The sequence below is a fragment of the Macaca thibetana genome, chromosome 8 (genome assembly GCF_024542745.1).
Source record: "Macaca thibetana thibetana isolate TM-01 chromosome 8, ASM2454274v1, whole genome shotgun sequence".
In the NCBI taxonomy this organism is placed as follows: Eukaryota; Metazoa; Chordata; class Mammalia; order Primates; family Cercopithecidae; genus Macaca; species Macaca thibetana.
The window spans coordinates 86,010,362-86,154,540 of NC_065585.1; the positions used below are offsets into that span (position 1 = coordinate 86,010,362).

Here is a 144,179-nt window from a genome sequence, read left to right on the forward strand (position 1 = left end):
ATCCCCCATTCCATATGTGATCAAAATTCTTTATTCCCTACCCTTGGTATCTGACCCCCTGGCCTGCCTTTACTGGGATTCCTATTATGTTGGTTCAGCCAGAATTCCCCCTAGAGTTGATGTTTCCTCTTAGCAGTTTTCCGAACAGCTGCTCCTTGCTCCTTGGCTATAAATCCCCACTTGTTCCTGGTGTATTTGGAATAGTTACTTCCGTCTTTCCCCCCCCCCACCCACAATTGAGGACCGAAAACATTGTTATTTCAAGTCCTTGTGGGCAACACATTGGTGGTTTATGGGCCAGCATCCCTTTTTATGCGTAAAATATTTAAAACGCAGCCTGCAATAGTTGGTAAAGTGGTGAAACATTTAGTGTGTGATGTCGGATCCTAGTCTGGCCGCTGCTCCTGGCGATTCTCTGAGGCATCCTGAGTTTGGGGCGCCTCGTGCCACTGCGCGCCCCTCCTCCGGGCCTGAGTCACGGTGCCGCCGGAGTCCCCACGCGAGGATGCTGCGGTGAGCGCGGCCGGGACGCCGCGTCGGGCTCTCGGCCGCCCAGCGGCGCCGCACGGGAAGCCAGGCCGGCAGCCGCGCTCTCCCCAGCCGGCCGCCGAGTCCGCCCTCCCCGGCTCCTCCGGACCTCCTCGGCGGGCGGCGGTGGGGCCTGCCTGTGCGCTCCGCGCCCGCCCGCGCCTGCCCTCCATGGCGTTTATCCGGAAGAAGCAGCAGGAGCAGCAGCTGCAGCTCTACTCCAAGGAGAGGTGCGCGCCCAGCTGAAGAAGGGCCCAGCCGGGGGCATGGTCGGGGCCGGTCGTGGGGACGCCCGCCGGAGATGTGAGGGACGGGAGGCGGCGTGGGGGCCAGGCATGGAGGCAGGGGCCGGACGCGTGTCCAGGGCCCGGGCTGGGGGCTGTAGCGGAAACCCGAAGTCGGGGTGAGAGGCCGGGGGCCTGGTCTGGGCCAGAGCCTGCCGGGGACAGGAAGCCGATGACGGGCCAGGCCAGATCCCACCGCGCAGGCGAAGCACGCCGAGCCGGCCGGCCGTGCAGTCCCGGCGGCCGCGGGCAGCTCACCCGGAAGGCCGCGCGGGGTCGCGGCGCGGATCCTTGCCCCGGCGTTCGCTGGGGAGGGTGAGTACGCTGCCCGGCGGGCACCCCCTTTCTAATCCTTCCCTTTAATCGGGTCCAGGCACTTGGCGCCGGCGCCGCAAAGTTGGTCGCTGGGCGGCAAGGAGCAGGCCGGCGACCACCCACTCGCATTACTGCGCCTTTTTCCTACCGACTCCTTTAGACACGGGACTAGCTCCAGGCGCTGGAAGGCTGGGAGGAGGGCCTCCGGAAAGGCCTGATTCTGAGGAAAGCCAAGGTCCTGCCCCGCAAACACTTGCTCCCCGCGCCGTGGACCTTGTGTTGGAAAGCTTTGCAGTGAAATCGCGGTGCGGCAGCAGAGCACTCATTGTCACCGGCATCCCAGTAAGGATTTGGAATCCCTGCGCTAAAATTGTCTCGCAGCAGTTCCCTTTCAGAGATTCTGGACCTGTCCCCAAAGGAAGTCTCATAAGAAAGCTCATTTCGGCGCTATGTATAGTTCCAAGCGCATTTTTGGTGACAGAAACAACTTGCTGGGTCTGCAGCTCATAGGCCAAAAGGAAAGGGGGGGCTGAATCATTTTACAAACACACTGTTTTGATTGTGAGAGCTACAGATTTTCCAGTGCTGCTAGCCTGTCACGTTGTCTCATCAGTGAATACCAGCAAAGCAGGTTACACGTGGGAATACAAGTGCAGACTTCAAGATTTGTCTACACTTGTTTAATAAGGGTTGACTCGACCCCTTTCATCCAGACATTCATCCTCCTCTAATCTATAATGTTGGTCTAACCAGTGTATCCACCGTCCGAAATGTCATTTTTCTACTATAGAGAAGAAGATACGATACACATAAAACATATCTCAGATGTGGCTTCCAAAAATGTTTTTGGTGGTATGATTAGGTTTTAGTCACAGAAAGGCTTGTGTATTAAATAACTGAGCCCTAACTATGTAACTCACACTTGGGGATACCCTTCTGACTGAATTTGTAATTCGTTTTTCTTGTGGAAAGAGCTTGAGTGGAGTTTCCTTGTTTAGTATCAACAATATTAAGACTTGTTGTGGGTGAACATTCAGATTTAAATTGTGAGAACTTTGACACACTTAAATTGCCGTCATGTTCTATGATATGAGTCATTCGTGCCAATACTGTGGCCTCTTGATATACAGGGAAACATTTTTTCTTTGGTTCTGGCTGTTATTTCGATGGAAGTAATTTGTGTTCAATTTGGCTAGTTCACAGCTCTGTAGTGTCACACAAACCTTGAAACCTGTACTTATATTTCCGTGTATATGCTGCTGTGTTAGAATTCAATGATTAGACAACAACGTGATAGGCTGGCAGTGTTCAGAGAGAACTCTAGCTCTCACAACCAAAACATTTATCTATCCAGTCAGGAGGCATCAGCTGTTCCTGAGCATCAGTCATCTGAAAAAGTTGGCTCCATGTGTTTTGTATTTATCTGAATTCTAACTTGCTGAGTGCCCAAATTGTTTAGTGCTCTGCCCCATGGCTTAGCAACCTGGGCTGATGGGCATACGCCATTCAATGCATAGAATACGCATTTGAATGACAGGAGTGTCTCACATCAGGTGTGCGCTAGAATCAAGGAGTCTCTTTATACATCTTAGAATTCATTCTGAAACAAGAATATTTTAAGGCAACCTTACTGAGCCGCAGATTTACCGTTTCTGCCCAGATTTTGCCTGGTTTATCCCCTTGCGTTACATAAACACAAATTAGCAAATGGATTGGACTGGTCATTGGCTTCAACATACCCAAGAAAATTGTTACTTGCCTTGGAAAACTTGAAGAGGGATTGTTTCAGAGGTTACCCATGAATGGCCTCAATTTGTTCATTGTAAGTTCACTGGCGGCTCTAATGCTAATTAAGGGATTTTAGATTTCCAGAGCTACCAAATATTGACCCCAGAAAAGAAGAAACTTGAAATTAGCATTTACTTCTCTTATTATTAAGTTGATGTACTGTGTTTAAAGTGAGTGATGTTTCTGCAAAAGCAGAAGCAGAGAGATGGACTAGGAGATTCTTGCGTTGGTGGTTTAGACCAAGGTGGTGGCAGAATAAATGGAGGAAAGTGGATGGATTCTAGATGTTTTTAGGACGTGTGATTGACGGGTCTTGGTGTGGTGTGTTGTATGTGAGAGGTGATAGAGGAACAATTCCAGCTGGGATTACCGGATAAAATACAGTACACCCAGTTAAGTTCGAATTTCAGATAAACAATGAATAATTTTTTAGTATAAGTAAATGTGATGGTATATGCAATATTTGGTATATACTTATACTAAAATTTTTTTAGTATAAGTAAATTCAACAGTAGATGCAATATTTGGGATATACTAAACATTTTTAAAGTATATTATTTATCTGAAATTCAAATATTACTGGGCATATGATATTTTTATTTGCTAAACATGGAAATTCTACTCTCAGGCTTCTGGTTTGAATAACTATAAAGTGGTGCCATTTATTGGTGATGTTTATAAATAAATGCTTTGGTAATTTTAAGGATTAGAAAACAGACAGAAACTTGGCCATTCAAATTAAGTATACTTATATCCTGGTTAAGATTTAGGTGGCAGGCCGGACTCAGGGCTCATGCCTGTAATGCCAACACTTTGGGAGGCCGAGGCAGGCAGATCACGAGGTCAGGAGTTCGAGACCAGCCTGGCTAATATGGTGAAACCCCCATCTCTAATAAAAATACAAAAATTAACCACTGGCTTGCGCCTGTAGTCCCAGCTACTCAGGAGACTGAGGCAGGATAATTGCTTGAACCTGGGAGGCGGAGGTTGCAGTGAGCCGAGACGGCGCCATTGCACTCCAGCCTGGCCATCTCAAAAAAAAAAAAAAAAAAAAAAAAAAATTTAGATGGCAGGAACCATATTGATTTTATTGTTTTTAAAAAATATCCTGTGCAGGTGTTGGTGAGGGTAAATTGAAACTTTTTTTTTTTTTTTTTTTTTTTTTTTTTGAGACGGAGTCTCGCTCTGTCGCCGGGGCTGGAGCGCAGTGGCCGGATCTCAGCTTACTGCAAGCTCCGCCTCCCGGGTTTACGCCATTCTCCTGCCTCAGCCTCCTGTGTAGCTGGGACTACAGGCGCCCGCCACCTCGCCCGGCTAGTTTTTTGTATTTATTTATTTATTTATTTATTTATTTATATATTTTGAGACGGAGTCTCGCTGTGTCGCCCGGGCTGGAGTGCAGTGGCCGGATCTCAGCTCACTGCAAGCTCCGCCTCCGGGGTTTACGCCATTCTCCTGCCTCATCCTCCCGAGTAGCTGGGACTACAGGCACCCGCCATCTCGCCCGGCTAGTTTTTTGTATTTTTTAGTAGAGACGGGGTTTCACCGTGTTCGCCAGGATGGTCTCGATCTCCTGACCTCGTGATCCGCCCGTCTCGGCCTCCCAAAGTGCTGGGATTACAGGCTTGAGCCACCGCGCCCGGCCAATTGAAACATTTTTTAAAGGCAATTCACATATCTTCCTTGGATTTGTCAGGGATGGCAGGTGTATACAGTGGATTAGTAGATGAGGATATTATACTGTTGCTATTTAAGACATTTCTATTTTAATATGAAATATATTAAAAGGTGGGAAGCTTGCTCGAGCCCAGGAGTCCAAGGTTACAGTGAGCTATGATCATACCACTGCACCACAGCCTGGGTGACACAGTGAGACCCTATCGCAAAAAAACAGGCACTTTGAGGTTTCAACTTTGTTTCGGACATTCCATGAGTGTATAATACTCTTGATTATGCTAATATTAACTTTCTTTCTTTTTTTTTTTTTTTTTTTTTTGAGACGGAGTTTTCGCTCTTGTTGCCCAGGCTGGAGTGCAATGGCATAATCTTGGCTCACTGCAACCTCCGCCTCCCGGGTTCAAGCGATTCTCCTGCCTTAGCCTCCAGAGTAGCTGAGATTACAGGCATGCACCACCACACCCAGCTGATTTTGTATTTTTAGTAGAGAGGAGGTTTCTCCATGTTGGTCAGGTTGGTCTCGAACTCCCAACCTCAGGTGAGCCACCACGCTCGGCCTTTCTGTTATTCAATATGTTTGTTTAATCAATTGTGTCTATATTTATTTTATTAAAAGCACTTGGTGAGAGGGCAAAGTGATTGTGATACTTCGGTTTAATCTTTCATTTCTAAGGCTTATCATCCCAGTCTTTTCAGATCTGTTTGTGGAATATACCAGGTGTTGAAAATGGAGATAAATGGAGGTAAAGTCAGGACTTTAGTCAGGACATTAGTCAGCAATGCCGATAGATCCCAGTAAATCTACCTGACTATGACTTACATAAATAGGGTTTATTTTTCTCACATGAAAAACAGCGGGAGAGGAAATACATATTGCAAATCTCTTGGTTAATTTAGAATCTATATTGACTTTACCCAAAATGTATTACTAGCCTATCCATTTACTTCCCTTTTATCTCAAATTAACCTCTCAGTGGCTACCATTGAGAAGTCACAGGAATGTATCCATAAATGGATTTTGAGTATGTATACTGTATAATTTTCGTTAAAAAATTTTTAAATGTGATATAAAATAGGAATGGTCATTTAAGGAATTCAGTGCTATTTTTCTTCTAAATACGGTTGTCACTTCATCTTTTAACCATTAGAAATTTAGAATTGTGTCTTAAAATGTCCAACTCATAGATTTTGAAAATAACAAAATCTTTTTGTTATTTTTTTTTTACTTGTATTCAGTAAGTAACTTAGAATTGTTATCTTCTTGGTGAGTTGAATTTTTTATCAATCTATAATGACCTCTTTACTTCTAGTAATTTTTTTTCTATTTTGTCTGATATTAATATAGCTATATCAGTTTTCTTTTGGTTATTTGCATTGTATGGGGTTTTCCATTGTTTCACTTTTCATTATTCTGTGTCCTAAGGCTTTAGGCCTGTTTCTTATAAATAGCTTGTACTTGGACTTTTTTTTAATGATTCATTTTGATAATTTTTATCTTAATAATTAGTTTAGTCTGTTTACATTTATTATTACAAATATGTCTGAATTCACTTTTTACTTTTTAGTTTTGTTCTTTTATTTTGCCTTCCTTCCCCTCTTCCTTTGGATTAAATAAGGCCCCCTTGCTCCCTTTCATTTTTCTCCGAAGAGTGTGGAAGTTACATGTTTTATTTGTTTTTCTAATGCTTATCCTTAAAATGTTAGTATATTAAATTTAAGGTCTGAAGCTAAGCATTATCTTTATTCTCCTCTCTACCAATGTAACAACCTTGGAACACTTAACTCCTGTGCCCCCATTCTCAATTATAGTCTGTTATTGTCCGGTGTTTTTTATCTCTATTTTAAACCTACAGATTGTGCATTGCTAATTGCCCGGTTCATGCTTCTGTAGTTTTACATGCATATTTACCATTGTTTTTGTTCAGTACTCCTTCTTACGTGTCATGTCCTTGTTACGGAATTATTTTCTCTTTCCTGAAGAATATCCTTTAGAAGTTTCCTCTGATCAGGGTTGGATGATGGTAAACCACCTCTGTCTTTGTCTGTCTGAACATATCCTTATTTTGCTTTTGCGTCGAAAATCCGTTTTGCTAGATGTTTAATTCTCTCAACATTTTGAAGATTATCCAAACAAATGCAAAGGGCCAGGGAATATGCACCAGACTTGCTGGAGTGCTCAGGGGTGTTGGGGGGTACCTCACAGAGAAAGGTCAGTGATAGTTGTGCCCTGTCCCCCTGGGGCAAAGTTCAGCTACCTGGCTGGGCCAACTTCAGACTCCAGGAGAAACCAACACTCCAGGGAGTGACCGGGGCCAGAGTACACTAGGATCATACTGTGATGGAACCTTGGGTCACTCAGCTCAGCATTTGTGGCTGCAGGATATCCTCACCCCCTTGTTGGCTTGACTGGGCTAAGTCTGTATAATGTGGCAGGGTTTGTTCCTGATCAGGGAAACGCCAGCCTTTTTCCTGGCATGGCTAGGGGACTGGGATTCAAGCCTTGTGGTTGATGAGGTTTGATTACCTTAAACACAGTCATAGCAGTTTTCCCTGAAGCTTTGCAGGAGGCCACCTTTTCTTCTGGGAGACCAGTCTGCAACAAACCAATGTTGTTAAGTGTAATTGTTCTTTGTAGGTAATCTGTCTTTTCTCTGGCTGCTTTTAAGATCTCCTTTCTGTAGTGTTTTGCTGTCTAGATATAGATTTTTTTTTTCTTCATCTATCCTGCTTCAACTTCCTAAAGCTGAAATAGTTTTGGAAAATTTGGATCCAAGCTGAGCTAAGGCTAGAACAAATGTTCTCTGATCTAAGTCCAACCTCTTTTCCACTGTACCATACTGCTTCTATTTTAAATACTAGGTTGTGGGCTACTGGCCAGTGCTTATTTTTATGGTACCCTTGAAGTTTAGACTGAGTCAGGAATGAATGAAGCCTGTTTTATGTAGATATCAGAACCTTCTTAGTCAAAGTGTGGGCCACAGGCCAGCAGCGCATGTGTGCCTGAAGCTTGTTAGAAATGCACATTCTTAGGCCTCATCCTGGAGCTGCTGCCTCGGAATGTGCATTTTAACAAGATCCCCAGATGATTGTGTGCACATTAACCTTTGTGAAGTGCTGCTCTAGATAACAGTATTCAGCATTCATCTTGATTTTTTATCTGTTTGTCCCTTCCAACTCAACTTCCTTCTTTAACTTCTTGATAGTACATATAAAAAGCCTCGTGGAAGCCTCCTGCCCCACACTATGACCCTTGATGAGGAAACTGGAGGACTTTGAGAGCATAGATGACGTTTTTACCATTTCTTCTATAAATTGCTGAGACTTGAAAATAGAATTACTGACTTTATGGATGGTGTCAGTGAAAGGGATTTTGATATCTGAACCATCTTGGCTGGAAGTCACTGCATCTCACATAGTCAGGGAGAATGTAATTTTCTAGAGTGTAGCTGAGTGATAGAAAGCTTTAACCTAATTACTGAGGGGAAGGGCTAAAAAGGTCAGATGAAAGGGTGAAATTGTTTAAATTCATGAGAACTCTTTCTGGGAGGGAAGAAGGGCCAGTAATTTATAGGTGAAAATAACTGGTACAGGAACTAGAAATGTATTTAGTCCTGCAGATGTCTCTCTGCAAATGTGTAGAACATGGATAATAAAATGAGCTGGGTCTTTTAACAAAAAAGGATTAATGTGTGTTTTAGGTGTCACTGGAGTTGGGTAAGATAACACCCAAGATTGGAATCTAGTGTGAAAAGCTGCAGACCTATTGAAAAGGAAGGACCTGCTAGGAGGTGAGGCAGTGGGCTTTGAATATTAAGAAGGTATACATCTGAAGGGGAATCCATGAAACCCCGGGTGAAAAACCCAGAGAACACAATTGGAAGGAGGAACAAAGATAACATGATTGTGTTCTTTTGTTACAGGCCACATTAAGTGGGTGGAAGAAATGGTGGCTGTGTACCTGGTGTAAATGAGAGAACAGGAAATGGCAATAGAGATTCTGGCTGAAATGCTTAATGAAATCTAAGTACAGTTTATTGACTTCCTTTGTTAAAGTTTTAATTTATCCTAAACTTGAGAACTTTACTTAATGCTGAATATTAAAGACAGATTATTAACCAAGTAGCAATGAAATGAACCATCAGAAAAAGCAGTCATATCAGGTCGTTTATTGCTGGAGCTCAGGAGAGTTGAGAGGGATCCTGTCATACATAGAACCTAGATTTTTAAGAAAGCAGATATTGGAAGTTCCAAGGAACAAAAAAGATAGGTGCTGTTACTGCACAGTTTGGAAAGCATATTGACCCAGGAAGTTTGTGAAACTGTCAAAAATATAATTAAGAACATCTAATCCAAATGATCTTTTGTGAGGAGTTACAGAAAATCAGGCAAGCTTACATGTTGGAAGGAAGCTAAAAAAGAAAAAGAAAATCAGGCTAGCAAATAAAGAATGGTTGTACAGGTAGTATTTCTCTGAGTTTATAATTATTCGTTTTAATATAAAACAAGAAGGTTATACATAGTTAATTTCAAAAGGATTAAAGCCCCAAATGAGTGGAAACTTTGAAAAATGGTACAGATTAAAAAAATAAAAACAAGAAAACTTCTAAAGTTGCCTTTGGAACTAGGAAGTACTGGGCTGCTGCCTAGGCCTAGCCTGGTACCAGGTGTAACATTAATTTATGACAGAGAAAGCTCTTATTCTATATTCTATTAATAATACTAACCTTCAGACTGAAAGAGATAGGATGAACTTTTGCAAAATGGGTGAAGATGCAAAGGGTACCCACGTGCTTATGTCTCCTGGCGTAAAATCCTGGGAGAGTTTGAGTGTAGAACCACAGAATTATTTCATTGATCTAGGAACTTTGAAAGGTGCTGAAAGAACATATGTGCATAAATAGGTTTAATGCAAATTCTAGATCAGACAGATTATTTATAAACCACTAGAAGAGGAAATTGTTGTCACCAGTCCCCAGCATGAACGTCATGCTGCTAATCTCGTCTCTTTTGACAGAGTTCTGACTATGTTTGAGGTCAGGTAAAATGCAGGAAAGTCAGGAAAAGGCAGTAGATTTAATTCATCTGAACTTTGGCGGAGGAGAAGGTTTGCTTTGGTGAAGACTTCATAGCACAATTGAGAAAGGGGAAGTTAGTTTAGATGGAATAATAATGTTTGAATGACTCTCTTCAGAGATTGTTTATGTTAGTCTATTTTTATTTTGCTATAAAGAAATATCTGAGACTTGGTAATTCAAGAGAGTTTAATTGGCTCACAGTTCTGCAGGCTGTACAGGAAGGAAGGATGGCACTGGCATGTGCTTGGCTTCTGATGAAGCCTCAGGGAGCTTTTTACTCATGGTTGAAGATGAAGTGGGAGTGGGTACATCACATGGCAAGAGAGGGAGCAAGAGAGAGGAGGAGGAGGTCCCAGACTCTTTTAAACAACCAGATCTCATGTGAACTAACTGAGCATGAACTCGCTTATTTCCAAGGGGGTGGTGCTGAGGCATTCATGAGGGATCTGCCCCCATGATCCAGTCACCTCCCACTGGACCCTCCTTTCAACATTGATAATTCCATTTTAACATGAGATTTGGAGGGGACAAACATCCAAACTATATCATTCTGCCCCTGACCCCCTAAACCTCATGTTCTTACATTGGAAAATACAATCATTTCTTCCCAATAGTCCCCCAAAGTCTTCACTTATTTCAACATCAAGTCCAAAGTCCTAAGTCTCATCTTAAACCCATTTCTTTCCACCTATAAGCCTGTAAAATCAAAACAATTTATCTACTTTCAAGATACAGTGGTGGTACATTCCCATTCGAAAGGGAGAAATCTGCCAAAAGAAAGGGGCGGTAGACCCCACTGAAGTCTGAAACCCAGTAGGGCAGTCATTAAATCTTAATGCTCCAAAATAATCTCCTATGACTCCTTGTCCCATACCCAGGGCACAGTGGTGTAAGAAGTGGGCTCCTAAGGCCTTAGGCAGCTCTGCCTCTGTGGCTTTGAAGGGTGCAGCCCACATGGCTGCTCTCACAGGTTGGAGTTGAGTGCCAGCAGCTTTTCCATGCTGAGGCTGCAAGTTGCTGATGGCTCTACCATTGTTGAGTCTAGAGGGCGGTGGCCCCCTTCCCACAGCTCCGCTTGGTGGGGACTCTGTGTGAGGGCTCTAGCCTGCTTCTCCCTTTCACACTGCCATCGTAGAGGTTCTCTGTATGGGCTCCATCCTTGCAGCAGGCTTCTGCCTGGGATGCCAGGCCTTTTCACACATCCTCTGAAATCTAGGAGGAAGCTGCCAAGACTCCTTCATGCTTGCATTCTGTGCACCTGCAGACCTAACACCACATGGAAGCTGCCCAGGCTAATGTTTTGTAACCTTTAGAGCAGCAGCGTGAGTTGTACTTGTGGCCCTTTGAGCCATGGCTGGAGGTAGAGCAGCGGGTCTCCAGGGAGCAGTGGGTCTGCAGGGAGCAGTGTCCCTAGGCTGTGTTGGGCAGTAGGAACCTGGGCTTGGCCCCCTAAGTCCTTCTTTCCTCTCCTAGGCCCTCTGTGATGGGAGGGACATCCTGAAAACTTCTGAAATGCCTTTGAGGCCTTTTCCCCATTGTTTTGGATATTAGCCCTTGGCAACCTTTTAGTCATTCATGCTCATCTCTCTAGCAAGCAAATACTCCATAGTTTACTCCCCCGGCTTGAATTCCTCTCCTGAAAATGCTTGTTCTTTCTCTGCCACAGGGCCAGGCTGCAAATTTCCCAAACTTTTATGTTCTGCTTTCCTTTTAAATGTAGGTTTCAACTTTAAGTCATTTATTTGTTCCTGTATCTGATTGTTGGCTTTTAGAAGCAGCCAGACCAGTTCTGGAACACTTTGCTGCTTAGAAATTTCTTCTGCCACATGCCCTACCTAAGTCCTTACTCTTATGTTCAACCTTCCCCAGATCCCTAGGAACATAGACACAGATGCAACCAAGTTCTTTGCTAGTTTGTAACAAGGGCGACCTTTGCTTCAGTTCCCATTAATTTCCTCACTTCCATCTGAGACCATGTCAGCCTGGCCTTCACTGTCCATATTCCTATCTGCATTTTGGTCACAACCATTTAACCATTTGCTGAGAAGTTCCAAACTTTCCTTTGTCTTCCTGTCCTCTTCTGAGTCCCTCAAACTCTTCCAGCCTCTGCCTGTTACCCTGTTCCAAAGCTGCTTCCATGTCTTTATGTATATTCATAATAAAATGCCCTATTCCTTGGTGCCAATTTTATGTCTTAGTCTGTTTTTGTTTTGCTATAAAGAAATACCTGAGGCTGGGTAATTTACAATGGAAAGAGGCTTAATTGGCTCATGGTTCTGCAGGTTGTACAGGAAGCAAGGCACCAGCATCTGCTTGGTTTCTGGTAAGCCTCAGGGAGCTTTTACTCATGGCAGAAAGTGAAGTGGGAGCAGGTGTATCCCATGGCAAGAGACAGAGCAGGAGAGAGAAAGGGAAGGTCCCAGACCCTTTTAAACAACCAGAGTTTGAGTGAACAGATTGTGAACTCATTTATCACTAAGGGGATGGTGCTGAGTCATTCATGAGGGATCTACCCCCATGATCCAATCACCTCTTACCAGGCCTCCACCTCCAACACTGGGAATCACATTTCAACATGAAATACGGAGGGGACAGAACATCCAAACTATATCACCATCCAATGTATTACTGGGGGAATGTTTCCAGTGGTGAGTAGTAGGACTGTGATCTTGCCTTGTCTATAACAGTTTTCTTAATTTCTTCCTTATTTCAGAAATCATTTTCAGAAGCTTCTTAAAAATGCCCTGTTTAATTAAATCAACTCTCTAGTAGGTGCACTATAGTCTAGCTTCATTCAAGGCTGGTGTTGGGGTATTGAGAGTAGAGGTGGCAAATATACAGCACTCCTGTGCTTTCCTTTGCCTCTGCACACATCACGAAGGTGTCATGGCATCACAGCACTTCCTCCCAAGGTGCTTGGGTTATACTTCTTATCACAGTGTAGTCTGTTAGAGAAAGCATTGACTAGCAAAACCTTCTGGATCCACTGTAAACATTGTTCATCAGCCAAGTGTTGAGTAGTTGTTGAGTGGAATGCAAGGTTACTCTAGCTATTTTAAGTTCTGGTTAAGTGTTGTACAGTGGGCTTTAAAATTTAGGTGATGTGAGAATGGGAAAACATCTTTTTAGGATTGTTGAGTTGCTCAGTGAGGATACTTCTCTACAGAGAATGAAACCACACCTCTGCAAAGGAGGATTAAACTAGGAATATGTAGGGGCAGGGCTAAGAGTCTTCTAAAGAAATAATTTACAGTCAGATACAATACCAATGGATGAGACCATCCAGTTTCAAAATGGTGATTTTAATTTTTTTTTAAAAGCATAGACTCTTTTAATACATAAAATGTAGTTTGAAAATCATTGTTCTAAAAATCATGAAACTTAATTGTAATAATTTTTACACAGAAAAATTTTAAAGCGGGTATAACAACACTTTAGTAAAAAGAAAATATAGACTTAGAAAAGTTTCTTAATCCTTTAAGTTGGAACAATATGATTTGGTTATATCCCTTAACTATGTGTTTTAACATTTCTTGCAAAACATGCATATTGATAAATTAAGGAGGCTATAATTAATTCACTTACCAAAATGATGACTTTAGTTCTAAAATAGTTGATATGATTATATTTTAATAATTATATGGAAGAGTTGTCTCTGAAGGCTATTGTGCTTCATAGAAATGAAATTACGCCCTTGTCTTATTGAAGAATACTTACTTTATTCTTCCCTCTCTATAAGAGAAGGAGTGAGAAGATTAGGAAAGAGAAGGAAGGATGCGTAGCTCCAATTCTGTCTTGTGATTATATTGAAATTCAGATAAAGTATTGATAATGTACATTTTGTTTTGCACTCCGGCAGTTTAGCCTGTAATTGATTCTTGTTCATGGATTTAAATATGGAGAACAGGTCAATACAAGTTACCGATTAGGATGGTATAACTGGTTTTTGCTATCATTTTTAATTTTTTGAGTTACTTTTCTTTTGGTTCAGATGATGATGATAATGATGATGATGATGATTACTATTTTGAGACAGAGTCTTGCTCTTGTCGCCCAGGCTAGAGTGCAGTGGTATGATCTCGGCTCACTGCAACCTCTGCTTCCCAGGTTCAAGCAATTCTCCTGCCTCAGCCTCCTGAGTAGCTGGGATTATAGGTGCCCGCCACCACACCTGGCTAATTTTTGTACTTTTAGTAGAGGCGGGGTTTCACCATGTTGGCCAGGCTGGTCTCGAACTCCTGACCTCAGGCAAACTGCCTGCCTCGGCCTCCCAAAGTGTTGGGATTACAGGTGTGAGCCACTGCACCCGGCCTTTTTTTTTTTTTTTTAATGAGCATCTCTTCTGGTGTCATGAATATAACTTCTTCTTTGTAGGGACATTAATTATAACCTTTTGACCTCTTCTTCTGTTCTCTGCATTGTGTTTAGTCCTTCAAGTTGCATTCTTCCTGCTTGCCTTGGCTTTGTTCTTTCATCCTAGAGGGTGTGATCATGGGCTGTTCATTCATATTTAAATGTGAAGCATGTAATTCTGTGTCACTGGGAATGGGCCATTTCAGTTGAGTTTCACTGTGGGATAATGTAGAGACCTGGCTTTTTCTCTGAGGCTATTTAGTTTTTTCCAAAACTAATGTACCAGACCCCTGCCTGGAGTGATACGTGGATGAAGCTGGAAACCATAATTCTCAGCAAACTAGTGTTCATTTATTTCATGTTTTGCATAATCATCCTCTTTTCACACTACAGTCCTGCTCTCCACCGTCTCCACTTTTTTTTTTTTTGGTAGAAAAACCGCATGCCAGAGTGCAGTAGGGGTAACCCATCAGGAAAAGAATTGGGGGCCACTGCCCTCATTTACTTTTAATCACCCCTCATGCTTTACAAACCCTGTCCTTTTGGTACCTGATACTGCAATTTCTTCTTTTTTTTTTTTTAATTTAAGTTCTGGGGTACATGTGCAGAACGTGCAGGTTTGTTACATAGGTATACACGTGCCATGGTGGTTTGCTGCACCCATCAACCCATCATCTATATTAGGTATTTCTCCTAATGCTATCCCTCCCTAGCTCCCCACCCCACAAAAGGCCCCTATGTGTGATATTCCCTGCCCTGTATCCATATGTTCTCATTGTTCAATCCCCACCTATGAGTGAGAACATGCAGTGCTTGTTTTTCTGTTCTTGTGTTAGTTTGCTGAGAATGATGGTTTCCAGCTTCATCCATGTCCCTGCAAAGGACATGAATTCATCCTTTTTTATGGCTGCATAGTATTCCACGGTCTATATGTGCCACATTTTCTTTATCCAGTCTATCATTGATGGGCATTTGGGTTGGTTCCAAGTCTTTGCTATTGTGAACAGTGCCGCATTAAACATACATGTACATGTGTCTTTATAGTAGAATGATTTATAATCCTTTGGGTATATATATCCAGTAATGGGATTGCTGGGTCAAATGGTATTTCTAGTTCTAGATCTTTGAGGAATCGCCACACTGTCTTCCACCATGGCTGAACTAATTTACACTCCTACCAACAGTGTAAAAGCCTTCCTGTTTCTGCACATCCTCTCCAGCACCTGATACTGCAGTTTCTGAACTTTTTGGAAGTCCAGTGACTTGAACTGGTTTTCTCCTGAGTGGTGCCTTCTCTGGAGGCAACTGAAGTTCTGATTTCTGAGCACTGCTTATTCCCCGCCATCTGCTTTCCATTTCTCACAGATTTGTTCATGTCTCTTCTCTGCTTTAATATCTCTCCAATTTGCTTTAGCCTGTGGATTTTACCATTTAAAAATAGTTTTATTCACATTGTAGTGGTGTTTCAAGAGGCAGGGAAATAAACATATATGTGTAATCTGCCATGTTTAATGTAAATTTCTTCCTCTAACACACTGGAACTTAAGGTCCACACTTTTCATGAAAGCTTTTGCTTGTAACTCTAGATACCATTGATGTTTCATGGTCCTTATGACAAAACAAAACAGAAAAATGCCTGTTTTCACTTATTTATCATGTATTTGTTGCTGTAGCCATACAACAAAATTAATAATTTTTCTTAATATCTTCTCTTGTTTTTAAAAGTTTAAATCACTTACAACTTTAAAAAAACTATATTTCAATCCCATTCAGTTTGGTTTACTCATTTTACTTATTAAACACCCATTATATAGACAGCATGGGCTGGTTATCCCAGGGGAGTATCTAAAGATCTATCGGCTGGGTGCAGTGGCTCATGCTTGTAATCCCAGCACCACCTCAGGAGGCTGAGGTGGGCGGATCACCTGAGTTTGGGAGTTTGAGACCAGCCTGACCAACATGGAGAAACCCCGTCTCTACTAAAAATACAAAATTAGCCAGGTGTGGTGGCGCATGCCTGTAATCCCAGCTACTTGGGAGGCTGAGGCAGGAGAATTACTTGAACCCGGGAGGCGGAGGTTATGGTGAGCCGAGATTGCGCCATTGCACTCTGGGCTGGGCAACAAGAGTGAAAATCCATCTCAAAAAAAAAAAAAAAAAGAACTGTCTCCTAGAGGCATGTGGTCTTGTGGGAGTAACTTAGATAACCATGAGACAGATGTTGGGGGCGGCGGGGGGTATGACAGGGAAGAGGTGGGGAAGCCTAGCATTGTTCAGTCAGGGGAAACAAATGACCAAAATTTCCTAAGTGGGAAAGCTCGGAGCTTTGTTCAGGTAAGGATGCGTTTAACTTCACAAAGTTCAGGGTTTCTGTAAAAGAGTAGTACGTCCACCTGGTGAGCGATTTTATTTTTGCCATAGTAGTTATTTGGACACAAGGCAGGCCCATCTATGTACTTCCTGCCACTGGGTAGAGAGGACTGCCTGGCATGATACACATATTTCATAAGTGTTTGTTAAATTCATGAATGGAAAAACTTTTTGGGATCAGGCGTTTTAAATATATTGCCTTCTTACACTTACTAAAAAATAAACTGAAAGATGTTTTTTTCCCCCCAAATCCAGATTTTCCTTGCTGCTGCTTAACTTGGAGGAGTACTACTTTGAACAGCATAGAGCCAATCACATTTTGCACAAGGGCAGTCACCATGAACGGTAAGGAAGCTTCGGTATCTCCATGGACAGACAAACCTGTCTGATATTGATACTTTTAAAGTTAAATGTGTGATCATATAAGTGTTAACCAAAGAAAAAATTAGGCTTTAAAAAAATGAAAGTAAATTTTATTTAGATTTTTATTGAAGGTTGTAACCCAGGGGAGTCTTTTGGAGAGTTTATGCTATGTTTATTATTTTATCTCCCATGAAGTTTTTTCATCTTTTCTCTTATTAGGGAAGTAATGAGAAGAGTGTATTTAAAAGTTGTAATTGTAACTTGAAACATTTTTCAAAGCTCAGTGGCCAGATCTCAAAGCATTTTGCCTCAGCCTCTGTGTAATTCAGGCGCCCGCCACCTCGCCCGGCTAGGGTATTTTTTTAGTGAGACGGGGTTTCACCGTGTTCGCCAGGATGACCTCGTGATCCCCGTCTCGGCCTCCCAAAGTGCTGGGATTAAGCTTGATCGGCCTGAAACATTTTTCAAAGCTGAAAAGCATTTGTTCTAATTCTGGGGTTGTGGATATCTTAAGCTTGATCGGCCTCCAATCCATCCCATTTTTCTTTTCTTGCATCCCTCTTATAGTTATGCAGTATCTTTTGCTCTTGATTATTTGGGTGACAATGTTATAAAGTAATGATTATAAACCACAAGAGTGGTATAAAATCAGCACTTTCAAAATGAATAATGCGATTTGAACTAGAAGCAAGATCTGATTTCTCAATATCTTAGTAACTATTACTCATAACTATAAAAACAGATTGTTTCTTTGACATTACCTTTTGAAAGCTACGTACAAAAGCATGTAATGAAGCTTTTTGTTTGCTTAAAATGGCAACTTCTAATTAACTAAGATGAAAATTGTTCCAGCAAAAATGTATCTGCTAATGATTTCCTTTTGGGAGGTTACTTAACAACTATAAGCCATAACTTAGAAAATTCTTTGACAGATAAATCCATTTATTTTTATTCAGGTTTTATCCTTAAAGGATAAAAAACATGTGGTATTTGTTTAAATACAAGCTAAAGTAAAAATTACTTGTTTTTTTTGTTTGGTAGCTTATGACATATCTATTTCCTTGGCGTTCAATCAAATTAGACAACTATTCATCCCTGAACACAGCACCTTGCTTTCTTATCTCTGGAATTTTGCTCATATTCTTTTCCCTCATTCCATATCTTTTTTCCTTCCAACATTCGTCTATCGTATTTCATCATAATGCCTTGCTTAAAATTAAATGTACTTGTTTATTATTAAAATACAACTACAGGTAGCAAACTGAAACCTGTTTTTATTATTTTAAAGTAACTATTAGGGCAAAATGGTACAGCCCCATGTAGATGTATTTGGTAATATCTGGTAAGATGACATGTGCATGAACCTACTGATCTAGCATTGCTACTTCTAGGATACAATTTCAAAGAGACACTGGCAAATATATTAATGGACATATGCACAAGGTTGTTTATTATAGCACTACTTGTACTAGCAAAAGACTAGGAACAGTCCTACAGGAGACTGACTGAACTAACTGATAAGGAATGGCCACATGATGGAGTACTATGCAGGTTCAACAAGGAATGAAGTTCTTTGTAATGCTGTGATCTGTACATGTGTTAAGTGTAAAAAGCAAGGGGCAGAATACTGTGTGTCATAAGCTACTTTTGTAAGAAGGGGGCAGATTTATCATTATGTTTTTAAAAATCGGACGCAAAAACTAAAAGGTAGTGGAGATGGTTGTCTACACAGAAGAGGGGAAGGATCAGGAGAACAATATAGAGATGGAACGAGGACTTCTCCAAATGTACCTTATTTTATAACTTTTGTTTTGGAACCATAGAAATATTTTATAGATTTTTACTACACTTTATCCTAGCTAAAAGGCTGAGAGGCCATCTTTTGTAGATTTTAAATATAGAATTAAATTTAAAAAGAAACAGTAAGGCCAGGTGTGATGGCTCATGCCTGTAATCCCAGTACTTTGGGAGGCCAAAGCTGGCGGATTACTTGAGGTCAGGAGTTAGAGATTAGCCTGGCCAATATGGTGAAACCTCATCTCTACTAAAAATACAAAAATGAGCTGGGTGTGGTGGCGTACCCTTGTAATCCCAGCTACTTGGGAGACTGAGGCAGGAGAATTGCTTGAACTTGGGAGGCAGAGGTTGCAGTGAGCCGAGATTACGCCACTGTACTCTAGCCTGGGTGACAGAGCAAGACTCTGTCTCAAAAATCAATCAATAAATAAAAATTTAAAAAAAAAACAGTAAACCCTAAAAATCAAAGACAAAATGAAACAGTTCAGGCGTGGTGGTTCACACTCGTAATCCCAGCACTTTGGTAAGCCAAGGCAGTACAATCTCTTGAGGCCAGGAGTTTGAGACTAGCCTGGTCAACATAGCGAAACTCTGTTTCTATTTATTACAACTAATATTAAAAAATGAAAGACATGAAACAAATGAATTTAATTATAAAGTTGGAGTTAGCACAGAAAATTATTTTAATCAACTTTACAATATAATAATTTGACTGTGTATCTCTGGTAAGATGAAACAGAATGGCAAAGAAGTTGAAAAAGAATGCAAAGTAATTGTAAACTTCCCAGTAACAATATTGTTGTTAATAGTATACTGTTAATATTATTATTTTGAAACTATTTTATACACACATGTACATGTATTTATATAATTGGATAAAACAATTGAATAAGTATAGCCAAGACTCAGATTTTCCAGTATAAAAGAGACATATACATAATATTCAAGAAATAAAGCCTTTTTCATGCACTTTTCTCCTTTTTTCCAGCTTTATTGAGATATAATTGACGAATAAAAATTGTATATATTTAGGGTATACAATGTGATGTTTTGATATATATACACATTGTGAAATGATGACCACAATCAAGGTAATTATCATATCCATCACCTCACAGGTACCTTCTTTTGTGTGTGTGGGAGTAAGAACATGTAAGATCTACTTTCTGAGCCAATTTCAAGTGTACTATACCTGTATGGACTGTAGTCAATAGCTCTACATTAAATCTGCAGAACTTATCCTGGATAATGGACAATTTGTGCACTTTGCCCAGCATCTCCCCATTTCTTCCACCCATACCCCCTTTAATTTCATAAAGTTAAACTTATTCTTGCCTGAACAAAGCTCTGAGCTTTCCCACCTAAGGAATTTTCGTAAGTTCCATTCTAGTCTCTTTGAATTCAACTCTTTTAGATTCTACATGAAATCATGTAGTATTTGTCTTTCTGTGGCTGGCTTATTTTACTTAGCATAATGTCCTCCAAGTCCATCCACATGGCCACAAGTAACAGGATTTCCTTCTTTTTTGAGGCTGAATAATATTCCATTGTGTGTATGTATATATGTCTATTTTTATATGTTTTATATTCATATATATAGTATTTTCTTTATTCATTCGTCTATCAGTGGACACTTAGATTGACCCCAAATCTTGGCTACTGTAAATAATACTGTAATGAACATGAGAGTACAGATATATCTTCAACATACTGATTCCATTTGCTTTGGATGTATACCTAGAAGTGGGATTGCTAGGTAGTATGGTAGTTCTTTTTTTAGTTTTTTGAGGAACTTCTGTACTGTTTTCTTTAATGGCTAAACCAATTCACATTCCCACCAGCAGTATATAAGGGTTCTCTTTTCTCCACGCTCTTGCCAACATCTGTTATCTTTTGTTTTTTGATAATAGCCATCCTAACAGGTGTGAGGCAATAGCTCAATGTGGTTTTGATTTGCTTTTCTCTGATGATTAAGGCTGCTGAGGATCTTTTCATATGCTTGTTGGCCATTTGTATGTCTTCTTCTTCTTCTTCTTCTTTTTTAATTGAAAAGGAGTCTCACTCTGTCACCCAGGCTGGAGTGCAGTGGCATGATCTCTGCTCACTGCAACCTCCGCCTCCCAGGTTCAAGCAATTCTCCTGCCTCAGCCTCCCAAGTAGCTGGGCTTCCAGGTGTGTGCCACCACTTCCAGGTGATTTTTTTGTATTTTTAGTAGAGACAGATTTTCACCGTGTTAGCCAGGATGGTCTCGATCTCCTGATCTTGTGATCCACCCGCCTCAGCCTCCCAAAGTGTTGGGATTACAGGCGTGGGCCACCGCACCCAGCCATTTGTATGTCTTCTTTTGAGAAATGTCTGTTCAAATCCTCTGCCTGTCTTTTAATAGGCTATTTGTTTTCTTATACTGTCGAGTTGTTCGCGTTTTTAATGTAGTTTGGATATTAGCCCCTTATCAGAAGTATGATTTTCAAATATTTTCTCCCATTCCATAGGTTGTCTTTTGACCTTGTTAATTATTTTTCTTGCTGTACAGAAGTTTTTTGTTTTATGTAATCCCATTTGTGTATTTTTGCTTATATTGCTTGTGCTTTTGGAGTCATGTCCAAAATATTGCCCAGACCAATGTTGAGAAGCTTTTCCCTATTTTTTCTTTCAGCAGTTTTACAATTTCAGGACTTACATTTAAGTCTTCAGTTCATTTCAAGTAGATTTTTATGTAGGGGATGAGGTAAGCATTCACTTTTATTTTTTCCCACGGGGATATCTAGTTTTTTCAACACCATTTATTAAATAAACTACCCTTTCTTCATTGTGTGTTTTTGGCACCTTTGTGGATGATTAGTTGACTGCATATATGTGGATGTATTTCTGTTTTCTCTATTGTGTTCCATTGGTCTGTATGGCTGTATCGTGCTGTTTTGATTAATGTAGCTTTGTAGCATGTTTTGAAACCAGGTAGTTTGATGCCACCAGTTTTGTTCTTGTTCAAGATTACTTTGGACCGGGCATGGTGGCTCGCACCTGTAATCCCAGCTACTCAGGAGGCTGAGGAGGGAGGATCACTTGAGGCCAGGAGTTGGAGACCAGCCTGAGCAACCTAGCAAGACCCCATCTCTCAAAAAACTAAAAATTAGCTGGGCATGGTGGTGCACACCTGGAGTCACAACTACTCGGAAAACTGAAGCAGGAGGATTGATTGAGCCCAGTTTGAGGCTGCAGTGAACTATAATCATGCTACTGCACTTTAGCCTGGGTGACATAGTGAGATCCCATTTCTTAAAATGAAGCAAAACAGATTGCTTTGGGTATTTTATTTTGTGGTTCCATATCAGTGTTAATTTTTTTCTCTTTCTGTTAAAAATGCCATTGGGATTTTAATAGGGTTTGCTTTTAATTTGTAGATTGCTTTGGAAAATATGGACATTTTAGCAGTGTTAATTCTTCCAGTCTGTGAACACCAGGTATCTTTCAATTTATTTGTGTTGACTTCAGTTTCTTTTATCAGTGCTTTGTAGTTTTCAGTGTACAGATTTTTTCCCTCCTTGGTTAAATTTATTCCTGTTTTATTTTTCTTTTGGTGCTTTTATAAATTGAATTGTTTCTGTAATTTTTTTTTGGATAGACCATTGTTAGCATATAGAAATGCAATGCTGGTTTTTGTATATTGATTTTGTGTTCTTTAGTTTTACTGAATTTGTTTGTTGGTTTGAATAGTTTTTTTTGGTAGAATCTTTAGGGTTTTTTTAATATATAAAATCTATTATTTGCAAACAGACACAGTTTAATTTTTCCAATTTGGATGCCTTTTCTTTCTTTTACTTGCCAAATTGCTCTGGCCAGGATTTCCAGTACTATGTTGAATAGTAGCGGTAAGAGTGGGCATCTTTGTGTTGCTTTTCTCTTTAAATGACAGTATTTCTTATCCCTATCATTTGAAAAGGTCTAGAAATAACTCAGTAGCAATTGGCACCAAGAATATGGTCTCTTAATACCACTTCCCACTGAAAGGATGGGGGTTCTTTAGAGAAATGGCTGATTCTACGTCAGAGCCAGGAAATGTGTGAGATGAACCTGGGACATCCTGTCATACTGGCAAGTTAGGAAGGTATCAAAGACTACTGTAAATGAATTAAAAGGACGCAGGAGCAAGTAAAAGAGGCTAACACTGGGCCAAAAATGGGACAGTGTAAGCATCAAAACATAATAACCTCTGCAGTGGATTGAAATGTTTCATAAATGTTAAAATTCATGAGTACGTAATTTTATAAATGTGTGTGTGTGTGTGTGTGTGTGTGTATAATCTTAATCAGTTATCCTCAAAGGATAGGAAGACAACAACTCATTTTTGTGACACTTGATAAAGGTAAAGAATAAAGCATTTTTGTTATTTTCCTTGTACAAATTGTACTTCAGGGTAGCCAAATTGCTGATAAGTAAAGTTGTTCTTTGTTGACAAATTCTAGCTCATAACATAGAATGAATGATAAAATTTCAATGCCTAATGAAAGAATGGATTCACAGCAGGGTTTGGCAAACTACAGCCCTTGGGCCACATCTGAGCTGCCACTTGTTCTTTTAAAGTTTTACTGGAACACAGCCACACCCATTTGTGTACATACTGTGTGTGGCTGCTTTCCCTATAACAGCAAACTTGAATGGTTGTGACCAAGACCATATGGCCCACAAAGCAAAAATATTTACTGTCTGGCTCTTTACAGAAAGTTAACCAGCCCTTGATCTAGATAGTAATTTTCAATGGCTGCTAAAATCTTTAGGTGAGAGAAGCTGCTGGGAAATTTTGTAATGGATATATGGAGATTGATGTCACCTGATCCTCCCAGTGCCTCTGGATGTGAAGGCAGTACCTGTGCACTACCTCTGAAAGTATTCTTGTCAGAAGATCTTATAAATAATTTGGAAGCAATGCATAGGTCGGAAGAATACCACAGTGATGCATTCAGCCAAATTCATAATGTGGGAAAATTATTTTAGGTTAAGAGATGTAAAAGACATGTCAACTAAATGTAAAATGGACTTCGTTAGGATTTTGATTTGAGGCAACTGGCTATGAAAACACATTTATGAAATAGAAAAATTTCAACACTGACTGTATACATGATAACATTAAGGAATTATTAATTTTTTAGAGTGTGTTCATGATTGGTCACTTTTTAAGAGAGCCTGTCTTCAGAGATTTTTGCTAAAATATTTATGGATAAAGTATATGATGTCAGTAATTTTCTGTGTTATTCAGCAGGGTCTCGGGGTTATTCATAAGACAAGAATGACCACATATTGACAATTGCAGTGCTAGGCCATTGGTACATGGGAGTTTTCTATTCTATTTGTGTATGTTTAGACATTTCATAAAAGTTTTTATGTTACTATTGGGTAATTTTGGGTATTTGAAAAATAAATGCAGTTAACAACTTGGAAAAATGATATGAAATGATATAAAATTTCAAAAACCCTTTGAGAAAGAATTGCAAACTAAATCATGTCCTTCAGTAGGATGGGCCTTCTCAACTATTCAGTACCTATATATTGATCACTGAAAATAGAAAGCTAAAGTAAACATTTACTGCGCACGAAAGAACAGGCAGTGTTACTCTGGGGTGGGGTGAGTGTAGGCATTTTCAGTCTGTAAGACTATTTCTCAATGTGATGTTTCTTAGATACATTAAGTTTCTAGCCAATAGATACTGTAAACTATATGGAGATACACATATAAATCAAAGACGTTAACTTAAAAAATCTCTAACATTTGAATTGTAAATGCCAGTATGAACCACTATTCTGTGTTTTGTTTTACCAGTTAATCTAAAAATAGAGAGTTTCTCTTTATATGCATTGTTGATCTTTTATTATGCGGTGCTTTAGTAACCTGCTTTCTAATTAAAATGTACTATGATTGTCTTGTGATTTTTGTTATGCTCATCAAACAATCTGTTGTACTTGGATCCCTAGGAAAATCAGAGGCTCCTTAAAAATATGTTCAAAATCAGCGATTTTTGAACCAGATGCAATATCCCAGCCCATCATCAAGGTAAACACATTTTAAATACAAACAGAAACATTCCTATTTTTTTGTGTACGTCTTACATTTCCTGATTTTTATAATATTTCTCTCAATTTTATCCAGATTCCTTTGAGAGACTGTATAAAAATAGGAAAGCATGGAGAAAATGGAGCCAATAGACACTTCACAAAGTATGTCATTTTCACCACTGTTTAATTTTACTTCAACCAAAAAGCTGTATATATTTAATGACTTTTATCTGCATTTTAGGGCAAAATCTGGGAGTATTTCACTCATTTTCAGTCAGGTAAGCACATAATAAATATTTTTTCCTAATCTGAATGAACATTCATATATATGTGCATGAATGAAATTATTTGTAGAGATATCAGATGAAGACCATGGAATAGAATTCAAATGCTTTTAGAATTCAGTCACTGAGAAATATACTTTTAAAAAATGTGATCTCTAATGGGCTTCTTCATGTTTATTAAGTGTGTGGTATCTGTGGGCTTGCGGTTTTGTCCTTGGAGCTCTCAAGATACATGATTTACGAGGCTTGAAATGAAGGGATGCAGCTCTTCCTGTAGCTTCCTAGCTATTTAGAAGGCAAGAGACCAGTGCCACGCCACTTAAATGATCTCAGGGACTTAGGACAACCAAGGCAAGGATTTGGGATTGGTGGTCTTGTATCATTATGACCCTTGTGGTCATAACCTTTTGTTCATTCCAGATTTATTCCCTTTACATTTATGCACCCACCACTGCCCTCAATATAGCAGGACAGCATTGGCAATAAAAGGTCAATTAAAACATGTTTTTCTTCTGTCATATTATTAATTAGTATGTAGATTACAAAATTGTAAATAAGAAGAGACTACTTTCTTTTGGCTCTGGACTTCACCCTCTTCATCTTTAAAGCGAAAGGGTTAGCAGATGTTGCCTTGACTCTCTGCAGAGTTCTCGTTCCTTGGGGAGTTGAAGTGTTCAGAGACGAATTGTTCTGGGATCAAGTAAGGGGTAAGAAAAGCTGTGAGAACAAAGATGCACGGACTTTCTGACTTCAGAACTTGACTTAAATCCTCTCATGCAACAGAGCAGAGTGTCCCAAGGAGGCAGCCAGCACTTTTTCTATCACTGAAGCCTTTTGTTCACAGAACACTTTTAATGTGTGTTGAAAGTTATTTTATGAACACTGAGAGGTAGCAGATTATTTGATTTTCTACATCTACCTTCCATGATTCTATTAATTTTAAGGAAGAAAACATTTCACAGGCTTCCTCAACTTCATATTGTTTTAACTGGTATATGTGAAGACAGTGACAGCCATTTACTGCTCTGGGGACCAAACATCATTATTAATAACCCCCCCATCCTCTCATGTCTATCATGTCATTCTACTTCATGACCTTGTTCTACAAAGCCCATATCTTGAAAGGAAGAGGTACTGTTTCACTTGGAGATAGGGTTTTCATTATAAAACTATACATTTTAGTTATTTTAGTAAAAATTTAATAACTTCGGGCTTAGGAATAAAGCCCCCAAATTCCTCCACCTACTTTTAATAGTTTATGGAAGAGGTCTTGTATGAAGCCAACTCAAAACCAGCCTGACACAAGCTACTCTTTCAAGTATTATTTAAAGCTTCCTGTGTCAAGTATACAACCAGGCAACTTTTGGGTTTTTTGCTTATATACTAGGTCACAAGATCTCAGAAATATGGTGTGGTGCTTTATATTTAGAGAGTTTTGCTTCCAATTTTTTTGTTGCTGCTAAAGAAGGGTGTGTGCATGTCTATATGAATAACAGATTCAACTCATGGATTCAATAAGTATTATATTCAAGGCTCTGGAGATCTAGGGAAGAACAAGTTATCTGAAACCTCTTGCCCCATGGAGTTTACTTTTCAATGGGGAAGACAGACAATAAACGTCTCCTCTAATGTCAGGTATTGACAAATGCTATGAAGAAAATGAAAGTAAGACAAAAGGATAGAAAATGACAAGTAGTGTTCTTGTGCTGCTTTCGAAAGAGTGGTCGGGGATGCCTCACTGAGAAGAGGCCACTTACCAAGAGACTTAGAAGGCTTAAGGCATTGAGCCGTGCAGTTGTCACAAGCACTGGCATTCCAGGTACAGAGAGTGGCGGGGGAGAAGCCCGAAGGTGGGCATGTCCTTAACAGGTGGGAGGCGTAGGAGTGTGAGTGTCCTGGGCTGTGCGAGTCGAGGAGAACACTAAAGGGAGGCTGGAATAGGGGCAGGGACCATGTCATGCAGGGCCTTGCAGGCCAAGGAAGGGACTTAGAATAAAGCACAGAGAGAAACACCACTGGAGAGCTGGAAGAGAAGGGGCATGTCTGATTTGTATGTAAATCCCCCTGGGGGCTGGGTAGAGAACACGCTGTACAAACCAGGGCAAGAGTGGAAGCAAGGAGACCTATTGGAGTGTTCCAGGAATCTGCGTGTATTGGACCAGGATGGTGAGAGGTGGTCATTGTCTAGATATATTCTGAAGAAAACCCAACAGATGTGCTGATGGATTAGTCACAGGGTATAAAAGGGAACAGTCAAGAATGACTCCAGTGAGATGGCCAGTAGTGCCCTTTATAGCGATAAAGAGAGTTGGGAAGGAGCAGGCTTCAAGTAGAATGTGAGATTTGAGATGGCCACGAGAACTCTGGAGGGGAGACATCCAGCAGGCATTTGGATGCATCCATCTGGGTTTCAGAGAGGAGGCAGAGGCTAGCAAGACATACTGGGGAGCTGGAAGTTTCTAGAGACTTTTTAAAGCCCTGTGGCTGGATAAGATTTCCTGGGGACTGAGAGTGGACAGAGAGGTGTGAGAACTCAGGCTCTGCAGCTCTCTAACTTAAAGACGTAGGGAAGAAAGCAGGGTCCAAAAGCAGACAGAAGGAGTAGCCAGTGAGATTGGAGAGAAGCAGGAGCAGGTGTCCAGGAAGCCATGTGGAAAACTGCTTCAGGAAGAGCCATCAGCTCTGTCACATGCTCTGAGAAGGAGAGTCAAGGAAGACTTGAGAATTGACTGTATAGTGACGTGGAGATCTTGTGCACTTTGTGTGACCATCTAAAAGTGGTTTCAATAGTATGGTAGGGATGAAAACCTGTCGTGGGCCCAAAGGGAAGGTACAGACAGCTCTTGCAACGAATTTTGCCACAAAAAGGAACAGAAATGGCAAAAGGAGGATTTGAGATTAAGCGGAAGTATGTGTGTGTATGTGGGGGGTGTGGTGGGTGTGTGTGTAAAAGGGAGAGTGCCGTATATAATCCTAGGAAAGTTTTTGAATATCTGACAGGTTTGGGGAGGTGTTCATATTCTGTGCCCTAGTAGAAAGGCTGGACTTTGAGAGCTCAGGCAGCTTCCATTGTTGCAGAGGGAAAAGCAGTGATGAAGGTATAGGTACAAGGAGATTGATGGCTCTGGTAGATGGTGTCCGTATTCCACATAGTTATTAATATACTATGTGAGGACTGGTAGCCCAGTGCATGTGAAAACACCATGTACCCAGATTACCTCTAAGGTTTCTTTATGTTAGTGAACATATTTCATACCACAGTAACTTTGTTTTACCCATTTCTTAAAAAATCAGCACTTGGATTAGCCTCCTTCCCTGTCTACTTGGTTACTTGGTGCAAGTGATGGCATTCATAAAACATCTTCTGTATTTATTTATCTTGTAATTGTTGCTCTCTTATTGCCTGGATTATTCTCTTTTTAATTTGATATTTGTTATTTTAACACCAGTACTTTAAAGCCATACTAATACTAATACTAAAGCAAATACTTTTGGAACTAGAGATTATATAACAATGATTTAAAACATTTGATTTATAGTGTCCTAATTTGTAGTTACTCTTTACAATGAAACATTTTGGTTATTATTTTACAAGTATTGATTTTTCTTGCTCAGGTATATTTCATTAAAGAACATAATGTTGTTGCACCATATAAAATAGAAAGGGTAAGTAAAGCTTTTCATGTATTTCCGGCAATTTATATAGTCATTTTGAGCAGTAAAATTTTGTGACTCTGTTAACATCTTTAATCAAATATAATAACAATGAGCATTTAAAAGCTTCTTACCTGGAGGTTATAACAGAATTACCCAAGGGAACCACAGATTTTAGTTCAAGAGAATTCAATTAACTTTTTGAATTTAAAAAAGTACCTAAATCAAGAAAAACCACTCAAATGATTTGATTAGAAATTAAAATCAGGGCCGGGCGCAGTGGCTCAAGCCTGTAATCCCAGCACTTTGGGAGGCTGAGACGGGCGGATCACGAGGTCAGGAGATCGAGACCATCCTGGCTAACACGGTGAAACCCCGTCTCTACTAAAAAATACAAAAAACTAGCCGGGCGAGGTGGCGGGCGCCTGTAGTCCCAGCTACTCGGGAGGCTGAGGCAGGAGAACGGGCGTGAACCCGGGAGGCGGAGCTTGCAGTGAGCTGAGATCTGGCCACTGCACTCCAGCCTGGGCGACAGAGCGGGACTCCGTCTCAAAAAAAAAAAAAAAAAAAAGAAATTAAAATCAGAATATGCATTATTTATAAGATGGTTTACTGGGTGTTACTGAGAATTTACCAGTACATTACCAAAAAATTTAGTTTTAAAAATATTCTAGAAATATTTACTGGTTATAACATACTCTTATTTGAGAACTCAATAATAATTTGTAAGTACTCTTAATTAGGTAGAAACTATGAGTAGACTTGGATACAATGTCTAGTTCCCTGGGACTTTTCAAGTAAGCATAGACATTTCATTTAACTATTCTGTACTTCAATTCTTTATGCTTTAGCTTAATACATAGTAGAGGGATAACTCCTACTAAAAGAGAGTTTTTACACAGGACCTAAGGACAGGGCTAGTGCTCCTTATAATGAGATCTGTGTGAGTTAGGAAAAGCCATCCTTTGTGGGCAAACATAGTCCCGCAGGCTGACTGAATTTCAGTTTCAGGCCAGTCTACAATCTCTTAGGTGGCACAAATTGTATACTCAGTGGCCTCTGGCTTTTATGGACAAGAAATACTTGCCTGCACTGATTAGTCAGAAATTATAAATACTGAGATTTAATTATTTTCAAGTGGTGCTCTTGGCATTTTGGGCAGGATGGTTCTTTATTGTGTGGGGCTGTCGCTTATATTATAGCTCTTTCCCCTAACAAATGCCTCTCGTGCACTGCTCCCCTTGTTGTTGTTACAGCACCTCCACACATTGACAAAAGCCTCTGGAGCAATAGGAAACCCTACCCCCAAGTTGAGAACCACTCACCTGGGGTGCTGTCCCTCTAAAGGCTCTCATGAGAGCCAGCTGAATTGCGTACCTGCACGTGGTTCATTGAAAAATTATGTGAAAGGAAATAAAAGTGAGGTTGTCTGAGTAAAGAAAAGCTCTTTTGTTCCAATGTGAATTAAAATACCAAAGCATTCTCAGATTAAAAAAAAAAAAGGGGGTAAGGTGGAATGACAGCAGCAAGATGGCAGAATAGGAAGTTCTAGCCCCCCCTTCCTCTTGTGAAGACACTGATTCAACAACACATGGACAAATTCCCTTTATGAGAAATCTAGAAACCAGTTAAGAGGATCCTGCACCCCCGGTGAGCATGAAACTAACCGTATCAAAGCCGGTAGAAAAATTTGTGTCACTATCTGGCCATCATCCGTCCCACACAGCACCACATGACTGGGAAGACATTTCCCAGCTTCTAGCTTCTCCCTGGAGAGGGAAAGAGAAAATTGGACTATACATCCAGAGTTCTGACTTTTCAGGGGAACTGCACAAGGATTGGCTTCTGTCTCTTCTGTCTCAGAGTACAGATGGAATCCTGCATACTCTAGATGCCTGGAGCCACTGATAGCAAAAGAGAACTGGGTAGCATGCTACTGCTTCAAAGGACTTGTGTATAGCAGACATCTAGACACCAGAGACAGCAAAGGATTCCAAGCTTCTGAAAAAAAATGAAACCAATAAATTTCTCTAATTAGGAATCTACATGCATAAGTCCAGAGAAGACACTTCCATAGAAAAGGTTTGAGAGGCCTCCAGCATCTCTAGCCAGGCTGATTAATGAAGGTTTCTTTCCCTGTATGAAGCCAGTCCTTAGAGACTGGAGAGGTAACTGTTTTTTGTTGTTGTTTTTAATGTGTGGATATTAGCACAGAGTTAGAGGGAGCACAAAGACTCAGAGAAAAATAGTTCAATCAAAGGTACAAAATAAATTTTCAGAAACCAACCCTAAAGAAAAGGAGCTATATTAATTACCTGACAAGGAATTCAAAACTATTGTCATAAAGATGCTTAATGAGTTTAGGAAAATTATGCATGAAGAAAATGAGAATTTTAACAAAGAGAATATTAACAAAGAAAATATAAAGAAGAACTGAACAGAAATTTTGGAGAAGAATGCAGTAACTTAACTAAAAAGTTCACTAGAGAAGTTCAGCACAGACTATAAAGCAGAAGAAAAAAATCAGCAAACTGGAGCACAGGTCTTTTGAAATTATCCAGCCAGGGGAGCTAAGAGAAAAAAGAATGAAAAAGAGTTAAGAAAGCCTAAAAGTACTAATGACACACCGTCAAGTGGACCAAATACATAATATGCGAGTTCAAGAAAGAGAAGAGAGAAAGAAACAGAAAGTGTATTTAGAGATAATGGTCCCAAATTTGCTAAAACTGGGGAAGGAGATGGACATCCAGATTTAAGAAGTCTTCCACATAGGAGGAATTCAAAGATATCCTTACCAAGACACATGATAATCATGTTATCAGAAGTAAGAGTTAATTTTGAAAGCAGCAAGAGAAAAGTAACTGGTCACAGAAGAGAGCCCCCATAAAATGATCAGATTTTTCACCAGAAAGCTTGCAGGTCAGAAAATTGGATGATAAATTCAGAATGGTAAAAACAAAACAAAGCAAAATAAAACAAACAAACAAACAAAAACGCCTGCCAACAAAGAACACTGTATCTGACAAAATTGTCCTTGAAAAAAATGGAGCAATAAGGACTTTCCCAGATAAACAAAAGCTCAGAGTTTACCACCATTAGATCTGCTTTATAGGAAATACTAAAGTGAGTCCTTCAATTTGAAACAAAAAGATACTAAACACCAGTATGAAAATGTAGGAATTATAAATCTTACTGATAAAGGCAAATACAGAATACTGTAGGGCTGTAATGGTGGTTTGTAAATCAGTTTTAATTCTGGTATACAAATTGAAAGACAAAAGTATAAAAACCCCATAACTAGAAATCTGTGTTAATGAATACACAATATAAATGAATGTAATTTGAGATATCATTAACATAAAGGGAGACAGGTATTTGAAGGAATAGTTTTTGTATGTGACTGAAGCTGTTAACAGATTAAGAGAGATTATTATAACTCTAAGATGTTTTATATAAGACCCATGGTAACCACAGAGAAAATACCTATAGAAGATATATAAAAGAAGAGTTTTTCCAATATTATCGTCTAGAATTTTTATGGTTTCAAGTTTTAGGTTTAAGTCTTTGATCCATCTTGTGTTGATTTTTGTATAAAGTAAGAGATAAGGATTCAGTTTCATTCTTCTACATGTGGCTTGCCAGTTTTCCCAGCACCATTTATTGAATAGGGTGTCCTTTCCCCACTTTATGTTTTTGTATGCTTTGTCAAAGATCAGTTGGCTATAAGTATTTGGCTTTATTTCTGGGTTGTTTATTCTGTTCCATTGGTCTATGTGCCTATTTTTATACTAGTCCCATGCTATTTTAGTAACTATAGCTTTGTAGTATATTTTCAAGTTGAATAATGTGATGCCTCCAGATTTATTCTTTTTGCTTAGTACTGCTTTGGCTATTTGGGCTCTTTTTTGGTGCCATATGGATTTTAGGATTGTTTAGGATAGACAAAGGTATTTTGATGAGAGTTCTGTGAAGAGTGATGGTGGTATCTTGATAAGAATTGCATTGAATCTGTAGCTTGCTTTAGGCAATATGGTCATTTTCACAATATTGATTCTACCCATCCATGAACATGGGATATGTTTCCATTTGTTTGTGTCATCTATGATTTATTCAATAGTACTTTATAGTTTTTTTTGTAGAGCTCTTTTATCTCCTTGGTTAAGTATAACCCTAAGTATTTTATTTTATTTTATTTTGCAACTGTTATGAAAGGAAGGGAATTCTTGATTTGATTCTCAGCTTGGCCATTGTTGGTGTATAGCAGTGCTACTGATTTGTGTACATTGATTTTCTATCCTGAGAATTTACTGAATTCATTTATTAGATCTACAAGCTTTTTGGATGAGACTTTAGAGTTTTCTAGGTAAATGGTCACATCATCGGTGGACAGTGACAGTTTGACCTCCTTTTTTCCAATTTGGATGCCCTTTCTGTTTTTTGTCTGGTTGCTCTGGCTAGGACTTCCAGTACTATGTTGAATAGAAATGGTGAAAGTGGGTAACCTTGTCTTGTTCCAGTTCTCGGGCGTAGGCAAAGAATTCATGACTAAGAACCCAAAAGCAAATGCAACAAAAACAAAAATAAATAAATGGGACCTAATTAAACTAAAAAGCTTCTGCACAGCAAAAGAAATAACCAGCAGAGTAAACAAACAACCCACAGAGTGGGAGAAAATTTTTGCAAACCACACATCCGGCAAAGGACTAACACCCAGAATCTACGAGGAACCTCAAACATATCAGCAAGCAAAAAACAAATAATCCTGTCAAAGTAGGCAAAGAACATGAATAGACAATTCTCAAAAGAAGATATACAAACAACTAGCAAACATATGAAAAAATGCTCACCATTACTAATTATCAAGGTCATGCAAATTAAAACCACAATGAAATACCACCTTAGTGAGAATGGCCATAATTAAAAAGTCAAAAAATAATAGACGTTGGCATGGGTTTGGTGAAAAGGGAACACTTTTACACTGCTGGTAGGAATGTAAACTAATAAAACTACTAGAGAAACAGTATAGAGATTCCTTAAATAATTAAAAGTAGAACTACCTTTCAATCCAGCAGTCCCACTGTCAGGTATTTACCCAAAGAAAAGCCATTATGTGAACAAGACACATGCACACACATAGTTATAGTAGCACAATTTGCAATTGCAAAAATATGAAACCAACATAAATGCCCATCAACCAACAAGTGGATAAAGAAAATGTCCTATATATACACCATGGAATACGACTCAGCCATAAAATAAAACGAAATAATGGCCTTTGAGCAACTTGGATGGAGCTAAAGGCCATTATTCTAAGTTAAATAACTTAGGAATGGAAAACCAGATATTGTATGTTCTCACTTATAAGTGGGAGCTAAGATATGAGGATGCAAAGACATAAGAATTATATAATGGACTCGGGTGCGGTGGCTCATGCCTGTAATCCTAGCACTTTGGGAGGCCGAGGCAGGCGGATCACAAGGTCAGGAGATCGAGACCATCCTGGTTAACACGGTGAAACCCCGTCTCTACTAAAAATACAAAAAATTAGCTGGGCGTGGCAAGCGCCTGTAGTCCCAGCTACTCGGGAGACTGAGGCAGGAGAATGGCATGAACCCGGGAGGCAGAGCTTGCAGTGAGCCGAGATAGCGTCACTGCACTCCATCCAGCCTGGGTGACAGAGTGAGACTCTGCCTCAAAAAAATAAAATAAAATAAAAAAATTATCTAATGGACTTTGGGGGTTTAGGGGGAAGGATCGGGGGGTGGGGAGGGATAAAAAACTACTTATTGGGTACAGTGTACACTGCTTAGGTGACAGGTAAACCAAAACCTCAGGGAACCTATTTATGTAACCAAAAACCACCTGTACCACAAAATCTATCAAAATAAATTTTAAAAAAGAAAATGAGAAAGGAATAAAAATATGTCACAATAAAATGTCAACACAAAGGGAGACAGAGGACAAAAGAGGACAAATGAACTACAAGACAGACAGAAAACAGTTAAAATGGCAATAGTGAGTCCCTCACTATCAATAATTACCCTCTGTGTATCAAACTCCCCAATCAAAAAATGTGGAGTGCCTGAATGGATTAAAACAAGTAAAATCTAAAACCCTACGCCATCTGCAAGAGACTCGCTTTTGGTTTAAGGACACACATAGGCTGAAAGTGAAAGGATGGGAAAAAATATTCCATGCTTGGTAACCAAAAGAGAACAGAACTGGCCATACTTATATCAGACAAAATAGGCTTTGAATAAAAAACTTTCACAAGAGACAAAGAAGGATATTATGTAATGATAAAAGGGTCAATTTATCAGAAAGATAATTACAAGTGTGCATGCATTAGTCAGGGTTCTCCAGAGAAACAGAACCAATAGGATGTGTGTGTACATACATACATATGCATATACATATATACAGAGAGAGAAATTGATTTATTATAAGGTATTGAATCATGTGATTATAGAGGCCAAGAAATCCAGACCCAGGAGAGAGCCAATGGTATAGGGTTTAGTCTGAGTCTGAATCCAAGTCTGAAGGCAGGAGAAAACCAATATCCCAACTTGAAGACAGGAAGAAAGAGTGTTTTTCCCATTTTGCCTTTTACTAGATTTAGGCCCTTAGTGAATTGGATGAGGCCCACCCACACTGGGGAGGGCAATCTGCTTTACTCAGTCTCCTAATTCAAATGCTAATCTCATCCAGAAACATCCTCACAGATATACCCAGGAATAATGTTTAACCAAACATTTGGTCACTCCATGGCCCAGTCAAACTGACATATAAAATTAATCATCACCATGTGTATGTACCCAACCTCAGAACATCTAAATATATGAAGCGAACATTGATAGAACTGAAGGAAGAAATAGATAGCAACACAATAATTGTAGGAGATTTCAATACCACACTTTCGACAATGGGTAGAACATTCAGATAGAACATCAATAAGAAAACAGAGGACTTGCACAACACTGTAAGACCCAATGGACCTAACAGACATGCAGAGCTTTCCACCCAACAGCAGCAGAATACACGTTCCTCTCAAGCACATGGAATATTCTCCAGGACAGATCACATGTGAGGTCACAAAACAAGTCTTAACAAATTTAAGAGGATTAAAATCATAGTGTTTATATTTTTCCAATCATAATGGAATGAAACTAGAAATCAACAGCAGAAGGAAAACTGAGAAATTCACAAATACGTGAAAATTGAACAACATTCTCTCAAAAAACCAGTGGGTCAAAGAAAAAAAAAACGAAAGAGAAATTAAAAAATCTTGAGATAAATGAAAACACGGTATACCAAAACTTAGGTGATGCAGCAAAAGCAGTATAAACACGGAAGTTTATGTAATTAAATGTCTATGTTAAGAAAGAAGAAATATCTCAAATAATAATCCTAACTCTAGGCGGGGCATGGTGGCTCACACCTGTAATCCCAGCACTTTGGGAGGCCGAGGCAGGTGGATCACCTGAGGTCGGGAGTTCGAGATCAGCCTGGCCAACATGGTGAAACCCCGTCTGTACTAAAAATACAAAAATTAGCCGGGTATAGTGGTGCACACCTGTAGCCCCAGCTACTCGGGAGCCTGAGGCAGGAGAATCACTTGAACCCAGGAGATGGAGGTTGCAGTGAGCCGAGATCGTGCCACTGCACTCCAGCCTGGGCAACAGAACAAGACTCTGTCTCAACAACAACAACAACAAAAAGTCCTAACTCTATACTTTAAGGGTATAGAACAAGAAGAGCAAACTAAACCCAAAGTTAGAAGAAGGAAGGAAATAATAAATATAGCAGCAAATTATGTAGACTTGCTCTCCTAGAACTCTCATTCCAGCGGGGAGGTTACACTATACAGATTTTATTATAGCAGGTTCTGTATACATGTTCTTAAAGTAGCATAGTTTGACACACTGCTTCTCTTCCTGTATTTTGGTATCTTCCCCTTTTCGTTAGGGCAAAATGGAATATGTTTTTGAATTGGATGTTCCCGGGAAAGTGGAAGATGTTGTGGAGACGTTGCTTCAGGTAAGCACTTGCTGGGTAGAAAATTCAAAGCAAACTGAGGCAGAAACTGTTTTTATAAATTTTGTATTTATATACCTTACCCAAATCATCATCTATTTTCTAAATATGTAGCAGATTGACTTAAAATGTTGAGTTTAAAAACTATATATTAGGAAGCAGCCATAGGTATATCAGAAATAATCTTGACTGTTAACAGAATGATTGCTGTTTCTCATTGCTTCTAAAGAAATACTTCATATCATCTGAGAGAAAAAATAAATTCATGTTTGTTTATGATATTGTAGCTTCACAGAGCATCCTGCCTTGACAAATTGGGTGACCAAACCGCCATGGTAAGTATTCCTAACAATGTGTGTCTTTGATTGCCAATTAACTTGCATTGATATTTTACTTATAAATACTTATATTCATACTTTTTTTCTGGTTCTGTTTTAATAGATAACAGCTATTTTGCAGTCTCGTTTGGCTAGAACATCATTTGACAAAAACAGGTAAGTTTCTAATAATCTTTCCTAATTAGAAAAGCAGTGGACATTTTCATCTGTATGCCTCATTCAGCAGGTCCAAGCCTGATGTCATCATTGGTCTCACCCAAAACCTGCTTGTCTTAGAGAATGGCTCAGCCTCAGTGCAGGAGAACTCTCTAGGGCTTCTGCAACTCTTCTGCATCCTGATGTCTGTCAGTCAGAAAGGTCTGTTAGATGCTTCAGTTTCTGCTTCTGTGTTTTCACATTGTGTTGCATCAGTTCAGGCCACCGTCACCTCCCACCCAGAACACTAGCACAGCTTAATGTAGCTCACCTACCTGACTCCATCTTCCCTTCTCCATTTCTCTTCTCCTCCCTCTACCTGACGTTGTTTTAAAATATGTTCTTTCTAAGGGCCAGGTGTGGTGGCTCAGGCCCATAATCCCAGCACTTTAGAAAGCCGAGGTGGGAGAATCACTTGAGCTCCAGAGTTTGAGATCAGCCTGGGCAACATAGTGAGATCCTGTCTCTACAAAATTAAAAATTAAAAAATTAGGCCGGGCACGGTGGTTGATGCCTGTAATTCCAGCACTTTGGAAGGCTGAGGCGGGCAGATCATGAGGTCTGGAGTTCAAGACCAGGCTGGCCAAAATAGTGAAACCCTGTCTCTACTGAAAACACAAAAAAATTACCTGGGAATGGTGGTGGACACCTGTAATCCTAGCTATTCGGGAGGCTGAGGCAGAAGAATTGTTTGAACCTGGGAAGCGGAGGTTGCAATGAGCCAAGATCATGCCATTGCACTCCAGCCTGGGCAACAGTGTGAGACGCCCATCTTAAAAAAAAAAAAAAAAAAAAAAAAAAATTAGTTGGACATGGTGGTGTATACCTGAAGTCCCAGCTACTTGAGAGGCAAGGTGGGAGGATCCCTTGAGCCCAGGAGGTCAAGGCTGCAGTGAACCATGATTATGCCTCTGTACTCCAGAGTGAGACCCCATCTCAGAAAATAAAATAATAAATTTTTAAAATGTCCTTTCTAAAGAACTTATTTGGTCATATCACCTGCCCGTTTAAAATTCTTCAAGATTGAAACTAGGCTCCTTCCTTACACCATATACAAAAATTAACTAAAGATGGATTAAAGACTTAAATGTGAAACCTAAAACTATAAAAACTGTTGAAGAAAATCTAGGAAATACCATTCTGGACATAGGCCCCAGCAAAGATTTCATGACGAAGACACAAAAGCTATTACAACAAAAACAAAAATTGACAAATGAGACCTAATTAAACTAAAGAGCTTTTACACAGCAAAATAAACTATCAACAGAGTAAACAGAATGAGAGAAAATATTTGCAAACTCTGTACATGACAAAGTTCTAATATCCAGAATCTAGAAGAAACAAGCAAAAAATGAACAACCCCATTAAAAAGTAGGCCAAGTACATGAACAGACACTTTTCAAAAGAAGACATACATGCAGGCCGGGCGCGGTGGCTCAAGCCTGTAATCCCAGCACTTTGGGAGGCCGAGACGGGCGGATCACAAGGTCAGGAGATCGAGACCATCCTGGCTAACACGGCGAAACCCCGTCTCTACTAAAAACACACAAAAAAATTAGCCGGGCGAGGTGGCGGCGCCTGTGGTCCCAGCTACTCGGGAGGCTGAGGCAGGAGAATGGCGGGAACCCGGGAGGCGGAGCTTGCAGTGAGCTGAGATCTGGCCACTGTACTCCAGCCTGGGCGACAGAGCGAGACTCCGTCTCAAAAAAAAAAAAAAAAAAAAAAAAAAAAGAAGACATACATGCAACCAAAAAAATCTGAAAAAAGGCTCAATACCACTAATCATTAGAAAAATGTAAATCAAAACCACAATGAGATACCATCTTATACCAGTTAGAATGGCTATTATTTTTAAAAATTTAATAAATTTTGAGTGGCTATTATTTAAAAAATAACGTGCTGTTGAGGTTGCAGAGAAAAGGGAATGCTTGTACCCTGTTGGTGGCAGTGTAAATTAGTTCACCTACTGTGGAAAGCAGTTTGGTGATTTCTCAAAGAACTTAAAACACAGCTACCATTTGACCCAGCAGTCCCATTATTGCATACATACCCAATGGAAAATAAATTGTTCTACCATAAAGATACATGCACACATAGGCTTATCACAGCACTATTCAAAGTATTAATAGCAAAGACATAGAATCAACCTAAATACCCATCAGTGGTAGACTGGATAAAAGAAAATGTGGTACATATACACCATGGAATACTTTGCAGCCATAAAAAAAGAGATCATGCCCTTTGCAGCAACGTTGGATGGCACTGAAGGCCAGGGATGGCGCTGGAGCAAGTTAATGTGGGAACAGAAAACTAACACCGCATGTTCTTTTTTATAAGTAGGAGCTAAACATTGAGTACAAATGGACACAAAAAAGGGAACAATAGACACTGAGCCTACTTGAAGGTGGAGGATGGGAGAGAGGAGGGCGAGGATCAAAAATCTGCCTATCGGGTACCATACTTACTACCTGGGTGACAAAATAATCTGTACAACAAACCCCCAAGATACGTATTTTATCTACAACAAACCTGCATATGTACCCTGAAATTAAAATAAAAGTTAAAAAACAATAAAAAAAAATTAACTCTTTGAGAGTAGGAACTTGTCTGGTCTCTTGCATCCACACAGTATGGTATATTACAGTGAATGAAATTAATGGTTTCTCTACATTTTACTGCCATTGCATTTTCCGAGACCCCCGTTAGCTCTCCTTGGTTCAGCTGGAATTATTTCTCCTCCTCTAGCCTCTTCATATGGTCCACAAAGTTATCTTCCTAAAACAAACATGATTATGTGCCCACCAACCAGCTCCTAGAACAGTAACAAGCAAAAGAGTTTTCAGTAAGTTAATTTAAATGCCTCTCTTTCATTGACAATATCAAAGGTTACTGTACCAAGAAACAAATAGTCTTTTATAGCCATACACTTTTGTATTACACTTTTGTAATCCAAATTCTGTGGATTATTTCATATTGCCAAGAGAAAGTGATACAATAAATGGCCATTAAAAATATAAATAAAATAAAAATTTTCAAGACCCTCCCTGTCCCCAGTGCCTTCAGGATAAAGCCTAAACACCTTAACATGGCCCTAAGACTCTTAGGTACTAGCTCTTGTTTACTACTAGTCGTTGATGATGCATCTTAAATTCTGTGCCCTAGTTATTTGCATTACCTGCAGTTTCTGTTGGGTCACATTGTCTCTTACCTCTGAGCCTTTGTTCTTGTTCCCTCTGCTTAGAAAACTCATCCTCCTTCTCTGCACCTGGCTGTTACTTCTTATTCTTATTTCAACTGTGCTCTCAGTTATTCTAGAAGGCCTTTCCTGAGACTTCAAGTTGCAATAAGTACCTTCCTATGGCGACCTATAGGGTCCAAGAGAGTACACTCCTACTGTTCTAACGGTTTTTTCATTGACTTTCTTGGCTTTTCTTAAGTATACATTTTGTACAAAGATGAAATTTCTGTATTATCCCATTCTCTTACTTGTTTATTGCCTTGTATTAAGGAGATTTAGGTGATTTGTCTATGTCTTTGTCTCTGGTATCACTAAGTTAATTATTATACCTTTATGGTAACTATTGGCATCTGGTAGTGCAGGGCCCCAGACCTTATTTTCCTTTTTCACTTATGTCTTCAGTGTTCTTGGTCTTAGGCACTGCCATCTGAATTTAGAATCAGCTTGTCAATTTCCATAAAAGCAATTGTGTTGTGATTTTGATTGTAATTGCAGTGAATCTATAGTCTTCTCTCTATTTATTTAGGTCCCCTTTAATATATTCCTTATGATTTTCTTCATAAAGATCTTTCCTATCTTATGTTATTTATTCCCAGTACTTCATATTTGTGATGGTATTATAAATGGTATGTTATTAAAAATTTCATTTTCTGTTATTGTTGATATATAGAATGCAATAGGTTTTAGTGTACTCATTTTGTTTTCAGCAACCCTACTAAACTCTATGACCAATTCCATTAACTGTATATTTAGATTCTTTATATTTACAAAATCTTATCTATGAATTATTTGCAGTCTCTATTCACTAGCATTTTTATTTTTGATTTTTGCATCTGTAATCATTCATGCTTAGGACAAAGCAGAAAGTATTGGTTGAATAGGTTCATTTATTTATGGATTATTATGTGCCAGGCTTTTGCTAGAAGCTTATGTTTATAAATGAGAGTAGTTTGTAATATTCTATTTTATTGCTACCTTTGTGAGATTTGGGAATCAGTCATCTTGACCTTTACCCTACATTTTAATGTGTTAAAGAACTTGCCAGTAAAGCCATCTGGCCTGTAATGTGTTTTTTTGTGTTTATGTTTGTTTGATTCTTTCTCTGCTTCACTATATAGCATTAATTTTCTTTCCATTTTTATACTGGCAGGATATATTAGGTAAGTGAATTGCTTAGGGAAGAATAGTTTCCATTTTAGAAAGGAAAGGGAATAATAATAAGAATTAGCTGCTTCTGACCTACTTAGAATGTGTCATTTTTCCAAGTAGCAATTTAGACTTCAATTCTGGGCTTCAGCATGACATTCATTTAAAAAATGGTTCACTGTGAATGTTTTAATGTATCCAGTTGCTGAAATATTAGGCTAAAGAATTTGGGGAAAGGGATTTTTGCAATATGAAATGAAATATTCCAGTGTTGTATACTTTCTTTAGAAGAAAAAAAGGTAAACTTCTGCTAGGATAAGCTTTCATCATATTTCTGAGGAGATAATTTTTTATTAAAGGAATATAAGGTAAACTATTTTTAATACTTTTTATTTTGAAAAGTTTTGAACCATCACAAGTTGAAACACTAATACAATGAAGGCAGGTCCCCTATGATTCACCAGATGTTAATTTAACATTTTGCCAAATTTTCTTTAAGTCATGCCTGCTCCTGCTCACATTGTTGCTCTGTGTGTGTGTGTTATTTCTATGTATAAATGTGTATGTTTGTATTATGTATATAATATATGTGTATATATTTTTTCTGAATCATTTGAAACTGAATTCCAAGGTATCATAACACTTCCCCCATAAGTACTTCGGCAGGTACTTGTTAGAAGGATATGCTCCATTCCTTGATACCATTATCATACTTCATTAGCAATAATTCCATAATAACATCTGATATATCATATAATAAAATATAAAATCATTAAAATGATAAACTCATAATATCTTATAGCTTCATATTAAAATTTCCCCTTTTTTAAAAAAAATTATACTTTAAGTTCTAGGGTACATGTGCACAATTGCAGGTTTGATACATAGGTATACATATGCCATGTTGGTTTGCTGCACCCATCAAGTCATCATTTACAGTAGGTATTTCTCCTAATGCTATCATTCCTCCCCCAGCCCCCCAACCCCGATGTGTGATGTTTCTTACCTTGTGTCCAAGTGATCTCATTGTTCAGTTTCCACCTGTGAGTGAGAACATGCAGTGTTTGGTTTTCTGTCCTTGTGATAGTTTGCTGAGAATGATGGTTTCCAGCTTCATCCATGTCCCTGCAAAGGACATGAGCTCATCCTTTTTTATGGCTGCATAGTATTCCATGGTGTATATGTGCCACATTTTCTTAATCCAGTCTGCCATTGATGGACATTTGGGTTGGTTCTAAGTCTTTGATATTATGAATAGTGCCGCAGTGAACATATGTGTGCATGTGTCTTTATAGCAGCATGATTTATAATCCTTTGGGTATATATCTGGTAATGGGATGGCTAGGTCAAATGGTAATTGTAGTTCTAGATCCTTGAGGAATCATCACAGTCTTCCACAATGGTTGAACTAATTTACACTCCCACCAACAGTGTAAAAGTGTTCCTATTTCTCCACATCCTCTCCAGCATCTGTTGTTTCCTGACTTTTTAATGATCGCCATTCTAACTGGTGTGAGATGGTATCTCTTTGTGTTTTTGATTTGCGTCATTTCTCTAATGACCAGTGATGATGAGCATTTTTTCATGTGTCTATTGGCTGCTTAGATGTCTTCTTTTGAAAAGTGTCTGTTCATATCCTTTGCCCACTTTTTGATGGGGTTTTTTTTTCTTGTAAATTTGATTGACTTCTTTTGTAAATTTGAAAGTAGTTTCTGGATATTAGCCCTTTGTCAGATGGGTAGCTTGCAAAAGTTTTCTCCCATTCTGTAGGTTACCTGTTCACTCTGATGGTAGTTTCTTTTGCTGTGCAGAAGCTCTTTAGTGTAATTAGATCCTATTTGTCTATTTTGACTTTTGTTGCCATTGCTTTTCATGTTTTAGTCATGAAGTCCTTGCCCGTGCCTATGTCCTGAATGGTATTGCCTAGGTTTTCTTCTAGGGTTTTAATGGTTTTAGGTCTAACATTTAAATATTTAATCCATTTTGAATTTAAAATTTCCCCTTTTCTACCCCAAAAGTCTTCCTTAAAATACTTTATTTTATAATGATTGTAGATTTAAAAAGAACAGACCAAAAGATAGTACAGGTTTCTCTTTCACTCCCCACTCAGAATCCCTGTTCTGTTTAATATGTAAGTGCTGCCATCTTTTGTTGGACATATTCCTAGATATTTGATTGTTTGATACTATTGAAAATTTATTTTCCAACTATTTGTTACTGGTATATAGAAATACAGTTCTTTTTTAAATTGACCTTGTATACTGTGACTCTTCTAAATTCACTCATTAGTCTTAGAGTGTTTTTTGCTAGATTCCATGGAGTTTTTATGTACATAATCATTTAATCTGTGAATAATGACAGTTTCACAGAAATCCCTATGGCTTTTATTTTCTATTTCTTGCCTCATTGCACAGTTTTATTAATAGATGTGGTGGAAATGGATATTATTGCCTTATTCTTGATCTTACAGGAAAAGGGCTTAATGTTTCATCATTCAAAGATGATGCTAGCTGTAGGTTTTTCATAGCTGCCCTTTAACAAAGTGAAAATGTTCCTTTCTGTTCCTAGTTTACTGAGAGTTTTTTCAATAATGGGTGTAGAATTTTGTCAAGTATTTTTTCTGCATTCATTGACATGATCATATTTTTTTCTTTATTCTGTTAATGTTTTGAATTACACTGATTGATTTTTTTCAATGTTAAACCAACCTTGTATTCATGGGCTGAATCTAATTTGAGATCATGATGTCTTATCCTTTTTACATATTACTGGATTTGCTTTGCTAGTATTTTCGCATCTATATTGATGAGGGATATTGCTCTGTAATTCTCCTGTAAGGTATTTGTCAGTTGTGGTGCAGGGTTATGCTGACCTCATAAAATGAGTATGGAGGTTTTCTTTATCTCCTGTTTTCAGAAAAAAGTTTGTGTAGGATTGGTGTTATTTCTTCCTTAAATTTTTAATAGAATTTGTTGATGAAGCCATCTAGGTCTAAGGTGTCCTTTGGGATTCCATTTATTTACTGAACATAGGACTGTTCCATTTGTGTGTTTCTTCTGTGCCTGTTTTGGTAACTTGTGTATTTCAAATAAATTGTCCATTTCATCTAAGTTGTCAGACATATTGGTACGAAGTTCCTTATGTCCTTTTAATGCCAGCAGCATCTGTAGTATAGACCCTTCTTTCATTCATTATGCTGATACTTTGTGTTTTCTCTGTTTAAATATCAGAATTGCCAGGGCTTACCAATTTTATTAACCTTTCAAATGACCACATTTTGACTTTGTTGATATTTTTCTGCTTTTTCACTTTGCTTATAGTTGGTGTCCACTTTTATGATTTTCTTCCTTCAGCTTGCTTTGGGTTTAAGCTTCTTCTTCTAGCTTTCTAAGAACAAAGCCTAGATCAACAATTTTATTCCTTACTTTGTAATAGAAGCACTTAAACTTATAATTTTCTCTTTAAGCACTGCTTTAGCGACATTCTGCAGATTTTGATTTTTTTTTTTTTTTTTTTTTTTTTACCATTAATGTAAAAATATTTTGTAATTTTCTTCATCATTTCTCCTTTGGCCCATAGGTAATTTAGAAGTATGTTTAACTTCCACGTATTTGGGAATTTTTAGTAGATATTTGTAGATGCAGATTTATAATTTAATATCTGATCAGAGAATATGTTCTGTGTCATTTCAGTCTTTTGATATTTGTTCAGGTTTGTTTTATGGCCCAGCACATGGCCTATCTTGGTGAACATTTCACATGCTGTTGAAAGGAATGTGAGCTCTGCAGTTGTTGAAAATAGTATTCCATAAATGCCTTATGGGTCCAATTGGTTGATGGTCATTCGGATCAAATATATTTCATTAATTTTTTTTGTTGACTTGTGCTATCAGTCACTGAGAGAGGATGTTAAGATTGTCAGTGGTGATTTATTTCTTTTCTTATTTCTGTCAATTTATGCATTTTGTGTTGTAAAGCTCTGTTATTATATCTATATACATTAAGGTGCATAATGTCTTCTTAATGAATTGATCCTTTCATTATTATGAAATGTCCCTCTTTATTTGTAATAGTGTTTTTCTTGAAGTCTGCTTTGTCTTCTTTTAAAGTAACCACATCAGTTTTCTTATGTGTCGTGATTGCATGATACATCTTTTTCTGTCCTTTTACTACTAACCTGTGTCTTTATTCTGTTTTAAAAATATATGTACTTTAAATATATAGTTGAGTCTTGCTTTTTATGCATTCTGACAATCTCTGCTTTTCAATAGGAATGTTTAGATAATTTATAATTATATAATTATAGACTAGTTGGTTTTAAGCCTAGTATCTTAGGATAGTCATGCATCACTTAATGACAGGGATATGTGTTGTGGGATTCAGGTGGATGAGAGAGATACCTCGGGTTAAAACAGGAGAATCTTTTATTGAGTGCACTCAGGCCCAGCTGACTCAACGTCCAAATGACTGGGCCCAGAACAAAGTTTTATACACACTTCACAAAAGGGGGTGGGCCAGCTTGAAGCAAGCTTTCAGTGGTGTGAAAGCAGGGATATAGAGGCAGGACAAAGACAGTTAATCAAATTGTAACAGGTTCATAACTCAAGATTGCACATAACCATTGCTATGCGACCCAGATGTCCATTATCTAGGTTTGCCTAGGCACAGGCTTATCTTATAACCTTTACTATGGCCCCCAGGTGGCCGCAACTCAGGCCTGCTTAGAGACTCATGACCTTCACGCTACTGCTTAGATAAAACAATACTTGAAGTCACTAGTTACAGAGAACAGGAATCTATAAACTCATTCCATTAAACAAAGGGAAATTTGTTTTTCTTATCCCTATGTTAAAGGAGTGCTGGGAGAGTCTTCAGAGCACATTAGATAATATTATCTAGACTTTTCCTGGGTCTGGGCTGTGCCTGTTGCTGCCTCTGGGACAAGTCAGCCTAATACAGGAAAACTTATTTCTCTTTCTTTTTAATTTTATTTTTATTTAATTTCCCACCTCATATGTTGTGAGAAATGTGTCGTTAGGCAATGGTCATTGTGAGAACATCATAGGGTGCACTTATAAAAACCTGAATAGTACAACTTACTGCACACTTAGACTATGCAGTATAGCCTATTGCTCCTAGGTTATAAACCTGCACAGCATTTTGCTGTACCACTTGAGTATCCCTAATTCAAACATTTAAAGTCTGAAATGCTCCAAAAGTCCGAAATGCACTCAAAACTTTTTGAGTGCCAACATGATGGTCAAAGGAAGTGCTCACTGGAGCAGTTCAGATTTCAGATTTTGTGATTAGTGAGGAACACTGATATGATACAAACATTCAGAAATCCAAAATCCAAAACACTTCTGCTCCCAAGTGTTTTGAATAAGGAATACTCAACTTGTACTAAATGCTGTAGGCAATTATAATATAATAGTAAGTATTTATCTAAACATAGAAACGGTAGAGTAAAAATATGGAATTATAATTTTATGAGACCACTAGTATATGCAGTGTCATTGACCAAAACATCATTATGTGGCACACGTTGTTTCTGTATTTTTTTCTTGGTGTCTCGTTTTTCCCCTTCTTTTCAGTAAATCTAGTATTTTTCAGTACTCCATTTTATCTGCTCTATTGACTTTTTAGCTGTAGCACTTTGTGTTATTTTTAGTGGTCATTCTAGAGATTACAATATGTACCTTGTGCCAGAATATACCTTCAGATAATATTATTTCATGCTACTTTACCCCAATACAAGAACCTTACTCCAATATATTTCCATTTAGCCTCTCCTGCCTGTTATGATCTTATCTTGTAGCTAATTTATGCATATTCCATAAAACCCACAATACAGTATTCTTATTTGCGCTTTAAAAATCAATAGCTTTTTAAAGAATTTAGATACATACATGTTTGCATAGAAATTAAAAATGTTAAAAAATATTTTAATACTTAGATATTTAGATGTTTATAATTTCTAGTCTTCTTTCCTTTCTGCAAATCTAGTATTTCATCTGGTATCATTTTTCCTTAGTCTAAAACACTTTTTGTGGCATTCATTACAAGCTGATCCATTCGAGATGAATTCTCTCAGCTTTGCCTAAGAAGAAGATATTTATTTTACCTTCATTTTTGAAGGGTGTTTTTGGATATAGAATTCTAGGTTGGCAGGTTTCTGACCACTTTAAAGACTGTCATTCCATTGTTTCTGGTGAGGAGCCCCATGATTTGAATTGCTGTTCCCTATGTAAGATGTGGTTTTCTTGTGCTCATCCTGCTTGAGGGTTTCAGAGTGTATGATGGGGAAATTCCTACTATGCTGTCAACACAGGACACTTCAATAATCAGCTGTCTGGCTTTTTCCTACACCAAGCAGTTCTCTGACACCAGCTGGGTATTCTACAATTCAATTCAGACATTGTCTGCCTGGAGTTAGCACAGACCCCAGGGGTTAAGAGCTTAGTGCAACAAGGCTGCCCCCACTCACCTCCGATGCCAATCACAAATCCAAGTTGTCACCTGTGTTCTGACCAACCAGCTGTAAATCAGAGATTCCCACAACACATTCCGTAGGTTTGATCACTAGAATGGCTCGCAGAACTCAGAAATATTTACTTATGTTTACTAGTTTATTATGATAATAAAGGACATGATAAAGGGTACAGATGAACAGCTGGATGATGCATAGGGTGATATCTGGAAGGAAGGGTCCTGAGTGCAGGAGCTTGTGTCCCTGTAGAGTGAGGGTATATCACCCTCCTGGCACATAGATGTCTTCAGCAACCCAGAAGTTCTCCCAGGGGCATTTATGGAGGCTTCGTCACATAGGCATAGTCAAATATTAACTCAGTCTCCAGCCTCTCTCACTTACCCTGAAAAGGGGGAGTGTGGCCGAAAGCTCTAAGCCTCTCATCAGGGCTTGGTCCTTCTGGTGGCCAGCACCCATCCAGGATTCCATACACAGTTGTCTCATTAGAGCAAAAGACGCTTCTATAACTCAGGAAATTCCGAGGGCTTAGAAGGTCTATGTCAGGAATCAGGACCAAAGACCAAATATTAGAACAAAAGATGGACCTAACACCTCTGTCACTCGGGAAATTACAGAAGTTTCAGGAGCTCTGTGCCATGAATTGGGAGCAGAGACCAAATGATATATTTTTTTATTATGTCACATAGAGTTTCAGAGTAACATGCATCTATGAACTGATATTTTTCATCAGTTCTCAGCCATTCTCTTCTCCATTTCCTCTGTCCTATTTTCTGCTTTTATTCTATAATCAGTTATACTTAAGTTAGTATGTTTGATATATTCCTTCAGGTCTCAGATACATGCTCTTATATATTTTTTTCATTCTTTTTTCTCCTTTGGTTTTGTTTTAGTTAGGACACTTTTTATTGACCTGTTTTCAGCCTTACTGGACCTTCCCTCCACTGCATCCAGTCTGTTGTTAAGATTGTTTAATTAATTCTTTGTGATATCAATATCTTTATTCCTATATTCCCATTTGGTTCTGTTTCATAGTTTCTATTTCTCTGCTGAAACTCTGTCTTTTCACATGTGTTGTCCGTCTTTTGTTCTTATTGACCCTTTTCTCTTTTTTTTCAGAGAGGGTCTCACTCTGTCACCCAGGCTGGAGTGCAGTGACATAATCATGGCCGAGTGCACCCTTGTCCCCTGGTCTCAAGTGATCCTCAGCCTCCTGAGTAACTGAGACCATAGGCACACGCCACCATGCCTGGCTAATTTTTTATTTTTTGTAGAGATGGTATCTCAGTATGTTACCCAGCTGGTCTCAAACTCTTACGCTTAAGTGATCCTCTTGCTTTGGCCTCTCAAAGTGCTGGGATTGCAGGTGTGAGCCAACATGCCTGGACTGTTCTTGACCCTTTATCGTATTTACTATAGTTATCTTAAAGTCTTCCTCTGATTGATCCAATGTCTGGCACATCTTCTATAGAGTCTTTTCTCTCTTGCGCATGAGTCATATTTTCTTGCTTCTTTGTTATGTATTATAATTTTATTATATTGTAATTTTTTTATTGAGTTCTGTTAAAAAGGAAATGTTGAGACTGAACTAAATAATATGTACTTCCAGAAGTGGTCATGCCACCTCTTCTGTCAGGCTACTTGTATAGGGAGGCTCTGTCAATCAAATCTGTCACTGAGCTGCATTAAGACTGTTGCACCTGTGGTTAAATTTAAGACAACACTGCCTACAGCTCCATTGAGGGAGTGATAAAGACCTTCTCTTCCACAGGACTTGGGATCTCAGCACTTGAAGGATTCTAGAGATATATTTGTGCTTTACAACTGAGCCATCAGGTTTCTGGACTGTGGGAGATTTCCTTTGTTTTGCACCAAAGTCGACAGCATTTTTGGATCTCTGGGGAGCTTTCTTCACTCTCCAGTCTCAACTCTGGCTTTCCGTTTCCCTGAAGATCTCTCTTCATTCTGCAGCCCTTACTCACTTCTATCATAGGTTGCTCCTCCTCCTGCCACTCACCTGGTGGTCTCTTCTTTCCTTTTTGCAATCATGTTCGTTTAGGTTTCTTTGCATCCTCAACATCCCAGTGGGTTTTAAAAAGCTATGAAGATTTTTCAGTATATCCAGCTCATTTTGGTAGTTAGGGTGAAAGCTTCAACAGTCTCTTATACCTTCCCCATCCTAACTTGAAGTGAAGGTCTTCCCCTGTATCTTTTTGTCCTGTCACTTATAAAGAGATTTATTTTTAACCCAGTTATTTCAGTAATTGCCTTAAAATGTTGATAATTTGATTGTTTTCCCTTTATTTTTTCTTAAATCAGTAAAGTAGAATGAGAAGGGACTTTGTTGATTAAATATTTTAGGAGTGGGTAGTGGAGAAATCATTTTTCATTGCTTTTCTACAGTAAATCCACAAAGGGATATACTCAAGAATATACAAAGGAATATACAATTACTCGAATGTATTATAATTCAAGTAATTATAATTATGTAGTCACAGCCTTATAAAGTATAGTGTGAAATAAATGCCACTTGTGTCAAAATGGTTTATAGGACAATAAAAATAATGACAGAAAAATAGGAAATAATTTAAATGTAAGAATAGTTTTAAGACCTGTTTATTTTAGGGGGAATGAGTTTAGTTAAGGTTATTTGGTATTTGTCTCTCATGGCTTCTGTGGTACATAATCTCACCTATTTCTTTGAAAAACGAGTTTTTATCATGCCATTTCTAACGTGTCAGTTTTATCTAAGCAATCAATTTATATTACCATTTTTCTTGTATTAAATGTAGTGTTTAGACAAATGTCATACAAAGTCACACTGTAGCTCCCTTAGATAAACCTAGAAAGTAGATAAATTTCTGATTTTTCTTACTTTTGCTGAAAAACATATTTTCAGGTTCCAAAACATTTCTGAAAAGCTGCACATGGAATGCAAAGCAGAAATGGTGACGCCTCTGGTGACTAATCCTGGACACGTGTGCATCACGGACACAAACCTCTATTTTCAGCCTCTCAACGGCTACCCGGTGCGTGTACCTCAGGGTCAGGTGGGGAGCTGCCCATATTTAAGCTGTTTCCAGACCATGGCCTCACAATGCCTGTGACCTCACTTTTTGATGAGAATCAAAAGTCACGTCCCTGCCCACCCCCTTCACAGGCAGCATCTGTGTATTTTACAAACACTGTGTGTAATTGTGGTGTGGAGTCTCTGAAGTTTGAGTTCCTCTGATCTGTTTTCAGTCATGTCAGGGGCACTTGCTCTCAGGGTGGTGAAAAGAAACCCTGCTCCTCCCGATTTTAGTAAAAGATCGCTAGAGATTTAGACCTTTCTTCAAGGAGGCATTTCTGAGAGACCAGTGAAATGTGCTATGGTTAATAAGAAATGGATTTTGAAATATATTTGCTTATATGAACACAGATGTTGGTATTTCTTGCTTCTACTTAATGATGAACAACCTCAGTAGATCTGAATTTTTCCTGAAGGAGCACTGTGAGGAGGTCCTCCCGGCTAGTGCAGAGGTGTGTGTGGAGATCCGGCCGTCTGACAGTTGTGGGCTCCTGCTAGGGTGTTGGAAACAATCTTCTCTTTCACAATGACACCAGACTTACAAGGCCAGAAAGTAAAGATGAACTTAGATTTATTTCCATGTGGAAACTTGTAAAGATTTGTTGCTTATCTAGATCTGGCCACTTTTTAGCACAATCCATTAAAAGAACAGAAATCCTAACACACCCTGGTAGTGCTGGGTAGTGGGGCCATTTGGCAGGGCCCAAGAATCAGGAGTGTTTTCTGCCAGAGAAAGTTCCACCTTGGAGGTTGTCCAGGCTGGTCATTACAGGGCACTAAAGCATCTCAAACTCTCCTGAGTGAAAGTTTATGCTATAGAGATTCTGTCCACTAGGTGGTGGGGCTCACTTTCCTAGTTCTCCAGTAGAGAACTCCAGTAGAGAATGCTGCTGGCACAGCATTCTCGGGGAGTGTAATAAATTGGCTTGGCTGCTACTATTGCTTGGGTCAGAAATTTTGAAAAAAAAATGTCTGTGTACCCTGGCTTCACAATCCATGATATGGGCCTTTACCCCTTCCCAATACTGGCCACGATCCTTGACCAGTCATTTACAAGACTTGACTCTGGGCCTCCAGGGCAGTTTCCACTATTGGACAGACTGACTTCTGTGCACCCATCATCCCTCCCACTTGGGAGGAGGACCACGGAAGCATAGCCATTAGCCAATCTCTGCCTTATTAAACCTCCTTTCTCTCTTGCTAGTGTTTTAAAATTATAGAAAAGCAAGACAATTTTCTTCTTCATTAACAAAGAAAAAATTTAGAGGCCTTGCTTTATACTTTAGTAATTTGTGAGCCTTAATACACTGTAATTTTTAGTGAGATAAAAGACAGGATTCTTTAAAAAAGATGTGTGTCAGTGCTAAGCAGACCATTTGTCAAAAAAAGATAGCAAGATTCCTGAGAGGTTATTTATGCCAGTTCTTTATATTTCTTATCATCCCACAATCTAACCTGAAAGATATCACCCCGCCCAAACTAACCTGAAAGATCCCTGAGAGATAGATGATTGCATTCTCATCTGATGGGTGCCACGTGGCAGGGAGGAAGACTTGCCCAAGGTCATAAAGCTAGTGAAAGATGACAGAGCAGAATGGGAAACCAGGTATCACCTTGTTCCAAGATTTCCTTTTCCAGTGGTTCATTAGGAAGGCAAGATTTGTTGATTTTTTTTCCCCCTTTCTGATACTATGGAACAACTTCTAATTGTGTCAGAACAATAATGTTTGAGATTGTCTTTCTACTTTTAAAGAAACCTGTGGTCCAAATAACACTCCAAGATGTCCGGCGCATCTACAAAAGGAGGCACGGCCTCATGCCTCTGGTGAGTCCTTGGGAGGCTGTGCTGGGGGATGATTGCCACACCTTCAGTTTAGCAAGCAGTTTATTGATAGTAAACACCTATGGGATGTCTGAAAGTACAAGTACATTGCCTTGTAAGAACTTAGACTCTGATTTTGCTGTTCTTTCTTTTGGAGAAGCTAGAAATTCATAAAGGAATAAGTCCTTCATGGAGAGAAGAGGTTCTATTATGAAATATTTTTGGCTCCAAGAGCAAGAGGGCTGGAGTGCCCTTGAGTTTCTCACTCCAGCATTCTCAGTTTCTGGGCTCAGGCTAGAATGGTCTGTGTAAAACCAGCCCTGTGCTGTACTTGCCTCCAGCATTCATAGCAGCTAGGTCTCAAAGCAAAATTTGGAAGTTATTACAAAATTACTTCTTTAGTGGAACTAGTATATTCACAATTAACTTACATTAATTCAGCCTTTGGGCTTGCTGAGAGAGAGAAATGGACAAAATAACCGTTTAAATCATATAGGCAGTTCTTTCCACCATTCCCTGAATAAGTGTATTTCTATACTTAGGTGTTTCTGACACATGTCTTACTTTAGTAACCAATCCCTACAGAAGGTATGATTCCAAGGTGTTTTAATTTGACACCAATAGAAATTCATTTTTTCTCCTTTGAAGGTTAACCAGTAACTTGGTGACATTACAAAAGCATTGTGAAATTTTAACTCTTATTTTTGTGCTTTTAATTTGTGAAATTCTACTGTTTTGCTGCCTGTTTTACTTAAAAGGCCATTCCTCCATTTCCAGCACTAATAGTGGATCAGGGAAACAGATACTATTACTATTAAAAATCTCCTCCTTTGGGTATAGAGCTGCAGTCAGAAAAAGAGAAGAAATTAACATTGATTAAGTGTTTCTGTGTACTAGGCAATTTATGTATAATGTTTCATTTATTTGCCATTGTTAAGTCTTATGAAGTAGATAGTTTGAGACTCCAGGGGTTAACTTCCTAAGCTCCCAGCGAGTACATGGTGAAAGCCTGTATTTGAACCAAGGGCAACTCTGGGCTTTCATCCTGGCTTTGTCTGTTCCTTTGCTAGCTCAGCCTTATACTATTGTCAAAAAGCTCATAGGTTTTTGTAAGATAATAATAATGTATTAATTGAATGGGTTATTCAATTATCAATTTGTTAGGTATGCATAATTTTTATTTCTTAGCTGGGCATGGTGCACCTGTAGCCTAGCTACTCAAGAGGCTGAGGTGGGAGTATCAGTTGAGCCAGGGAGTTTGAGGCTGCAATGAGCCATAATCACACCATTGCGCTCCAGCCTGGGCAGCAGAGCAGGACCTGGTCTCAAAAATATATATATGTTATTTAACTTATGAAAGAAAACTAAACATTTATGTTTGAAGAAGAGATGTGAAGACATGGATCGGCGATTTTTGAATTTCAAAATAATAAGTTCACAAAAGCTATTATTAATGAAAATATTCAACACCCAAGGTGATTTACAAAGTTTAGCTGAGATACCATCTTATTCTCAGAACATTTATAAACACAACATATATATATATACGCAACCATATATGTGTATATATGTCACTGAGTTAAATTTATAGATTGAAAATAGGAATATAAGATATAAAAATAAACACAAATGTTTAACTGAAAGTTTTTGTAATTATATACTTATATTGGGATTGCAAGAGGAATACAATGCTATTTATTTTATTCTTTTCTTTTTGAATTTATAGGGCTTGGAAGTATTTTGCACAGAAGACGATCTGTGTTCCGACATCTACCTAAAGTTCTATGAACCTCAAGATAGAGATGATCTCTATTTTTACATTGCCACATACCTAGGTTTGGCACTCACCCTTCATTGTTTCTTTTTTTTTTTTTTTGAGACCGAGTCTCGCTCTGTCACCCAGGCTGGAGTGCAATGGTGCGATCTCGGCTCACAGCAAACTTTGTCTCCTGGGTTCAAGTGATCTCGTGCCTCAGCCTCCCGAGTAGCTGGGACTACAGGTGCCTGCCCCCACGCCAGGATAATTTTTTTTGTATTTTTAGTAGAGACAGGGTTTCTGTTCATAAGAAGGTAGTTCAACTCCTAAGGATCTGGGATAGGAAATAAGAGAAGAAGAATGCTATTTCTAGAATCGTCTGTTTGTGGTTCTAATTTCTTCTCATCAGTAACTATAATTGCCAAAGTAATGTTTTTAAAATTCTGGGAAATATAAATTCACTTTGGTAATAGTTCATTCTGAATGTATGTTTTAAAAACTCTAGATAAATATATTTAAATACTCTTATATTCTAACGTCCTCCACATTGAATGGATTTTGAAGAATCCACTCAAATATTTTTATGTTCAATCAGGTCTTATATTAGTTTATGAGAACCAAGACTCAGTTTTGGACTGTGAGGCAGTGAGTTATTCATACATTTGTGATCATTGATTGTGGTCAGAACCACAAAGCTGAAAGACTGCAAAAGGAACATGTGAACCTTCTATGCTTAATATGCTGACTTTGGAGTGGAATTTGCTTTTAATTAATGGTATTTCCTCAGTTTTTCATGAAAAATGTGATTTTTCCCACCTTTGCCAGAGAAAATACTTACATTATGATGTTCAAGCCCAAAGTTTTTTTTATTACATTGCAAGGCTAAATTAAATTATTCTACTTTACAAAGTTGCTAGATAACTGGAATGGAATTATCTTTAAAAATGGATTTTGGGGCTAGGCATGGTGGCTCATGACTGTAATCCCAGCACTTTGGAGGCTGAGGAGGGAGAATCTCTTGAGCCCAGGAGTTCGAGACAGCCTGGGCAACATGGCTTGACCTCATCTCTACAAAAAAAATTAAAAATTAGCTGGGCCTGGTGACGTGTGCCTGTAGTCCCAGCTACTCGAGAGGCTGAAGTGGGAGGATTCCTTGTGCCTGGGAGGTCAAAGCTGCAGTGAACAGTGATCACACCCCTGTAATTCAGCCTGGGTGACAGTGAGACCCTGTCAAAAAAAAAAAAAAAAGGATAATGGGATTTTATTAATATCATCTTAATATGTTTGTTATTTTAGTGTACCACAAAACCATTTATGAAGTTTGTAGTAAAGTATATCTTCCCTTAGAAATGAGATTTTCCTTCAAGGAGGAATAGTTGACTTTCAGTAGGGAACATATTTTATTTTAAAGTAGGTTTATATATCGCTAGTATTTTGTTCATACATTAAGCTTTGACCTCCCAGGCTCAAGGAATCCTCCCACTTCAGCCTCTCGAGTAGCTGGGACTACAGGCACACGTCACCAGGCCCAGCTAATTTTTAATTTTTTTTGTACATCAAGGTAACTTTATGTATAAGTATAGCTTTGATGCAAGTTTAATCTTCTGTCTCATGATCTAAGTTTTTAAATTTTGTTTTTTTTTAACTATAACAAGATTACAATAAAAAGCTCAACTTTCATGGTGAGTCCTAAAATCTCAAGCCAAAAACTTTGCCATGATCTAAAATATCCATCTTCTAAGAAGCTGTCAGTTCTCACTGAGTTTATTCCTAAGATTGCTGAGAGGTTTCAAAAGTAGAAAATGAGGGGGAAGTGTGTTTTGATTTTTGAAACCTTTCCTAGTAGCTGATTAGAGAAGAGACTTGGTAAAAGTAAATGAGAATAAATATTAAGAGTTAAGATGCTTAATGCATCAGGAAAGCTTGAAAGAAGAATTTTCTGAACAAAATGGAAAATCTGCTTGTAGGACAATTCATTCATTTTACACTCTAAAAGGGAAATTCTCATTGCTGCATTTACCTAAGATCTCATTTTTCGTGAGGTGTTTTCGGGGGCAGGTCTGGTTCTTTTAGTTTGAGAATTGGTCCTCCTGCCAAATGGCTGTTTTCTTCTTTAACAATTTCTTTTCTTTTCCTTACTCTTCACATGCATAAATAATATATAGTCATTGACAAATTAACAGTAGTACATCTCTTCCAGGCCTAAAAGAAAACTAAATGATTGCTTTAATTTCGTAAATAATAAAAGAAATAAGCTCCCAGATGACCATGGGTTTTTAAATGCATGGAGATATAGCACATTTGGAGGGATTCTTTGTTGCTGTATAAACATTGCCTATTAACATGTAAATTTATATATTTGCTCTACACTTTTGTATTTGTTTAGGTTATATCATGTTGTGGAGGGTAGGGTAATAGCTCAGTGTATTTAATAATTTCCCCTCCTTGATCTTGGAACTATTTATACATAGCTGAACAAATACTTTATGAAAACAAGTCAGCAGCCTACTTTTCTCTTTCTTACAATGTATTTTTCAAGAATGCACAGGAAGGGTCTACACGTTAAGCCCCTAGCTTTTGCATACTAAGTTTGCGAAGTTAAGTGGCAGACCTCGTGGGTCCTCTTCCCCCAGAGCACCATGTGGCAGAGCACACTGCTGAGAGCTACATGCTGCAGTGGCAGCGTGGACACCTTTCCAACTATCAGTACCTCCTTCACCTCAACAACCTGGCCGACCGCAGCTGCAACGACCTCTCCCAGTACCCTGTGTTTCCATGGATAATACACGATTATTCCAGCTCAGAACTAGGTAACTGCTACACATGGAATTCTGGCCAAGTTGAGTGGGGAAGTGGTCGTCTGTAAAGGAGAGAATAAATTCTATTTTATAATCGTGATGTGACATGTGAACAAATTACAACACATTTCAGTTGTATTGCTAAGGACTGCCAATTTCCATTCCAAGGTACTATATGAGTGTTATATAAGTGTTTCATGTATGTTTTTTCCACCATACTTCTTGAAGGACACACAGAGAAAAAAACGGGCATAATTTTAATCCAGGGTTATCATTATTACCTATAAGTACCATGTTTTGAAGTATTTGCTTCTCACTTTGAAAATTGCTACTCACCTTATCATATTTTTTTTTAAAATCACATTAAAAACTGTGGTTATTTATTATAGAACACTTGGAAAGTCCTGAAATAATCAAAGAAGAAAATAAAAATCATCCATAATTATATTACAGAGATATAACCATTTTACCTTTGGGGCATATCTACTCTTCTCTTGCTACCTCAGATTATTTTAAGAAAAATGTAATTGTATTGTAACTTTATTTTGTAATATTTAAAAATTATATATTGTGAACAGTTAGTTCCTTTTGACACATTATCTTGAAACTTTGTACTTGAAAGAAATAATAGATTTTCTAGAAATATGAGAATGTATTTCTCTGAAAATATTTAGCTTACTAGTTCTCAAATAGGCTAATATTGCAGAATAATAATATTCACTAGAATTCTAATGTAGAAGGTAAATCTTGATAGAAGAATAATGGCTTCTAAAATTTGTTTTTTGTTGTTGTTGTTTTACTTGGAATATATGTATGTTCCTTATTCAGAAACTTTTTAAAAAAATTAATGTTCAGAGCATTGTCAAATTAGAGATGTTGCTCTTAAGTGGTTGTGGCTAACTTAAAACTCAAAATTGCTAACCTTTTCTTTACATCTATATAAATAACTAAAAAAAATATAACTCTCATAGATCGCTCTCAATTTCTAAAAAAACTTTTGTGGAAGTAAATGTGTATTTTTGAATTAATTCAGGAGTTTAATGGTACTAAGTATAAGCTGAAGTTATTTATTGATTTATGTTTATAGATTTGTCAAATCCAGGAACCTTCCGGGATCTTAGTAAGCCAGTGGGGGCCCTAAATAAGGAACGGCTGGAGAGGCTACTGGTATGTGGAATTAGAGATTCTTCATTTCTAAGCAAGATGAGAAGCCATGGCCTGTGTTTTTATTTAAGGAAGGAAATTCGTTTCTCCACGGTTTAGGGGATTACACCAGTGACTCTACATAGTGTTTTCTTACTTTTCTCCTAACCATGAATTAACTGCTCACCATTTGCATTTCTTGTCTACAGTTTAGGAAGGAGGAGGGCGACCTGTTTACAGGTTCACTGAACTATTTTCATGAAGGCATTCTGTGGTAAATTGCATAAGAGACATATAAAATCAGTTCTATTTAATCTACTGCCAACATTTTGTTACCATTAAGCCAGGGAAACCAAAATACTTGTCTCAGCAATGCTGTTTAGCCAAAGATTCTCTTTCCCTCTTATCTTCTCCTTTTCTTATCTAACAGACAAATTAAGGAATATGGTATATCTATCTTATGATTTCTTTTAGGCTTTTACTACTTGTCAGTTATTATTTCATAGCCAACACTTAGCACTATTTTTTTTTTTTTCTGTATTCTAGACACGCTACCAGGAAATGCCTGAACCAAAGTTCATGTATGGGAGTCACTACTCTTCCCCGGGTTATGTACTTTTTTATCTTGTTAGGATTGGTAAGATTCTTTATCATTACCCCCCAATTAAATTTTATTTTACTGTATTCTTCAATGGTTCTGTGATCTGACTTATCTCTGTTTTTTTCCCCTCTAGCACCAGAGTATATGCTGTGCCTACAGAATGGAAGGTTTGATAATGCAGATAGAATGTTCAACAGGTTTGATACAAATGACTTGCTTATCATTTTTAACACTTTCTGATTGTATATATACAACATACTTGTTTCAAAGCACTAGATAAAAAATTTAAAGAAATGTAAAAAATCAATAATTGTTCTATCTATTCCTCTCAGGCTTTTTCTAGACATGAATATGTGTGTGTAAATGTGAGAACATATTTTAAGTGCAGCTTTTTGTCCTGCCTTTTGTAACCTAATATTAAACTTAAAGTTTTTCCCATATTATTAGATATTCTTCAAAACAGTGATTCTTTTTTAAAATTATTGTATCACATTCTAACACATGCGATGTTTTATTTCAACTTCTTTTCTCCATTGTTGGGCATTTAGATTGTTTCCCACACTTTATTATTCTTGATAATTTTGCTGTTAATTGAATATAGCTCCTTGTGTGTATTTAAATGGCTTTACTTTTTAAATTATAAAAGTAATATTTTCTTACCAAAAAAATCAGAAAATACGAAGAAGGAAATAAGTTTACTTGGTATCCCACCGCAATGAGATAATAATTGTTGTTAATTTTTTGGTATGTCCTTTTCATCTTTTTTGAACTCTATACATATTTAATAATAATTCCTTTTGCAATGAGCATTCAGATAGTGAGGCTAATCTTTTTTTTTTTCTTTTTTTTTTGAGACAGAATCTTGCTCTGTCGCCCAGGCTGGAGTGCAGTGGCGTGATCTTGGCTCACTGCAACCTCTGCCTCCCAGTTTCAAGCGATTCTCCTGCTTCAGTCTCCTGAGTAGCTGGGACTACAGGCGCATGCCACCATGCCCAGCTAATTTTTGTATTTTTAGTAGAGTTGAGGTTTCACCAATTGGCCAGGATGGTCTTGATTTCCTGACCTCGTGATCCACCCACCTTGGCCTCCCAAAGTACTGAGATAACAGGTGTGAGCCACTGCGCCCGACCAGTGGTGCTAATCTTTCAGTGTGTAGGCACCCTCCTCTATTTGGCCCTTGGATGAGGCAATGTGTATACTAATGGTGTGGACTCGGACTCCATGCCCACTCCTGCTGTGTGACCCTAGAGAAGTTACATAAAACTCTGTGGGCCCCAGTGTTCCCTTCTGTTAAAGTGGGACACTCAGAGGGATGGTTAGAACTATGTGTGATTGACAAACAGAAGTTAATACAAGTAAAGTGTAGAACAACCCCCAGGGGTATAGGAAATACTGCTATTGCTATTTGCATAGTTGAAAATAGGTGAATTTTTTTTTTTTTAATGTAGTATTGCAGAAACTTGGAAAAACTGTCTGGATGGTGCAACGGATTTTAAAGAGGTAAGCAGTTAATAAAGCTGATGAGTAACTGGACTTGGGGTTTCTAACTGCTTTACAACATGTTTGTTCTTTTTTTTTTTCCCTCTGAAACTTTTAGTTAATTCCAGAATTCTATGGTGATGATGTGAGCTTTCTAGTCAATAGCCTGAAGTTGGATTTGGGAAAGAGACAAGGAGGACAGATGGTTGACGATGTGGAGCTTCCCCCTTGGGCCTCCAGTGAGTCCCCCCTTGGAGGTGTTGTATTATAGATACTCTTTACCAGGTAGTGAAATTTCAGTAATTATTTTATTGCTTAGATTTTTAAAAATCACAATGTAATTCTCCATCTAAATGAGGAGATATGAGTCCTATTCCATATCAGAAGCATTCTATGAGTCTATGATGTAAAAACATTAATATGTATTTGAGAGACTTTAATGTGAAAATGATTCTTGCCACTTTTTTCCCAAAAAACTTACATTTCATATGATAGAAAAAAAAAACTGCATTAAGATATGTGGACCTCTTGCCTGTCCTAGAAACTTTATATACATATAGATAGACAAGAGAAATGGGAGGGGAAAAAATGAAGACTCCATGATTTTTCGATTGCGTCTAATCTAATAGGTCCCGAGGACTTTCTCCAGAAGAGCAAAGATGCATTGGAAAGCAATTATGTATCTGAACACCTTCACGAGTGGATTGATCTAATATTTGGCTACAAACAAAAAGGGAGTGGTGCAGTTGGGGCCCATAATGGTATGTAATATTCATTGACATTTTATTTAGCATTGGGTGAATATTTAGCATTATTCATTTTCATTGGAAAATGAAAGCAAACAATACCAAAAAAAAAATGAGGCCAAAGCAATTAGTCTTATTTCTTCAGTGGAAGCATGTTCTGTTAGAGCACAGTATCCACTGGCTCCGCGACCCTGGATCAGATGTTTTTTTTTGTTTGTTTTCTTTTTGAGATGGAGTCTTGCTCTGTCACCAGGCTAGAGTGCAGTGACACAATCTTGGCTCACTGCAACCTCCGACTCCCTGGTTCAAGCGATTCTCCTGCCTCAGCCTCCCAAGTAGCTGGGATTACAGGCATGTGCCACCATGCCCAGCTAATTTTTTTGTACTTTGTTTTTAGTCGAGACGGGGTTTCACCATGTTGGCCAGGTTGGTCTCGAACTCCTGACCTCAGATGATCCGCCCACCTCGGCCTCCCAAAGTGCTGGGATTACAGGCATGAGCCACTGCACCCAGCCCCTGGATTAGATACTGAGTAACTGATGAGGAGGGAGGACTTTTTCCCAAATATCACCAACCTTATCCTGGCCCCAAGAGTTCTTTTTATAAAGTCTTCTAATTTTAGCATATACTCTCCATCCCATTCAATAATTTCAATTAAAACTCTATTACAGTAAGATAGAACAGTGGCCTCAATTCCTATGGAAGACCCAAAGTTTCTTTTCCTTTTTTTCTTTTTTTTCTTTTTTTGAGACAGAGTCTTGCTCTCTCACCCAGACTGGAGTGCAGTGGCGCAGTCTTGGCTCACTGCAACCTCTGGCTCCTGGGTTCAAGCAGTCCTCCTGCCTCAGCCTCCCAAGTAGCTGCCAGAGTTTTTTTTTAATTTAACAGAAAGAAAACAGCAGCAGTGTACCTTCTCTTCAGTTTCAATGCTTGTTGTATTCCACATTTCTCGTGTGTGTTTTCTTCTTTTAATAAATGAACTAACATATAATCCATATCTCCCATGTTCATAACAAGGAGCTGTAGCTGGAAATTCAGACCCAATTTTTTACATGGAAATTCAGTCTTATTAATTCTATAAGTCATGCTTCTTCTCAGGAGAAAATAATGCTGACTGAGATGACAGGTCCCCTACCTGACAACTAGATTTTTGTTCATCTGGAGATAATATTCAAGTTGGTATTTACTGCAGTTGGATATTAGTCTGTTTTGCAAAGTGAATAGCAACTTCTTTGAACATGAGTTTTAAGTTGTTGCATTGTTTAAGTTCTAAACAGTGTATATTACATTGAAATAGCACATCTTTCAATAGTGTTTTGTATGTCTCTTTCAGTATTTCATCCCCTGACCTATGAAGGAGGTGTAGACTTGAACAGGTACTTGTATGTCAATAAGGAGTTTCTACTTGAGTTATAAGATATGTCTTTATCTAAATTATTAATATATTTATTTGAATGTTGAGGTATGGAAATTGTAAAATGCATTCTATCTTGCTTTCACTGTTGTGTTATTGAGCATCAGAAAATACTCTGAATGTCTGTAATGAGGTTTAGGCAACCCTGGCACATAGTTGCTGTCATTATTTGAGGGTTGATCCCTCCTATTAATCAGTACTATTTGAAATGCGTGCTTTCAAGGAACTCGAACCTAGTGGTTCACTACATTCTTTGTGTTCTGTCCCAAAGCATCCAGGATCCTGATGAGAAGGTAGCCATGCTTACGCAAATCTTGGAATTTGGGCAAACACCAAAACAACTATTTGTGACACCACATCCTCGAAGGATCACCCCAAAGTTTAAAAGTTTGTCCCAGACCTCCAGTTATAATGCTTCTATGGCAGATTCCCCAGGTAAATTTTGTAAAGAGAATAAACGTGAGCACCTTTTGTTGCTCTTCTGTGAGGACGATGTTTCTGAAGAGGAGACAAGACATATACTGTTGTGCTACTTAGAGATGATTGTGTTCTCCTGCCTTACTGCAGTTCTCCTGAAAACAAATAACCTGTTTTTGCTGATGATGTTTGTTTTCAGCTATAGACTGTAAGGGAAATCAAATCGCTTTTATCTTCTGGCAATTGAATATGAGTGAAACTTGGCCGTGTATGTTTTGATGTGGTTCTCTTTCTCTTCTGTGGTTTTGAAGCTGGTGTTTGATCCTTAACTATTCACCTTTTCATTCTTACAGTCCTGGCTGTCCAGTCTGCCTTCCCAGTCACTGTCAGCCCTGCTGTCTTCCAGAAAAGACTTTCTCTGGCCCTAATTATGCTCTTCTACACCCACATACAGATCTTGAATTCAAAGTGTTGTCTCTTCTTCATTGGATTTCACTTATTTAACACTGACAAACCTTTACAATGTGTCTGTTCTGTAATGGGCATGTGCTAGGCACTAAATTGAACTTGACCCAGTTCTCACATCTAATATTTGGAAAGGTAGGAAAGAATGCTCACCTTTCTCCAGTTACCCAGGTTTTAGATTTTACATAAGACAACTTCAAACCTACAGGCTTCCAGAAGCAGGTTGACACTGTGGAACCTTGGGAGCAAAATCACTTTTTATCTCCAATCCTCCTGTCTGTTCCAAGCACATCCAGACGTTTTAGGCATACATAGCTGAGCATTCTCTCAAGCATGGAGAAATAGCTTCCTGGAGTTACATGACCCAGGGGTAGCTTCTTTAAGAGAGAATACTCTAGAGGGTTAAATAATAAAGATCACAGGATTATCTTGTGATGCTGTTTCAAACTGCGCTCTGCTTAGTCACCAGGCCATAACCACTGTCATGTGATAGTTTTAAGAGGGTAATTGTTTCAGCCCTTCTTAAAGCAGAAGTAAAAGGATTACTCCTGCCAGAAGCTCTTGCAGTAATTGATTTCATCTCTGCTTTCCCCACCCCAAACCAAAACAAAACTGTAGCATTCTTAGGCAACTGTCAGGTTTTTGAAAGAATGTTGACAAGGAAATGATGACTCAGTCTTGTATTTCCCCAAATTCATAAGTTAGAGGCCAAGTGAAAGCTTTGCAAACATTGATAAAAGTATAAAAAGACTCTAGTGTTATTCAAGGATACTTTTTATCGTTCTTTATACAGTTTTTTTCCTTGACTAACATGGAACCATCTAACAGGTACATTTCAAAGCAGTCATATTGGGACAGGGTGTTTCGTTTCTTAGTTGTTTGATTTTAATAGAAAATGTTGTGAATCTGATGCTGTTGTCTGTTGGTAACTTGGTTGACTTAGCGAAAATGTAATGTAGTCTCTCCAGGTGAAGAGTCTTTTGAAGACCTGACCGAAGAAAGCAAAACGCTGGCCTGGAATAACATCACCAAACTGCAGTTACACGAGCACTATAAAATCCACAAAGAGTAAGAATATCTCTGCTTCTTCTCAGCAGCTGATGGTCCTGGCGAAAGTTAGGGTCTTGGCATGGGCTTAAACTGTTTTAAGCTGAGTCAGAGGGAACATTCCCTTTCAATGTTGTCTTGATTTTGAAAAATCTCCCCCAAATGTCTATAGCGATCTCCACCTGAGGTGGATGTAGTAGGAAAGTTTGGCACGAAATGATTTGTGGTGGCTACCATGCTGTCTTTTCTGCAGTCTGTCACTTCACAGTACATGTGCAGAGAGCAGCCAGTTTTGTGCCTCTCAAATTGGGGTACACAGCTCCTTGCATCTGTGATGGGAGAAGTGTGATATATACCCCACAAGTGTTGAATTTACACATAATGTAGGCGAAAAGCCTCCTTTTAAAAATAATTAGCTCTCTCAGAGAGAGAACATTGCAAAGTTCACACGAATTTTAAAAACAATAATTATAACAATAATTATACTTCTAAGAAATTGGGCTTGCTGTTGGACCCAGAGATGACATGTGTGTTCTCTGCCCTCTGTCATTAAGACCTTCATGTTCTCTGGTAGAAAGGCTTGAGAACCACTGACCTAGCCTGTTCATCCTGCTACAGAGAGGAAACCCAGGTCCAGAGACTAGGCCCTACCTTGCTGCATGACCGTAGACAGCCCCTCCGGTATATTGGTCACGGGTGGAGCTGGGTATGCTGCTCTGCATTAGATGGATGGCTTCATGTCACAATCCAGCCTCCCGAAGAGAAACAAGGAGTTTTGGCTGATTCATGATGACAATGGCTGTCTTTTCTTAACTTCTCTAAATGGCACATAGGAAGGGACCTTGTAATCCAAGATAGTGAAGACTGAATGATCCTTTAAGAGGACAGGCTGGAACCAATTTTCTTATCATTGAATAGTCACTGAGTAAATTAGCTTCAGTAATGAGCAAATGAAGTGACTATGAAGAAGAATTTGTCCCTTTGGTGATGGTCAAATGAGAGGGAATAGAAGGAGAAGAGTTTTCCAATTGCCAGAAATTGTCAGGAATATTTGAAGCATTGCATGTGGAACACAGGGAAGCAAAGAGTGGGGATGTTTTCTAGTCACAGGTGTTGCCAGAACATGAGAAGTTGCCAAGCGGTGATTTGGTAATGGCAGGCTTATGCTGGGACAGATCCGGCAGGCATACTGTGAAGAAAAACATTAAGGAAACTTGGTATAATTAACTCAAGGACGTGAAACAAAGCGGGTGTCCTAACACATGATGAGTAGTAATTTGTGAAACTTTGTTTTTGAGCAGAGCAGTTACTGGAATCACAGTCTCTCGCAATGGATCTTCAGTGTTCACAACATCCCAAGGTCAGTGTTTCTCCCTGAAAGGCGACTTCACCAGAATCCTAGAATGTCTGAGTTCTTTATTATGTAGCTCGCGGTCAAGGACTGTACTTGCATGTGCTGCCTCCACGTAAACTTAGAGCAGTTCCTTTGTGGTACATTGCATAGAGTTTCATGGTAATTTGCCAAAAATAATAATGAAACATCTTTCTGTTGCTGATGAGGTTTCCCAGAGTTGAGGGTAAAGGACAGAAACAGCCTCCTTTCCACACCCTTGCTGGGTCAGGTCCTTCCCGCCTGCCATAAGAGGGTGCCCTGTCCACTTGTTGGGGTTGGCTGTGAGTCACAAGTGCTGTATCAGAAATCGGCGTGTGCCTGTCAGCACGCGGAGATGCAGATTTGCTGTTACGGTTTTCAGTTCTGTCATTCAGTGTATATTTCTTCAGAATATTTGATTTAGCTCAAAATCACATTAATATATTATTTAATATGCTTATACATTATCAAAATTATAAAAACCCTTGCAGTGTGTCATTGAGATGACTTATTATAGCTATATAGCAGAAAGCATCCCTTACTATATACACCATTGTTCTCTCCCTGGTAGTCTGCGTTATATATTATTTATTAAAGTATGTCTTGACCATATCATCTTGAGAGCACTGTGTTGGCACTCTGGAAGATGCAGAGGTGAAAGGGTCGTATCTTTATTCCTGCTTCCGTGAGAAAAAAACTCGTTCTGACAAAGTTTGTAACTTTTTAAAATAAGGCTACTCGTTCTTTAGTCTTTATCATAGGAAATTATATTTTTCATTCATTAAGACAAGGTGCTATCCAACCAAACACTTCCAGGAAAATCAGAATTACTACTCTCAGATTCTGTTATCATGGTTCATGATCTGTAGCATTTCATTCTGTTCTTTTTCAAATACTGTCTTGGATTGTATATAAAAAAAATTTTCCACAAAGCACAGAAGTGATTCTACACAGTAGACCAAACGGAAGTTCCCGTGCAGTTCCCAAACTGGGCCACGCCAGGGTCACCGAGGCACTTCTCTGATAGAAGGAAGCAATCTGTGTTTTGCCAGGATTTCTACCTGTGGAGTTTGCCAACATTATAGCCTCAGACAAAATGCTTTATCTTTAAGCAAAACCTGAGTTCTTAGCAGGATTTGTCTGGGATGGTTTGTTAAATCCTTCAGCTCAGTATACTTGTATGACCTTGTGAACCATGAATTTTATGAGCATTGTGGCTTCAAACCTCTGAGGCTTATTAAGCATTATGTCACTTCTCTGTGGATTTTCCCAATAAAGGAGAGAGAGGTTTTTGTTTTTGTTTTTGTTTTTTGAGACAGAGTCTCACTCCGTCCCCCAGGCTGGAGGGCAATGGCGCGATCTTGGCTCACTGCAACCTCTACCTCCTGGGTTCAAGCGATTCACCCCCCTCAGCCTCCCGAGTAGCTGGGATCACAGGCACCCACCATCGTGCCTGGCTAATTTTTGTATATTTGTAGAGATGGGGTTTTACCGTGTTGGCCAGGTTGGTCTTGAACTCCTGACCTCAGGTAATCTGCCTGCCTTGGCCTCCCAACGTGCTGGGATTACAGGCGGCCCGGCCAAGAGTTTAAAAATAAAGTCAAAAGCTTTTGTTTTTTTCTGTTTGTTTCTTCTCATATTTAGATTTTCATAATTCAAATTGCTAATTTATATGTATCCTGATGGTCACCGCAAAGTTACATATCTTCTTCTAGTATACAGTATGTTTAGGTATGTGGGCATGCACACAACCGCCACTTATGAGCTTAGCTTTTACTGCAGTCTTTAACATGATCTCACCTCTAGTACAGGGGACCTTGATTTCAAGAAAAACATCTTTTCTTTCTTTTATTATTTTCTTTTTCCATTTTTTTGGTTCCCTGACCAAGAAATGAACCCAGGCTGCTGCAGTGAGAGCACCAAATCCTAACCACTAGACATCAAGGAGAGAAAAACATCTTTATATAACGTAGGATGCCCCAAATTAATCATCTTAAATAGATTTTGTGGTGAATGCTCAGAATTGCCTAATCAAAAGCAAGGTTGGGAAGACTATCAGATCTAATTACACTGCTCAGGGAAAAGTTCAAGTGATACTGTGTTCATTCTTCCATTTTCGGTTTCAAATTAATGCTGAAGAGTGTCTTATTGAGGCTCATGTTTATAAATTGTCAGGAATTCTGTGTGTTGGGATTGCAAAAATTGGGTTGAATTAGTAAGTTATTCTGTGCAGAAGAAATTATTTAAAGATCATTCCGACATCATGCTGTGTAAGTTAGAAAATAGATTGTTACATATCTCAAATATAGGATGTTCGAAGCGCAGTAGGGTCTTGTAATTTGTGAGTCTTGGTTTAAGAGGTTGTTTTGAGGCCGGGCGCAGTTGCTCATACCTGTAATCCCAGCATTTTGGGAGGCTGAGGGGGGCGGATCACTTGAAGCCAGGAGTTTGAGACCAACCTGGCCAACATTGTGAAACCCAGTCTCTACTAAAAATACACAAATTAACCAGGCATGGTGAGCACTCCAAAAATCCCAGCTACTAGGGAGGCTGAGGCACAAGAATTGCTGGAATCTAGGAGACAGAAGTTGCAGTGAGCCAAGATCACACCAATGCACTCCAGCCTGGGCAACAGATTGATACTCTGTCTCAAAAACAAGAAAATTAAGTGCTTGAATTTTTAATTTCTACTTTGTTATTATTTAGAAGTCAGTGGTTCCCTTCTATAACTAATGTTCAGTGCAAGGTATCACACTGTAATTGGGCAATTTTTTTTAAGAAAACATATTGCCAAGATCTTTTTGTCTTATTTAGTATTAAAATTACTATTTCAATGTTACTATTAAAATTGCTATTTTCCTTCCTGTAACTTTCTGCATGTACCAGCTATGACATTTCTGCCTGGAATCATGCCGAAATGTCAACAGTATACCTACCGTGTCTGTGCTGGAATTTTATTTTTTTATTTTTTATTTTTTTTTTTTATTTTTTTTTGAGACAGAGTCTCACTCTGTCACCCAGGTTGGAGTGCAGTGACACGATCTCGGCTCACCGCAACCTCTGCCTCCTGAGTTCAAGCGATTCTTCTGCCTCAGCCTCCCAAGTAGCCGGGACTACAGGCATGTGCCACCATGCCTGGCTAATTTTTGTATTTTTAGTAGAGGTGGGGTTTCGCCATTTTGGCCAGGTTGGTCTCGAACTCCTGGCCTCAAGTGATCCTCTCACCTCAGCCTCCCAAAGTGCTGGGATTACAGGTGTGAGCCACCTTGCCCAGCTCTGGAATTTTAAATTGATGTTTTTGTCATGGGGTTACTGGTCATAGAATCTTAATGTTGGATAAGACCTTAGGTCATCTAGCTCTATTTACATTCAGTTTTCCGTAAGATTATACTTTGGAGTATAAAGTGTACTGTTGGCCACCAGGAACAAGAAGAGCAGCTGTTCTTTGGCATCTGTAATGGTTAGGAAATCTTTCTTATCTGTCCACTTCTCATTATTAAATTAGATTCCACTTTGAAGATGTTTTCTAAAGAATCGAAAATGCTGCAAAGAAGCATATCATTTTCAAATATGGTGAGTTCATCTTACTAGTATTATGATAGAAATCCGTGTAGTAGTTTGTTTTATCCACACACATACAATGATACTTTATTTCTCCCAAAACCGTTGAGTTTATTCCTGTGTGGTAAATCTACCAAATACCTTAGATTACTTCTAATTTCAATTTAAAATTTTTTTCAGGTCGCCATTTTCTCATACTGTTGTGGTTTCATTTTTAGCTTAAACTACTTGGAGAGCTACCCAGTAGAATTCTACTTAATAAACCTTTCCTTTTTTTAGCTATCAGACTAAATGTTATGTGCTACTTAATTTATGCATCTCTGAGTTGGTAGAATATCTAATATGACAAAACCAAATCTTCTGAAAGAACACATTTTATTTTTAATGTAAATCATGCAAAAGTTCTGGAAATTCTCTAAAGAATTTTGGAAGGTTTTCTTACCCACACAAGTCTGTAGTCCAGAGGGGGTATTTTCTTTCTTGAGAATCTTCCCCAGCCCGCCCCCCACTGGAGATTTACTCCAGAGCGTGAGTGGGCTTCTTCCAGCCCGGGGCAGGACCCTGCAGAGTCATCAGCCTAGGTCATAAATACCCTTGACACATGTGGACATTCCTTCCTGCGTTTGGGAAAAAACCCCACAGCTGGAATTAGCCAGTTGAGAAAATCTGTGTAAATAGGAGAGCCACCATAAAGAGAATTTGAGCATTAATTTTTGGGAGAACTTATAAGATAGCTTTACTGTGTTTGAGACTTACTAGTTGTTACAGATTGTTAATGTCAAATCATTTGTATTTCAGGCTTTATCGTCTTGTTTACTTTTACCAGGAGATGCCACTGTCATAACTTCTTCATGGGATAATAATGTGTATGTATCTGTGCACCCCGCTCTGTGATTCCACGTGCAGAATAGCTGCCTCTGTGGACATGAGGTGTGAAAAGCCAGAAGCTTTCCCTGCCTGGATACAGCACTGCTCTTTCTGGCGCGATCTCGGCTCACTGGCTCCGCCTCCCGGGTTCACGCCATTCTCCTGCCTAGAGACAACCGGCCCGGCTAATTTTTTTGTATTTTTAGTATGGTTCGGACCTTGTTTGAAGTGCTGGGATTACAGGCGTGAGCCACCGCGCCCGGCTACAGCACTGTTTTCTAAAGGGAACAAATATTAGAGATGAGGACAGTATGGTTGGATTTGAATATGATTACTTGAATTGAATAACTTCTACAATTGGAGTCTGTTTTTCTCTAAGTTTTAAATTGAGGTCAAAACACAAATGAGCCAGACATGGAAATTTCTAATTTTAAATTCAAATTTTGAATATTTTGATTTAGTAATTTGAGAACAAGCAATTTGTAATTCTAGTGAGCCTTAGTAAGTATAGAGTTAAAGAACGTAATGTTTCCTTAATATGTGTTTAAGAGCCTTAAAATTAAGCCAGACTACTGTTTTAATACTTCTCATTATCTTTTAGCTATTTTTATTCCATAGCATTTGGAAGACGCCAGGACACATTAATGGGACATGATGATGCTGTTAGTAAGATCTGTTGGCATGACAACAGGCTATATTCTGCATCGTGGGACTCTACAGTGAAGGTTAATATATAATTTTAAAAAATTGTTTAACTTGGTGTGCTATATGGCATATATATAATTTGTAGCTTAAAATGTTTGTACATTCAGGTATAAGCCACTCAACTACCTGTTGTTAATGTGTTCAGTCGCTTCGCTCTTTTTCACAAAGCATGTGATATGTAAGGATATTGAATGTTATTGCCTGTGTTTAAAAAGTATATATAAACTATATCTATATTTATGTATTTACTTACATATATTATTTATATTTAAAATACAATATCTGTTAAATATTACATATATATTTTTCTTTATATAATAATATATATATATTTCAAACATAGGCAGTAACAGTCAATATCCTTACATATCACATACTTTGTGATATGTACATTCTTTTTATTTTTTATTTAAAAAAACACTTCTTTATTTTTTTTTTAGAGACAGTGTCTTGCTGTTACTGAGGCTGGGGCTAGAGTGCAGTGGTGGGAATTATAGCCACTTCTTAATAGGAAGTTTATCATTATTTCTGTACTGTATATTCCATTGTGGGGTGAATGGTCTAGCATTCATTCAATAGCAGAGTTAGAAGAAATGTATAGTAGCAGCCCCTTTCATCTGCCATGATCAGAACGGATTATAGTTAATTAGACAATGTCAAGTTAAAGTGGGGAATCATTAAAAAACACATTTTATTTAAACTTAAAATATCTGAGTTCACATTCATTCACCATTCTTTCGATGCAGGACTGTGTTCGGTTTTTTCTTTGGAATCTTACATAAACCATGCCAGCTTTCATTATTTTCAGTTTCTATTTTGTGTTGGTGTAAAAGAAAGCAAGAACCTAAAATTGTTAGAATTCCTCCAGGAGTTTTTCAGAAATTTTTCTTCCATTCTTGTAGATAAGTTTATTTGCCTGTCCCTATTTTTAGTTATTTTGGGGGTAACATCCTTTTTGGTCTTCTTGAAACATTAATAGTGTTCTCAAAACACTGTAACACTTCTACACTCATATTTCCTTAGTTCACATACTGAAGTCACATGATTACAGCAGCTAGTGCAGGTGATAGAAACACACAGGCACAAACAAGGGACGGTAAGCAAGCACGTGCTGGTGGGGAAAAGTGCAGGCATAGGGAGGAGGAGCTGGAGCACTGTGCAGCTTAACTTTATTGGCAAGTCTGTTAAATGGAAATTGAGCAGAGGAGATTTTCTTGAATGCACTAGAAATGACTTTATGTTAGATGTTTGAAAATACCTTCTGCAATATGTTCCATCCTAGGTGTGGTCTGGTGTTCCTGCGGAGATGCCAGGCACCAAAAGACACCACTTTGACTTGCTGGCTGAGCTGGAACATGATGTCAGTGTGAGTACCAGCAACAAACTGCAGAAAACTGACCTTAAAAGTCTAGGGGTTGGGCTGGAAGAAGGTTTTTGGTTTTGTTGATGTTGTTTTGCTTTATTTGGTTATTGGAAGATTATAGGCTAAATCTCAGTTTGGTGTTGACTTTTTAGGTTTCCAAGTCTACTTGGTTTTGTTTTTTCCTCCAATTTACTTCTTTGCACATTTCCCTGAGAATTAGCTACCATCCAACTAGAATTCTAAAATAATAGTTTCTGAGCAGGACGTTGAATATTTGGGTACCCTCAAACTCTTTAGGGCAACAAGATAGGGCCTATGATCCTTCATGTTTTCTGATCCAGACGGTGGAAGGGGACCATCTGTCCAGGAGACACCCATCCAACAGTGGGGGACAGTGACCAGCTGTCTGCGGTGGTCAAGTGCATGCAGCCTGTTGGCACTCTGCCAACAGGCACTCAGTTCTCACTTGCTCTGTTTTCTCCGGGTCACGCTGCTGCATCTTACGCTGTAATTGACAGTACTGCCTTTTCTCTAAGTTGTGAACTGATGCCTAATTTCCATGGTCTTCAGATTAGCTGAGTTTGAGAAATATTTAGTATGCAATTCATGATGATACGCAAACATAGCCTCGAGAGATTCCCCCACTCCCACGAAACCCTCAAATAATCATGGACTGGCTGTGCTTCAGGCAGTTTGGTGCCTCACTATAATTTATTATTCATAGAGTTATCTTTCTGAGACTGTCAGTTTTAAGCTATTTTAAAACAGCATTACATTTACTCTAGCAATACTTCATTTTCATTTTTTCTTGTATTCACTAGCTTATAAAGAATTTAATTTCATTTTTTAAAAGTTATTAATCAGTAGGATGATGCTGAAATATATCTGCATTAGCAACATCAGCACACTGCACAATAGAGTTTAATTTATGTCATGATGACTACATATTTGAATCAGACTAGAGAAACATAGCTAATGACCACAAATCTAAATGGAATATGTATCAATGTGTTTTCTTCCTTAGGTAGATACAATCAGTTTAAATCCTGCAAGCACACTGTTAGTTTCCGGCACCAAAGAAGGCACAGTGAATATTTGGGACCTCACAACGGCCACCTTAATGCACCAGATTCCATGCCATTCAGGGATTGTATGTGACACTGCTTTTAGCCCAGGTAGATATTATCCTTTTTAAAACAGATAATACTAGGTAAATTGGAATGTTGACATAAACAATATTGTTACTTTTGAAATAAACAATTAAAATTTACAAAGAAAAACACTATCTGCTGGTAAAAGAGGTTTTGCCAATAGCTAACACTGCTTTATGCCAGGGTACAGTATACTTGTGGCATCTGCATCAGGTAGAAAAGCAGAATTGGATATTTTTAATTCCTCAACTCATTAGAGAAATTAATTTATAAGATAACAATGAACTCATTGAGATAAAGGGTCATCTCATCCCTGCGTCTTGGAAAGAGCTGGAACCATTTCAAGGAGAGGATAGTCATTGCTTAAATACAAGGGTTTTGAAGAAAATGAATGTGGAGATTAGGCCACTGGACTCAGAAATAATATCCAGAATAATCTAAACCACATTCTGAAGCTGTCACTCATGTCTGAGTCTCACCTTGTGTTGCAGATAGCCGCCACGTCCTCAGCACAGGAGCAGATGGCTGTCTTAATGTCATTGATGTGCAGACAGGAATGCTCATCTCCTCCATGACATCAGATGAGCCCCAGAGGTATAGTTTGTGAGTTACCGGGGGCGAAGACATTTACAGACATGTTCATGATCACTTCATTTGGGCTTACAATGGCCAGTTTAATATAGTCCTTCTTTCATGATGAAGAAAGGACTATTTCTGAATCATTCTTGCAGGTGTTTTGTCTGGGATGGAAATTCCGTTTTATCTGGAAGTCAGTCTGGTGAACTGCTTGTTTGGGACCTTCTTGGAGCAAAAATCAGTGAGAGAATACAGGGCCACACAGGTAAGCAGGACTGCGGTTGTCTTGATCTTTTTTCTCAAGATAATGAACTCAAGCCTGCCTTTTCCATCAGGGAACACACTTCTTGGGCAAAAAACACCCATGGTTTTCTGTGCTATAAACATGTCCCTGGAGCCTCTTGATTGGCCAGGTGATCTGCATCTCGTAGGTTACTCAGGATTTAGATTTATGTTAACAGGCATCAGACTCCAAAAAGGAAGTCTTTAACTTTCATATGGAGAATTAAAAACCACTGTAAAGCTATAATTTTTTAAAAGATAATAGTATGATCTTAAATTTTTAGAATAGTAAAAAAAAAAAAAAAAGGAAAAAAAAAAAGAAACCCGCCAGGCGCGGTGGCTCAAGCCTGTAATCCCAGCACTTTGGGAGGCCGAGATGGGCGGATCACGAGGTCAGGAGATCGAGACCATCCTGGCTAACCCGGTGAAACCCCGTCTCTACTAAAAAATAACAAAAAATTAGCCGGGCGAGGTGGCGGGCGCCTGTAGTCCCAGCACTCGGGAGGCTGAGGCAGGAGAATGGCATAAACCCGGGAGGCGGAGCTTGCAGTGAGCTGAGATTCGGCCACTGCACTCCAGCCTGGGCGACAAAGCGAGACTCCGTCTCAAAAAAAAAAAAAAGAAGAAGAAACCCAGAAACAATACAAAAGGAACTACGATGAAAATTAAGGCTTCTTTCTACCGCTGACTTCTACCTCCCAGTCCTCCTTACAGTACTTTATCAGTGTGTGTTCTGTGAATAAGAGAGGGTATAGGTGTATAAAATTGTTTATGTGAAGTATAATATTAAACTTTTCCGGCCTTTTTTTTCATTTAGTAATATTTCTTGGAGATTCACTCGATTGCTTACAAATTCTTGCTTTCTGATCATTTGGAGGACTTGGTTTTTAATTCTTTTAGTGTCTCCTGTTACCCGTTGACTTCCCACTGTAAGCAGTAACTTCCTACCTTCATTCTCTTCCCTGTGTCACAACTTCATATGGTTATTTCTTCTTAAATGTACACCTTAAAAATTCTGGGGCAGGCTCAGTGGCTCAGGCCTGTAATGCCAGCACTTTGGGAAGCCAAGGTGGGAGGACTGCTTGAGGTCAAGAGTTTGAGACCAACCTTGGCAACATAGCAAAACCTCATCTCTACTAAAAATCAGAAATATTAGACAAGTGTGGTAGCACATGCCTGTGGTCCCAGCTACTTAAGAGGCTGAGACGGGAGGATAGCTTGAGCCCAGGAGATAGAGGCTGCAGTGAGCTTGATCATGCCACTGTACTCCAGCCTGGGTAAGAGCAAAAGCGAGACTGTTTCAAAAAAATGAAATTATTTGTGACTTTAGTTCTCTACTTAGAAACTTTAATGTCATTTGACCCCTTCCAGTGGAAAAGGAAATAAACCAATAACCTTACACCAATTCCCTACCTTTTCCTTCACATCTGTCTCCTAACTTTTCTCATGTTATACCTGTATTATACTTTGCCAAGGTATTTATTTGCATTCTGTGCTGTATCCATAATTTCCAGTTGTTTTGGCTTTAGATTTACACTTAAATGGTTTATTATTCCTCACGCGATCTTTGTACCAAGCAATTATTTTTAATTTATTCAAGGGTTTTATTATAGGAAGAAGACAAGAAAAAAATAGAACTTACTTCACTTGTTTAATAAATGAATAATAGCAAAGCAAGAGTAAGCATCAGAGTGAAGTTTATCTTTGGGTGCCTCCTGGTCAACTTCCTGCCTAACCAAAATGTCTCTTTCTCTCAGGTGCTGTGACATGTATATGGATGAATGAACAGTGTAGCAGTATCATCACAGGCGGGGAAGACAGACAAATTATTTTCTGGAAATTGCAGTATTAAGTGCCTTTTCCTCTCCTGAATATTAAGTTGAACTCTATTTAATGCATTTGTAAACCAAACTTTTAAACGGACTGGTGAATGTGCAATGCTAGTAATTAGAAGTTTTACCACATGGAAAATTTGTGGTTTTAAACTTTCTAAATCATGGTGACTTTGTTGAAAGCCATTAGTTGCCATTCTCTTAAGGCAGATAAAATGTGGCAGTGCTAGGGAAAACATGTTACATTGTAAGGCAGATGATCATCCCTGTATGATGATTGTCAGAAGACAGGACTGGGTAGCAGAGAACAGCTAAGAGATAAATTGGGCTAGGGAAACTTGTCAGAAAGCACTGAACAATTAAGAATTTTCCAAGAAAATGTGCAGTATTCTCTGCTACTTCTGAATCTGTTTTGTCTTCCTAATCTATCACAATTGCTACCCATCGGGTTTTGGGTGTATGTTTTCATAGAGTGGTTACTTTCTATAATGCTGTACCCAGATTCTAAGAACCTGGAGGATTAGCAGTTCTTATAACAGTAAGTTTACTGTGTATAGGAACGGTTTGTATTTCATTATAGCTATTCATCTTTTCTACATTAAAAATATTTTTCTCTAAAGAAAACTGTTTTCATTTTATTTAAATAACTTAAGACTAGTGTGTTTAAGACCATAGATCTAGAATCATCTTCTAGAAAACCATATTTAGTGATATGAATGTAATTCCATTACTTTTGAAATTATCTTCAGACTCAGGTAGATAATCCAGTATTTTTTTCGCTTCTAAATTTCAAACAAGCTGTATAGCAGTAGCAGATTTTTATATTCAACCTCTGAACCATGGTTAATTGTGCGACTTATTGTTTCTGTACTCTTTAAAAACACTGTTGTATCTTACAAGTAGTATGATATAGGAGAAAAAACTTGAGTCAGACCATACTAATAGAATTTTCAAAGTCAGTTTCAAGTGTTATTAAGTATCATCTGGTCTCAGGTATTGCTAGGGACAGTCAGTAGCCTCAATGAGTTCCTGCTGCATGGCAGGGGTGAACCAGCTCTCTTGGCCCTGGTAATCTGGGGTTCCCAGCTGGAAGCAATTTTCCTGACACTCAGTCTCAGCACTGTGAGCTGTTCTTAGGGCCCCTGAATGTCAGCTTGTTCTGGGAAATGATGTCTCCCATAGCTGAAAGTGAATTTCACCTGCCTATCTTCTAGATCATGCATAAGTTTGGTGAAAGCAAATGATGCAGTAACAGACAGACTAAAATGTAACTTTATGTATACATATTTAATTAGAATAGCCATAAACCAAAAAGAAGAAAAAAGTCAGGATAAAATGTCACTATCATTTTGTTTGCAAGGAGTCAGGAAATGGAACAAGTTACCAGAAAAATATTCTAAGACCATCCCAAAGTAGCTAGGTTACATAATCTTAAGAGTCAAATGCCAAAATTAAGTATTATACCACTTAATCCACAAATGAACAAAAGAGGAGTCAAAAGTTTATCCTGTTTAGTGTAATAACTTTTACATTAAATATATAGTGATTCACTTCTCACAAAGTGGTGCTGGCAACTTTTAGAAGAAAGAAGTTTCCATTATGCATTGACTAAAAAATCTCAAAAACAACTAAGCAGCTATGCTATAGCTCAGTAAGTACCATTAAACTGTTCTGGGCTAGTGTACATTTCAGGTTAATAGAGATCTACATTTTGGGTTTTAGAAAGGCAGCAATAATTATATTTTGGCTTTTAGTCTAGATGCTTAACATAGTTAAGGCGACAGTTTAAGCATATTAAATGAAGGTAGTTAAAATTTAAGAATCATCACAATCTCTTGCAACCTACATACACTGTTTAATGCTTACATGGAATGAAACCAGTGTTCTTAATTGGCATTTTATACACACACCGAATTTTTTTAAAAAATCAAAGGCAATCATTCTAAATGTACTATGGTAGCATGTTAAAAATGCAAATATGCTATAGAACTAAAGTAATATGAACAGCACTACTCATTACCTAGGAGAAAGGTGACTGGTTTTCACACAAAGCTAAGCCTGTATCAGTCATCCTAATCACAATGGCTTATAAAAGCATCAGGTTTCCAGTAGAGAAACTGTTCTAGGAAAGTCAGTAAATCTCTTGAAAGTTTCACATCTGTAAAACCAGGATAAGGCTACAACTATTTTGAAATCTGAACAAGGTATCAGATGAAAATAGTAAGATTCCCAGCCATAATGTAAGATAGAAAAGTCCTCATGCAGCATATGCTTGCTGGCTCCGGGAAAGCTTCATGTGCATAATACAGAAGTTGCCAAAGAAGGAAACTGGAGACGTTCAGCTGCATTTCCATGGTGCCGTGAATTTTAAACCTCAGGAATGGTGTGGTCCATTAGGCTTTTCATGATGCTTGGTGCCATCCTACAAAAGAGGTGCTTTTATTATGTACTGAGATTCTGTCCCCCCCCCCCCGAAAATGCTATGTTAATCCAAGAAAATTCCCAATTCCAATTTAGCACCTGTTAGCATCAAATGTGAATGGAGAGAAGGGAAAGATCTTTTAAATGAGTCCAGAAGCATCTCTGGTAATCTAGTTGTTGACAGACCCTCAGTGGGAAAGGCTATCTGTATTTGGCTAGAGAAGTTAGGATACAAATGAATTCTTGTACATTAAACCTGGTGATTTTTTTTTTTTTTTTTTTTGAGGCGGAGTCTGGCTCTCTTGCCCAGGCTGGAGTGCAGTGGCTGGATCTCAGCTCACTGCAAGCTCCGCCTCCTGGGTTCACGCCATTCTCCTGCCTCAGCCTCCCGAGTAGCTGGGACTACAGGCGCCCGCCACCTCGCTCAGCTAGTTTTTTGTATTTTTTAGTAGAGACGGGGTTTCACTGTGTTAGCCATGATGGTCTCGATCTCCTGACCCTCGTGATCCACCCGTCTCGGCCTCCCAAAGTGCTGGGATTACAGGCTTGAGCCACCACGCCCGGCCAAACCTGGTGAATTTTAAAAAACAGAAAATGACAAGGCTGTGATGAGTTGGGGTAGAGGGATCCATCAGTGATTTAAAAAAAGAGAACCTTAGAACAATTAGTCATGACAATAACTCCTTTTTACCCCCTCGAAGCGTAGGGAGGTGCATTCTATCCAGAAGCCAACATACAAATTTCATTACAATGGTTATGTTTATGAATCTTTTAAATCTCATTTTCACATGCATGATAGAGGTTCTGAAAGAAGGATTCCAAGCTGGCTTGACAAAAACAGCTATGGTAGATGCTAGGATACGAAAAGCTGTATAGAAGTAACCTTGTTACCTCTTTTCATTTCTGATCACTTGGCTTTCTAATCCTCAGTTCCTGAGCACAGATAGCACCAACACACCACACATGTCTATCTGCTTCCTGAGATTCTGGAGAGAAGGGAAACTTACTCCTAGCATTCCACCAGCAAGAATTCTCCATTACGAACCACTACAACTATATTTATACTGAGCAGAGGAGTGGCAGGCAGTACAACTGCAGTCAATTGTACTGCAAATTGAAAGCTAAAAGCATGCCCACTTTTCCTTGCATTCTTCTACTAGGCAATATCAAAACTGAGGAAAGTATATGTGGATTTTATTCCATACTTGGGAAGTTGTAAGAGCTCATCCTTACCAACCCCGCTGACTTAAATAACTTACTTCAAATTTCTAGATAAACACCAGTATTCATTCCTTAGGTAAAAGACCCAAAGGGCTGAGAATTAAACTATAGTGCTTACATTAAGTCACACGACCATATGCATTAAGTTGAGGAATTGTTTACTTACCGCTTAATAATATGTTCAAAGATAAAAGCAGGCATGATTGTAATAGTAACTACAGTCCCAGATGTTGATAGTATGTCTGCAATTTGAGAGTCCTGATAAAAACACATATTAAAAATCAATTCCACAGAGGCTTTATTTAATAAATACAAAATTATGCCAGTCTTGGTAAAGAAATACAAAATATATGTCCTGTTATGTTTTGTTAAGATCTCTAAAATCCTGCTTGGTATTTCTAATTTTTTTCTAGTATTTTTTTTTTTTTTTTTTTTTTTTGAGACGGAGTCTCGCTCTGTCGCCCAGGCTGGAGTGCAGTGGCGCGATCTCGGCTCACTGCAAGCTCCGCCTCCCGGATTCACGCCATTCTCCTGCCTCAGCCTCCCGAGTAGCTGGGACTACAGGCGCCCACAACCGCGCCCGGCTAATTTTTTGTATTTTTAGTAGAGATGGGGTTTCACTGTGGTCTCGATCTCCTGACCTTGTGATCCGCCCGCCTCGGCCTCCCAAAGTGCTGGGATTACAGGCGTGAGCCACTGCGCCCGGCATTTTTTTCTAGTATTTCTTACCAAGTTTAATTGTACACTATTTTACAGCTAGTAACCAGTTTGCTTAAGTAAACTGAGTTGAATATTTTAGTCAAAAAAAAAAAAACCCTTTTCCTTTCTGAATATTAAATAATTTTCCCCATATACAATACTACCATCTCCTCTTAGTTAACTGTGTATTCTAAATCAAAGTCTACGAAATGAGGAGGTCATGCTTAAAACTTTTTGACCTTAAGACAGACTTATTTAGGAATTTGTGGAGGAGAAAAACTATAAAAATAAAGTATTAATATGAACCAAAACTATTATTCATTTCCTTGTATTCCTGGATTGAGAAATGTTGGGCAACTATTCATTTAGAATGTCATAAAAATCTTTGTTGCCCATATTTCCACAGAATTCTAGTGTGAGGTACTTCTGAAATCATTGATTCCACCCCCCTTGTTATAGGAACTGTAGTTCTAGATAACAGCCCAAATAATTCCCGTGACTGGCTAGAGCAAGAACCCAGGCCCCACGTTCCCCATCTCCCACCTAAGTCACTGAAAACAGCACCACCTAAATACAGTCAAAAGACAGACATTTTCTAAAACTGCAGCAGAACATGGCACAAAGTCTGTTCCTTACCTTCAATCCAATGACATTCTGTCCATTGATTTCACAGATGTTATGTTCTGTGAGAAGACCATTTCTGGCTGCAGAGCTATCTTTCACTATGGATGTTATTTTTCCATTTTTAAAGATAAAACCAACATGTCCAGTGCTATCCTTATGCATGGTAATCGTCCGTTCAAAGGGCCTACAAACATAATGGGTTATACTAAAAACTTAATTCTAAGGTAAACATTTTAATGGATTTCATATACCATAAATGTTGCCATATTGGACACTTTTATAATAAACACTGTTTCTAATAAGAGCAACTTACAGCTCTGATTTTATACATTCACAGAACATCTTTGTGTAAAAGTTTTTTTTTAAGTTTATTCATTATGGTTTGACTGATTTACTAATCAACATTTCCTTCTTTAAGTATCAAAGACAACTGCTTTATATGGTTTTATCAATGTTTTTCCTTTATAATTAATCAGACTTTACAGCATTAAGAATAAGATAAGCTTTTTAACTAAATCACAGTGGTAAAAATAATTTTTATTTTTTATTAACTTTTGGTATTTTCTACAGCCAAATCATATTTAGGAACTATTTCTTTTGTTTAAAACCTCTAAAATATTTCTCACAACTTGACTTTGAAAATTTTATACACTGCTATATTTGAAAAGAAAAACTAGAGCAGCAGTAAGACGTTAAGTTCCTCAAGCCCCTTTGGAAAGGAAGGCATGCAGCTATTATTAAAAGGCATCCAGCTGTCCCTCTAAAGTTGTTACACCAGTTACGTTTGCTTGATTCTCTATAAACTCTGTTATCATGTTATCATAAGGGTTTTATGATAAACTTGTGTTTACAATATTAAATTCAGAAGAGGCATTTCTTCCTGTTAGTACAACTTACTCTTTGAAACTCTGCTTACAGTAAAAAGGACATTCATCTGAAACATTTACTAAATACCTAAACTGAATGAGCAACTGGAAACACAAAGATAAAACAGAAGTTTCACTGAGAAGGAACAAAAACTCAAAAGCTTACTATAGCAATGTGATATAGGTCTACCCTTAATTGGGTAAGGAGTAGACAAGAAAATAAATGGAGGCCCCTGTTTCATGTGCTAAATGTTTAAGGTCTAAGTGAATGAGCTGCTAAACAGAATATTCCATGTTCTTGGAAACTACTGCTTCATAACTACCCAAAAGTCTTGATACGGTTTTCAGAACTCCCACACTACTTGGAAGTCTGCATGGGCTGTGACCCTCACAATGAGGCACCACTGTGATAGTATGTCTACAATTTGAGAGTCCTGATAAAACTAGGCCAGATGTATCTAAGCAGTAAGTCGGAAAGTGAGCTCAGAGATACCCTGCTACTCAGTTACTTCTCCAACATACATTTTCTATTTTCTAGAGAGATTTGTCCTATAAATTCTGAAATAAGGTATCATATCAGAATGCTTTAAAAACATGCTTTAAAAACAAGCAAACAAACAGTCTGCACCACACAGCTGCAAGACTGTAAGGCTCATCAATAACATTTTATCATTTTCTGCAACAAAATAATACATTCACAGACTCTGAAAGCCCAAAAAAATGGAAAACTAGTATTGAATTTTCATTTGAGCTGTTTAGTAACAGCTTACCTGTCACGAATGGTCATGGTAATCTTCTCTCCAAAAGCCTGTTTGAGCACCTTGTGCGCTTTATCTGAGCTCCACCCTGCACAGTTTTCACCATTGATCTGGAGTACTTGGTCCCCAAATCTCAGACCAACCAATGAGGCTGGAGAATTAGCCTGGACTAGCTGAACAAATATACCCTAGATAATAAGAAAATAATTTTCGTCATTTACCACTACTATGATACGGTTTAAAATGCTGGAAAATTAGGAAACAACTGTTTGTTAAAAACTCTACCTTAGTGATTAAAAAAAAAAAAAAAAAAAGGAAAAACTATAGGAGTCTATCCAGTTATCACCTCAAAAGAAACTGAAAAATTTATCAAGACAGTAACTCCAAAGAATACGGCAAAAAAGTGAGATTTCAATGGCAATTTTTATACCAAATCATAACCCACCTGACCAACCACAATCCCCCCTTTCATCTTGGAATACAAAACTAAGGAAAATAGAGTGGGACAACTTTAATAAATGCAAGTGTCTAATGAGTCTGATAGAATACCAGATTATCAGTCCATAATCATATTTAGGGGAAAAGCAAGTCACATATTAAAAAGTTTGGTGAGTTCTTTTACAGCTTAATAAATGACAGTTTAAGGTCATAATTCTACCTTTTGAGCTGAAACATTCCTTTACCCATTGGCTAAATTGTGTATAATCAAGTAAGATTAAAGTTTGTCAGACTAAAAAGATGGGCATATTAAATCCACATGTACAGGCTTATAAAGAACACACAAATAAATACAGAAAACTCAAGTACTGTTAACAAATAACTACTTACATGGATATTTTTACTTACGTAAAATCTCAATCAGAAGTTGAACAAAATATAAATAGATAAGTATAAAAGAAGAATAAGCCTGGTAAATAAAATGTAAGTGCATCTACCTCAATCCTAAGCTAGGTCACATATTTCTATCACGCATCTGTTACATTGTAGAGTGATAAGCAAGAACTAGGTAGCACCCCATATAAGAAAAAAATGCCCTTTGGCCACGTGAACAAATCCACTGCAAGTATTTCCTACAGTGGGGCCAAGGGGCCTATGAAAAGTATCTTTTCTCTTTAGGACAGAGGAAAGAACACAAGAGGAATCCTGGCGGAAGGGGCAGCAGTATCCTCTATTCCCTGAAGATTTTGGAGAAAGGGCAGCAAAGTCAGAGCATCCCAACCAAGCACACAGATGTATTTTGAATAAGATACAAGTGAGCAAGGCCATCATCGATGGCCTCAGCCCCCTGGGTGGGCAGGCAGGGTTGGGGCTTCCTGCCAAGATCAGCCTCCTCCATTTACAGCAGTGCACCACACTTACCATTTTCTGTGTTGAAAGTCTGGATGCACTAAGCTACAGATGTATGACTGAAACTGAATCCAATAAGGTAATGGCTGAAACTGTAAATTGGGGTAAAGACTCAGCACGTCCTTAACAATTCTAAATGGTTCCTCAGAGAGTAACCCTGTTTCATATATTCAGTATATTAAGGTGAGAGGTAATTATAAAGTAATGGCTGCCCTAATTAGAAAGAAACTTTTACTCAAAAAACTCAAAAAATGACCTATTAAATTCAAATATGAAGGATGTTAATAACAAATCTGCAAAAACCACCTCACAAGTTAAATACCGATCATTTGGTTTAAAAATGCGCACACACCTGGGAGACGGAGGTTGCAGTGAGTCAAGATCGCGCCACTGCACTGCAGCCTGGCGACAGTGCGAGACTGTGTCTCAAAAAAAAAAAAAAAAAAAAAAAAAGGCACACCGACATTGACTATTATTGGTCAGTTTTTTCTTAACCTTCACATCTGCTCTATTTAATTGCCACAATTCTATTATACAAAGTACATTATAATATACGTAGGCCAGTGAAATGTATTCCAGTTAGAATATTCAGAAAAGAAAAACATCTTTCAAAGTAATGTGGTTGGAAGTCCCAGCTATGCCTCTGCAAAATAGAACGTCCCCAACTGAACAAATTTAAGTTAGTAGATTTAAAATATTCTCAACAACAGATGCACTATTATAATCAAAGCATTTCCATTTCAAATTATTTTAACGTTAATCAATTATGTAAGATATTTAGACAAATTCAAATAGGTATTTAAAATACTTACATTATCTATTGATTTAAGCCTGAGTCCAATTTTTCCATCTTGATCCTTACACAAAATGACTTCACGAATCCCTTGCTTAATTTCTGCTCTACGAATTCCAACATCATTACCAGTTACAGGAGCCACCATATAGTTCACACTGGAAGGTCTTGCTACCAACTGCTGACAAAACCGTATACAATGTGTCAATATTTAGAAACACTCCTTGAAAAGAACAATGATAATTAACTGGGCAATCCACAAATAATTTCCTTCAGATAAAGTTTGATGTCTATGAAAATGGCACTGGCTCTATTACTAATTCTTCACTAACTTATTCCCACACATATCATCTCTAACAGATTCAATGACTCTCTCTTGTCCTTTAAATTCACTGGCATTTGTTTCACCAGTATATTGGCTTGTCTTCATCTCAAATGTATTATCTTTGAACTTAAAGGCCATATACTTTTGAAATATTTTCCAGACGGTTCTTTATGTCACAATCTTTGACAATCTGCTTATCCTTTCAGAATTTCCAAACAAGAGGCAAACTTCTTACCTCAGTGTTACTGGGAGGATTAAATGAAAAGTGCATGGGCACTGGCACACAAAAGAGAGTCAACTATTATGTCTCCTCCCCTCTAATAACCATCTATTATTATGATTAACAAATCATATGCACGAACCAGAATGCTCCAGATTACCTACATTAGGGACCTGTGTCAGGTACCATGTTACAAGTTTCTAATTTTTCAAGTTTTCCTAACCAAAACTGGTGTCTTATTTTAAGTGGAACCTTTCCCCAACCAAAAAGGAAATGGAACAATATTAGGCCATTAAAAAGAGGAAATCCTGCCATTTGGACAACATGAATAAACATAGAGAATATTATTCCAAGTGAAATAAGCCAGACACAGAAAGACAAGTACCGTCTGGGTCTCACTTATACGTGGAATCTGAAAAGAGTCAAACTCACAGAAGTAGAGACTAGAAGGGAGGTTGTCAGGGGCTGGGGATGGGCAGGGCAAAGAATGAGAAAATGTTGGTCAAAGTGTACAAATTTTCAGTTATGAGTACGTTCTACAGATCTAATGTACAGCATAGTAACTATAGTTAATAATACTGTACTGTATACTTGAAATTTGCTAAGAGTACATCTTAAGTGTTCTCACCACACACCAAAAGAAATATAACTATGTGAGGTGACAGATATGTTAATAACCTTGACTGTGGTAATCATTTCACAGTGTGTGTGTTTGTGTGTGTTTGTTTATCAATACATCAAGTTGTATTGAGATATACAGTTGAATATAAACAATTTTTATTTGTTAATTATACCTCAATAAATAGCTGGGGAGAGGAAGATCCGGATGGAACATCAAGAGAAGAAAAATAAAATATGTGAAATGAAAAATTCACTAGATATGAAGAGTTAACAGAAATCTCCAGCAACAAATTAATTTAAAATAAAACAGAAGAAAAAGAAAAGGTGGCGCACTGAAGAACCCTGGATATGCAGACACAAAAAATGAAGGTTTAGGTCACCCTTCTAGGTATTAACTTTTTTTAAAAAAAGACCAGCTGAAGTATTGCCCAAGGGCAAAGGGATCTAAGCATCCATTTAATGAACAAAGGAAGTTCTAAATTTTAACTACAGCCTCATGATCAGTTACTAAAATAAGAATCAGAGCAGCTATGACTCTCTTCTTTGTATTTGTATATTTCCTGTAAATACAGCAATTAATCTTTCTGTTCCTCTATACCTCCTTTTACCTTTATGTATGAATTGCTAGTAGTGGTTAACTTTACACTTTTGCCTTTAAATTAAAAATATTCTGTTGTGAATGTGAATACTTATAAGGGTAATTAATATCATATAGTAATCAATACCATGACCACTGCCCAGAGATGGCCACATTAACTGGTATCATCCCTTTCTAGAGAAAGGGTGAGAGCAACTTCATTTATATCGAGGGGTACATGGCTTCATTTCGTACACCCCTGAGTTAAAAATGATTTTTATATTTTTAAAGATTATAAACAAAAAAACAACAAGAATATGTGATAAAGATCATAAGTGACCATGAAAGCCTAAGGTATTTATTATGAAGCCCTTTATAAAGTTTGCTGAACTCTGATTTTATGAAGAAGTTCATCTTTTAAGGAGAAAGTATAAAGTTGTTGTTGTTGTCAAATGAAATTCAAGTATCTGTACAAGTGTGTGGATATACTAGTAGTCAAAGGAGTAGGTGGTAACAGATATTAAGCTACTATTTGTCAGCTCCAAATCCACCCTTCTAGACTCTACTTGGTGATGCTGGGCCTAACTGTGCAAATTATAATTTTGTTTGTCAGTGACTGGAGTGACAAGCACCTCGTTCCTTCCTTTGTGCTTCCTGCTCCTGTCAGTACTGTGTAAGCCTGGCCCTTTACCCTGGCAGTAGCAGTTGGTTCCAGTCTGCAGCTTTTACTGACACTCCCAGAACCAGCCTCATTACAACCCCTCAGAGGCACCAGTAGTGTCCCCTCATTCGAGGTCTGAGTCCCAGCTCTGCAGGGCTCTTCCCTCAAGGTTCTAGGTTCTGCTAACTCCAGTCTCTCCCCTGTGTCATCCCAGTCCTAGGAGAAGCAACTAGCTATCTGCAATTATGTTTTTTTCAATTTTTCAACCTCTTAAAATACCTACTATTATTTGTTTTCCCAACTGCATCACCACTAACACAAGTTTTCTATAAATATTTGGTAAATACATACATGCTAGGTACTGTATATGCATTGGGATATGGCAACAAGACAGACACAGATTTAACTACAATTATAATAAGTGGCACAAAGTGCTATGGTCATAGCAATAACCTTAATAAAAGGTTATCAGATCCATTATAATTAAGCTAGAATATGGAGTCTAATTACATGGAGCTTTGGATTTCAAAAAGAATGTTAAAAGACTGAAGAGCAAAGGCTTGGCGCAGTGGCTCATGCCTGTAATCCCAGCACTCTGGGAGGTCGAGGCAGGTGGATCACCTGAAGTCAGGTGTTTGAGACCAGTGTGGTCAACATGGTGAAACCCGGTCTCTACTGAAAATACAAATAATTAGCCGGGCATGGTGGCACGCACTTGTAGTCCCAGCTACTTGGGAGGCTAAGGCAGGAGAATCACTTGAACCCAAGAGGCAGAGGTTGCAGTGAGCTGAGATCACACCATTGCACTCCAGCCTGGGTGACAGAGTGAGACTCCGTCTCAACAACAACAACAACAACAAAAAAAAAAGATTATGAGCAACAAAGATACGATAGACCTATATGTGTATTTCAGAATGATTAACTTAGCAACAGCTTAGTACCATCGAAATAAGTTACTAGAGGAAATTTAAGAGAGTACTATAATAATGAAGGCTAGAAGTATAGAAACCCTGAATATGGTTATAGTAGGACTAGAATGGATAAAAAACAGACAAAATGAATACAAGAAACAGAAACAGAATCAACAGGACTTAGTAAATGACTAAATGCAGAAGACAAAGGAGAATGAACTAGTAAAAGGTATCTGAATCTAAATCCTAATAAACTCAAAACAGTGTAGCACAAAATGAAGTAGACTATGTAAGAAACGATATCCAAAAGGAAGTCTAAAATTTCTGCGAAGTGAGGTTCAATGCTGTTGTATATTTTTGAGTTAGCCACAAACAGGAAAGCTTATATTAATATGTAAAGTATGGTTTTATATAATTCAAAATTAATTACACTGTACATACCCCCTGAAGTGGTGCACCAGAAACCACGGCCACATTTGCACGTATTTCTTCTTCATTTAAACTCAGCCCCATGTATTGAGACAGCTCCGGATATAGTTTGGGATAGAGATCTAATAAGTAAATGAATGAATGAATAAATTAAAAAGTACTTACAGAATACACAAAATGAAAACTTCTTTTATTATGGGCTTCTGTGTATTAACGAAATTATACTTAAGTTATAAAATCTAGAATGAATTTAAAGTAGCAATTTGGAAAGGCATCTCCCCATCTCTGTAACCATTAGAAATGGAAAATACAGAAAATGTTTAAAATTCATAAAATATGAAGACATCTGAACTGAAACAACCAGATTCCTAAACACTCAAAAGTAGAAATAACTTTTCCAAATAAACTATCTTGCCTTTCCTGTTTCTTAAAATAAACCTACTTGATTAGGAATTTAGTAAGAATACCACTTACCAATTCAGAACAACTGACCAAAATATCTATTTGTCAAGTCAGCTACTTTATAACTCATTCTGTAAACAGGGCTATGGAATGATTCTTCTGAACAATCTTTTTTTGAAAGCTTGTAAATTTATTTAGTGTCTTATCAATTTTAGTAATTTTAACTACATTCCAATGAAATCCTGCAAATGGTATTTTTAAATATTAACATTATTTCACCTGGTAGTAGTTATATACTATTTCCAAAAGCTCTTTTCTACATGAGACTTAAATTATCTGTGACTTAAAATGAATTTTCTATGACGCAAGGTTATAAACTGTTGTAAGACAAAATGACAGGCCACAAAATTTATTTAACACTTATTTTGTATCTTAAGTCATAGTATTTAGAAGCTCTGTCCTGAATCCCTCTGAACCTTGAAGAAAAAGGGACTAAAGACAGGATACAGAGAATGAATAAAGGCCTCAATATTTAAGAGGCTTCCCAAAGAGGAGGTGGTTGGAAATTTCAGAAGCTCCCATAGGAAAGACAGAAGACAATTCAGAAAGTTCAACAGCAGCAGCATGATGATAGTTCTTAAATGTGAATTCAAAAAGTTCTTACATGTGAATTCATATATATAATTCATTCATAAATGAATCAGCCACATGTTAGGGATTTACAAGTCAGTCTAAAATCAATTTTCATTAAGCCATGAAATACATCCCCATATCCACAGTTCACTATCTTAATTAGAAAAAGGGTTATTTTTTGAAGTAAACTTTTTTTTCTTATTCATAACTATTTGAGCTTAACTACCAATTTTATGCAGCCTGTCAAGAAAAAAAAATCTTGGATTCCTTATTTGAGCAAAAGAAGATAACAATATTTCTGTTCACAGAGAATGAACTCAAAGTATAAACCTACTTCGATCTTGAGAGATAGGAGCAGAAGCTTCTGACAAAATTGCTGGATTGGCAGGGTTTGCAGAAAAAGCAGTTTGAGCCTGAAAAAGAAAAGAAGAAAATTGTAACAATACACTATACTTACTTTATATACTTATATAATTTATAAGCTAAATCCAGTACTTCCAAAAAGAAACTAAAACAATGAAGATTTATGTAAGAAAGTTTAATTTCAAACATGTCAGCAATACATTTTTTCAAAGGAAATCTGCAAATCAAAATTATATTTGATATTCTAAATACTTTTAAGGCTATCACAAAAAAATTGTAGAAGTACTATTCTACATGTCTTATAACCAGTATTTCATAGTGCTGCCACAATAAATATTTTCAAAGTGCATTCTAAAATGGATAAATTTTACATTTTCATTATTCTTTTACTAATTAGTCCAAGTAAAAATATTTTATTTGCATAAGAAAAAAGCATACCCATATTCATATAAAAAGTCACATATCAGAAAAACACCTAAAAAATAAATACTAAGTTGCTAATATTTACCATTTTAGCATGTCCCACTGAAATCATCTTCATCGCAGCAAGTATAGCAAGGGATTTATGCTAAACACTTTTAGAATATCAGAAATTATGAAAATAGCACAGTTTATCACTGACATAAATGGATGATGACAAGGTAATATAATTTGTAACTGTTAAACTTGCCAAAATCATTCTGACACACTCTGACACTCTAGCATTTATCAGTGCTATTCATGACCAAGTATCCACTTCTCAGGGCTGCCTCGATGGCCTATATCATATGAAGTATTTTCACTGATGGAAATACTTTATCCTTTACCATTAGATCTACTTTCTGAAATAGCTATATGTCATTAGAGACAAGTTTGGTAATAAGTTGTATGACCAATCTCTACCAACTTTTTACTTTATTGGAAACGTGTAATTTTAAAAATGAAGTTCATAGTAGTATCTCAACCTAGCCCTAAAATCAATGTCAAGAGTAGTCCCAAAGATGCTTTGGAGATATGAAAGCTTAGGTTAAATAAGTAAAGCCTACAAAAGGTTTGAATGGTACTAAAGTCATATGTTCTGATATACTTGTTGAGTTATCCTTTAATATTTATTATTTCATAATTTGTTAAACATTCTAGATTTAAACAAAATACAGCATGAACATCTTTATAACTGTAAAGAACAATCCACAAATTGAACATGTGTTGAACTTTGAAAGTTCTTTCACCACGATTAGCTAAAAGGAGCTAGTGGCTTGTTATATTACTTCTTGAATCACGTCTAACAAAAAAAGTACCGTGCAGCACTGAAAAAAAAAAAAAAGAGCTATAAAGACATGAAAAGACATGGAGGAAACTTAAGTGGATATTACTAAGTGAAAGAAGCCAACCTGAAAAGGCTACATACTTTATGATTCCAACTATGACATTTTGAAAAACGCAAAATTGTGGAGATAATAAAATATAAGGCCAGGCACGGTGGCTCAGGCCTTTAATCCCAACATTTTGGGAAGCCGAAGTTGGAGAGGTGCTTGAGGCCTGGAGTTCAAGACCAGCCTGGGCAACATAGGAAAACCTGCCTATGCAAAAAACTGTTTTGGCCGGGCACAGTGGCTCATGCCTATAATCCCAGTACTTTGGTAGGCCGAGGTGGGCAGATCACCTGAAGTCAGGAGTTCAGCTGACCAACATGGCATGTTGTCATGTTTCTCATGGCCAACATGGCAAAACCCCGTCTCTAGTAAAAATACAGAAATTAGCTGGGCATGGTGATGGGTGCCTGTAAATTCCAGCTACCTGGGAGGCTGAGGCAGGGAGAATTGCTTGAACCCAGGAGGTGGAGGTTGCAGTGAGCCAAGACCGTACCACTGCACTCCAGCCTGGTGACAGAGCAAGACTCTGTCTCAGGAGAAAAAAAAAATTTTTTAAAGCTAGCTAGATGTGGTGGTGTATGCTTGTAGTTCCAGCTACTTAGGAGGCTGTGGCAGGAGGATGGAGGCTGCAGTGAACTATGACTGTGCCACTGTACTCCAGCCTGGGCAACAGAGCAACATCCTGACGCTAAAAAAAACACAAAAGCAAAAGCAAATTATTGGTTGCCAGGAGTTTCTGGAAGGGAAGAAAGAACAGGCATTAAAGGATTTTTAGAGCAGTGAACCTATTCTGTCTAATGCTACAATGGTATACAGTCATGTGCTGCATGTTCTGATCAATGATGAACCACATATACAACAGTGGTCCCATGAGAGTTAAAAAATTCCTGCTGCCTAGTGACATCATAGCTGCCGTAACACAACTCATTAGTTTGTGGTCATAGTGGTGTAAATAAGCTTACTGCACTGCTAGTCATATATAAAAAAGTCTAGCACCTACAATTATTCATGGTACATAATACTTGATAATAAATGACTATGTTACTCATTTATGTATTTCCTGTGTTATACACTTTATCTTTAGAGTATATCCTTCTACTTACAAAAACAGTTAACTGTAAAACAGTCTCAGGCAGGTCCTTCAGGAGGTATTCCAGAAGGCGCTGTTACCATTGGAGATGACAACTCCATGCATGTTACTGCCTCTGAAGACCTTTCAGTGGGACAATGTGGAGGTGGAAGACAGTGATATTGATGATCCTGACCCTGTGCAGGCCTAGGCTAATGTGAGTGTGTGTTTTAGTTTTTAACAAACTTATAAGCAATTTTAAAAAACTAAAAATTTAAAAAATAGGAAAAAAGCTTATAGAAACAAGATATAAAGAAATATTTTATATAGCTGTACAATGTATTGTGTCTTAATCTATGTTATTACAAGAGTCAGAAAGTTAAGAAATTAAAGTTACAGGAAGCTAAGGTTAATTTATAATTCGACAAAGAAAAATCTTTAAATAAATTTAGTGCAGCCCAAGTACAGAGTGTTGATAAAGTCTGCAGCAGTGTACGGTAATATCCTAGGCTTCACATTCACTCACCACTCAACTCACTGACTCACTCAGTGCAACTTCTAGTCCTGGAAGCTCCATTCATGGTAAGTGCCATATACAGATGTACCATTTTAAATCTTTTACATCGTATTTTTACCATACCTTTTCTGTGTTTAGATACACAAATACTATTGTGTAACAACTGTCTACAGTATTCAGTACAGTAACATGCAGTGTTACTCTATCATACAGGTGGGATCATACAGGTTTGTAGCATAGGAACAACAGACTATACCATATTGCTTAGATGTGTAGTAGGCTATGCCATCTAGATTTGTGGGAGTACACTCTATAATGTTTGCATAACAAACTGTCTAATGTGGCATTGCTCAGAATATACCCGTCTTTAAGCAACACATGACTATATACACATCACTATACATTTGTCAAAATCCATAGAACATATAACACCAAAGGGAACCTCATGTAATGAAAATATGTAAACTTCAGGTGATATTAATGAGCCAGATGTACCGCTCTGGTGCAGATGCTGATACTGGGGAGGTTGTGCATGTGTGATGATAGAGGGTGTACCGTACTTTCAGATCAATTTTGTTGCAAATCTAAAATTGCTCTAAAACACAGCTTACTAATTTAAAATACTTCTCCTTTGTATGTAGTTATGATTTTCTATTCTTTCATTGCTATTGTTTTTAATCCAAGGAATACTGAAGAATACATATAGAAAGCTCCCTGCAAACAAAGTTATATAAATTTAATTATGTTATTTGCAGTAAAAATGAAACAAAAGCATGTAACCCAATTTTAAGTACTGTAAACCATTAAATGTAGCTACTTATTTCAAACTTACTTTGAAATCTGACACTACTGAAAATAAAGGGGTTACAGTTGCCCCAAGGAGCATGCCAGGGCCTATTATTTCTGCCATTAACAGAAAGGATGTGGAAAAAACATGCTTGTAGCATCACTTCTGCCAAATTCTGCCCACCGTATTAGGAAACTGATAAGCTCTGGTTCTATATATCATTATTTATTAAAAGCTTACTTTGCATAAGTAGAGGAAACCACAGGCCACAGGCTCTTGTCAGGATTTGGAATGGAGAGAAAGGTCTAGGGACTGTATGATGTTAAAAGCCACAGCCTAATGGCTACTGCAGAACAGTTTACAAAATACGAATGGTTGGTTCATTGCTGTAATTTAGCTTTGCTGTGGTGTTAAAGGCCAGCAGATGAGAAAATGAATACTACCTTCCTTCATAACACCATTTCAGGGGAATCTTAAGAATAAAAACAAACATGAGTATCATCCACCTTAGAAAATGATGCAAAAAAAAAAAAAAAAAAAACAAAACCTACAGCCAAAGAGTTTAATGGCTAGATTAGGAATATTTTTAAATTCAGGGGTAATAAAAGAACCATGTTTCCCACTCCTTATTCACTGTTCTATCTCCCAGCTGCTTTCTGCTCTGAACATAAAAGGTTCTTTAATGTAAATATCTATGTAATTCACTTCTGCTTGAAGAGGGCAGCATGATACAGATTGTAGCCCTCTTTATTTTTCATTCCAATATCTGTCAATATCAACTCTTCTTCTGCTGCTGTTTTCAAAATCAAAAGCCTCAGCTCATACCTGACTATGGTAAATTTACATTCAATTCCATAAAAACCTAACAAAAAAAGGATGAAAACAAAGAACAGATTAGTTATTCTTATGGGTCCACCTAAAAATCCTTATCAGTTAATGTGTTGATGTCATATAAGTGGCTAAGCAGTTATTCTGGAAAGCTAAATATTTCAGATAAAAGTCTTTTAAAAAGAGTGCTTGGGGGCCGGGTGCGGTGGCTCAAGCCTGTAATCCCAGCACTTCGGGAGGACGAGACGGGTGGATCACGAGGTCAGGAGATCGAGACCATCCTGGCTAACACAGTGAAACCCCGTCTCTACTGAAAAATACAAAAAAAACTAGCTGGGCGAGGTGGCGGGCGCCTGTAGTCCCAGCTACTCGGGAGGCTGAGGCAGGAGAATGGCGTGGACCTGGGAGGCGGAGCTTGCAGTGAGCTGAGATCCAGCCACTGCACTCCAGCCTGGGCTATAGAGCGAGACTCCGTCTCAAAAATAAAATAAATAAAATAAAAAGAGTGCTTGTTTAGATGAACTATGTGGAAATAAAACCATATGAAGAAAATACTGACAAAATACTAAAGAAGTGATAGGAACATGTAAAAGATGACTGAATAGGCCACGTGAAACTTTGAGGCATCAAAGCCTTGGCAGCTGAACTGTAGATTTCAGAGATTTTACAACCCTCATTTTAATATCCATACTGGATCTATGATAGAAAATAATTGTTCATAATTCAATTATCAATAAGTAAATCTCACTTTCTAGTAAACTGAAGACAGGGTACCAATAAAATGATCTTCAAGGTAAGGAGTTTTCATTTATTTTGTCAAATTAAAATAATAAACAATAGCTGAAGAAATTCTAAATTGATAAAGAGATCAAGTTGAAAGCTAACCGTAAACAGACAAATCCATCATATACTACAAATTATCCTCAGTTAAAATAATTATCAAAAATTTCCCAAATAGCCAGAATTGGTCCCAATTCCTCACTTGTTCTTAAGCAGAAGCATGTGTCTTCAAAATGCAAAGGACTATAAAAATTTTCAACTCAATGCAATGAGAAATACTGCAATCTCTACACAGTCATTTAGAGAATAAACAAGTGAAATGTCTGCTGCTCATCTCTCAAAGAAAAGAAATCACTACACTTTCCCTGTGCTTTTAAATAACTGCTCTTCTAAAAGTAGCATGTACTCCACTATTTCTGTAATTTTAACTTCAATTAGGAGGCAGAGAATTACTTTAAAGAGTGGTCATACCTAAAGATCCAAAAGACAAACATACCAATTTTATACAAAACTATGAATATCTAAAAAATTGGAGCATATTTTGTCAACTCAAATGTTACATATAATTTAAATTTTAGTCAGAAAATTAAGCTACATGTAAAAAGTGTAAGTCAAATTAAAAAAATCTCATGCCTATTAATTCACAGTGAAATGAAAAAAAATTGCTAGTTTTTCTGTAAACTTTTTAGTCTGCAATTAATAAAACTAAAGAAAGGTTTATGAAGTGTAAAAATGAACAAATATATCTGCCATTTAGCTATCTTGCTTTACTTCAAGCAAGATGTTACTGTGCTTGTTTTGAAAAAAGTATTTAAACTATCATACCTGAATTACTTTGTCTACCTTCAAGTCTTCAAGAGATGGATAGAGCGACATTTTTGCAGGATTCTTCTAAAGAAAAAAAGAAAGTTATATTACTCTGATGTCACAGAAAATGGAAATAGACACATAAACACGTATAACTATTTAACACAATAAAAAACATTTAAATTGCAAAACATATTATAAAATAGGAATATATAGGCCATACCAAAAGTCAGCTGATACTTAGGAATCACCAAACTATCTCTCTTCCCCTAACATTATTACTGAACTATATCCATCACCGATTTTTAAAATTCCTTTCAAGTAAAAGTCCCTTCATTTTACAAACTTAGAAAATCAAATAGAATAGTTATGTGACTTACTCCTAACTTACACAAGTACTTGCAACTTAGCCAGGACTACGAAACTACCCTTAGTACAATGCCCTTGGGCACCACACAGCTACATTTCCTTCTAACAATAAAAGCCTAAAAGCAGACCATATGCAGTAACAATACATGAAACCTCTATTACTAAGAAAAATATATACACACATATATGTATATAGAAGAAACTATATTAATTAACAGATTTATCTTCAGAAGACAGATGGTAAAGGAGTGAGGAATAAGAGGGAAATTTTTACATTTCATTTAAAATACTTCTATATTAAGTAAAGTATGTTTTTTAGTTATCATAAATTGCTTTTTGTAATAATTTAAAACACAATTCTCTTAACATATTATATGAATACATATTTTAAATTTTATTTAGCTGTTTTGAGATGAATACCTGATACTTTCACTCAACCCAATAAAACAGAATATATGCTAAACTGGTACATGGTTTAACGTTAAGATTCCTGATTCAGGGCCGGGCGCGGTGGCTCAAGCCTGTAATCCCAGCACTTTGGGAGGCCGAGATGGGCGGATCACGAGGTCAGGAGATCGAGACCATGCTGGCTAACACGGTGAAACCCCATCTCTACTAAAAAATACAAAAAATTAGCCGGGCGAGGTGGCGGGCGCCTGTAGTCCCAGCTACTCGGGAGGCTGAGGCAGGAGAATGGCGTGAACCCAGGAGGCGGAGCTTGCAGTGAGCTGAGATCCGGCTACTGCACTCCAGCCTGGGCGACAGAGCGAAACTCCGTCTCAAAAAAAAAAAAAAAAAAGATTCCTGATTCAGGTATCAGTTTATTACCTCCCATTTCCAAATCCACTTCTTACTGCTTTCTCTCCCAAAATGGAGCTGAGCTCTTTCAACATTGCTCTGTTACCAGCTGGGATGATGTTAAGCCTTGTCAGTAGAGGCAACTGGAGGTACACTGTAGGAAGAAGAGGTTTTCTCCTCATGGTTCCAATGTACTACTCTAGTCAGACTCCTGCAGTACCTGCTCCTACAGCATCTTGCAACTTGCAGGAAGTAGTTCCGTAAGCATGCAGAAGCTAACCCCAGCACTCTGTTGAGTAACTCTGCAGCAGAATGCCACCACCAAGGAATCTCCCAGAGCAACTTTCTCAACCCCGTCATGTGGCTTCTGCAGCAAATTCCAAGGTTCAGAACGCCAGAGAGAGAATTTCAGGGAAGTTCCAGAAGCAAGGTCCAGTGCCATCTGTCCCCTCTTCAACCAGACCTGGATCTCAGCCCAGGTAAGGGAGCAGCCCTAGAGTTAGTGGCTACTTATTAAGTCTGCTCTTACAGTATTCTTCAAAGTTGTCTTTACTTCTTACAAGTCAATCTCTATTTCTTCAATCATGTTATAACTAATAGTTCTGTGTATTAAACCTCCACTGTTAAAATCACTATATGGTCTCTGTCTCCCAGTTGGACAGCAGTTTTTTTTAATTAATATAATTCACACACTCTAAAATTCAGCCTTTCAAAGTATACAATGCAATGGTTTTTAATGTATTCACAGACTTATACAATCATCTCCACTACCTATCTTTGAATATTTCCATCCTCCCCAAAAGAAAACGCATGCCTCCCCATTCTACCCTCCTTCCAGCTCCAGGCAACATACACTTTCTCGCCTCTGGATTACCTGCTCTGGATACTTAATCTAGAATCTTAGGATATGTGGCCTTCTGCATCTGGCTTCTTTCACATAGCATATGTTCAAGGTTCATCTGTGTTGGAGCATTTATCAGTATTTCATTCATTTTCATAGCGGAATAATATTCCACTGTATGTATACCACATTGTATTTCTGCTGTCATCAGCTCATAACATTTGTGTTATTTGCACTTTTTGGCTATTATAAATAATGCTGTTAAAAATGCCAATGAGCATTTGCATTGTTAGCAAATAATATGTGAGTTTATATACTTTTTAAATAAATGCATCTTTAATTCTCTTGAAATATAGCTAAGCATGCAACCGCTGGGTCATATGGTAACTCTAATACCATCCCCTTGATGATTACAGGATTCGACATATGAATGGAGGGACACGGTCACAAACATTCAGACCATATCATACACCACTATAATATATGATTTACAAATATTTTTCTTATTCTGAAGATTGTCTTTTCATTTTTTTCACAGTGCATTTTGCAGTATGAGGTTTTTAATTCTGATGAAGTTGAATCTATATTTCTTCTTGGTTGCTTATGCTTTAGATATAACATCTCAGAAACTATTGCCCAACTCAAGGTTATGAAGACTTATCCTTCTGTTTTTTTCTAAAAATGTTATGTCTTTAATTCCTGCATTTATATCTTTGATCTATTTTATGTTAATTTTGTACATAGTGTGTGGTATAGATCCATATTCATTATTATCTATGTGGAAACCCAGTTATTTCAGCACCACTTTTTGAAAATAACATTTTTGAATTGTCTTGGCACCGTTGTTGAAAATCAATTGATCATAACTGTATGCACTTATTTCTGCAATCTCAATTCTATTTCATTGATCTATATGTCTATCCTTATACCAGTACCACACAGTCTTGAGTACTGTACATTTGTATTAAGTTTTAAAATCAGTTAATGTGAATCCTCCCACTTTCTTCTTTTTTGAAATTGTTTTGGCTATTCTAAACCCCTATCAACTCAGTATCAGTTTTAGAATCAGTATATCTATTTCTGTAAAAATAAATAAATAAATAAAAGGTGTCCTTAAATCTGAAGTGAGTCTCTTATAAACTGGGTATAGCTGGCTCTTGGTTTTATTTTTTTAATCCATTCATCCCCTCTATGTCTTTTCATTGGAGAGTTTAGTACATTTAAAGTTATTACTGATAGGGAAGGACTTACAATGACATTTTGTTAATGATTGTCTAACTTGAAACTTTTTTGTCCTTCCTTTCCTCTCTTGCCATCATGCTTTTTGTTTCATTTTTTTTTAATAGATATGCTTTGATTCCTTATTTGTGTGTGTGTATTTTCTATAGGTATCTTCTTTGTGGCTACCATGGAGCTTAAATAAAACATCTTCTAATAAATCTATTTTAAGCTGATAACTTCAACTGCATACAATACTGCTTCTTTTCATCCATCCCCATACTGCATTACTGATGTCACAAATTACATCTTTTATGTTGTGCATCTATTAATATTTTTACAGTTATAGGCACTTATACTTTTGTCTTGGACTTATATATCAGAAATAAGTGATTTACTCACCACCATTACAATAATAAGCAGGTCTGTATTTGTCCATAGCTTTATCATTTAATTTTATACTTTCACATTGAACATCCTTTTGTTTCCATTTAACAGACTCCCATTAGTATTTAAGTCAGATATAGTGGTGATGAACTCTCTCAGATTTTGACAATCTTATTTCTCTTTTACTTTTAAAGAAAAGCTTTGCCATATACAGTACTTTGCTGGCAGTTTTTCTTCCAGCAGTTTGACTATATCATCCCACTTCTTTATGATCTGCAAGGTTCCTGCTAAGAAATCCACTTAGAGTCCTACAGAATCTCCTTTGTACATGACAAGTTGTTCTTATCCTGCTGCTTTCAAAATTCTTTGACAATTTGATTATAGTGTGTTTCCATGTGGATGTCTTTGGGTTGTTCTACTCTGGAGTCCATTGGGCTTCTTGAATCTGGATGTCCATTGCCTTCCTTCAATTTGGGAAGTTTTGGTCATTATTTCTTCAAATAAGCTTTTTGCTCCTTTCTCTTTCCAACATATGGAACTTCCATACAATCTATATTGATACAATTGATGCTCTCCCATTATTACTCTAGGCTGTCTTCATTCTTTTTTTATTCTTTTTCTTTTTGCTTCTCTGACTGGATAATTTCAAATGACCTGGCTTCAAGTTCACTAATTCTTCTCCTTGAAAAACACTGCTGCTAAACTCCTCTTGTAAATCTTTCAATTCGGTCAAAGCATATTGCATCTGTTACAATGTTTGTTTGGTTCCTTTTTATGTTTTCAATCTCTTTGTTGACACCATTTTGTTCATGCAGCGTTTTCCTTGGGTCACTGAACATGTTTATGGTGGTTAGTCTGAATTCCTTCTGAGATAATAAAGATATCTGTGTTTCCTTAAAGTACGTTTCTGGATATTTTGACCCTTTGATTGTGCCATGTTTCCCTATTTCTTTGTGTGCCTTTTAACATCATGTTGGGATCCAAGCATTTGAAAAAATATCACCCCTGCCAGTCTTTGTGGACTGGCTCTGTAGAGAGAAAGATCCTCACTGATCAGCCTGACTAGAGATTCTGCATGCCTTCTGAACCTTTCCTGAGGATGCTTCTTCTCTACCAGTGTGTATAAATTCTCAAGATGAACTTGCTGGTTTCCTTTTTCAGGATCTCATAATCTTTTGCTCCCTGTGCTACCTGTCTATAGTACTTCAGGTTCTCTGGAGCTGCTGCAAGCCACCCAGCTCTCTTTTGTTTTCAGAGGCCTCCAACCTGGTGCCCTTTCCTGTCAGTGGGCTTTTAGAGTATGTCCACTCCTGCCTGTGCTCCAAGTCAGGTGAAACAGAAGCCAGTCCCTTGGGGGTAGCTCTCTGAAGTGTTGGACACATACTCCACTATTCTCTCCCCAACCCCTTTCATGCCATACCTAGGGACAGGCTGCTGAGCTGTATCATCCTCTGTCTGCCCTACCATAGGTCCTCTAGAGCAGAAACAAGTCTTCCAGTTCTCTGTTCTTCTCAGTGGCTCCCGGGCACCTGGAATACACCAGCTCCTGTCAGCTTTCCAAGACAAGCAAGACAGAAGCCAGTCCCTCAGCCCACTGAAAAGGTGAAACACTGGACACACATTCCAACTCTTTTGTCTCCCCAAGGAGAAGCCAGGAGTTGAGGATCTTCTCCTGCTGGTTTCATGCTGGAGGTGGGGAGGGACCATGGTGAGTGCATGCTAAACTGTCAACTTTGTTTTCAATGACCCCACAACCTGGTGCCCTTTCCTGTCAGAACTTATATTGAGGCAAAATAAAAACCAGACCCTTGGGCAGACCTCTGAAAAATCTGAATGTCAAACATATGTTTCAGTCTTCTCTTTCCCTCCCCAAGGAAAAACCAGGAGCCTGGAGTTTCCTCTCGCTCATGCCATGCTGAGCCAGGGGAATGAACTACGGTGAGCAAGTAGGATGAATTTTCCTACCATCTTCACTGCAGTTGGTTTACTGCTCACCTAGAATGTAGGAGCCTCTTAACTAGTTTCTGGATTTCTTACAAAGAGCTCTGGTGTGTGTATTGTTATTGAATCAATATTTCTGTGGGGAGAAGTGTGTGAGCTTTCTACTGCACCTTCTTGCTGATATTACACATCTTTTATTTGTTTCTTTTCTAATTTCTCTGGCTATAATCTCCAGTACAATGGTGAATAGTAGTGGCCTGGTACAGTCCTTAAGGGAAAAACAGAATCTGGGTTTGTGGGGGAAAAAAAAAATTCACTCTTGAGAGAGTACTATCAAAGATGATTTGATTGTATTAATCCAGGAGAACAAAGTGAATTACCTTCTTTGGTTCAAAGGATCAATTTCTTAGCAGCCTTTTCTTTAAACACAATTTTTTTGTCTTATTTAAACTTTCGGCCATTCTATCAACATAAACAAAATGCATATGATATATAATATACAAAATGTAAAGCAAGTTGCAATATCAACAACCAAAATGCACTGAAAAGAATGTTACCTGGCCATCTAATATTATTTCTATTTTTTATTTCTTTTTTTGATTCTGTCACTGGCTAACTTCAAAATCCCACTGTTCTCATGAAAAATGAAGTGGTTTCCTAACTTTTCTCTCCATAGAAGTTTCTCTTCAAATAAATATTAACTGAAGTTGTCTGAACAACTCTTGACTTAATTCACACACCAGCAACTCAAGCCTAGAAGAAAAATGAACTTTCAATTTTTTTTTAAAATAATAAATATTACCGTTAATTTACACTGATGTAAAAAGTAAGTTTCAGGTTTGCTTTAAGTGTATTGATCTTAATTAACTCTCTCACAAAGCATTCCTCAATTTTACTTTCTTGACCCATTTCATTAAATTTCTTTCCAAGTATTAAAATGTTGTAGCTGTAAACCACTGACTGACTATTTGCCACCCAGGTCACATGCTTCCATGCCTGCATATTTTTGTAAAAGGTGCATTCTCTTCCAGGAATGTCCTTCCAGGACTCTCCACCGATCAAATTCCTAGTTAGCCTTGAGGCCTAGGTCAAGCGTCAGCTAAAGCGGGTGACTTTGATGGCTTCAGTTGGATATTATTTGCTCCTCCCAACTCCTCTCAACTCTGCCTTAGATTATAGCTAGTACATGTTTATCTCCACTACTTAAAGGCAGGACTCACATTCAATATATTTACACAGCATAAATGCTTTTTCCTCATCCTCAAAGATATCAAATGTAGCTAGGCGCAGTACCTGTAATCCCAACAGTTTGGGAGAACAAGGTGAGTGGATCACTTGAGCCCAGGAGTTTGTGACCAGCTTGGGTAACATGGAGAAACCCCATCTCTACAAAAAATATAAAAAAGTAGCCAGGGACAGCGGCACACGCCTGTAGTCCCAGATACTCCGGGGGCTGAGGTAGGAGGACCACCTGAGCGAAGGAGATTGAGGCTGCAGTGAGCTGTGGTCACGCCATCACACTCTAACCTGGGTGGACAGACTGACACCCTGTCTCACCAATAAAAAAAAAACTTTTTAAAAAGAAGATATCAAATGTTAGTATTTTGACAAATGTCATCAAAACAACAGTAAATAAGATAACTTTAAACACTTATTGAAAAGATCAAAATATTCTTAGGGCAAGTCCATACTTTTGAAGCTAACAGTGTAAAAAGCCTAACAGTGTAAAAAACCTAGCAGTGTAAAAAATAAAGCATTTATCATTTGTGGAAATGATAAATGCTTTATTTTTCTGAAGGGCTCCATTAAGTCACTTGTATATTATATTTAAACCTTTGACCTAATGGGAACGTCAGAAACACAGCCCTTTTTCAAGAACCACAAAGCTAACTCCGGGAAATCCTCCTAATTGTGGCTGGAATTTTATAATGACCAATAATGAGGTTTAAGAGGATTCTGAAAGTAACTATTACATCAATGTAAGAATCTCATTTTACCTCACTTGCAACTCTTATCAAACATTATTATTGTACGAACTAAACTAAAGAATTTTGTCTCTAGGCTTTCCTTCAAGTTGAGTAATCACTAAGAAGATAAAACTCCCAAATCTACTCTGTAAGAGTTTGATCAAACCTTCCTGATCACTACAGCTTTTTTCCACTGGCCTAATTCCTTGGAAAGAAATGGTACTGCCCACATATGCTTTGATCAGGTTTGGCCCACACTACAATATTTGCAATCTCTGTGACTCACTTCACGCCTTATGAAAGGCCCCTAAACCCAATGTATCTCAGGCCTCAGAAATAACTCCCAAAGAGTTTCTATTAAGAGATCTTTCAGTGGTTGGGATAGTTTCAGGACTTCTTCAGAACACCAAAACGCTATATATATATATGTATGTATTTATATTTTGTCTGCCTCAGTACCAAGTTTTCCATTTGTCCCTCAACTCCCTCAGGGCAATATCAGAGTAATGTCCTTGAAGTCTTTAAATACGTGTACAGAACAAAGCCCTCAACTTAAATACCCTACGTGATATTTTGGAATTCTAGTTTATTTACTCTCTGGATTTAATATTCTGATTAATGAAGTAGGAAACACTGGCAAAGTTTTCCAAATAATATCACCTAGAATGGCAATACTCATCATTTTCTGAGTTATTAACCTTACCCCTCCTCAAACCACCAACTACAACTGGCCTCGCTTAAAAATGGCATGTGACTGTTTAAGGTGAAATTATGTTTATTTGCTTCTTTTAATCTAAGCTATTAAAACAGGAGTTCCCAACCCCCGGGCCATGGACCAGAACCAGTCGGTGGCCCATTGGGAACCAGGCCACCCACAGCAGGTGAGTGGCAGGTGAGCCAGCATTACCACCTGAGCTCTACCTCCTGTCAGATCAGTGGCAGCATTAGATTCTCATAGGAGCAGGAACCCTATTGTGAACTGCACTGCAAGGGATCTAGGTTCAACTTTCCTTGCGAAATAGTTTCATCCTGAAACCATCCCCCTATCCCGTCCGTGGAAAAACTATCTTCCATGAAACCAGTCCCTGGTGCCAAAAATGTCGGGAATCCCTGTATTAAAAACATCTTGGGATAATAAAAATTTAGGACTGCAGAATCATTGATTTTTTAAAAAAATTACATGGCACTTGATAAGCAATTAGTTGAATTCAAAGATGTTGCCTATTTCAACTACTGATATCTTCAAAACCAGGGAAATTTGGAGTAATTGGGTTTCTTTTGTTGAAGCAGTTATTAAAATTTCTAGTAAAGTTGTGTTTCTTTCTTTCTTTTTTTTTTTTTTTTTTTTTTGAGACGGAGTCTCACTGTGCTGCCCAGGCTGGAGTGCAGTGGCCGGATCTCAGCTCACTGCAAGCTGCGCCTCCCGGGTTTACGCCATTCTCCTGCCTCAGCCTCCCGAGTAGCTGGGACTACAGGCACCCGCCACGTCGCCCAGCTAGTTTTTTGTATTTTTTTAGTAGAGACGGGGTTTCACCATGTTAGCCAGGATGGTCTCGATCTCCTGACCTCGTGATCCGCCCGTCTCGGCCTCCCAAAGTGCTGGGATTACAGGCTTGAGCCACCGGGCCCGGCCGTAAAGTTGTGTTTCATTATTTCACTTCTGCAAACTATTCATAGAGTGACTGAAAAATTTAAAATATAAAAATAAAGTATCAGGCCAGGAACCGTGTGGCTCATGCCTGTAATCCTAGCACTTTCGGAGGCTGAGACAGGAGGACTGCTTGACCCCAGGAGTTCAAGAACAGCCTGAGCAACACAGCAAGATTCCATCTCTAAAAAAAATAAAAACTAAAAAATGAAAAAATAAAGTATCCATTGGACCCAGATGGTAAGCATTCCAGATGGCTCATACATGAGGTCTAGAAACACAATTTGATATATCCTAAGCAGTCTTCCAGAGCAATGTTTCTCAATCTGGCTAATCATCACAGCCAAATTACCCGAGGCTCTAGTTATTATAAAATCAGCTTCCTGGGCAGACACAGATTTCATGGAAGGACTTAGGAACTCTTCTTTTTAATAAATATCCTGGGGGTTTCTAATGATCAGCCATTAAGAAGTATGTCCATATGAAGTCCACTCCAAGTAGAATATTTAATCCTTACCCATAGGATTCCATTTCTCACCTAGTGAATTGGCAAAAATCCAAAGTTTGACAACATTCTCTGACATCAAGGCTTTGAGAAACACTCATATACTACTAATGGGAGCATAAACTAGTACAATTACCATGGAGAGTGAGTTTGCAGTATCTACCAAAATTCTAAATTCAGATACCCTCCAACTCTGCAGTATCACTTCAGGTCTCAAAACCTGAAGTGTACAAATATATGTGCACAAAGGAAGCAACATATGTAAAAGTTTATTCACCGCAGCACTGACTGTAACAGCAAAAGACTTGAAAGCTATACATGCTGATATTAGAAAAGCTCCAAAATATTATCACTAACTGGAAAAATAAGAGCAAAATGTGGAGCAGTATATAAAATGTTAATGTTTGTGCTAAAAGGAGGCAAATACAGCTTATATGTTTGCCTATGTAGATATAAAATATCCCTAGAATACCTAAGAAATGTAAAAAAGTTGCCTGCCTGCCAGAAGGAGACTTGATACTATATACCTATTTACACTGCTTAAATTTTGAGACATGTGACTGTTTACCTACTCAAAAACAATACATTTACAAAAGATGTTGGCAGCACTTGAAAAGAAATTAATAAATGCTAACGTTAACTATTGCTAAAAGTAGAAAGTATTTTAAAGTTATTTGGGGGAGCTTTTCTTTTTTAGAATCTCTTGGCATTTAATACCTATGAAAAGTACCCAAATCTGGCAAAAACAGAGAAAATAGTTGTGTCACGCTCATTTTAAGAAACTCTTTAAACAGTACATTTAACCGGCAACCATTAGCAAATTCTTCCCCTATTGTTCCTCTTTTTCTCCTTTTTACATCTTTTCCTATAATGCCCAAAACTAAAAGTTAATGTCTCCAAAGTTAAATTTAATTTTCAATGGAGTGACTACTTACTGACCATTTTAAAAGTCATTCTACTTCTTTTTATTCTGTGCCACAAACCACTTGATTTATAATATTTCTGTACCATTTAAGGCACAAAAGTTTATAGAATTAAGTTGGTAACACAGAAGACAAAAGGACATATTTTCTACCGTTATCCCTCAATCTTAAACAGGAAAATAAAAAGACTGAACAAATTTGAGTTTTAACTAATCACATATACATTTAGAAATCAATTTAAAAGGCCCGCCGTTGTTTTTCAATGTAAATGTCCTCCTTTAATCAACTATTTATTTTTGAAACAAGCAGATATTAAGAGTTTGGTAAGCCGAGCGTATTTTCTAAGCAATGTACGCAATGGAAAAGTCAACAGTAAACTTGTATGTGGTTATACAGACGAGATAATCTAGAAACTCCTTTCAAAAATGGGCACATTCGAAGACTCTATGACTCAATAATCCCACTTTGGTAAAAGTGAAACTTTCCACATCCATATGCCTTCCCTTTCCCATTATTACAAGGAAATCCTGAAAGGAAGTCTCTGAGTCGTCAGATCTCAGTGGTATTTCCTTCTAAACACACCCAACTTTAAACGTTTCTCCCTCAGGTCCAACTTCTCCAGGAAAAAGCTCAAGGCGAAAAACCTCTCCCCACCCCCTTCCAAAAAAAGTCAAGGCTTCGCCCACTAAACGAACACTTCCTTCCTCCTTTCAAATCCAGGACTTCCCGAATAACCCAAAAGGAGGGTGATTAAGTACAGACCAAGAAACGCGGAGCACGGGGAGGAACCGTGACCAGAGGCTCTTTCTTTACTCAACTCGAGATCGTATCGAGGAGAAAACAAGGATCGAGAGACTGTCCCAGGAAGAACCCCAGAGCTGGGGCGGGGGCTGCCGGCGTTCACCCGGCCGGGCCTCCGGGCTCAGCCAGCCCCGGCCCCAGCCCCGGCCCCAGCCCCGGCCCCAGCCCCAGCCCCAGCCCCAGCCCACGCAGGAGCCCGAAACCCGCGGGGTCGCGGCAGGCAGAGCGCGCTGCTCCCGCAAACTTGCCACCCAGCCAGCAGGGCGCAGGGAGGGGCGCGGAGCACCCTGAGGAGAGGGCGTCGCCGCTGCCTCCCGAAAACGGCTGCGACCGGGATGCAGTCCGTGAAGTGGCCCGGGGACCCTCAAGCCTCTGCCCCAAGTCCCCGCGCCCGGGACCCGGCACCGGTGTCCTTCCTCCCCGCTTGGCCTCTTACCTAGCCCCACAAGGAAACGCTCGCCGCCACCGCCTCCGGTCACTGGCACGGACTTCTGAGGCCCAAGGGTAAGAGAGCGGCGCGCGCCCGAGGACCGCCCCCGAGGCGCGTCATGGCACCGCCCCCCGCCTTCGGCCCGCGCAGGCGCACCGCGCAGGGTCAGGTGATCGCGTCCCTAAGGTAACCGGGCGGTAGGGGTAAAGAGGCCTGGGCGTGGGTCGTTCCTGCAGCTCCAGGTGTTCGGCAGTGCGGGGCGGTCCATGCCGGCCGCTCTCCGCTGCCCAGCGGTTATGCTCCCAGTCTTCTCCGCTCTTCGGCAGTTAGTGCCCGCGGGCCCCGTGCCACCCACTCACTACAGTGTGTATCGCAGCTCACGGTCTCTTGGTTCTCGTCGCCTCCAATTCAAAGAGGTCTCTGGAGCCTATGCTCCCTCTTGGGATGCCTTCGACTTCCACCACTGCTGCCCTAGTAACACTCTCCGCTTGCTGTACCTGTCCACTGTAGGCTCAGAAACGTTCTTCTCACGACCCCTTCGCAACTCCTGCTTTATTTTTCTGTTTGAAATTTGGATGTTGGGGTGGCGGGGGGGCGTATTACGATGTCCTCCTGAGCTAATATTCCTTCGCTGCTGAGAGTTACTTGTGGTGGTGCGCAAAAGTAATTGCTTCCCAGTACAAAAACATAACGATCATTTCTTGAGGGCTGATTTTGTGCCAGCCATAGCTCTACGAACTTAATATATAGTCTTATTTGGTCTTCACATCAGTCTATAAAATAAATACAACATCCCATTACAAAGAAACTGAGGCACAGTTTACCCAAGAGTAAGCATAGTTACCATGGAATACTGTAGAGTCCTTGACAAAATAGCATTTACAAGCTGTTTATTTCTAGCTAAATTAGTGCCACAATAATTTAATATGTGGCAAAACTAATAAAAATCTGAGTGTAAAAGAGGTGACAACTAAAGATGAAAACTTTGCCGTCAGTAAGGTTATAGTTAGGCTGATGAAATGGACATTTAAAAATAATTACAAGGTAGATTGGGAAGGAAGATACACAACTTTTTGCTTTCAGATGAGATGATTTCTAACATAGAAAATCTGGAAAAAATTGACACTCCTCTAAAAAAATAGACAGAATGAAAAGCAATTATAGCAAGTTTGCATGAACAACTTTAAAACAGACTCATTCTAAGCCAAAATGCTTGGGACCAGAAATGTTTCCAATTTTTGATTTTGTTTTTTTTTTTGCTTTTGTAATATTTGCATTATATACTTACGAGTTTACCATCCCTACTCCAAAACCCAAAATGCTCCAGTGAGCATTTCCCTTGGTCCTCATGTCAGCACTCAAAAAGTTTCATATTTTGGAGTAGTTCATATTTTGGATTTCTGTATTAGGAATAGTCGACCTGCATACATGGTCTGTTGTTTTCTTACATACCAGCAATAAGCAATTGGTATTTGAAATTAAAAACACGATAACCACTGACATTAGCACCAAAATAAAATGAAATACTTAGGTGTAAATCTAACAAAATATGTAAAAGGTTTATACAAGAAAAACTACAAGGTTCTAATAAAAGTTCCAATGAAAAAAACTACTAAGTTCAAAGGAGATCTAAATAAATCTAAAGATATTCCATTTTCATGGATAGGAGTACTTGATATTTAAATGTCAGTTCTGTCCGACTTAATCTATAGATCTGATACAATCTCAATCAAAATCCCAGCAAGTTATTTTGTGATTATTAACTGATTCTAAAGTTTATATGGAAAAATGAAAGACCCAGAAGAGCCAAACCAATACCAAAGGAGAGGAACAAAGTCAGAGGCCTAACAGTACCTTAGTTCAGGCTGTTGGAACAAATTACCATAGATTGCGTGGCTTAAACAACAGAAATTTGTTTCTCACATCTCTGAAGTCTGAGAAGCCCAAAATCAAGTTGCTGGCAGATCTGGAAATCTGGTGAAGGCTCACTTTTGGGTGTGCAGATGGCAGTCTTCCCATTGTATCCCCACATGGCAGAAAATGAGACAGATAAAGCAAATTCTCTCCTATGTTCTTATTAGGGCATTAATTTCATTACGAGGGCTCAACTCTCATGAGCTAATTATCTCTCAAAAACCTTGGGTCTAAATACCATCACATTGGAGATTAGGCCTCAACATATAAATTTTGGGGGGACACAAACATTCAGTCCATAGAAGTACTCAACTTCGAAATTTACTGTAAAGCTATAGTAATCAAGAGAATGTGGTATTGACAAAAGAATAGACAAATAGATCAATGGAACAGAATACAAAGCACAGAATTTGACCCCAACAGATACATTTAACAGATCTTTGGCAAAGTAGCTAAGGACAGTCTTCTCAATAAATGGTGCTGGAACAACTGGGCTTCCACATGTAAAAAAAAAAAAAAAATTGAATTTAGACATAGACTTAACACCCTTCACAAAAGGTAACTAAAAATGGATCATAGACTTAAATTTAAAAGCTGAATTATAAAACTTCCAGAAGATAACATAGGAGAAAATATAGGTGACCTCAGATTTGGCAGTATTTCAGATGAAACAACAAATGCTCAGTGGAAGAAAAGGTTGATAAGTTGGGCTTTACTAAAATGAAAAACTTTTGCTTTGTAAAACACAATGTCAAGAGAATGAGAAGACAAGCTACAGACTAGGAGGAAATATTTGTAAAAACATGTCTGATAAAGAATTTGGGCCAAGTGTAGTGGCTCACACCTGTAATCCCAGCACTTTGGCAGGCTTAGGTGGGAGGGTTGCTTGAGCCTAGGAATTTAAAACCAGCCTATGCCTAGGAGTTCGAAACCAGACCCTATATGTAAACAAAAAATAAAATTAGTAGATATGGTGGCAGACACCTGCAGTCCCAGCTGCTTGGGAGGCTGAGGTGGGAGGATCAGTTGATCCCAGGAGTTTGAGGCCAGCCTGGGCAACATAGTGGGAACCCATCTCTATTTTATGTAAAAAAAAAAAAAAAAAAAGCCGGGCGCGGTGGCTCAAGCCTGTAATCCCAGCACTTTGGGAGGCCGAGACAGGAGGATCACGAGGTCAGGAGATCAAGACCACCCTGGCTAACACGGTGAAACCCCGTCTCTACTAAAAAAAAAACAAAAAACTAGCTGGGCGAGGTGGCGGGTGCCTGTAGTCCCAGCTACTCGGGAGGCTGAGGCAGGAGAATGGCGTGAACCCGGGAGATGGAGCTTGCAGTGAGCTGAGATCCGGCCACTGCACTCCAGTCTGGGCGACAGAGCGAGACTCCGTCTCAAAAAAAAAAAAAAAAAAAAAAAAAAGTGTATTCCAAATGCACAAACAACAGTTAAACCTCAACAATAATAAAACAAGCCAATTAAAAATTGGACAAAAGATCTGAACAGACATTTCACCAAAGAAGATGGATATGGCAAATAAGTGTGTAAAAAGAAGCTCAACATCACATAACATTAGGGAACTGCAAATTAAAACATCAATGAGATACTACTATACGCCTATTAGAATGGCTAAAATCCAAAATATTGACAATACCAAATGCCAGCTAGAGTGACAAACTCTCATTGCCGGTGGGAATGCAGAATGGTACAGCCACCTTGAGACAATTCAGAAGTTTCTTACAAAGCTAAACATAGTCTTGTCGTATGAACCATGAATCATGTTCCTAGGTATTTACTCATATTGGTTGAAAATTTATGTCCACACAAAAGCTACACATGAATATTTAAGGAGGCTTTATTCATAACTGCCAAATATTGGAAACAAACACGATGTCTTTCAATAGGTTAATGGAGAAACAAACTGTGGTACCTCCATGAAATTGAATATCATTCAACAATAAAAAGTGAGCTATCAAGTCTTAAGACATGGGAAAGTCAGGCACAGTGGGACTTACCTGTAGTCCCCACTACTAGAAAGGCTGAGGCAGGAGGGTCACTTGAACCTCAGAGTTCAAGGCTGCAGTCTATGAATAGGCACTCCACTCCAGCCTGGACAGCATAGTGAGACCTCATTTCTAAATTTAAAAAAAAAAAAGGAGGTTGATAAATGCATTTTTCTAAGTGAATAAGCCAGTCTAAAAAGACTACATATGGTATGGCTCCAACATTGTGACATTCTGGAAAAAGCAAAATTATAGAGACAGTAAAAAGATAAATGGTTGCCAAGGGTTTGGGGGAGATGCAGATGGGTGAGTAGGTGAAGCACAGGGCATTTGTATGGTAGTGAAGCTATTCTGTATGATACTATAATGATTGATACATAACATTATGCATTTGTCAAAAACCATAGGACAGTATGTGGTATAATAAATAAATAAATAAATTATATATATATATATATATAAAGTCTTTGTCTCTGGTTCCTGGTACAGAGATTCAAAAACACTTGGAATATCCTTAGTGATAGGAATGCCTTTGTTATGCTGATGAGGTAGTTCGTGTCAGGGGAGTGAGGAAGAGGGGCCTTAAAAAGCTTCAGGATGGAGGCTTGTCACCAGAAACACTGAGCATGTGATTAGGATTAGAACTACTGAAAAGAGTAACGTGATTAGATTTGCATTTGAAACGATTACTCTGGCTACTGCTTGGAGGACGAATTGGATGTGGTAATAAGTCTGAGATGTGGGGAGTTGTACTAGGAGACTGCTGCAGTTGTTCTGATGTGACAATTACATTGAAGATGGAAAAAATCAAAAATTTTAAAAAGATTAGGATAAAGAATCAGGAAGAACCTGTGGTTTGGTGGTATGTGGATTAATTACAGGGACATGTGTAAAATGAGTACCAGGATTCTGGGATGAGGAAATACATGGATGTTGGCACATTTGCTGAGATGAGGTTCGCTAAGATGAGCAGATTTTGGAGATGGGAAAATTAGAAGATTGTCTTGGGATTTATTAAATTTGGAATGGCCTGTGAGTTATCAGTTGTGCTAGGCTGAATGATGCCCCCTCCAAAGATGTCCACATCCTAATTGGCAAAACTGTAAATATGCTACCTTATATAGTAAAAGAAACTTTGCAGATGTGATTAAATTAAGCATTTTTACATGAGGAAATAGTCCTGGATTATCAAGGTAGGCCTGATGCAATCATGAGAGTCCTTATAAGAGGGAAAGATTGAAGGTCCAAAGTTGGTAGAATTAGATATAAGGAAGAAAGCAGAGATTGAAATGATGTGACTGTGAGTCAAAGGACATCAGCAAGCTCTAGAAGTTGGAAAAGATAAGCAACAGATTCTCTCCTAGAGCCTCCAAAAGAAACCAGCCCTGTCTACACCTTGACAGAATAATCTTGAACTGCTGATCACCTATGTCTGCAGAAGAATGAAGAATTACTCCCTCGTGAAAGAAGGAAAAGGATGTGAAAATCTGTATATTGAACGATGAAAGCCCTGACCATTTGTTTTTCATCTGCCCGTTGGCTTCAAGGACACTAGTGGTCAGGTTTATACCCATCCCTTGCCCCTGCTCAGGCAGAAGATTGAAAGATGTCTCTCTAGAAAAACTGAGCAACTCAAGAAAAAGGACTTAAAGATACTGACAGTTCGCCTCATCCCCCTGTAATGAAGTCCCATCCTTGCCCTGAGTCATCTTTTTATCCCCTCTTAAAAGTGAGCAGATGGCCGGGCGCGGTGGCTCAAGCCTGTAATCCCAGCACTTTGGGAGGCCGAGACGGGTGGATCACGAGGTCAGGAGATCGAAACCATCCTGGCTAACACGGTGAAACCCCTTCTCTACTAAAAAATACAAAAAACTAGCTGGGCGAGTTGGCGGGCGCCTGTAGTCCCAGCTACTTGGGAGGCTGAGGCAGGAGAATGGCGTAAACCTGGGAGGCAGTGAGCTGAGATCCGGCCACTGCACTCCAGCCTGGGTGACAGAGCGAGACTCCATCTCAAAAAAAAAAAAAAAGTGAGCAGATACACCAAGATTCCCCAAAATTTGAAAAAGCCTCTAGCATGAAAGGCAGAAGATAAAAGAAACAAAAAAAGGAAGAAACGATGACACAGATGGTTAAAAATCTATTATGAATCTTTTTCAGAAAGATAAAGAAGATATTTAATTCATAAAAGAGGAACAGAATAATATTTTAAAGGAACATTCACAATGTTATGTTTAAAAAAGATGTTTGAAATGAAAAAGTATTATGATGAAAATTTTAAAAAATTATGTACTCCAGCTCTCTTATGATTAAAAGAAAAAAATTTATAGAAGGTGTGGAAGATAAAGTCAAATAAATCTTCCAGAAATGAGAACTAAAAAGATAATAAATATAAGAGAAAAAATAAGATAATGGATTGATCCAGGAAGTTCAGTGTCCAAATACTAGAAGTACCTGAAAGAGCATATGGAAAGGAAGAAATTATCAAACTCATGCACAAATAGTACCAGAGCTGGACAACAGGTATCTCCAGGTTAATAGGATGCACTAATTGCCCAGAACAATTAACTATACGAAAGACTCACACAATAACACATCATTGTGATATTTTAGAATATGAGAGAAAAGAGAGAACCCTAAAAGTTTCCACATAGAAGAAACAGGTACATACCCATGACAGGAAATCTTAACGGCATTGGGCTTCTCAACAGAAATGCTTGAAGCTAGTGGATAATGGAGCAATGCCTTCTGAATTATAAGAGAAAGTTATTTCTAACCTAGAAGTCTAAACGTAGCCAAATATGTCATTCAAGTGTGATAGAATAAAGACATTTAATCCAAATAAGGAATCAAAGTTTACCTCTCATGCTCCCTTTGTTAAGAAATTAAAGCTGTACTTGTTCCAAAAACATAAGATTACAACAACAAAAAGGAAAAGGAGGTGACAGGGTTCCCCCAACACCAGGGCACAAGAAAGAGGCAAACAAAGTTACAGAATGTTGTTGAAGGGAGGGCCTTGGATGACAGTCATGTAGAAGGCCCAGAAAGTAGAAATCCAAGTTGGAATTGGATGATAGAGGATCCTAGAAGGAATATCTCAGAGGAAAGTTGTGTGTTTGGACATAGTGAGGGATTCTTGCTTCTGGTAGAAACTGGGGAAGGGAGGAAAGAGGTAAATTGACCAAAATGTAGTCATATTACTCTACATGACTCATTTTCGAATAATATTTATGAAAACATAGCAAGATCAACATATTATTAATGTAGGCCCAAACCATGATCATAGGTTAACTATGGATGCTAATTTAGTTATTTTCTAGAACATGTTACTTTCTTTAGAACTTTCAGTGTCTGATATAAAAATAAATCCACAAATATACTGTTACCAAAGATATTATTGCATAAAAAATCTCTTTAATATTCCACGCTATGCCTAAAGTACAGAATTCTTTATTCAAAATGATACTTCTTAGGTCTGGTCTCTTCTTGGTTTATAATGTTGCTTATGGGTAGGAGTAAAGATGAGAATAATTGCCATACGTTTTTATTAAATTTTCAGAACTGGTAATTTAATTTTTTTGACATATCAGTATAATACTATGATCGTAATTATCACTATTGCTCTTTCTGAAGGTTTTATTTCACAGTAAATGGTTTTTTAAAAGTTGATCATTTGCAGATCACTTGCTCTGTTGAATTTTGGAACTTCCTCTTCCTTTTAAAAATCTCAGCCACATGACAAATAAATCAGCCTGCCCTAAACTCCTTATAATATCAGCCTTTGTTCCAGAACACATTTCCCCTCTCAGGGTTTTAAGTTCCATCAGGAAGATTATGAACAATGTTTTGTTGACCAGTGAAACCACCACTTAAAACATTCTTCAACTGACTTTCCTGGAACAAATTTATTTATGTACCTTTAGAGGATCTCACTTGAAAGAAAATATATTCCTTTTTTTTTTTTTTTTTTGAGACGGAGTCTTGCTCTGTAGCCCGGGCTGGAGTGCAGTGGCCGGATCTCAGCTCACTGCAAGCTCCGCCTCCCGGGTTTAGGCCATTTTCCTGCCTCAGCCTCCGGAGTAGCTGGGACTACAGGCGCCTGCCACCTCGCCCGGCTAGTTTTTTGTATTTTTAGTAGAGACGGGGTTTCACGGTGTTAGCCAGGATGGTCTCGATCTCCTGACCTCGTGATCCGCCCATCTCGGCCTCCCAAAGTGCTGGGATTACAGGCTTGAGCCACCGCGCCCGGCCAGAAAATATATTCCTAAGAAGAAATATGTAAATCATATTTCGTCAATTTAGTTACCTTCTAAATGTGCTTCTAAGGGTGCTGCCTATTTGAAAAGAACATTGAAACAAATCATTTTGTAAAGCCTAGGCACTTTTGAAAGGTGAATAATTATTCCTTATTTAACATGATTTTTAACTTTAGATTTAGTATAGCTGGGTATTTTTAAATAGACTATTTTTACATTTTTGCATAATTTATAATAGTCTCTATTGCTAAATTAAACATTTCTCCAGGTAGTTATAATTCTACAAACCTTTTTTTTTTTTTCCCCAGACAGAGTCTTGCTCTGTTGCCCAGGCTGGAATGCAGTGGCGCTATCTCAGCTCACTGCAACCTCTGCCTCCTGGGTTCAAGCGATTCTCCTGCCTCAGCCTCCTGAGTAGCTGAGATTACAGGCACGCACCACCACGCCCAGCTAATTTTTGTATTTTTAGTAGAGACAGAGTTTCACCATGTTGGTCAGTCTGGTCTCAAACTTTTGACCTCGTGATCCGCCCGCCTTGGCCTCCCAAAATGTTGGGATTACAGGCGTGAGCCCGTGCACCCAGCCTATAAAGCTTTTCTTAAAGTTCGTCCATCATAGACTATTTTGCCATAGTGAAGAAATTATTTGTAGTAAAGATTATATCACATTCATGACCCATACCTTTTACAGGTGGTAAAAATATTGTTGGTTGACATACCAATAAGTTAAACCTAACTTGTTAAATTATAAGTTAACTTATAATTAAATTATAAATTAACTTATAATTTATAATACAGCGTTTGGATTTTCTTTCAAAGATGTGTTGAATTCTGCTTTCCTAAAGAATTAAAACAAATTTTACGTGTCTAGAAAAGTCTCCCCTTTACAAAATAAGACCATTTTATGAGGCTACCAGAAACCATTAAAGCAAAGGTGAATTGACTTGTGACTTTTTTTTAAAGGAGTTTCAGTTGTTGACTGGGTCATTTGTTTTATTTCTAGGTCCCGTTTTCTACTTTCTTCGACAGGATATTATGAATATGTATGTGGAGAGAAATTAACAAATATATTAGCATACTTTATAGGATGTTTATAACAGAAAATATAAAGAGGTGATCAATAATATACAAGAATATACTATCGTAAGTTTGAAATAGTCATGTTGGGGAAAAGGATACAGCTCTTTCTACATCAATGTTCAAAACAATTTTTATAGAAACCCTAACTACAATATTTTGTGGCTACTTTATAATAATATCTGGAGTATTTAAGAGCATCTGGGTTCTGTTAAGAGAGTAAAATCATTTAAGTTTCTGAATGCCTCCACATTCCATAAAGAACGTGCCACACTGGCATTTGAGTTGCCCAGGGATCCATCATTTATTGGCTGATCTCTCTCTACCAGACAGCAGCGTACTCTTTCAGTGTGTTAAAACTTGTATTTGCTTTTAACTGTGGAATTCGATTTGGGATTCTTCCCTAAATTGTGAATACACACACCCTTGAAAAGAATGCCATATCCTCGGTTCCAAGTTACACATGTCCAGAAGTGTTCCAGATGTTCAGAATCAACTATAGTAGTCGTATTTGTGCAGTCAGGGTAATGCATAATTTCTCAACTGTATTTATATGGAAAATTACCGTTGCTTCTTTCATTCATTTAGTTTCTTGTATGTGGATAATTTGAAATTAAATTTATTTGATCTTTGGATATCAGCCTTATCCTTCAGCTATTAATATAGTTCGTAACTGTATAATTTTATATGGAATCAGAGGTGATCTTTTTTTCACTTTTCTTCCCTATGGTTTCTTCAGTATCAATCATTCTTTCCTCTGACCAGAACTTCCTGAGGGCTGGGGCTATACTTTAAATGGTCTTTGATGCCTGCCACAGTGCCTGAGGAACTGAAAAGAGTTGCTTCTAGAATTACCCTATTTTCTTGTTTCTAAGAGCAACATTTTAAAAGACCACTTTAACAATTCAGAACTTAAGATGTCTGTAATTATCAATGTCAAAAGAATATTCCCACCGTTAGGCCAAAAAGCAAGTTGAAACTGTTTCCCTCACCTACCCATAAGTGACCTTCAGCCAGGCTCCAAAGGTATCCCTTCAGCAGATTGTCACCTCAGTTCCATTTTTTGCATTTATAGCGCTCTGACAGTGAAATTTCTAACATAAACAAGGGATTCCCAATTTTTGCTGAAATTCACGCCCTCAAAAAGATTGCACAATGAAGTAACTCAAAACCATGAGGTGAGAGGCAGCTTTCAATTAGAGGCAATAAAACAAGGCCGGAAATGGATGGGATTTCCCGATGTCATCCTGCACATATTTTAGTTCTAGTTTCCTCTCTGAGGATTAACCCCATCAGTGATTGCCCCTATGAAGTCCCAACCTTGACAAGAGAAGCCTGCTCATCAATAAACTTAACATCTGCATACAAGATGTGTCAAATGAGCAGGAGAATTTTTTCAGGATCAAGATCTAAGTTGGACATAAGGAATGAGGAGAAATAAGTGTTTTGTCATTGTGTAAAACCAAAGGTCTGCACAGAGGATACATAACTTGAGAAGAGCCACGTGCACTATCAAAATCATAGAGCTCTTACTGTGTTTTGCACCTGTGAGGGAGGTACAGCAATGGGGCTTCCTGACCACGCTTTAGGGAGATAGAGCAACCCCTTGGAGTGAGACCACTGGCACAAAAGCAGGATGGTGTTCCATGTGGTTACTGCAAGTAAATCTATTAAAACTACCAGATTTTTACTGGGACTTTTGTTGTTGTTATTATTATTGTTATTTTGAGACTGAGCCTCGCTCTATCCCCCAGGCTGGAGTGCAGTGATGGGATCTTGGCTCACTTCAACCTCCTTCACCTCCCGGGTTCAAGCAATTCTCATGCCTCAGCCTCCTGAGGAGATGGGATTACAGGTGCCCAACACCATGCCCAGCGAATTTTTGTATTTTTAGTGGAGACAGGGTTTCACCATGTTGGCCAGGCTGGTCTTGAATTCCCAACCTCAGGTGATCCATCCACCTCGGCCTCCCAAAGGGCTGGGATTATAGGTGTGAGCCACCGTGCTCGGCCAGTACGTTTGAAAAGTAACAGGATGACATCCATTTTTACTGTTCTTAAACCCAAAGAGCCAACCTAGGACACATGATCCACTCTACATAGTGGGAAATACAAGTACCATCAGCTTTCCATATTTTCACAGCTAATTCTTCTCGGCGTTCCCAATATATCTGTGAAAAACACCTTTAGACATTACTTTTTAAATATCAGATAGTCCCTCAATTCTAGTCGCCCCCAGAAGCTCCCTCTCTAGAGCCCAGTCTGAGCAGTTTGCACTTCAGTTGTCCACACAGCTATTTTCCTGCGACTTAGTTCACCATCATCTTGGTCTTTATTCCACGCTCTCCTACGCTGAGTCCCTGATTCCTGTGATCCCTTGTTCACTGTCTCATTCTGGATGAGCATGTCCTCTAGTGACTTTCTGAGAAAGGAAGCATGAAAGGTAAAATGTTTAAGACGTTGCATTTTTCAAGATTTGATTCTAGATGTTAAATAAAATTATGTAAGGAAGCAGGTTAAAAAGCCAACTCTGACTAAAGAATTGATGTTAAGATGTGAAAAAAGAGTATCAGTTATAGTTTGCTCTGAAGCTAGTCTTCTTGCTTTCTTACATACAGCTATGTATTTGTAAAACTGTATGTGCATTCACACCCAGCTTTGCATTCTACAAAAGCATACACTGGAAATAACTGGGCATATGGCACAAATAGGGCTACGGACAGACCACACCACCCAATTTTATAACAAGAACACCGACAACAACAATAAGCCTCTATTTATAAAATACTGGCTCAGTCAATCTCCACTAGCGGCCTACCCTGAGTAGCGTTTCAACTCAGAGGCTTGCTCTTTTGAGATGTAGGGCATTTACTTTCAAGATACCAATTTTATCAGTGTTAAATATCTGCTTCAGGGCCCTTCCTAATGTTTTCAAACAAAACTGGATAGCTTAATATCATGAAATAGCAGTTCCTGAAACCACTAACCCAGCCTTTGCTTTCAATAAAGAAAGGTGCCACTGTAGAAGTTTTTCCCTTAAGGTGTTTGCATATTGCTAAGGCTTGCTTTTTAATTGTTTACAAAGTTTCCCCCTGATTTCTTGGAAATCACATACTGGGATAATTACATGCATATCAACCAAAACAATTTCAACGTTATTAGATAAATATCACTCTCCCATTTACCAGTTTTGTATGAGCTAATTCACATTACCAAAACATATGTGGTAGCAGAACAGACTGGATATTTTGTTCTCTGAAAGACTTTAGGGAATACACCACCCCTAGATTTTGGATTGCATTTTTTTTAATGTTTCCTGATTCCTCTGAATCCACTCTCCATGTTTCCTTTTTTTATTCTTCTCTATGATCAAGGGAAACGTTGTTTGATTTAATTAGGAAAATGTTTAGCTGCACACAGAAACCTAAAATAAAGTCACTTAAACAAGACAGACATTAATTGCTCTCACATAAAGGAAATCTAGGAGTGAAATCATCTCGTGATGTCAAAATTCCTGTTCTGCTCCAACCGTCACATCTATATTCCAGACAGAAGAAAGGAGGAAGAGCAGATGGGCCACAGGCCACAAGCTTTCTCCTTTTATGAAGCCTTCCCAGAAGCTTCGGAACACTTATGTCTCACTGGCCATATATAGCTGCAAAAGGCGCTAAGAAATACCATCTTTTATCCAAGCACTTTTTTTAGGGTTCTGTTACTAAACAAAAAGAAAGAATGAATATTATGAGCCAATCAGCATTCTCTGCCCCAAAGTATTGTTTCAAAGTATTTAATATGTATTGAGCATTTATAATATGCCAGAAACTGTGTTAAGTGATGGGAAATTCAAAGATATGTAAAACTTGGCTCCTGCCTTTAAAGATACATTACAATATGATGCATAACTTTAGTCAGGATAATTCACGGAAAGTAAGAGAACAGGGATTCAAACTCACTCGTGGCAGAGTGCCTTACCCAAAGAGTATACTGCCAGAAATTACATGTGTCTAATTTTTCTCTTTATATAAAGAGACTGCCACCTGCTTCACAGTCACAGCCAGGGACAGAAGAGTCACCTTGAAGCAGAATTTTCTCATTTGAGAGGACCAAGTACCGATTTAGTTAAAGAGCTCAGAGACTTCTTGAAGGAAAAGAATCTATGCCCTAATATTTATTCTCTAAGATCTCAAGTTATGGAAATCTTCCAGAGTCAGCCAGGATGATCCAGATAAAATTTCAAAGTGGACATAGAATATAGGATGCCTGAAATAAGTTACCATAAGGTTGGAGGGGGAGCCAGCTCATGTTGAATCAGAGAGAGAGGAAGTGAAGCATGGAGCTTCTGAGTCCTGTGAGGCTGGGTCCTGGCTGGACCAGCCCCCGCCTATAGAAGTCAACTTGAGCTTCACAAGTACTCGCACATCTCAAAGAGCAGGTTGCTTCCAGATGTAAAATTTGGACTTAAGAACTTAAAGACATAGTCCTGGGAGATTTCTTTCGCTGAGAGATTCACAGCCAAGAGATTCTGGAAAGCAGCCAGAGCAGAGAACTTAGCAAGGTTGTCCGTGCCTTGGACTCAGTAACCAGTGACAGTTTCATCAGGGCGAGCAGCCCTTCGTTTGCTCACATCTTTGCCCCACTTTCCTAAACCATATTTCATCCTTCACCTCCTAATTGCATTCCTGAGTCATTTTGCCTTTCCAGCAGCCAACAAGACCCAATAGCATGCTTCCACTGAAGTGCAAACTGCCATGGCTCCCCATTTGCGGGGTAGATAGCACAGCACCTATCCATTATTTTGCCTCTGGCAGGGAGGGAGAAAACTAAGGTTTATCTGAAGAGCTTTGGTTGATTGGCTTGGACTGCCCTTCATTAAAGATAGCACGGGGAATATGTATCCCATACCCAGAGAATCGCTATTGCTGGAGAAAGATGCCACCTGTATTAGTTTCCTATTGTGTCTGTAACAAATTGGCACAAATGTATTGGCTTAGGACAACATAAATCTATTATCTTACAGTACTGGAAGTCAGAAGTCTGAAATGAATATTCTAGGCTGAAAGCAAGATGTTGGCAGAGCTGTGTTCTTTCTAGAGTCTCTAGGGGAGAATCATTTCTTTGCCTTTTCCAGTTCTAAAAGCTCCCTGCATTTCTTGGCTCATGGCCCCTTCCTCATCTTCGAAGTGCATCATTCAAAAATCTGCTTTTGTGATCACATCTATTTTTCTGACTCTAAACTCTTGCCTTTCTCTTGTAAAAATCTTTGTGATTATGCTGGGCCACCTTGATAATCTAGGATAATGTTTCTATATCTTTTTTTCTTTTTTTGTTAGAACAACTCAGCAAAATAAAATTCCTGTTTATTTTTGGACAACATTGTTTCACACATACATCAAACAGGCCAAAAAAAATAAACAGCAACTTCATAGACAAAAAAGGAAAAAAAAGAAACCTTTTATCTTTGGCCTTTTTAACCATCTCATACAAACCAACTACTTATAGTACAGCTAAGTACATACACAAAAAAGTTACTGGAATGCTCGGAATAAGATTGTTTTTCTGTTGTCGTTTTTGCTTTTTTTACAAGGTTTTTTTTCTCCTTTGAGATTATAATGAACTTGGTCACACCACAAGTAAAGTCAGAAGTAGGACAGAGAACGCTCCGAAGGCTGGTTTGGTCATCCGAGATCATTAAAAATGGCTGACCCTAACAATATGTACAAAAATATAAAATGTAAATAAAAAATACAAACAAATTTCCTTTTTAAAGTACTTTTAAGAAAAAAAGCAGGGCCTTGGAAGTTTTGGTTCTTTTTTCCTCCCCTGTTGCAAATTCTCATGGTTTGGGTTGGGTGGTGGAGAGCGCGTGTCATCTGCGGGTGGCACTGCCCACGGTAGGCGGGCGGGCGGGCCTCTCTACTCGAAGGTGACCACGTTTAGATTCTGAGACGGGAAGTGGAGGGTGAATAGGTCACGGCGGCCTTTTTTTTTTTAGTTTAACTTTTCCTTTTTTGCTGTCTAGTCATCCTCGTCGGTCTTCTGCTTCTTGGTATCAACATAGTCATCCTCATCATCTTCAGCTGCCCGCTTGCCCGTAGCTGACTCAGCTTCCTCATCTTCATCTCCATCCTCTTCCTTACCATCACCTTCTTCTTCCTCCTCCTCTTCCTCCCCACCTTCTTCCTCTTCATCTACCTCATTGTCAGCCTCTTGCTCCCCATTTTCCTCATTAGCATTCCCGTTAGCAGGGGCGTCTCTTCCATTTTCTGCCTCTTCCACAACTTCCTTCTTCTTTAAGTCCTTGGTGGTGATTTCGGAGCTGGTGTCTACGGCTGCGTCTGACATGGTGGGGCACGCCGGTGATCCGATGCAGGGGATTTAAAAAGAAAGCGAGAGTTCAGGGACTCTGGCGATAAAGCTGCCGGAGTCCGCGGCGGAGGAAGCGCGCGGCGGAGGCGGCTGCGGCGAGCGAGGAGGCGCACGAGGAACAATGCAAAGATGGCTTTTCAGAGCAGCCAGTGTTTCTATATCATGATCCTTAGGTTAACGACACCTACCAAGTCCTTTTTGCCATGTAAGTTAACATAGTCTCAAGTTGTGCGGATTAGTACATGGACATCTTTGGAAGACGATTATTCTCTTTACCACCCTAGTACACAGGACTACTATGAAAAGAAGAGACTGTTTGGCTTTGGACGCAATCCATCAAAGCCATATCCTACCTGAACAGTAGCCCTCTGCTGCTGTGAGCACAATGAGGTACCTTTTAAGCAGATGCCTCCTTGGCGACCCTCAGAAGCACTCAGGTGATGGGCAGGTTTTTGAGATGGCTTCCCCCCCACCCAGCAGAGAAACAAAACTCAGAAAAATTTTAGCCCAAAATATATGCAAAAGAACTCTGACTTGAACACATGTACATTTCACAGCAACTCCAAGCCCAAATAATTAAATCCAAGAGGCAAGAGAGAGTCATCAGGATATTTGGCAGAATTATTTAGGAAGAACTGGATGCAGAGCAGGTACACTTACTCCCCCTTCCTTTCTGCCTCCCAGGTGGACAAAGAGCAGCAGCAATCACCTCACAGGTAAAACACCAAGTGAGGAACCTGGAACTGGATGAGCCAGAAATTATTCCAGGTGACTGATTTCTGGAAAAACTGAAGCGCTCTCAAAGTCAAGCAAGCTAAAGAAATATCCACATGCCCTTTTTGAAAGAATTATTTGAGGGTGTATTCTAGTAAACAATGATTGTAAGAAAGGGGATATATATGTGGGATATAAGAAGTAGTGGTGAGTAATACTAGCAAAACTTATAGTTAAGTCTAATCATTGATATATAATGTGAAAAGACCCAGTGACTTAAAATAATCTGGAATTTAAATTGTAAATTACATAGTTTCTGAGATATAAAAAGGAAGAAAATCAAATCATGCTAAATTTTTCTCACGATTGAGAAGACAAAAGGACACAGAATATCTCTGTTATTAGAAAAAATACAAGATAAATGCATGTATTAAAATATGACTATAACTACTATAAAAATTAAAATAAGATATATAACTCCTTTGCCACAAAAGAGGATGAAAATAAAGTAAAGGGGGAAAAATCCTCAATCCAACAAAGGTGGCAAAAGGATAAAGAAAAAAGAAAGAATGATAATTGGGAAACACAAATAGGATAATCAGACGTGAGAAACCAAAATAAACACAGAAAGGGTAATTTCATTATATTAAAAGACAGACGCTCTCACAGTGAGTTAAAAACAAATTTCAGCTGTTTGCCATTTAAAAACTATACTTAAAAAAAATTTTAATGACCAGAAGGAATTGAAAAGATATTCAAGGCAAACACTAATTTAAAAATGCAGGTATAACAATATAGAGATAAAACTAATTAGACTGTATGGCAAGAAACTTTATTATTGATAAAGAAGGCCATTTTCTTAATCATAAACCAATAGGTACCTGTTAACACAGCTTCAAATCTATAGAGAACAAAAACTGGCAAAATGACAAGGAGAAACTGACAAATCTTTAACCGTATTAGGAAAGTTCATTGCAACTCAGAAATCAAAATATCAAACTAAGAATATTAAGAATATCAAAAATTTAAACACAGATAATAATGATTTTATAATAAAAGGATACAGAATTTTATACTTAACATGTAGAAATACATACTTTATTTTGAAATCACATGGAACATTCACCAAAACTGATGGTATATGAGGCCACATTGAAAAAATCTCAGAGTTAAAAAATCTGAATTTATATAAGATTACATTCTCTAACCACAATGCAGTAAATTTGGGAATTCGCAATAAAATAACAAAAGTCAAAACAAAACAAACTCCTTCCATTTGGAAACTTATAATCACCCTTTAAAATAACTCTTGGAGAAAGAGCCAAGTGCCGTGGCTCACACCTGTAATCCTAGCACTTTGGAAGGCCAAGGCAGGAGGACTGCCTGAGCTCAGGAGTTTGGGTCCAGCCTGGGCAACATGGTAAAACCCTGTCTCTACTTAAATACAAAAATTTAAGTGGGTATGGAGATGCAGGCACCTGCAGTCCAGCTTCTCGGGAGGCTGAGACGAGAATTGCTTGAACCTATGAGGCGGAAGTTGCTGTAAGTCAGTTGCGCCACTGCACTCTAGCCTAGGTGACAAAGCAAGACCCTGTCCCCCTAAAAAAAAAAAAAAAAAACCCCAAAAAACAAAATAACTCTTGGATAAAGAGGTAGTAGGAACAAGAATTCCAAATTAACTATCTTATTTTTCCTATATCATATTAAATATTAAAACAAGATATATACCGAATATTGATGGTTACAAATAATTTTTAACAAAATTAATGAACTTGATTTTTCTCATTTATTATTTGAATTAGAATGAAACTTCTTATTTGTTTGCTTAGTCCTTATAAATTTTTATTTACATAAATTGAGGGAACAACTTGGTAATAATCTACTGAGTAAGCCAGAATAAGAACTTACAACTTTATTGTGTGCCAAAAAGATTTAGGTAAAAAAAGAAAATACACTTTGTCCAAGTGAACTATCTAGGAACTGAGCCCAAAATTGAAAAACTAATGGCTGAGTGATACTGAATATGTAGACTAAAGAATATGTGGCAAATATAATTTAAGATTCTGCAGTCGTTTAAAGTTGATCCTTTAATATGATTTTCTTTCTCCAGTATGTTTGCCCTTGGTGACAGTAACTATGCTTCAAGGCTGGAGTTCCATGTGTAGTATTTAGAATGGGAGACTCTCCCCTCTGTTGATAAGTGGCATGACTTATACCTATCTAAGAACCCCTTATATGGTAGTGTCCCTCTTATCTGCTGTTTCCTTTTTGTGGTTTCAGTTATCTGCAGTCAACTGCAGTCTAAAAATATTAAATAGAAATTTCCAAAAATAAAGAGCTCATAAGTTTTTAATTGCCAGTGTTCTGAGTAGCATGACAAAATCTCCAGGCATTCAGCTGCATCTAGCCCAATCATCTGTGTCTGGTGCATCCACACTGTATGGACTATGCTCCTGTCAGTCAGTAGTCATCTTGGTTGCATCAAAAAAATCATAGTATATTTAGGGCTCAGTATTATCCATGATATCAGGCATCCACTGAGAGTCTTGGGATGTCCCCTGGGGTTAAGGAGGAACTAACCTCTTTGGGAAAGACTTAATGGTGGCCTCTATGTGGTGAACCAGCCAAGGACTCTAATTATTAAAAATGCCCAATAACGTGTTTGGAAGGTATCTGTGGGAAGAGACTGAGCTGTTTTAGGGTAAACACACGTGATAGTAATAATTTAGGCATACTCTTAGAATGACCCTGTATGGCATATGCACCTGAATGTGTATTCCAAACTAGGAAATCTGGGAGTGGCCGACCCAGAGATTCATTCCTTATCTATGATAAACATCTGAGCCCCCAGTCTGTCCTGTAGAAGAGGAGCTGTACCGGGACTGAGGCCTGAGTTTTGAGGTAAATGAAAGTTGCCAGGTGGAGGAAGTTAAGGAGAGAGTGTTCAGTGAAAACGCTGTAAAAACTGCATGGTGTTTGCAGGCGGTTGCAGTTCTCCCGTCCAACCCACCGCCACTGGACTCTCCAATATGTAAGCCCTCAGTAAAAGCCCATATGTCTTTTGTGGGCCTTGGTTCTCTTCTCTGGCCTCTTGAACCTGGTGCCTTCCTTCCTGAGGTTAAGAGGGGGTCGGCACAGCAATTGGCGAGGCAGCCAGGAGGTCAAAGGAAATCCCTGAGCACTAACACAATGGGATAGGGGAAGGGGAAATCCTCAGGGGAAATCCAAGCTGGCCAGCCATCCACTTCAGTGTGGAGTCCGATAGCCGTTCTCCTTGATGGATAGATGGGGTCCGCGAGTACGGGTCGCCCTGAAAACACTGAGGGGTCTGGAAGAGTTGTGGCAAGGGGTGCATCTGACTGAGCAACGCTCAGATGCCCGAGGGGAGTAGCCGCGGTTGACTGGCGCTTCTCACTGTACTCCCAGCAGCCACCTAGGCGGAGCCACAGCGGCGGAGCCACAGCGCGCGCAAGGGGTCATCAGCTACAGGGCAAACTGCCATTAGAGGTGCCAGACAGAACGGAGATGGAGACCCTGCCTTGTCGGGTAGCTGGTTAGAAGGGCCGTTGACTGCCCAGCGCCCGCAGGGACCACATCGGCAAAACTTGTCCCTGCCTGGAGGGTGACAGCACAGCACAATGAGGACAGCACTGCTGTGGAACTGGAAGAGCGAGAAATAGGTTCAGGCAGAAGGTGACAGTTGGTCTCGGGTGTCTTCCTCTATGAACTCAAGGGTGGAGGATATTGTACTCCCAGAACTTGAGTAAAATGGCATGCACCACAAACCCCCCAAGCCCTGAGGCAGCTCCTCTGTGTCGCTGGTAATGGCGATCAGGCCATCCCCTTCAGCTGGTGGTTGCGGGCTGCAGGGCAGCCTGGCCAAATGAGGGAGATGTCCTCATGTCTCCTGTGCAGTGGCAGACTGTGGAGGAATTGCAGGACATCAGTGGGGAATTAGGAATGAAGGATGCTATTATGCTGAGCATTACCGATGTCCTGCAATGAGCTTCGCACTGCTGGCATAAAAGATGCCATCTTAGAGTTGGCACCCTATCAATGGTAGAGCATGCCAGTGTCTATCCTGAGAGCCCTGGTAGGACAGGCAGTGTCTCAATCAGCCCAAGCAGCCTCTGCCTTAGGGGAACCAGAGAAACTGCACGGGCAGGTGTGTGGGTAGCCAGGATGAAAGACAAGGGAACCAAAGGGAAGGAGACAGTGAAGAGGCCCATTAAGGTGGCCTGTGGACAAATTTGGCATGAGTGGCAGGGACACCTACCATGCAAATAGATGAGCAACCTAATGCTGTTCTGGTTAGACTGGGATGAAAGCTCAAGTCACAACAGCAGTTCACTAAGGAGCCTCAGATTCAGCCCACTGTCCCTCCCACAGAGGGATGGCAGACACCAACCCCTTTAACTTAACTGGTATGAAGGTCAAGGCCTCAGAATCCCAATAAGAGTAATGGTGGCCAAGGTGTCCAGGGACTGAAGGCCACATGTAGAGCTAACTATATATTGGTCACCTAATAATAAATAGACTGTGTTTGCCCTAGTGGATACTGGAGCTCAATGCACCCTCGTGTATGGCAACACTCATTGGTTCCAAGGGCCTATAACAGCAATAGATAGCTATGGAATGGGAGCTGTGAAAGTCAGGCAGGTTGAACTAGTATTACAAGTTGGGAAACAGCCGCCCAAACTCTCTTTAGTATACACAGCTCCCATCCCAGAACACATCTTGGGAATGGCTCTCTTATCAGGCAGGACCCCACATGAAACAGCTGCTGGGGAATTCCAACTGAAGCCTGTAATTGGGGTGGAGATAATGGGAATGGACATTAGTACAGTTACCAGCACCACAGTGAGTAGTAGTGCTGAAGCAATACCACCTGCCAGATTTCTGGATCTGCCCTGGGCCAGAGGGGAGCCCACTGCTCTGAAAAGTGAGTCACAAGCCTGGCGGTATGTACCACAGCTGACTGAGGAGCTTTGGGGCCTTCAGTGAACATCTGCAGTGGCCTGGCAGTATTCCCCATGGGCCTATGGTGGTGGTAGTCATAGAGAGAGGCTTCTCTACCTGTGGAAAGGGAGGGAGAGTCCTTCCCACTCTTCCCTCCCGTTTAATTTGAATCCTTGAGTGGGAAGAGTCCTTGCCACTCTTCCCTCCCCTTTCCACAAGCAGAGAAAGGCCACCACCACCACAGGCCCATGGGGGTATTTTCCCATGAAAGTGCCCCATGGTTTGAGGGGCAACTTGGCCATAGTAGAATAGAACACCAGATAGACTTCCTAGATTTTTGACTCCAGTCTCTGGCTCTTAGATAGCATCTCTGGACCTGCCACAGGCCTGGGGGAACTCGCTGCCCTGAAGGGAAGGACACAAGCCTGGCTGGCTTTACCACTTGCTGATTGTAGAGCTCTAGGGACTTGAGTGAACATAGTACCCAGGTAGTGGTTATGGCAGGCCATGGGCAAGACCCAGTGATGTGCTGGCTTCAGGTCTGACCCAGTGCAGTCCCAGCATTGGTGGCCACAGGGGTGCTTGTGTCCACCTCCAACTCCACTCCCCACCCAGGCAGCTCAGCACAGAGAGAGAGAGACAGAGAGAGAGAGAGAGAGAGAGAGAGAGACTGAGACTGAGACTGAGACTGACTCTGTTTGTTTGGGAGAAAGTAAGGAAAGAGAACAAGAGACTCTGCCTGGTAATCCAGAGAGTTCTTCTGCATCTTATCTAAGACCACCAAGGCAATACCTCTATGATTCTGCAAGAACCACAGCATTACTGGGCTTGTGGTTCCCCTTAATGCAAATATGTCTTAGATTACAACACCCAAGTCCTTTCAAGTGGCATGATCTTGGCTCACTGCAACCTCTGCCTTCCAGGTTCAAGGGATGCTCCTGTGTCAGCCTCCCAAGTAGCTAGGACTACAAGCGTGCACCACCATGCCTGGCTAATTTTTGTATTTTTTTTTTTTTAGTAGAGACGGGGTTTCACCATGTTGGCCAGGCTGGTCTTGAAATCCTGACCTCAGGTGATCCACCCACCTCAGCCTCCCAAAGTGCTGGGATTACAGTGATGGGCCATTGTGCCCAGCCTAGAGTCTCTTAATGGCAGAATTGACCAAGCAGAAGAAATTAGTGAGCTTGAAAACAATAAAGCATGCCTACAAGATCTAGAAAATAGCCACAAAAGGGCAAATCTAAAATTAGCTAGGAGTGGTGTTGGGCACCTGTAATCCCACAAAATAACTAGAAAACAAATAACAAAATGATAGGTGGAAGTCCTCACTCACCAAAAATAACAACGAATGTAAATGTACTGAACTCTCCAATCAAAAGACATAGAGTGGCTGAATGGATGAAAAACAAAACCCAAAGATCTGTTGCCCACAAGAAATACACTTCACCTATAAAGAAACAAATAGACTGAAAATAAAGGAGTGATAAAGGATATTCCATGCCAATGGAAACCAAAAAAGAGCAGGAGTCACTATACTTATATCAGACAAAATAGATTTCAAGACAAAAACTGTAAGAGACAAAGTCATTTTATATTGTTAAAGGGGTCAATTCAGCAAGAGGATATAACAATTTTTTTAAAATTTAACTTCTGGGATATATGTGCAGAGCATGCAGCTTTGTTACATAGATATACATGTGCCATGGTGGTTTGCAGCACCTATCAACCCGTCATCTAGGTTTTAAGCCCTGCATGCATTTAGTATTTGTCCTAATGCTCTCCCTCCCCTTACCCCTGACCTGCAATAGGCCCCCGTGTGTGATGTTCCTCTCCCTGTGTCCATGTGCTCTCATTGTTCAACTCCCACTTATGAGTGAGAACATGTGGTATTAGGTTTTCTGTTCCTGTGTTAGTTTGCTGAGAATGATGGTTTCCAGCTTCATCCATGTCCCTGCAAAGTACATGAACTCATTCTTTTTCATGGCTGCATAGTATTCCATGGTGTATATGTGCCACATTTTCTTTATCCAGTCTATCATTGATGGCCATTTGGGTAGGTTCTAAGTCTTTGCTATTGTAAATAGTGCTGCAGTAAACATATATGTGCATGTGTCTTTATAGTAGCATGATTTATAATCCTTTGGGTATATATCCAGTAACAGTATTGCTGGGTCAAATGGTATTTCTGGCTCTAGATCCTTGAGGAATTGCTACACTGTCTTCCACAGTGGTTGAACTAATTTACACTCCCACCAACAGTGTAAAAGCCTTCCTATTTCTCCTCAGCCTCACCAGCATCTGTGGTTTTCTAACTTTTTAATGTTTGCCTTTCTAACTGGCGTGAAATGGTATCTCACTTTCTAACTGGCGTGAAATGGTATATGTGGTTTTGATTTGCATTTCTCTAATGACCAGTGATGATGAGCTTTGTTTTATATGTTTGTTGGCTGCATAAGTGTCTTCTTTTGAGAAGTGTCCATTCATATCCTTTGCCCACTTTTTGATGGGGTTGTTTTTTTCTTGTAAATTTGTTTAAGTTCCTTATAGATTCTAGATATTAGACCTTGCTCAGATGGATAGACTGCAAAAATTTTCTCCCATTCTTTAGGTTGTTATAAGAGGATGTAACAGTTTTAAATATATACGCACCCAAAAATGGAGCACCCAGATACATAAAGCAAATATTATTAGACCTAATGAGAGACATAGATCCTGGTACAATGATAGCTGGAGACCTTAACACCCCATTTTCAATATTGGGCAGATCTCCCAGACAGAAAATCAGAAACCTCAGACTTAATCTGCAGTATAGAACAAATGGACCTAATAGATATTTATAGACCATTTCATTCAATGACTTCAGAATACACATTATTTTCCTCAGCACATGGATGATTCTCAAGGATAAGCCATATGTTAGGTTCAAAACAAGTCTTAAAATATTCAAAATAATTCAAATAATATCAAGCATCTCCTCTAATCACAATGGAATAAAACTAGACATCAATAACAAGAAGAATTTTGGAAACTACTCAAACACATGGAAATTAAGCAATATGCTCTTGAATGACCAGTGGGTCAGTGAAGAAATTAAGAAGGAAATTTAAAAATTTCTTGAAACAAATAATGGTGGTTCTTTCTCACATAAGGGGACAATCATACTCTCATTGTGGTGCTGCCAGTGTCTTGCTCTGGCCTCCCGCCACATGTCACAGAGGAGACCAATCTATTTGGTATTGTAAACCAGGTACCAAGCTGTTGCCAGGGGGTGGTGCTCTATCCTTAGAGAGATAGTGATACAACTTCTTGTGTCTTGCTAAATGTCATGACTTGCCCTTTCTTATACCCACTAAACATCTCACCTTCCACCCATAGATAGTATGCAGCAAACCTCCTTGCTGATTGGACACCGATAGTGGCCTTTCTCCAGGGCAAAATAGACTGTTGGGCCTCAGGAGAACTGCCCCTCTCCTCCACTATGAGCCTGCCATGGTTCATCCAAGATCAACTCCCAAGCGCTTGGAAGAACTTTGTGATCGTTACTGTATTAGTTGTTCTTTTGTTGCTATAGTTTCTATTGCTGCTCAGGCGTCTGGCTGCAATGCTGCTCCACATACCTGGCCCCAGGGAAACTGCAGAAGAATGTTGTGATAAGAATGTGAGGGCCATTCTAGGGTATGCTGGGTGGACTCTAGGGTACACACACTTGAAAGCAATAACTTAGGCATACCCTTCCCTGTATGGCAGACACACCTGAATGTGTGTTCCAAGCTAGAGAATCCAGGAGTGGCCAACCCAGAGATTCATTTCTTATCTATGGTAAACATCAAGCCTCAGCCTGTCCCATGGCACACAGGCTATACAGGAGGTTGAGGGCCTGAGTTTTGGGTTAAATATAGGTTGCCAGGTGGAGGTCATTAAGGGGAGGATGTTAAGTGAAAATGCTGTATACACTGCATGATGTTTGCAGGTGGTTGAGGTTTTTCTGCCCAGCCCACCGCCACTGGACCATGCAGTTTTCCTGCCCAGCTCGCTGTCACTGAACCATTCCTGTAATTAAGGCAATCCTCTTATCCAGCCTAACACCACTGGACTCTCTCCCCTGTATGTAAGCCCTTAATGAAACCCCACATCTAATTTTGCTAGCTCTGGATCTCTTCTTCGGCCTCTTGAACATGTTGCCCTCCCTATTGAAGTTAATAGGGGTTTGGCACAATAGCTGTAAGAGAGCAAACCCCATTGTAGATGTGCTCAAATTCTTTTTTGAAGTAATTTAATAGCAATTAATATATTGAAACAAATAACATTGATAATTGGTGTCTATCCACTGGACTTTAAGACAATGTCTAGATGACTGTCATGTGGACGGAGTGAAGAAGTATACCAGAAAATATTTAACAATGTTTGAGTACAAATATTTTTATCAACAAGGCAAAATATTAACTATTTGCTGCCACTATTTCAAGTGATGGAGTCTTTAAAATAAATTCTTCTTTTTCAACTTTGTATTTGGCTGTATAATAGGAATACCATACACAGACATTTTACCACAGCCAAATAATCATTAAAAATTTTGTGGACTAGAATATCTTATTAGAAAATATAGAAGACAATAAACTCTGACCTGGCTGTGAGAATGGAAGCAGGATGGGGGAAAGACTGGGTTTGGAAAAGAATGGGGGGTAAAAATATTTGAGCACAGCCCCAGTACAGCTCACAAGGCAATAAATGTATTGAAGTCTTCAATAATTAGCTATTGTTATGGGTTAAGTTATCCAATGTAACACCTGTACCCAATCAATAGACATCATGGACCGAGTACAGACAACCAGAGGAAGAATGAGGTGTGTTCATACTAGTTGAAAAGTACTATTTTAGGCTGGGCGTGGTGGCTCACACTGGTAATCCCAGCACTTTGGGAGGCCAAAGTGGGTGGATCACGAGGTCAGGAGATTGAGACCTTCCTGGCTAACATGGTGCAACCCTATCTCTACTAAAAATACAAAAATTAGCCAGGCATGGTGGTGCATGCCTGTAGTCCCAGCTACTCGAGAGGCTGAGGCAGGGGAGTCGCCTGAACCCAGGAGGCAGAGGTTGCAGTAGGCCAAGATCACGCCTCTGCACTCCAGCCTGGGTGACAGAGCGAGACTCTGTCTCAAAGAAAAGTACTATTTTATAACAAGTTGTGATATGCTAACTATGTATGTCACACAGAAAACAGAACTGATCAAAGGAAGATACTCTAGGGTATGGTATTAAAGTCCTGTGATATGTAAAGATGTGAGATCTGCCCAGTCAGTTTTTAAAAAATCCACAGAAGTATCCATTTCTGTTTCTCTTTGAATAAGATGTTCACTTTTTAACTTCTTCCAGTGATTTACATTCTCTGTTTCTACTCAGATACCCCTACAGGAGATTTTTACCAGCTCAGTTTGGGAGCCCTGGTATTCTGTCACTGCAGCTTCTGAAACATTTTTGCCTTTGCTCTAAACCTAGGGAACAGTGGGGGCCATATCATATCACTATTGCTTGGGAAAATACCAGGCAATTCTTACATTGGTTCAAAGAACAATGAATGTCAATTTAATGAAACCAATTAATGTCATTATCTATACTGCTATGAAGCCCACACGGGCTGAGGGATAATAAGCTCAAAAGGAGAATTTGATGTTTGGATCAAAACTTACGAGAGACAGAAATAACATCCTTGGGTCCAAGGATTTAAACATAGATCATCTTTACCAGTTTAAAGCCAAAATAAAACAATGCTATCTAATGCTATATCAAAGGCCAACAGAATATAGAGAAGCCATAGAGTTAGTCATTAAACAAACCTAACAATATGGGAGACACATTGCATGAATTAGTAACCAGTTAAGAACTAATAAATGATGCTCTCTAGGCAGCTGGGTAAAGGCATTCGTGCGACAAAGCCCTGTCCTTGTGTGTCATTATTGTACTAATTTTATGTTGCAGCTGAGACAGACGACAGCTATTTTCTTGACTTTGTTATGGATAATGGCCAAACACAGGGATGTATTGTGCCTTATCAATGACAATTGCTGAAAGGTGGAATGTGACAAGAGCTTTAGAAATTGTGTCTTGCAAGCAAGCTAAGGCTTTTTTCTAATTTGCTTCATCACAATACTTATTTCATTTGGAAAAAAGTAAAAAGTAGACTACATAAATATATCAAAGGTGTACAACATGACGATTTGATATATGTATGCAATCAAAATTTCAAACCTTTCCAAGATGACTCAACACCAGAGATTTTCCTTGAGAATGTGCTGAGTCCTGCTTGCTTCTGGAGGTACAGGCTGCTGCCTATGAAGCCTTCACTTTTCTCTGTCACCCCAGTGGCTCCAGCCAGTCTCTTGGCTATGCATTCAAATGCCATGGAGCACATAGCAAGGTCCAGGAGTAGTTACTTTAAAAGTCCTCATCCTTCCAGTATCTGGGGAGCACACAGCACATTGGCAGTGGTCATCAGAGCAATCCTCACTGCTGACCTCTCTTGAAGAATTTTCTTATTTTACCTATAAATCCTCAAGGTAGGTGATGGGCTGCAGTTTAACAGTTGGTTTCACAGTCTCTTGGAATGTCCTGCATGGAGGGCCTAGCACCTATATTTCTTGGTCTTAAAATGCTCTGCTGAAAATCTGAGACAATAGGAAAAGAGTCATTTAACATCTTATTACATATAAATAAATGACTAAAATCAACTCAAAAATTGCTAAAAATAAAACTGAAAAGGTTGGCAAAAGATTTATCTCTAAAAAGGAAACATCTGGCTGGGCATGCTGGTTCATACCTGTAATCCCTGCATTTTGAGGGGCCAAGGCAGGAGAATCACTTGAGCCAAGAGTTCAAGACCAATCTGAACAACATAGCTAGCCAGGAATGGTGGTGTGCACCTGTAATCCCAGCTACTCAGGAGGCTGGGGTTGGGGAGATCACTTGAGCCCCAGAGATCAAGGCTGCAATGAGCTATGATTGCACCACTGCACTCTAGCCTAGGTGATAGAGGAAGACCTTGTCTCAAGAGAAAAAAAATAATCAACTGTGATAGTTTTAAAGTATGTTTTATAAATATTTAAAACATAATTCTGTGTTCTATTAATATTTCCAAAGCATAGATAGTGCTGGAAAAGTTCCTAACTCATTCTAAAGGCTAACATGTCCATATACCTATATTGGACAAGGATACCATGAGGCAGGCCAGAAGCCAGTATTACTTATGGCCATAGAATGCAAAAACTCCTAACTAAAATATTAACAAATAAGAATCTAATAATATTGTCAAGAATAATTTACCCCAGGAATGCAGGAATGAATTAAAACCTCTAAAATCTATTGATGTAGTTCAAACATTAATCGGTAAATTTCTTGTGATACAGTGGGCCAAAAAACCTGAAAACTACTCCCTTATAAACCCTTATAAACCACCTAAATACTAGATAAAATGTAATAATTGCCCTTTTACATGTCAAGCCAAACAATTTTTTTTTGTTTACCCTTTCTCTTAACGCCCTGCGAGTTTTTTTTTTTTTTTTTTAAGGACAATGAGGGCCCTCACTTTATATGCCTCAGTTGCAATGCTCCACCTTGCACAAAGAACTCGATCGAGTTCCCCTCACCTTTCTGAATTTCCAGTTTTACTTTGTTCTCCCCCCAAGAATTTCTCTCCTTTCACTCTTTCAACAAATATTGTGGGCCCGATACTTGCTGATACTCTCTTAGGCATTTGGAATATAGCAGTAATTAAAACAGGAAAAATCACTGTCCAAAATATCAAAACTTCTTAGAAAACATAGAGGAGAAATATATCTTTATGACTTTGGGATAGAATAGATTTATTTAAATAAGATGCAAAAAGCACAGATTTTTTTTTAAGATTTAAAAATTTTTACAGATTTATGGAGAAAAAAAGTCTCCATAAACACAACATGAAAGGATGAGTCACAAATTAAATCATATGCAATTCACATAACATATAGTGCATTAGTAGGCAAAATATACCATGGACTATTAAAATTCAATAAGAAAAAGGCAACCAACCTAATAAAAAATTCGATGAAGAATGTAAATAGTTTACCGAGGAGGAAATTCAAATGATGGACACAAGTGAAAAGAATGCTAAAGCTCACAAATATTGAGTAAAATGCACACTTAAACCAAAATGAGACAGCATTTGGTATTCATGAAGTTTAAAAATTATACAGTTGAACACTAAAAAGTGTTGATGAGGCTATGGAACACTGGAAACATTAATATACAACCACTTTGGAGAATAATATGGCTATTCTGGTAAAGTTGAAAATGCAATATCTACAAGTCAGCAATTCTATTTCTGGCTGTATATTCTGCAACAGTGTTTTACAAACTGTAGGACTTGGATATATTAGTAGGTAGAGAAATTAATTCAGTGGGACAAGGAAAGTCCTTTTTAAATGGAATGGGATGATTTCCTAGTCTGTTTTGTGTTGCTATAACAGAATATCTGAGGCTGGGTAATTTATAAAGAAAAGAATAACTTGGCTCATGATTCTGGTGGCTGGAAAGTCCAAAAGCATGGTGCTAACATCTGCTTGCTTCTGGTGAGGGCTTTTTTGCTGAGTCATAACATGACAGAAAAGTGGAAATGGGAGCAGGCACATGCTAAAAGAGACTAAACACAAGGAGGAACAACCCACTGCTATGGGAATGAATCAATTTTTCTCAAGAATTAATCCAGTGTTAAGAGATTAAGAACTCATTCACTACTGTGGGAACTAAGCTGCTATGAGAATGGAGCACTCATGACCCAAATGCCTTGCATTAGACCACCTCTTAACAATCCTACCTCTCAACACTGCAGCACTGGAAACTAAGGGTCCAACATGAGTTTCTGCAGGGACACTCAAACCATAGCATTGGCAGTAAGATGGAAAAGAAAGAATAGAATGGATTTCAGTAGAAGAGTAGTAGAGTAAATACTGTGTGAGACGGTTTTTGTGTTACCATAAAGGAATAATACATGAGGCTGGGTACTTTATAAAGAAAAGAAGTTTAATTGGCTTATAGTTCTGCAGGTTGTACAAGCATGGCACCAACATCTGCTCAGCTTCTGGTGAGGTGCTCTGGAAGCTTACAATCATGGCAAAAGGCAAAGCACGAGTAAGCATTTCACATGGCAAGAGTGGGAACAAGAGAGCAAAGGAAGTGAGGTCTCGGACTTTTAAACAACCAACTCTTTCATGAACAAATTGAGTGAGAACTCATTTATCACCAAGAGATGGTGCTAAACCATTCATGAGGGATCCACGCTCATAATCCAATCACCTCCCACCAGGTTCCACCTCCAACATTGGGAATCACCTTTCACCATGAGATTTGGAGGGGAAAGACTTCCAAACCATATCATATATCAATTAAATCAATTAACATTTTTTGGAAGCTTTATCTTTGACTACTGTATGTGTATGTGTGTGCTGGGTCATTTTATACAACATTTCTCATTGTGTTCTCTAAACTCTTACAGGGCTGTATTATTTGAAACTAAAAAGATTATTCATGATTTATCTGGAATTCAGATTTAACTGGGCATCCTGTGTTTTTATTTGCTAAATCTGTCAACCATAATTTGCATATGAGACAAGGAGAAATGAAAACAAGATTAAAATAGCAAAAAAACATAAAGTAAATAACTATCACCAGGAGGATGGATAAATAAGTTTTGTGTGTTCATTCAGTATGACACAGGGCAGGTTCTTGGTTTCACTCAGGAAAGAATTCAAGATGAGCCAGTGGTGGAAGAAAATGGTTTTATGAAAGCGGCAGTGTTATAGCTCAGTGACTGCTCCTTGCAGAGCAGGGCTAGCCCATGGGCAGTGGGCTGAGAGCAGCAGTGTTTGGGCTGTTGACTAGCTGTTTTTATACCCTCTTTTAATTACATGCAAATTAATGGGTGAGCAATTCAGAAATCTTTAGAAAATGGACAGTAACTTCTGGGTGTTGCCATGGCATTGGTACACCGTCATAGTGTTGGTGGGAGTGTCTTATGATGGGCAGTGAGGTTAACTAGAGGTTGCTTTGGACACCACTTGCTGACTCCAGCCAGTTTCCTATCCAATCTGGGAATGCCAGTCTCCTGCCTCAAGTGGAACACTAAATTGTGGTTAAAATAAACTAGAATTATATCTAGCAGACAGGCTGAATCTCAAAAACAATGTGGAGTGAAGAAAAGTAATTTGTGGCAAGATACATGCCACATGAAACCTCAAATACATGTATTAAAAGCCTGAGCAATATTATATATGTTACAGAGAAATATATGTGAGGCAAAGTATATAGGTAGTATAGAAACAATAAAAATCAAACTTAGAAGAGGGATGTGGTGCAGAATATTAGAGGAGAAAAGAATTGGGGAGAAATACAAGGAACTTTACTTGTATTTGTAATGTTTTATTTATTTAAGTGGATAATTGATACACAGCTATTTATTGTAATGTATTTGTATGCTGGCAGTATCAAATTGAAAATAAGCACACTATATAATCATCTTAATAGATGCTTAAAAATTAGTAAAATTAAATACCTATTTCTGATTTCTTTTTTTTTGAGATGGAATTTTGTTCTCGTCACCCAGGCTAGAGTGCAATGGCTCCATCTCGGCTCACTACAACCTCTGCTTCCCCGGTTCAAGTGATTCTCTTGCCACAGCCTCCCAAGTAGCTGGGATTACAGGTGCTGGCCACCACGCCCAGCTAATTTTTGTATCTTCAATAGAGATAGGGTTTCACCATGTTGGCCAGGCTTGTCTTGAACTCCTGACCTCAGGTGATCCTCCCGCCTTGGCCTCCCAAAGTGCTGGGATTACAGGCATGAGCCACTGCACCTGGCCCTGATTTTTTAAATAATTAGTAATCTAGAAACAGAAGGAACTTCCGTAACACAAATACATAAGAATATAATAACAATACATTTTGATATATTTTTGAATACTCAACCATATACTTTGTAAAATACAAAACTTTACTGAAAATTAGAAGATCTAAATAAATGGCAATTTAGGCCGGGCGCGGTGGCTCACGCCTGTAATCCCAGCACTTTGGGAGGCCGAGACGGGCGGATCACAAGGTCAGGAGATCGAGACCATCCTGGCTAACCCGGTGAAACCCCGTCTCTACTAAAAAATACAAAAAAACTAGCCGGGCGAGGTGGCGGGCGCCTGTAGTCCCAGCTACTCCGGAGGCTGAGGCAGGAGAATGGCATGAACCCGGGAGGCGGAGCTTGCAGTGAGCTGAGATCCGGCCACTGCACTCCAGCCTGGGTGACAGAGCGAGACTCCGTCTCAAAAATAAATAAATAAATAAATAAATAAATAAATAAATAAATAAATGGCAATTTAAAATATATTACAAAATGAGAGGAATTACCATCAGATGGTTACCAGCATATGGAACTGCCCAATACAAAGATTAAAGGCCGACTAAGTTTTCGAAGGCATCATATTGTTTAAAAAAAAAAAAAATCCCAAGTCAGCTCTGCAAAAACCCTGTGATTATTTGAGCCCTAAGGACACCTTCAGGACACCTAACTTCAAAAAATCTATCCAATTCTCGGGGCAGACCTTCTCCCTAATGCTCACATTAAATGTGGGCACAGAGATCATGGTCAAGTAGTATCTCGCTACAGAGGTTAAAGGACTAGGATATTTGTCTCTGAGAACAGAACGGGGGACAACCAGACAGGTTCTTTCCGAGGAACTGACTTCACTGTGAAGTCCTGCCTAGTACAATGTAATAATTGTTACAGACCTTGGCTGCTGTGTGTTTACCCATTCTTCCTTTTGCAAACAGAAGTTTCTACTGCAGTTATCTTGGTCCTATTCAGTCACTGAATGAAGCATATTGGGAGGATATGGGGGACAGTAGGCTAATAACTTGTATTTTGGTTGACAAATTACTAGACCCACCATGAAGAGCCATATTGGACACAACGGAGTTAACTGTGCATCACCCAGAGATGTTGGATTTTTAGCAGAATGCAGTAATTGGATAAGACTGAATTATTTCCCTTGGCAAGGAGGTGAGTGTGTTCTATGCACAGGAAGAAGGGTAACATTGTAGTGGAAATCCTGGCAGATACCATCTGAATCATGTGATCAACGTGAATATCATCAATGACCAGAAATTGGTATCGTGTTCCTGATAGGATGTCATGACCAAAGTGCAGCATCATTCTGTGGTATTTCTGCCAGAGATGTGGAACACAAATCTAGGGGGATCTTTTAAAAAATCTAAATTAACACACAGTCTATAGAGTAACTAGCCTGTAACCTACCACACTGCCAAAGTCATAAAAGTCAAAGAAAGACTGAGGAACTATTCCAGACTGTTCCAGACCAAAGAAGACTACATAGATATGACCATCAGATACAACATGAGATTCTGAACTTCATCTTTTGGTTAAAAAAAGAAAACATATTGGGGACAATTGGCAACACTTGAATAGAATCTGAGATTTGGTATCAGTTTCCTGATTTTGAGGATTGGAGGGTAGCTGTGTTGAGAATGTCCTTGTTTGTAGGTAATACACACTTAAGTATCTGTGGGTGATAGGGCATGAGGTCAGCAACTTACCATCAAATGCACAGGGGAAAAGGTTTTTTGTACTCTCCTTACCATTTTTCTGTAAATTTGTGATCATTTCAAAATTTAATAAAATTAAAAACTTATGAAGAGTTACATTATTGAATGAGAAGTAAACAGGTCAATACAAAAAGGTGTATGGTGGAGGCTTGGGATAAACTAAGGGGAATGAGAGATGGGGCCCATCTCAAATTTTTCTTACATGACTCTTGGTATCTCAACCATTGTCCACAGGATGATGACATTTGAAAAAAACTTTTGGTCACAAAAAGAAATTACAAACCTCAAATTAATAAAAAGTGTAGAAGAGAAAGACTGGAAAGGTTTTGTGATAGTCAGATGCATTGAATTTTCATCTGCAATTATGTGTGTCTCCAGAATTTCAGAAAACCAAAGTGACTCTGTGGTATCTGTATATGTACTAACTATACATTTGACTTTATGTCCCAATATGTGGCATCTTATCAAATTTTTTAGAACTCATAAGTTGTTTCCAAGAACTTTAAAGTATGGAATTTAGACCAGATGTGAGTTCACATTCTTGCTTAAGCATTTACTGACTTAGTTAGTTTCCTTCATTGATTTCTTCATTTTACAGAAATGAGGTAAAATGAGGTTGTTAGTTAGAAAAATTATGGTGATGATAATGCTCCACCACCAGATTAGTTGTTATATATTTTACTATTACATGAAGCTTCACCTTCGAATTTTAAAAATATAAAGTTTGAAAAATTCCATTAGTAGAATTAGACATATTTGTTAGGGAAAATTTAGAAATTACAAATAATCACGGCCTCTGCTAGGAAGTCTAGTTGAACTATAAAGATAATTCATATATATAGTAGTTAGTACACTTTTGGTTTCCATTAACAAAGCAATAAAAATTAAATTTGCTTAAACAGGCCAATGTGGTGACTCATGACTGTCATCCCAGCACTTTGGTAGGCCAAGGCAGGAGGATCACTTGAGTCTAGGAGTTTAATACCATCCTGAGCAACATAGCGAGATCTCATCTCTACAAAAAAATGTCCTAAAATTAGACAGGCATAGTGGAGTGTGCCTGTAGTCCCAGCTATTCAGGAGTCTGGGTTGAGAAAATTTCTTGAGCCCAGGAGTTAGAGGCTGCAGTGAGCTATGATCATGCCATTGCGCTCAAGCGAGGGTGAGCCCCCCTCCTCCCCCCCCAAAAAAAGGGGGTTAAGCAAAATCTAGAAGGCATTGACTTTTTAATCTGAGAAGTCCAAGGTAGATCTGGCTTTAATGATGCTATCTGGTCTATTCTTACTCTATCTCTTGCTGCTGTTTTCTTAGGTAAGCTCTTCCCTCCTCCATTCTTAGGCTAGCTGGTGGAGGCATGATGACTTTCTCTTTTCCTATGCTTATATAACACCCTCTCAGCAATGTTACAGACAGAGAGACTGTTCTAGTTTGTATAAAGTTCCAAGTACAGTACTTCATTGAGCCACCTTGAATAACAAACCCATCTCCTAACCATCCTCTACAGCTACGGGGATGGAAATGATGACTGGCCAGAGTTGGGTCGTGTTTTCAGTCCTGAACCAAATACTATGACTGGGTAGACTGACTGTTCTGATTACCTGCATATGAGTTAACAACCCACCTCTGGAACTGCTCCAGTTATCTGTGTAACAAGCTGCCCTAAAGTTTAATGGTGTCAAGTTTATAATACTCATGATTTTGTGGGTCAGGAATATGGGCAGGGCATGGAAGCAATGCTTCAGTTTTGCTTTCCAATGTCTGAGTCCCAAATTGCTAGAGAGAATGGAAACATCTTACTAGGACCACATATCTGGGACTCTGGTTCTGGCTGATAGCTGGGTTTCCAGTCCTCCATACTGCAACTGCTAGAGCTTGTAATGACCAAGAAGACTTCTTCGCTCATAAGTGCCTAAGCTGGGACATCTGGAGCTGGCCAGATGTTTATCTCTCCTGGAAGCTGTTTCACGTGGAAGCTTGGGCAGTATG

The 144,179-nt window shown here is 38.8% G+C and overlaps 3 protein-coding genes across 7 annotated transcripts; 1 reads left to right on the forward strand and 2 right to left on the reverse strand.

Annotated features, from left to right (window-relative positions):
- The first annotated feature begins 236 nt into the window (after positions 1-236).
- Positions 237-77,060, forward strand: NSMAF (neutral sphingomyelinase activation associated factor). 2 transcript variants are annotated; one of them, XM_050802261.1, is made up of 31 exons: positions 237-758; positions 16,646-16,735; positions 24,519-24,597; positions 24,694-24,761; positions 24,841-24,877; positions 28,499-28,549; positions 36,503-36,574; positions 36,859-36,906; positions 37,013-37,065; positions 50,874-51,003; positions 52,798-52,869; positions 54,593-54,701; positions 57,256-57,432; positions 58,508-58,587; positions 59,110-59,200; positions 59,298-59,361; positions 60,613-60,664; positions 60,762-60,882; positions 61,273-61,404; positions 62,723-62,765; positions 63,075-63,238; positions 64,645-64,753; positions 66,034-66,092; positions 69,610-69,677; positions 70,464-70,531; positions 71,134-71,257; positions 72,520-72,603; positions 73,625-73,775; positions 74,243-74,345; positions 74,483-74,592; positions 76,367-77,060. In XM_050802261.1, exons 1-31 carry the CDS (start codon positions 700-702, stop codon positions 76,459-76,461), a joined length of 2,763 nt encoding a protein of 920 aa, XP_050658218.1. In that variant the 5' UTR covers positions 237-699; the 3' UTR covers positions 76,462-77,060. The 2 variants fall into 2 exon arrangements, with proteins under 2 accessions (XP_050658218.1, XP_050658217.1); XM_050802260.1 differs by lacking the exon at positions 237-758 and adding an exon at positions 778-1,127.
- A 635-nt stretch (positions 77,061-77,695) lies between these two features.
- Positions 77,696-108,573, reverse strand: SDCBP (syndecan binding protein). Of its 4 annotated transcripts, none has more exons than XM_050802267.1 (9): positions 108,287-108,573; positions 96,471-96,536; positions 90,284-90,362; positions 88,927-89,036; positions 85,190-85,348; positions 83,043-83,218; positions 81,419-81,590; positions 80,250-80,341; positions 77,696-78,863 (listed from the first exon to the last, which is right to left on the reverse strand). In XM_050802267.1, the coding sequence occupies exons 2-9, from the start codon at positions 96,519-96,521 to the stop codon at positions 78,809-78,811; spliced, it is 894 nt and encodes a 297-aa protein (XP_050658224.1). In that variant the 5' UTR covers positions 96,522-96,536; positions 108,287-108,573; the 3' UTR covers positions 77,696-78,808. The 4 variants fall into 4 exon arrangements, with proteins under 4 accessions (XP_050658224.1, XP_050658221.1, XP_050658225.1 ...); XM_050802264.1 differs by having other exon boundaries at positions 85,190-85,351; XM_050802268.1 differs by having other exon boundaries at positions 96,471-96,533; positions 108,287-108,396.
- A 14,380-nt stretch (positions 108,574-122,953) lies between these two features.
- On the reverse strand, positions 122,954-124,032 carry LOC126961684 (prothymosin alpha-like). Its single transcript, XM_050802272.1, has one exon. It carries the CDS (start codon positions 123,859-123,861, stop codon positions 123,535-123,537), a length of 327 nt encoding a protein of 108 aa, XP_050658229.1. The 5' UTR covers positions 123,862-124,032; the 3' UTR covers positions 122,954-123,534.
- Positions 124,033-144,179: the final 20,147 nt, after the last annotated feature.

Bases quoted from the DNA above. Each gene is read 5' to 3' on its own strand.
- NSMAF (XM_050802260.1), top strand. From the start codon at position 985: ATGACGGGCCAGGCCAGATCCCACCGCGCAGGCGAAGCACGCCGAGCC. The intron at 74,346-74,482 runs GTATAGTTTGTG...TCATTCTTGCAG, and splicing joins ACATCAGATGAGCCCCAGAG to GTGTTTTGTCTGGGATGGAA. The intron at 74,593-76,366 runs GTAAGCAGGACT...TCTTTCTCTCAG, and splicing joins GAGAATACAGGGCCACACAG to GTGCTGTGACATGTATATGG.
- LOC126961684 (XM_050802272.1), bottom strand. From the start codon at position 123,861: ATGTCAGACGCAGCCGTAGACACCAGCTCCGAAATCACCACCAAGGAC.
- SDCBP (XM_050802264.1), bottom strand. From the start codon at position 96,521: ATGTCGCTCTATCCATCTCTTGAAGACTTGAAGGTAGACAAAGTAATT. The intron at 85,352-88,926 runs GTATGTACAGTG...CGGTTTTGTCAG, and splicing joins CTGGTGCACCACTTCAGGGG to CAGTTGGTAGCAAGACCTTC. The intron at 80,342-81,418 runs GTAAGGAACAGA...TGTTTTTATCAG, and splicing joins AGAATGTCATTGGATTGAAG to GACTCTCAAATTGCAGACAT.